The following is a 139,044-nucleotide window of genomic DNA, read 5'->3' on the forward strand; positions in this document are numbered from 1 at the left end:
TCCTTGGTATTTCCTTATTTTTCATTGTCAGATTAAAAATATATGCAAGAGGCTCTGCAACAAAATAAGCAGCAAATTTAAAAAAATAAGGGTCTATACAGTCAGGCCCTGAAGGTTTCCAAAGATCTAAGCTTTTTAGGGCTTTATGAACTTCCTGCACAGAAAATGGGATAAAATTAAAAGGCTGACCAGTATAAACTGAAACACCAGTACAGGGTTTCACAGACCTTAGACCACAAGAGTCAAACAGAAAGCCAGAAGATATGAAGTGTTTGTTAAAACAATTCAATATCTCAATTTTGTCATGAACAGCGACAGAACCCTTCATAATAAAAGCAGGTAAAGCTTGCGAGTTCTTGCTCACAGAGAGGGATTTTTATAGTTTTCCAAAATCTCCTCGGATCATTTAAATTTTCAGCAGTAACAGACAAATAATATTCAGATTTTGCTTTCTCGATAAAAGAGGAACATTTGTTTCTTAGTTGCCTAAACACAAGCCAGTCAGTGGCAGAACCTGTTGTTCTTGCCTTAGCCCAAGCCAGGTATCGCTCATGAATACTGTCTGCTAGATCAGAGGAGAATCAGGGATTATCACGTCCCTGTACTCTGTATCTCCTGAAAGGGGTGTGTGTATTGATGATTTGTATAAAACCATCATTAAAAAAAGACCGGGCTGTCTCCACATCAGGGATCAGCTCTATCCTCCTCCCATTAAAATTAAACAAATCATGATAAAACCCCTGTTCATTAAAATGTTTAAGATTCCTCTTATAAATGATACGTGGTTTTAATTTAGGGACCTTGGTGTTCCTGTTAGCAGCAACAACACAATGATCACTTAGGTCATTACAGAAAACACCAACAGTTGAGAATTTATGAGGAACATCAGTTAAAATCAAGTCAATTAATGTGGACTTCTCAGAGCACTTAAGATTTGGATGAGTGGGTGAATTAATTAACTGGGTAAGATTGACAGAATCACAAAAAGATTTAAAATCATTAGACACAGGTATGGTGGTATGTCAGGGTCGGACATAACCGCTGGTCCCGGGGCCAGTAAATATTTGTGCAGGTGAAGTTAACTCAGAGTCTGGGATGTGAGCATGTTAAAACGATGTCATTCTTTTCAAGATATGTGACTGAAATAATGTCGCCGAAATACACGTGGGGAAGACGACTGCATACTTAAGATGTGTTTTCAGCCCCTTACTGATACTTGGAGGAAAAAATAATGGGCTTTCTGCTTTTGTGGACACAACAACACACCGAGGGGGGAAACCAGCAACTGTGGTGTGTTTTTGTACAAGTTTGTTGGTGACTCCCTGCAAAGACAAACCTCAGTGCCATGAACCGTATCAACACTGAACAAGACCACTCTTCAGCATCCGGAAAGGGCGATAAAAATCACCAATCAGTTTCATGGTAGGTCAATTTTACTTTTGAACACCTTATTTCACTTTTCGGCAAATTGGCCACCTGACTGTCTGAGTTGTGCTGCAGCGGCGACTCAGGCACCTTGCTAGCGATGTCCTGCATGCAAGTTGTTTCGGAAACATTGGTCAATCATAGCTTTTACAGAAAGTCAGCCTGTGAGGGATTTAGGAGACATCGTTAAATTGAAGCAACAGAAAATATACACTTCCCCTCTCTGAAGTGCATGAATCCCTGCATTAACATCGATCACACACACTACACTCACCAGCACAAGTAACTGTCTCAGTTCTTGACATGTTCATTATCAAGGTCATCCATAAATCACCGAAATGTTACCATCATAATTTCTGTTTTATTTGTTCTTATATTATAAACAACCAAGTCTAAAGAAGAACTGCTGCACTGTCACCAGGCCAGAAAATAGTCAAGCAGCCTGTAAAACTGTGACCTACTGGCGAGTAGGTCAGTGGGGAAGAAAAATATGACAAAACACAGCTGCTATGTGGGAAATGTATTCTAAACAATGCCCCTGGCAAGTGTTACCAGTTCATACTATAGTGGCATCTCTATCTGTACCTGGATACCAGCAACACATAACAAGTACAGTACATCATCAGCAGCAACCAAATTTCCCTGCCTGGCATCAAAAGTGTGATCTTTTTCAGTAATTCAGTGGAGATGGAGAGTTATAATTCAGATTTACAGCACATTAATACAGTAAGTCCCGTAAGTTAATTCGTTTTCCTCAACAAATTACCAACAGTTAAAACACAGAGAGTATATACCCGTATATACACACATACATACACACACACACATACATATACATACATACATATAGATATACACATATACATTTCAGATGCTGCTTCCACATAGTGTGAGAAAGGTGTTTAAAATCTTAGTGCACAGATTTTACAGTACTTGACCCGTCTTCACTTTCACACCCCTCTGATCATCAGTTATACTTACATAAACACATTTGCAACCCAAAAGTCATAAAACACTTCCTTTTCCTTATTCATAATAAATGAGATGCAGCCCAAGAATTTAGCCAACAGCCATTTCCATTTCATATTAACTTCCAGCGACAGTTCAGACTGCACATGTTGAATAAGAGATAAACAACAACAGATGCAAAACTCTGCAGGATCCCTTGTTAAATCATATTAAATGCATCCAACTACACAAACAGCAGTGCCTCCTCCACATATGGCGCCTGCCACCTCCACCACACAGCGTCTGATAGGAGTTAAGATTTAAGTCCATATGGGTGACATAAACATCGTCAGCAAGTGAACATTTACTGTGCCGCCCTCTGCTTGGACTGTCCAGCACGTTGTATTTGCTGCAGGGCCGAGAATATAGAAAGCCCTTCATTCATTCTTGTTGCCATTCATGCCCATGTTGTCATGGTAACTGTACAAGGAGCAACCCTAAGCATAGTTTTTGTTAACAACTTCCAAGCATCAAAAGTAGATGTGGCCGTAAGGCATGCTAAGTCTCTCAGCTACCTCAGCTGAGTGCATAAAACAGGAGGGAGGATCTCCCTGTTCACCGGTCCAGGGATACGAGTGTGATGGTTGGGAGTAATGACAAGGTTGGAAAAAAACTTCAACTTCATTTTATGTAGAGCACAACATCACAGAGAGCGTCTACACACTTTCTGAATTGGTAGCAAACTGATGGTCTACCACTGTACAGGTCATGTTTAAATAATACCGTATAATACAAAATGAATCATGTCTGAATCTTCTGTTCTCTTTTTTGTTTTTACAAGGTCAATGCTTACAACTCTTTGAAATACAGAATCTTTATTACAAGCCGGTTCACTGGGTTTACTGCACTTGTAGCCCCGCTAGCTCTCTTTCACATTTCTGCACCGAAAGAGAAGTTAAATTGAAAAAAATAAAACAGCGGTGTCTTTACTGCACATTTAACTGTAAATTGCATTACATGAAGAGGCTATTAAGACTGCATGTGTAAAACAATGAGTTTCTATAATGAACATAGCGACAGGCTCTCTTTATCTTGAGAAACACGTTCATCAGTCGCTGATCAACGTTTCAACATACAAGGATGTATGTTCTCAGCAGAGACTTCTGCCAGCCGGCCTCTGTTTGAATCTGCAACATAATCATCACCAGATTTTATCACAATGGATGTGTCAGCAGGAATCTGCCTCTGCTGCATCTGTTGCCTGGAGTGGATGTTGGAGATATTGTTTGTGCAGTGTAGTCTTCAGTCAGAGAGGTTCAAGAAAATCCCAAATTTTAAAGCTCATATGAGATCAAAATGAATGCTAGAAATCAAAGTCAAACCACTCATCCTCTGAGACAGCAACATTTCCATCCGATGGGTTCATGTTGTTTGTGTTATCCTGCCTGTAAGGTCATCGCCACGACCAACTGGTTTTCACACCCAAAGACCTTTGAATTCCGTGCATTGTCTATTCTGTTTTGAAGTACTAATGATCCACAGAACAAAAGACTTGCACTAAATTTCAGCTCAGACTGAATGTGGTGATGCCAAAGGAAGTGGCACAAATTGGCTCTCACACTCAGCCTTTCATCCACACGGGATTGTGTGTCTTCACGCAACAAGTATGTAATAGGCTTAACAGATCACGGCTGAAAGATCCTTGGTCCAGAGCCTAAGCCAGTCTTGAAGGCAATTACAACCACAATGCCTTACACCACACGGCAAGGGGACGGACAGGGAGAGGATGAGCCGAGGTGGGGAGCGGTGGAAGAAGCCGTCAATGCCGCCATACGGAGCCCGCGAACGCGTGACTGCAGTGAGGGGGAGATTGTTCATTTCAATATCCAAATCAGTAACTGAAAGGCAACAAACATAGGTAACGCACCCGCCCAAAGTCATTTTGGCCCTGACAGGTGACGAGCTTCCCTCAGGCACATACAATGGGCAGACCTGTCAAGCTCCATATCTCATCTCTGCTGCCTGTCAAAGCCATTTTCCCCAACTACAGGCAGGACGTTTCCCACATCTGCATTTAGCACAGACCTGTCCCGAAAGTTTAGAAATGGGAAACTGCCAGTTAAACTTGCAGCAGCACAGTTCACCAGGAGAGAGCAAGTAAAAGCTGGGACATGAAAGGTTTTATACGTCATTTAAAGGTATAATGCGCTTTGTTTTCCTGCCGAGGCGTTAAATGAATAAGTGAATACCGCTTTCACGTCTGCACGATAAATATGGAGGAGGAACCTACAGTTGGTTAGCTTAGTATTAACCTCTTTTCTCGACTCTGAGCTGATGCCAACGCAGCCAACAACGAGTGCAGGAAGGTTCTGTCCAACAAACAGTCGGACACATATTCTTCTAGGTAAAATATAATTTTTATATCTTGGCTTTTGTACAAATAAAAAAAAACAAGTGTTAATTATTGATCTTTAAAGGGCAGATTTAGGTTAGGCTAGGCTAACCAGCTGTACATTTAAAAGACAGATGACAGTGGTATCTACCATTTAACTCTGCCAGAAAGTCAATTAGTATATTTCCTAAGACAAGAGCTTCACCTCAAATTTCAAATGAACACAACAGAGGCCTCACTTTAAATGGCAGACAAATTAAAGCTGCAATCAGGTTTGAAAATAGCTCAACATTTCGGGGAACACGTATGAGGTTTATCTTCATAACGTGGGCCAGCGGGAGTTACGGCGGCAGAGAGTGCCAGTTTGGACTAATCAGCCGTTTTATGTCCTCCGATAATCAGACTCAAAATAAAAACTAGTTTCCTGTCACCTGAGAAGAGAGGTGGTCCCTCTATGTTGAGAAAAGTGTATTCTAACTTTCACAGCGCGGTGGAGCAGGTAGTTCAAACAAGGCCGGAAGACACCGACGCCGGAAACACAGCGAGTTGTGTCGTGCCAGCGTGCATCGAGGGATCACTTATAGGCCTGGCTTACAGTAACTGCCGCATAATGTTAGAGGGAGACAGAAGGAGAGAGCAGCAGATACTGGTGCCAGAAAACACTTTCACACAAACAGTTTGGCAGCGTTTCATCTGCTCTTGTTCTCTGCTTCACTGCATCTGTAAAGGATCATCTGAAACACCAAGAGGAACAGACCAGACTCGCTCTGCGCAGCGTGCATCAACTTGTCTCTTTCACTTTTAAATGGATGATACTTCATTTCACAGATTTTGCTGTTTTTTGTTCGACTTCTAAAAACAAAACAAAAAAGGAATCTTTAAGATTGAGAAGTTTAGCTGAGGGGAAACCAAGCAAGTTGATGGCGTCACCTTGAATTGTGACAGATGTTTTATGATATTCTAAACAATTGGAAAATAATCGAGAAAATGATCCGCTAATTTATTATAAATTAAAATAATCACTCGGTGAAGCTCTTTCATTGTTTTTAAATCAGAAAAAACTAATATATTTAATTATGTATAAGAAAAGCTGCAAAGCCTTATATTCTTAAAAATGGGAACTGCAAAAAAGACTGCACCCTGATTATGGTGAAAGATTACAGTTAAATATGATGTAAAGACAATCATATCATAATATTTCAGCTTGTCATGAGATGTTAACAGAAGAAATATTGAATCAATGAATGAAACAAGCCCAAAAGTGGAGGAGCATGAAAACCAGAAGCTGGATACAACAATCTGTGAAACATTTGGGTAAATGCAGCACAATACGGGGCCAAACAGCCTGATCACACTAAAGTATAGATACAGAGTTTGACTGGATGAAAAGGGACCGGCAGGCAAGGCGGCAACTGGTCCCACGAGAAACACAGAAGCTCTTCAAAAATCGACATTCGTCTTGATTGTCCTGCTCCGTTCACCCTTAATCCTACCTTCACACCTTTATCTCACTACCTTCATCTGCCTCTCTCCGTCTTTGCTCTCTCACGGTCGCTCTATTCTTTATTCAGCAGCCGCACGCATCCTTCAAGTGTACAGGGGATTCCTGCCAGCCCCTCTACCTGCCAATAAGGCGAACCTGTGCTCATTGAAGGGTGGTGAGGCTCGATGGGTAAGAGAGGGATGCCATAAATGACATTCCTTTACTCTGTGCTGGCAGAGACACAGTAAACCAGGTAATCACTACGACTTCCCCCGATGATGTAACCCCAACTACTGCGGATGGATGAGATGAGGACCAGCAAGCAGGAAGGTTTTCCTGTCACTCGGATTGGCTAATTCACACGGTGACTCTCAGTATGCCACAGCAGAGATTTTGACACGTCAAAGTAGAGAAAGCGTAGCTATAATTAATACTATTAATATTTGCTCTTTTCAATTGAATTGTACCACTTCACAAGCTTGTTGAGCCTTCGTTCACAAACTAGCCGCGAAACCGGTAAACGCGAAGCGGAGTGCATCACCGATTACACTTGTGGTTCCCCGGAAGCCAACAAAAGACCCCCCCCCATTTCATTACAAAACCACAATGATTATATTTGTGTGGCCTATTACATGCGCGAGACCATTTTTGATCCATTAGTTACAGGAAAAAAAACATTTATTTTAGCAGAATACATTCAAAAATATGAACACAACACTTGTTGAAAAAAAAAGTTTCATCCTTTGACCTAAAACATCTGAGAATAGGCCTAATGACACAAACATTTAAAAAATGTAAACATTTTTTTTACAAATTTTGTTCACAATGAAAACCGGTCAGTGTTTGGTGTGAGCAACATTTGCATTGAGTCGATCAGGTTGTTTATTGTGGCCGGTGATAAATGTTGGTCGACTGCTCTTCAACGGCTGCGTGAAGTTGCTGGTTACTGGCAGGAGTTGCAACACGCTGTCATATGATACAGAACATCCCAAACTCAATGGGAGCCATGTCCGGTGATCCTGCAGGCCATTCAAGAACTGGGGATGTTTTCAGCTTCCAGGAATTCGGTACAAATCCTGGCAACATGCGGCCGTTCATTATCATGCTGCTTCATGGCTTTTTATTGTGACAAGTCTGAGTCCCACCTGGAGAATCATCGAGCTGTTTTAATCAGCATCTTCATGTTATTTTAGCAGGCGAAGTGCTCGCAAACCAGGATTTTCGCAAATTTATGATCAGAATTTAAGAGAAATAAACCTTTTTGTGGACATAATGGAAGTCACACATGAAAAATGGAGGCGAACACTGAAGTGTTACGTTCATATATTTGAGGGTAGTGTTGGTAGTACAGCCGGAAATGTAGCATAGCTATCGCTAGTATTAAGACACCCAAAAGAGCAAGCGGGTAATCATCTTGCAAAATGACAAACAACCAGCTGTGTCCATGGCTGGTTGTTTGTCATTTTGCACACAAGGTGCACGTTGAGGTGAAATTGTTTAAAATTAACATCCCTGCAGTATTATCCCTACTTTGTGCCTGTCAAGGTATCCGAAGCACTTCACAGCTTTGAATTGATTCCTTCTCAGCTAACGGACAGTCGGTTTAACACAAAGATAATCCCCCGACAGTTTTGACGACACTTACTTCTGTTTTGAAAGGTTTTCCAGTTTCCTCAAAGACTTCCATCCCGCTGAAACAAATACAAATTCTTATACTTCCATTCTACTACATTTCAGAAGGAAATATTGTTCTGTCTACTCCACTATTTGACAGTTTTAGTTACCTTTAAGATTTGAAACAATTTATACTTCGTTAAAGATTAAACCTTCTGTCATTTGATGTTTCATTAAAAGTGTGTAGTCGGGGTCATATTTCATATGTCTATGAAATATTTGTTGCTCCACCAAATAGTGTTTTTTTTCTTTTAAATTCCTCACGTGGTTTCATTTCTAGAAATTTTCAAATAGTCCAACATGTCAATAAAAACCAAGCATTTGAGAAAATGTCCAAAAACTGAAAACAGATTTGTGTATCAGTACTTTGGTTTTATCTTCTCTCCTCTCCCAATAATCATCTCACTGCCCCTCAAAAATATCTGGTGTCCCTGAATATAAAATTGGACATAAAAGAGTTCAAACCAGCTCCACCTTCTGCTGCTTATACACTGATACTTCAGTATTAAGAATTTAATAATGTCATATATGCTAATACAGCAGTCAGGGGGACCAAATCAGTATTAGAACAACATTTAGCTACAATACATTTTACTGCTGACTGTAGTTTTACTTAATAGGGCTTTTTCATGTCTGACTTTTACTTGTAATGGAGTATTTTTTTACTCTGCTCTAATGGTACTTTTACAAAAGTAAAGGATCTGAATAATTCTTCCACCACTGCTGCTGGCTGTTATACTGTATTGACATAATCATTAATATAAATTATCATGATCAATTAATGGATTCAACAAATTTTCAAACAATCAGTTTTGTAATACAATTCAAGTCTGCAAAGCTTCTTATCCTGTCCAAAGAAACACATGGATAAATGAGTGTGTTTCTGCCGTAACATTTAAAGTAGTCAGGCCTATACTGACCTGCACAGTTCAGTGCCCATTTAGAGACGAATGGAAATGTCAACTGCAGAAGTCAGTGAGTCATGAAAACACCAGAGAAATAAAACCAGGTCCGATGGAAACAACACATGACTTAAGCAGAGCTTTGACAGTCTGTTGCAAATGAGGGCAGTGCTCAGAAATTGCCCCAAATTGAAGCTAGATTGATGGTCTCTCTTGAGAAAATCAATGTTAGAAGATGTGAGATAGTACGAAGCATCAAAGATAAATAGACATGACCGTACCTATTTGTTTGTGGACATATTAATCAGGCACAGTAGTATATCAAGTCAGAAAATGGATTCCAACCCAGCCGATATGAGATTAGTTAAATAGACAGGTCCACAACTCAGAAGGAGGCATAAACATTTGCTGTTTTTTAGGTTGCACACATCACAGTTAAACAAGGCGGCGATTCAAGATGCAAACCTGTTTGGAGATAAACTTCCCTTCAAGTGTATCAAGCCCCCGAAAAATAATTTAGTGCGCTAATCCAGAGCTCTCCTTTTCAATTAGTGGGAAGGTCAAGATTGTCAGAAGGAAGCAAATGAAACACGGCTTAGGTTTTAATGAGGCTCCACACTACAGTGAGACTCCACAACCTTCTGTGTGATACGGGTTTCTTTTCTGTGGTCAAATTCAGCGAGGAAAAAACACATTTGAGGAATGCAGAGAATTGATGGAAGGATTGTGATTTTCAGACCAATTGTGTTTTTAGTTCTATTAGCAGTCAACCTTGTTTTCTGTTAATGGATCAGATTCACTTCATCAGCTCTTTTACATAGATTCAAAGGAGGATGTTGACATGGGAAAATGGTGCATGGGTCATTATTCTGCAAAGTGCAACCCCCTCTATCTTTATTTCTATTTTATTTATGAGATGTAAATACAACAACAACACCAAAAAAAAAAAAAAACCACTCAGAATGAGTCCCATGTTGCCTATCTCCATGCCTGAGTCTGGTATTTCTGAGAAAAGATTATTCATTATCATACATATCCCCAGTGAAGGCTGTGATGTTTATATCTGTAACAAGTCTGAGACTATTTCAGCACCGTATTATTACTGCAGCTCTCCTTCTACCTGCTGTGCTCAACAGAGATTTAAAAGATTGAGTCTCCAAAGTTGCTGTATTATTCAATAATGATTTTAATTTGACTGCTCACCCAGACACACACATCACCATCGTGGTGGGAAAGTTCATTCAGTCAGCAACTTCTGAGGCAGCTTAAAGGAAGAGCGAAGTTCCTTACAGAGATGAAGGAGGGATTGAATCTTCAGGTTTGTTTCTTTAAAGACAAATTCCAGATAATCTTGTTGTTATCGTACCTCCGATGCTCCGCAGTGGAATCAAGGAGTAACAGTGATGAAATGTTGAAATGAAGACTGAGGAACTGATCTCTTTCTCCTGAGAGATTTGTATGAGTGACTGCTCGAGACGGCGGAGCAAACACTGAGTGAAGAGAAATCATTTCTCCGGCATTATAAAGTAAAAGGCTGACAACAAATGTACATATAGACAGATCACTTTTCACAACAAGACAAAAGCCTGAAATCCAAGATACAATACTCAAAAGTAATTATATTGAATGTCGTTGTATTGTGCACTACATGTCAGGTTTTACGTTTTCTATTGAGGTTAAATATGTCCAAACACAGAAGAGACCCACAGATGTTCATTGTCTTTCTTACAAATGTATTTATAAAAAAAAAAAATGACAAAGATGACCTCTTGGATTAATGCACAGCAATATGAAGTCACTGATAACTAATGCCCGTCATAAAAAGATGAATTGTACGTTTACCTGTTAAGATCCAGAAGAAGAAGGTTTAGTTTTATTAATCTGTTTTGAAGGAAAGGAGTGGAAAACAGACTCACTGATCTATATTAAGAATTATATCTGACAGATAACTATGAAATTTTGTACAACCATTCATTGTCCCTCTCAAGTCTTCAATAACTTTGGTGATTTCCTCTGGACCTTTCATCTATACGAGCTTCACATTTTTGGTTTTGGCTGATCGCTTCTAATAAAATTTGGTGCAGATATTCAATTCCATCCTCACAATAATAACTCCGGGATCCCTTCTCGTATAATCTAGTGTCATCATCGGTTCAAAATTTCTGTTTAATTGGATTTATGAGAAAGCACCTGCAGGATAAGAGGCATTCCCATCATCCTCAGCTGTCATTTGAGTTTGGTGCGGATTGTATTTTGCATGTTAACATGCTAAACTACAGTGACGACCATGGTAAGCATTGAGCTCAAAGCACCACTGTGACAAAGTGCTGCTTCACAGAGCTGTTATCGGGCTGTAGAGTGTAGGCCAGCTTGCATTCCTCCACAAGGTTATTTCAGGTCAACCAAACAGGTAGCTACAATATGAGGTGATACATTATTGAGTATTCAATTTGCTTACCACATGTTACATATATAACAGACCTTGTTTTCAAGAGACCAGTAAAGCAATTCAGCCTTAAATCACATAACTATTCGAGAAGAAGAGATTTTAATAGCAGATTAAGCCTATCAGGACAAAGAGGTGCTATTATTTTTGTGAACAATGTAGGTCTGGGGAGGTCATTAGAGCAAGCTGAGTAATTCAGTAAATATGCTTCTGGCAAAGTCAGTGCACTTCCTCTTTCTAACAACCCTGGCATGCCAGCAGGAAGTCAGGCTTCTGTTCTCAGAAAACCAAAATCACCTGCCTTTTGAATTTTGTTGGGATAAGCAGCAACATGACACAAGTTTGCAAACCAAGGGGAAATATAACACAGGAAAATTCGATTAAGTTTCAGCTGGAAGCATCTGATAAGTTTATGGAAATTAAAGTTTTATGTAAATCAGTTGTCTGCCTGGACCTGTGCCAGATCACAAGGGGCTGCACTATATTGCATTCAAATTAGCTGCCTCAGAAAACTCAGCATTTATGCCCAACAAGCCCAAAAACAACATTACATGAAATTTAGAGTTTGCTGTATATTTAAAAAGAGATTTCATATCACCCTCTCACTCCTAACACCTCACCTATTACTGTAAAAATATTAACCCATCTGTGGGATAATTTTGAATTACTTCTCTAACACAGCACTGATATTGCGGTTACTGTTTGAAACATTTGGTAGGAACAAAGATGCACTCTGGAGACATCATATACTTATACCTGCAATATATTCTTTATTTAAACAATTCTCCTTTAGATTTCATAGAAAACCAGATGAAGTGTGTGCTATAAATGGCAATTGCAAGGTACACTGCAGATATGTGAGCAGTTGGGAGTCACAGACTACACTGCCATCTTGTGGACAATGAAGGGTAGATGCTCCATTATGCAGATATTTTTCACGTGTAATCAATCAATCTATCTATCTATCTAATATTATTCGCAAACTGCTGCGTGAGACATATCCTTTTTAATTTTCTGTAATGCCATATGACGTGGACATACATCTAACTACACATATCTGTCACTTTCAATGCCCATTTGTATTGTTATACTATACACCAGAGGTCTTCAACAGGGGCTCCCCGACCCCTAGGCGGTCCGCGGAGGTACTGCAGGGGGTCGTGAAAGTTTTGGTTGATTAGACAATTTTTCATATTTTTTTCATATTTTTTTCCCCCCAATTTTTTTTCCCCACAAATTTAAATGTCTTTAAATACACATTAACATGAATCCAACATATTGTAGCGAATGGATAAATGGAAGCAGAAGATGTTATCTTTCAGTCAGAAATGTACACATTCAGCGACACACAGGAGCTCTCTCAAGCTGGGCGCTGGTTCACTCACAGCCCAAGACTAGCCTGGACCTGTCCTCCAAGCCTCCTGCACTCCTCCAGTTTAATGTAAAACACAATTTTATACAATATATATAGTAGGGTGTCTCTGCTCCATCTCTCTTTCAGTTTGGGAGTCCTTGGCCTGAAAAACGTTGAAGACCCCTGCCATACACTATTATACAACAAAATAACAAGTGCACACTGTAAGTACATAATTTCCTAGAAGCCAACACCAGTGACCTCACTTTTAATTGTCAGATTAAATTTAGATTTTTTTTTTTTTTTTTAAATGACTTAAAGGCATAAAGCACATGCAGAGCTGGATGTCAGTGTGTTTTGGTCACTGTTGCCTTTGGACGCCTGCTGAACAGATGCTACCTTGAAATAGTGGAGCTGGCATGTGATTGGCTGGAGGAAGTAGTGGCAACACTGAGCTGGGAGAAACCACTGTGACATGACTCCAGACTGGTCATGGATCCCCTGGAAAAAACAGAAAAGAAAAAAAAATAGAGACAAGAAGTGTTAATTCTCAGACATTATTGACGTCAATCAATTACTAATCTCTGTGGAAAAAAGCAGGTGACATAATATATGTACAACAGCTAATTTCTCTGTAAAACCAAGAAACATATTTTCCAGAAATATCTGTGTCGGTGTTTAAAGAGCCCACACAAGTGCAGTGAAAGGCAGCTTCAGTGGAAGAAAACATGACCTGACCAGAGGAGTAAAGCTCAGCCGCATAAATAAACTGACCTGAAGTCATGGGAGGCCAGCACCTCGGTGTAGTACATGATCTTACACTTGTGGGAGGAGACCTGCAGGGAGGCCAGCACATCATCCACACGAGGCAGGCTGGAGGCGGCGCAGGCTGCCGAGCTGTGGAAGCGCCACTGGAGGATGTAGAAGCCGGGCCAGCGGGTTATGTGGGAGCCCTGTTTTAAGAAAAGAAATCCACAGGATCAATCTGAGGCTGCAGCAGTCGATGATTAACCATCAGGGACAACATGGAAACAAAAAACAAGTTTAGTTAAAACCACAAGAAAAGACAAGAGTACAGATTTTCACGTCTCCTGCATTTCCTCTCTCTTACCTGGATGCTCTCTCCCTCCCTGCAGGTGAGGGCTTTCTCCACCATGCTGTAGTCCTGGCCCAGCACCCAGCTCCTGTCTATCAGCTGGGCATTCACTGCCCCGAGGGACGTGAGGCCATGGGCTCCCAGAGAGTCTTTCTTTGGGGGCTGAGGAGCCCTCTTTGAGTGGTAGATGTTGAAGAGCACATCTCCTTTAGACACATCAAAGTCCCAGGTGATGACTGAGGAAGCCTCTGTGATCTCAATCAGCATCTGCAGACAGATGTAAGGACATTAGAGACACAGAACAGCAGACTGCGAGCCATTAATCACATTATTTATTTTTAGCTGCAAGCATGCAGTGTAGATTTGTTCCAGTTGGTGGCACCCTAATCCAGACCATAAAATCCACAACATACACAGAAACAGTCAAGCCAACAGTAAAGCTAAGCTCCCTCATGGTAAAACACCTAAAAGTTGAGACTGCACCTCATATGGAGCTCCCTTGAAGATGCTGGCACTCTTGTAGATGGAGTCGGTCAGCAGGCAGTTTTCCTCACTCTCCAGCTGCTCTGCTGTCCTGTACAGAGATTTGGGGACCATACCTCCCTCAGGGATGTCACACTAGAGGGGTCAGCGGGGGGAAAAAGACGAGTTCAACCAATAATGAAAGCAGAAAAACACACATTAATATGTGTTAACATGTGTAGATGTGTTGGGCTTGTTTGAAAATAAGAGTTGCAGAGGAAATGTCCCGACAGGGTTTACAAATTACACGTAATGCATTCACAGAGCTTAAATTGGTCCCATAATGTGAAATAATGCAAGCTGGTTAGCTGGTGTGCTACAAATAGTCGATCTTGATATTTTATTGTGTGATGTGTTTGAGCCAACCGAGGTGAGCCAGCTGTTGATTGACCAGGACATTTATTCTGTTCCTATTTGACAATAACCTGCAGTACAAAAATAGACTCCAGCTTCCTGTCCATCATTTCTTCACCACAAAACAACACAGAGTCAAGAGCTTGCTTAACAACAGTAGCCGCATCAGTGGTTTCCACCCGAGTCAGTTACACACAGTCTATCTACTGCAGCCCTAACATTTAAAATGACAAAGTGAAGAAGCCACTTGATATAGATGCCAGTGATTAATTGATTGGTATTAACTGACTGAGAAGACACTGTCAAAAGATCAAACCATGAGCTCAGTGCATGTCCGCTCTGAAAATGAAATTCACATGTACACGTCGATAAGCTGAGGTCTTAACCTCACCATGCAATCCCCTCGCAGGAAGTCAGGGATGATTTCTCTGTCCATGTAGTCCACTAAGCCTCCCGGACCCTTGTAATCATTTCCAGCATAAACCAGGAACTTCTTACGAGTGTTCTCATCAATTAGGGGGCTGACCTGGAAACGGGAAGACCAACGTTCATCAAACAACAAGCAACAAACTGCAGGATTACTTCTTATGAACCGTGGAAGTCAATCCAATATCAATTAATTATTCATGTGTGAAAAATACACAGGTTGACTGGTTGGTGGTGTTACCAGGCATCCATGCATTTTTTTTTATATTGATTTAATTGTGATAACAGCTTATTTTATATTACTATTTGTAATTTCATTATCTGTTTGTCAGTAATTAGTTGTATCTTTCGCATCTCCACGAGGTAATAGTTACAGACTAAAATTCACTTGTAAAATGCATCAACTGAGTACTGCATTAGGTACATTTATTATTGCTTTGGTTTATTATCATATATCTCTGTGCATAAATTACGACTTATTTTTATTTCTTTGCTGAATTCTACAAGCTATTGCATACTACTATAGCAATAATCAAATGTCCCCGAGGGGGTTTAGTTAATTCTCTGCATATTGCACAGCATTCATTATCTTTATTTCTCAATATTGGATTTTTCTCTCCTTTTCTTCTTTGTTTATCATGTACTTATACATGCAGTGAGGCTGGATTGCATCCAACTATTTAAAATTCCTATTGATGCCATGTCTGTGTCTGTACTCTACAACTTTTGTGAAATCTTCCAAGAGATTAATTAAAATCACATTCATGGTTGCACATCAAATGTAAATTGATGCATTTATTCTCACCAGGGTCCAGAGCACTGGGAAAACTCGAGGAGCCCTCAGAATGAGCAGGCGACCCAGAGTTTCAGGGTAGTTGGCTTCCACCACCTCGATGATTCTTAGCAGAGCTTTGACGCCTGGTCTCCACAGATGACGCATGTTTAGAGCTTCCAGATCCACCAGGCAAGTCCAACAGCTGACAGACACAATAAAACAAACATGACGCGACTGTATTCTGCATACAACCCCGTTTCAGGTTAAGTTGGGACGCTGTGTAAAATGTAAAAACAGAATGCAATCCTTTGCAAATTACATAAACCCACATTTAATTGAAAATAGACCAAAGACAACATATCAAATGTTGAAACGGAGATATTGCATTGTTTTATATTAAAAAAAATTTTAATTAAGATACTTGTCAACAAATCAGTAACATAAAAGTATGTGCTGGGTATAAAAAGAGTATCTTAGAGAGGAGGAGTCTCTCAGTAGTGACGATGGAGAGCGGTTCACCACTCTGAGAAAGACTGCGTAGAAAAATAGTGCAACAATCTAAGGAAAACATTCCTCAAAGTAAAATTGCAAAGAATGTGGGTATTTAATCATCTGCAGTTTATAATAATCATTAAAAGATTCAGAGAATCCGGACAAATCTCTGTAAGCAAGCGACAAACCAATATTGCATGGCCGTGATCTACCACCCACAAGTGGCACTGCATTCGAAATCACACACTCACTGCATGGGCTTAGAAACAATTTCGAAAACCATTGGTTGTAACCACAGTTCAGTTTCAACAGTCTTTGGTCTATTTGCAATTAAATATGGGTTTACATGATTTGCAAATCATTGCATTCTGTTATTATTTACATTTCACACAGCGTCCCAAATTTTGGGGAAACGGGGTTGTACAAGCGCGCGTATACCTGATTGCTGATTAACTAATGACACTATTACAATAAAACACTATTTAGGCACCTAATAGGTCGACCAAAGACTCTGGTGTTTTCCTCACACCGCCTCAGTCCCTCCTCGATGATGGACAGGACCTATGAGGTTGTAGCATTAATGCAACTGAAGATATGTTGAATGAAAATGATTCTGTATATGTGGATGTTAAGTCATATATCTTCTTCAAGTAGTCATGTGACCTGTCTCAGTAGCGCCTCTTCCCCCAAGGCTCGAACCAGTCCTTTAGTGTCCATTTGACCCAGACGCAGGATATACAGAGGACGGCCATCTAAACGACACGTCACACGCAGACATTCACAGGCTGTTCAACAAGAAAATGTCAACAGGCAGAAGGACATTTGCAGTAATAGTGCCTTGGAGGCAACATGTTTACTATGTAAATCTGGTATTTACCAGTCTGAAAGGCAGTAATTGAGCCTGTGAACATTCAAAGGGCACTTCCTGTATTTACCTGACCTGGTGGATCAGCTGAGCCGACTCATTTCCAAACATGAGAGCGATGACAGATGGTCAGACTTCACAGTCAATAATTAACAGGCCATTTCAACCCTTGTAGACTTTATGTATGCAGAAGACTTAATCCCTTTGATGCTTTACACAACTGACATGTGTTTACTTTTACTGCAGACAAACCTCACAACTAAAGAAATAACCTGGGAAATGAAGAGAGAATAAGATGAAGCAGCCAGTACGGCTCACTCACCTCTGTCATGGTGGTGCCAGCCTCCCGTGTAATAATCCTGAAGCAGTTGAGGGCGCTCCCATGTGTCTAACAGGAAATCCACCTGATGCTGCTTTCTCCAGGTAAGTGACTGGCACAAGAACTCCCTGGCCTTGTCGATGTTGAAATCTCTGGCCCGGAGAAATCGCAGCACATGCTGATCCTTTGGAATCTGTAGAAAACACACAGGGGTCAAAATGCCATAGTTCTGGGTCATGTTACTGATGAATGCAAAGGCATGTCTTACATACATGCTTATTATTTAATTACTTTATTCTGCAGCATTCAGTGTGTGTAAAACTGCTTTAAGTGTGGGAGCACGAGCTGAGCAGAAGGTTGTCCGAGAAATAAAGTGTGCCGCGCATCACTGCACAAAGGGCTCTGTAGTCAAAGAAGCTGTTGTGTATATGAGACCTTGCCCTTGTGGGTTTCCTGGAGCCACTGACGCAGTCGAATGAGACAGCTCTCCTGCAGAGGCGTTAAATCACCAAGGTAACGTCTGATGTAGTCAGCATCCAACTTGTCTACAGGCCAAAGCACATTTACAGCAAAAAATTTACATATCGCATGCATCGCATTAAGACATCAGGGACTCCAAATAATATAGTATTTGTGATATCAGCATCAGTAAAAGTCACAGTGGTTGTAAAACTATCGTACTGCAGCATAAATCTAGGATTTAATTTTCTGATTACAGACCTACACTCCCGAGACATGTATTATAACAATGAATAGTGATTTGTGTCTGATATGGTTTGGGTCCCTGCAAAAAGGTTACACTATCTTATTATTATACTTATAACTTATTAAAATACCATTTGCTACTTTGGCATCAAATTCCAGAATCTATCAATATGCCAGTATTTTTCATTTTTAAAGTTGAACGGCTGGAGAGAAAATTTCTCTTCCTTTACTGAAAAGTCAATTTTCGGTGTAAATGCAGTGGAGGCTGCAAGTCGCAACATCGTTAAATGTTGGACCCGGTTTGACTTTCAGACTTGATGTGATGTAACAAATCATGCTCACAGGCCCAAACCTTAAAATCAGATTTTCAGTGAGCACAGAAAAACTTTCCCCCTTCGGCAGATAAATGTGAAAACAGGCGTCTGGTATTAAACTCTGCACATACATCATACATACAGTGAAGCTCAAACATTCAACTGGAGCAATTTTGGAGTGAAGAGGGGACTTTAAAATGAACTCAAAAACCTAATTGGGAAACTTGTAGCTAGCTATTTGTTCACCCCTTCAGTAAATATACGTGTCACAGGACACAAAGAGATACATAACGCACATCTTTTAACATTTACATTGCAGCGGGGTTTTTTTTGTGTGTGCTAGTTTCTATTCTAAACTTTGTTGTGAGTGCTCACTGACCGTCAGGCGAACCAGCCACTAGCTCAGTGGGACAGGCCGGTTCTTTATTGCGCAGTCCATCCTTGGCACTGTTGCCTGGAATGGCTCTGGCAGTAGATGGAGGTGGCAGCTGGAGCCTTGCAGTGACCGTGGAGGAGTCAGCAGGGGTCCATCGAGGTATGTAAGTTACTCCTCCTTCCTCCAGCTCTCTGAGGTGGTACTCAATAATTTCTTTACCCTACAACATTTAACCTCTGGTTAATTTGAAAGATCAGGTCACAATGTGGACCAATACTGAAGCAATTTTCACATTTTTAGTTTTCGACAAATGTATAACTAAAATGATGATGTTTCACACAAACAGTCAAATCAAATATGCGAACCTTCTTAATGCTACTTGCATACTGTTTCATTGCTATCTTCTCTGCCATGGTCTCAAAACCAAAAAAGGACTTAATATCCAGAGTAGCTGTCTGTTCAAAGCACGTCCAGTCCTCATTCTCTGGATGAGCCTGTGGAAGAGGACAAACATGGGAATATTCGTCACTTGTAAGTCACAGCAAAGTATGATAAATACAAAAGCTGAAATATCATCCAAAACAACGCATCGATACATATACCGATAAATAAAATCCCAATATTGATTGTAATTTCAAAGTAACCAATGCAAAGTATTTCAAATGTGAATTAAAGTAAGGGTATACAAGAAACAAGGTGACTGATGGAGCTAAAAGTGCAAGTGCAATCAGGAAGAACATCTTTATTTTTCATTATTCCTCAGTTCATTCTCCCTGCTTCTTATATTTGCCTGACTTTGGGCGTTTTGGGTAAACCTATCAAACATTGCCAGTCCATTGCTGTCAAACTTCAGGTCTGGGTGACCTGCTGCGACCCTTCTCCACCCCTCCCTCCTCCGGTCTTCATACCCAGTGCCCAGGTCAAGCTCATCTGTATTCACTTCTTGTCATCCAGCTCCACAGTCACTGCACCACCAACCTTCCCAGTGTTTGTTGTTGTGTCTCCATGCACTTTTCTTTTCCCTCTCCGCTCTCCCCTCATCCCAAACGGTTGAGGCAGATGTCTGCCCACCACTGAGCAAACTTGTATAAAATTCATCTTCAATCCATCACCACCACCACCACCACCACCACCACCACCCGTGTCTAGACGGGTGGGGCCCCTGCACCCCCCCCCTTTTAAATCTGATGTCATCACAATGGCTTCTATTGACCAAAGACTGTCACATCCTTCAAGCTTTTATCTGCACCTTCGCTTGTCAAATCGAGTCTCTCCTGATTGAAATGACTTAGTTTTATGTTCGCATCATATCTACCAGAAAACATATTAGTGGTGATGTTATACTGGAAAGAGCATTTTACTGGGGAGGGTATTATTGGACTGCCTGTGACTGAAACAACCCCAACTTTAAAAAACATCTGGTGACACGAGCTGTTCAGAGCCTCGAGCACATCGATGGGAGGATCACCTAAAATGAATAATTCATGCATCGCACATTGCAATGCCTTCAGGAGGAGCTCCATTTCATCCAAAGAGCACGAGGCACTGTAAAAGTGTTCTACAACGTACAAAAGCAATAAAATACGCACAACAACAAAGACATAAACCTCTGACAGACTCTGCTGGTACCATGTCTGACTCGGAGACTCACCGTGTAGCTGCAGCACTCACGGACAATGACTCTGCTGGAAAAGGTGTCATTGTGGACCTCGATGTGGAGTGTCCTGTCTCTGCGGTTCAGCGTGTTCTTTTGGATGAAGTACAGGTAGTCTACACCGGCAATCTACATGCAGAGCAAACAAGGGGTTTTCAGGAGTTGATTAGATATGTCCCCTGAACATTTGTAATGCCGTGGTGGGATTTTAACAGTTCATCCGCACACATTTACACATAACGCAAATGAATGCAATCTAATGCAACACTGAAGAAAAATAGCATCTGACTACCAACTCTCTGACACATGCTGTGTTACAAATGACTTACTTCCTTTAGTACACTAAAACATAGTGCTCTTCCATGTTAGGACTCTTATTTGTGCAGTGCAGGAATTTCAACCGAGTAGTGTTGTTTCAAACCACACTGCTTTTCTGAACTGACCGGAAATAACCACAGCATGTGAATATATCACCTGCCAAAATATCTGCAGATTAAAAAAATTTTACCCAGAAATTAACATCTTTTTAACAAATGCAACAAAAAGTCCAGCAGCAGTAATGAAAATCTTTTTTTGTGAAGTGTTCTCCAACAGCTGCAACTTCCTCGGACGCCTTAATTTGAAAATTATTTACGTCGGTGGCCATTTCTCCATGTAGCCAAGATGGCGACCGTTTAGGGTGGACATTTTCCAGCATTTCACACTTCTTTTGGTTTGTCATCTTGGTACTTGTAGTGCACTGCATGTTTCTATACTTGACAGTGTGAACGCACTTATGCACTCAAAATAGTGAGTGTTAGTACACAAGTATGGCATTTAGAACACGGCAACAGTCTTCCTATTTTTGTTCTTTAAAGCAAATAACCCGATAACAGCAACTGTGGTGATTGTTTCATGTGTAATAGGTCAGATTAGAGGTACCCGTTTGAGAAGTCGAGGGGCATCAATGTCGATCATACATCGCCTCTCAGTTATCAGCTTTGATCCGTCCTCACTTTGGCTCTGGCTGATGATCTCACTGTCCACAAACACTGGGATCAACGGGCAATTTGGGAATCTCCTCACATAGGCCTGAATGGGAGAAATAAATCACATTTACAAGACATTTAAATAAGAAAAGTGTATATTGTATGTATTTTTATGCTTTTTTTTTTTTTTTTTTACAACAACAGTGCCTGGTCATTTTGTTCCACAGGGTGCTTTGCCTTTGTCCTAACAGCTCTCTGCTTGAACATTATATTACAACAAGGTCACTTGTATTTGCCATAAAAGTAAACGATAATCAGTGATGCTGATTAAATAGAACAGTGTGCGATGTACAGGACTTGATTTCTGTGTCAGGTTTGCATGCATTTAATGGTTAGAAGCTTAGTTTAAATGCATATTAAAATGTTATGTTCGTGCAAAGCCACAACCTGCAGCTGTGCCAGCTTTTACAAGCAGTGATTGCTTTGTGTTTTACTGCCCACAGCATATGACCATCTGTCCAGAGCAATTTAAATAGAACTCACCTGTATATATATATATATATATATAGTCACCAAACAGGCATTTCAGGATCTACAATAATGGCCTTCTGTGTAAGGAACTAGAAGCTCCCCACCTTCTGATTTAGATTTAGATTTTTGACTTTATTGATCCCACAGTTGGGAAATTCGGTCATCACAGCAGCATAGAAAGAACAAAAAGGTGCACACAATATGAAAAAGAGCAATGAATAAATACACACACACAGACTTTATACACAAAAAAAACTAAGAAAATAGATAAATAAAGTCTGGGATGAATGGAAAACTATTGACCAAGTAACCAATGGCAGGGGAGGAACTAGACCTTTATGATATTCATAGGAGCCTGTGTAATGTTTTAAAATAATGATTTCACTGAGGTACAAAATCAGGTACAAAAAGACTTAAAATTTTAAGGGTTTGAAGATATATACAGTGGGTACGGAAAGTATTCAGACCCCTTTAAATTTTTCACTCTTTGTTTCATTGCAGCCATTTGCTAAAATCAAAAAAGTTCATTTTATTTCTCATTAATGTACACTCAGCACCCCATCTTGACAGAAAAAAACAGAAATGTAGAAATTTGTGCAAATTTATTAAAAAAGAAAAACTGAAATATCACATGGTCATAAGTATTCAGACCCTTTGCTGTGACACTCATATTTAACTCACATGCTGTCCATTTCTTCTGATCCTCCTTGAGATGGTTCTACTCCTTCATTGGAGTCCAGCTGTGTTTAATTAAACTGATTGGACTTGATTAGGAAAGGCACACACCTGTCTATATAAGATCTTACAGCTCACAGTGCATGTCAGAGCAAATGAGAATCATGAGGTCGAAGGAACTGTCCAAGGAGCTCAGAGACAGAATTGTGGCAAGGCACAGATCTGGCCAAGGTTACAAAATAATTTCTGCAGCACTCAAGGTTCCTAAGAGCACAGTGGCCTCCATAATCCTTAAATGGAAGAAGTTTGGGACGACCAGAACTCTTCCTAGACCTGGCCGTCCAGCCAAACTGAGCAATCGTGGGAGAAGAGCCTTGGTGAGAGAGGTAAAGAAGAACCCAAAGATCACTGTGGCTGAGCTCCAGAGATGCAGTAGGGAGATGGGAGAAAGCTCCACAAAGTCAACTATCACTGCAGCCCTCCACCAGTCGGGGCTTTATGGCAGAGTGGCCCGACGGAAGCCTCTCCTCAGTGCAAGACATATGAAAGCCCTCATAGAGTTTGCCAAAAAAAACACATGAAGGACTCCCAGACTATGAGAAATAAGATTCTCTGGTCTGATGAGACCAAGATTGAACTTTTTGGCGTTAATTCTAAGCGGTATGTGTGGAGAAAACCAGGCACTGCTCATCACCTGCCCAATACAATCCCAAAAGTGAAACATGGTGGTGACAGCATCATGCTATGGTTTTTTTTTTTCAGCTGCAGGGACAGGACGACTGGTTGCAATTGAAGGAAAGATGAATGCCGCCAAGTACAGAGATATCCTGGAAGAAAACCTCTTCCAGAGTGCTCTGGACCTCAGACTGGGCCGAAGGTTCACCTTCCAACAAGACAATGACCCGAAGCACACAGCTAAAATAACAAAGGAGTGGCTTCGGAACAACTCTGTGACCATTCTTGACTGGCCCAGCCAGAGCCCTGACCTAAACCCAATTGAACATCTCTGGAGAGACCTGAAAATGGCTGTCCACCAATGTTCACCATCCAACCTGACGGAACTGGAGAGGATCTGCAAGGAAGAATGGCAGAGGATCCCCAAATCCAGGTGTGAAAAGCTTGTTGCATCATTCCCAAGAAGACTCATGGCTGTACGAGCTCAAAAGGGTGCTTCTACTCAATACTGAGCAAAGGGTCTGAATACTTATGACCATGTGATATTTCAGTTTTTCGTTTTTAATAAATTTGCACAAATTTCTACATTTCTGTTTTTTTCTGTCAAGATGGGGTGCTGAGTGTACATTAATGAGAAATAAAATGAACTTTTTTGATTTTAGCAAATAGCTGCAATGAAACAAAGAGTGAAAAATTTAAAGGGGTCTGAATACTTTCCGTACCCACTGTATACTGTTTATTCTGTTATTGAAACTCACAAGGCAGCAGAATTTTCAATTGTTTCTCTCTCCAAATTCACATCTCCCTGCTGGTATTTCAGAAAGACACACACACACACACACACACACACACACACACACACACACACACACACATCCTGCTTGCATTGATAAAGCACAGCATGAGCAATCCAATCAATGAGATGGAATTATCCACTGAGAAAATTAATGGGAAATGTTTCCCTGGTAAATAAGCAGCATTGACTGGCATTGTGTAACAGAGACACTGTGCACCAAAAACAATATGTCTCAGTGATTGAAGACAAATTGAAATCGTTGTCCTGCCCATTCCTCTCAGAGTTAATGGTGTAAACACACAATGGAAGCAGAATATAAAAGAAGAGTCTCTAATGTTTGAGGCTCAGCAGAACTATCAATGACCCCCAGAAGACTTTGTAAGCCTCAAACATGAAAAAAACAGCAGCTCCCAATATTCTACACTATTACATTTCACATGGCCGAGCCAATACCTCTCTAATGACTGTGGCTATGGAGCATAAATAATGTTTTATTTCCTCTGGTGATATTGATTAAATGCAATCCTACAAGTAAAAAAACATTTACTGTTAGCTTCGTGCAGCTATATAAAAACCAATCTAATGCATTTCTATTAGAGGCCCAGGTCAGTCATAAAGAGGTGTCATGAAAGGGACATCAGTGATGTCACTGGTTGAACATTCAGTAACATCCTGGACACTGATTAGGACTGTTACCCTAAGTAATAATCGCCGGCTCCAGGATCATCCAGGGGACTAATAAGAAAGCTTGGAGATAAATGGCAGCGGAGGAGGAGGCAGAATATTCACTGGATTCTCTTCTTTATGCTGCTGCAGCCTGACTCTTCTCACAGGAGCCATTATTTAGTTTCCACAGGAGGCTTATTTCAAGACCCTTTTCACCTGCAGTGACACAGCAAGAATTTTACACCTGCAATGTTTCATGGAAAGGTATCAAATGACACTTGTGTGGGCAGTGACCATACAGTGAACTGTGTTAACTGTAACTGTGTGGTAATGAAGTCATAGCCGCAGAGCAAAATGTCACAGCAGCTTCACACTCCCCACTCTGAAGATATTGCATAAACCTTTGGCTTAATATGTTACTTCAGAGAACAAGAAACAACACCAAGAGCAGACTGTGAGAGTGGGTGAGATCAGAGCGCCTCTCATGGAAATCCATTTATTTTACATTTGTCCTACTTTATCTTTGCTCACAGTTCCTGTTTTTTATGTGAATTTAAAGCACTGAGATGCAGGTTTCAGGACAAAAAAAAAACCAATACATCAGTATCATAATGAAAAATATTCCACTCAAGGAAAAGACAGGTTGTTCTGTGGTGAGTAAGTGTTTAGAAATTCGGATCTCTGTCGCTACTTTACTGTATTTCCCTGTGTAACTGTTCAATACTGCTGAACTGATATCAAAATCTATTTTGAGTTACATAAATACAGCTGGAAACACTCTGCTGTGGCCACGTCTTATCACTGTGTTGCATCATCTACATTTTGTCAGCTGTCCTCAGGAGCAAGAAAAAGGTCAGCCCAGCAATTCAAGTTATATAATATTCCTAATATCTTTACAACAATCACACAAAATAACTTCTGACCTCTTATGAAGCATCATATGATGATAAGAAAACGATATATATGCTGAGTTTTAATGAGCAACAGATACTTCAAATATATATTAGTGACTTTTGCTGAAATATTTAACACAGGCCAGTCAAGGAGGCAAAACACAAAATTGTCAATTCTGCTTACAATACAGAGGATTTTTTTTTTTTTTTTTTTTCCACTTAAGAAACACAAAGTTTGGTAAGCAGCTTCCTGGCAGCAGGCAGCCTGTAGATTACTGTATTTACCATAGGAGCAGCAGAGAAGAGGAGAGGGTATATGCAGTACACTCTGACCTGTCGTTCAACACACAGCATTTACTGCAGGTAAGTGCACATCAAGAATGAGACGATGACCCTGGGAGGTGTCTCCCTATCGGTGCCACAACTGAGCTGTGGAATCCAGTGAGAAACGTTTCCACATGCTCATCTTTAATTACTTTCAGCAGCACAAACATAGAATTTGTCTGAGGGGTGCAAAGAAAAGTAGATATGTGCACTGTAGTCCCCAGTGTGGTTATGTAACATCCTGCAAAGTAATAACAATCACATCCACTGCCGAGTTAGGAGCTAAGTGGTCACAGACATACATAACTTGTCTTTATGACGGCACTATATGTAACCGCTTTACTCACCGCCATTATCAACTCAAATGGGTGCTTGAAGACCCGAACAGGGGACTGGTATTCCTGCACCATGGTTGAAGCTCATTCCACGGCAACTCTGTTAAATGATCAGAGACAACAGCATGACATGACAGCAGTAATATGCTGTTTAAGCTATGTGTGTGTGTGTGTGTGTGCGCGTGTATAGGTTATATACAAGAGGCAGCTGTTACTCAGATAATATAAAGTATCGCGAGGAATGACATCCGGCCAAAGTTTCTAACAAGTGGAAAGAAGATATAGGCTACACGCACGCGCACACAGTGACAAACGACCTAATGCGAACTTAACTCACCTCAGACTTCAAATCCCGATGCGTCACTGTAGCTCTATAACTGTCTGTGTATCCATATTGTCAGCTGGCCGAAGAAAGTATAACCTCCCGCATTTTAAACCGCAAAATGATACACACAGACATTATCCTTCTGACAGGGGCACATACTGGTAGCTCCGCCCCTTTCCTACAATAAGGAAGCCGGTTCACCTTTGATCCAAGCAGTTCACATTTCTAACCAACATGGTGGTGGCAACAGGGACATTTTCTCTTTCAGTTTGGACTCCTGACACTGATTCGAGTATCTATCCGACAATATGGATCAACACATTAGAGCTTTCTGAAATATTTAAAAGGTTTTCTAACCACACCAGAAGAAAGAAAGTGTCCATCATACCTATTAGAGATAATACTCAGAGAAGAATTTGATAACAAATCATGTGACAGATCACCTTTGTAAATGGCAACTGATATTAGGCTTACAATCACCTTACTTTATGTATGCCAAGCTCAATATCACCAATTTCTATATGTGTATTATTCCTTCAACTTTTATTAAATCATAAAAAAATATATTAAGGTCAATTTATTTTACTCATAAACTACCTGCCAAAAGGAAAAATACTATCACGTGGGATTTACAGATCTACCATGTCTACGATTGCACAACATTATAAAATCAGTCAGAGTTTAAGCAACAACTCCAACTGTGAGGAGTTGACTTTAAAACACCCCATGCCATACAACAAACATATAACATTAGGTCATGGATATTTTCGTTTTTGAGTTGGTTGCCAAATCCGAATATGAGAGTTCACATTTGTATCAGATGATCAACTACACAATTGTTTTTCTAAACAAAGAGGTGCTTTCTTTGCATCAAATCATGGTTAGATTGAAGGTTTCTGAGGGAGCAGTACAGGATCAGGTGGAAAAGTGAGCCCATCTTCAGAACATCAATACATCAAGTTTATTTTAAGTGCGAGGGAAAAGCAGCATAACACAGTTATAGAGTTTGCTGAGAAAACAAACATTCCTGATATGACAAGATGCTCTTTGGAACATTGTGAGATCATGTTGGGTAAAAAGCACAAACATGTGTGGTAGTAAAAGTCGTCATTAAAGCAAAAGGGAGGCAAACAGACAGGAAGATATTCTGAAATCCATGTACATCTTCAAGATTCAACTTTTCACTCAAATAGTTAAACAGATAATATCATTAAAAATGTTGTATTGAATTTGAAACAATTGCAAAATAGAAGATGCTTCATTTCAATACATTTGATAGCTGATGTGTTTTCCTTGACATTATTTTGCAAAGGTGTTTGCTGTCTTCACTGCCACACATTTGCTGTCCCATTGAGATGCAGCTGGTGCCGCATTCAGACTCCTGAAGGAGCATCTGGGGGTGAATTCAAAGCTTCTCAATCTGGCAGCCGACATAAAGCACTGGAGTCCAGCAGGGGACATCCTGAGAGGGGGAAATGGAGTTCAGATAAGATATTTTTTTCTAATCAGCCTCGGGCACAAAGAATAATGTTACCATGGACCAAGCTGTTCCCACCAACTGTCTCTGCAAAAAAATTGGATAAATTGCCTTTTTGCAACTGCACAGTCAGTGTGGTCTTTTCTCACAAACTACCAGGAATGTGACATTCGGGTTCTTTTTTCGGACAGGATTTTCTCTGACCGCCATAAACTGTCATTTTAGTGATGATGGACAAATTAAATATAAAATGAAGCTACTATGGGTTTGATCAGTAAAATAAGGCTTCACAAAACACGTGGAACAGGAAAATGACTGCATATAACTGTAAAGTGAAGCCACCCTATGTGATCACATGTATGCTGTAACATATGATAACATGTGGAAAATATGTGGAAATGTTTTCACATAGGAATATACATGGGCTTCACACATCCCGCCATGAAAATGTTCCAAAACCCCAGGTTTGCAATGGGCAAAATACATGTTTCACATGTGCACATGGTCACATGTGATCACAAGTTTTTGCACAAGAAATGTATGTGTTTTTTCCTTAAGTTCATATATAGACTTTGTGCAAAGACAGATCTCTCCATGACTTTCTGAAGATGTCTTATTTTTTCCTTTGTGGGTGTTTTAGTTGTTTTCGCTGAGGGTATAAAAGTTGGTGTGTCATTTCCATTTGACACTGTAATTATGATCAAGGGCCATAAAAAGCATCCTTGACTCTATTATGACAAAGATGATTACTTGGAAATTCATATCCTGCCATATCCCACAGCCTTGTCAGAGAATATCACAAACACAATGAGTCATCTGTTTCCTCTGACTAACACAATCACCTCCACTCAGATGTTTGTGGTAATAGTAGTCTGGCAGAGGAAAGTGTGAACGCTGAAGTTGCCTGATTGTATCCTTTGAGGTCGGTTCATCACTTCTCTGAGCTCATCATTCTGTTTAGCATCCTCTCAGCTCTCCTGTCTAATTAACTATAATAATGACTGAAACATATTGGATGTATTTCTCTCTTGAATGCTGCCTAGACTTCACAATGACTCCACACTCCTCAGACACAGTTGAGCTGAAACCTCTGGCAATGGAGATTGTGCAGCCAGACGGCATTTTATTAATACTTTGTTAATCCAGGGCACAAACAAACCTCTTTTCATTGGCTGCTCAGCTACAGGAAGAAAAGAATCAGGTGCATCAGCTAATCAAATTGTAAATTATCAACATGCTGAGCGAGCATTATAAAGCAACAAATATGAACTAAAGTCAAGAAATACTGTAAATTGTTGCTGATACTGCTTGCAGATGAGGTTGTTTGTGGCTAATCATCTCAAGTTATTACAGTTACAGTTATTGCAGTTTCATTTGCACTGCAAACTTTGTTGTTTTTCTCTTGTGTTTCTCCTGGAAAGGCACCTGAGGAACGAAGTCAGTCTGCATTAAAATGGATACAATCTAGAGTAAGGATAGATTGAGCTGTGAAGAATTTTAAATGATTTTCAGATGAACACAAAATTGATCCAGAAGCCTCGGTGTTAAGCAGCACACAATAGATCAATTCTCCTTCGGCAAATCCTTCAACAACGAGTACAAAGTCCTTGGTGAAGTGTGTGCATTTATTTCGAGAATGTCGGCAGGATATACTTTTTGAAAGCAGAGACATATGTTCCATTTTTATTTTTTGTTGTTGCACTGAGTAAATGTTATTTGGTGTATTGTGTTTGTTTAACTTTGTGAAATTTCTTGTTTAAAGACAAAGCAGCAACTTCTTTGTGTTTCTTGTGAGCCTGTAGCAGGTCCTGGTAAGGTATTCGGCTAACCTGTTTTTTATTTGTTTTTCTTCACTTCCGTGCTGAACCACCCCAGTAGAGTCGTCCTTTGTTTATTAATTTGTAGTTATGGCAGAAGATCTGCAAGAGTTAAGGGATCTAGTTGCCCAGGTGACAGCAGATAATGAGAGGCTATGCCAGGAACAGGCTTCCACCGTCCCTGGCTCTAATGCTATGCCTTCTACTTCTGTGCCACCTATTGTTTCTGCCACTGTTAGTACCCCTGTCACAGAGAGGCTAGAGACCTGAAATGCCCTATGTTTAGGGGACGGTCAGGTATAGGGTTGAATGAGTGGATTGAGGAGGTGAAAGCGTGTGTGACGGCACGACGTTTATCTACATCCGATCAGGCATTCTTTTTGTTTGATCACTTGGAAGGAGAGGCACGCGAGGAGATACAATTTCGCTTTAGTGCAGTACGAGGGGATTCAGCCACGTTTATTGCCACGTTACAGGAGTTGTACGGGTGTTCTGAGTCCTATGTAGCCTTGCAGGAGGCCATCGTTTCCAGAAGACAACAAAAAGGGGAGACCCTACAAGAGTTCTCCCTTGCTTTGATGAGCCTTATGGAGGCTGTAAGACCAGTAAGACCAGAAAAGATGCTTTTCCTTTACTTCGTATCGAGGAATCCCTGGATGCACTGACAGGTGCTTGCTGGTTTTCCACCACAGATCTGGCCAGTAGGTACAATTAGGTCCCAGTGGCTGAGAAAGACAGACCCAAGACAGCATTCTGCGCCCCATTTGGCTTGTTTGAGTGGAATCTCATGCCCTTTGGGCTCTACAACGCCCCCAGCACCTTCCAGAGATTAATGAAGCATCTAGTCGGCCACCAACAGTGCCAGTCATTACTCCTCTATCTTGACGACATTATAGTTTTCTCTTCGTCATTAGAACAACATCTGGAGAGACTGGAAGTGGTGCTGGGTCGGCTTTAGCAGGAGGGCCTCTAGGCGAAGCTCACCAAATGTGCGTTTTTCCAGAAGGAGGTGCATTATTTGGGCCATGTCAACTCGGACAAGGGTGTCTCCACTGATCCAAGCAAGATAGAGGTGGTGGCTAACTGGCAGCCGCTCTCTACTATCTCTGAGCTGCGGTTTTATCTGGGGCTTGCCAGCTATTATTGTCGCTTTGTAGAGGGCTTTGTCAAGCTGGCAGCCCCTCTACATAAGCTTGTTGCAGAGCTAGGAAGCACAAACGTCTGCTAAACTTGGCGCCACTGAACAACGGTGGGCGGCCCAACTTGCATCCTTTGACTTTGAGGTAAAGTACAGGTGAGGGAGAAGCAACAAGAACGCTGACGCACTCTCCTGGCAGCATCCACCAGGCAAGCAGGACAAGGAAGCTATGGTCCCTGGCACTTCGCTTCCCAAATCCTTTCAGTGAGCATTGCAGTTGGGGAAGGTTGAGGCAACCCAAGCTGCTGTCACAGTCTTGCCTAATAGCACACTGTCTGACATTTGTGCTCTCCAGCAGGCTGACCCAGTTATCCAGGAAGTCCTGTTGTTCTGGAGACAGAAGCAACATCCTAACCATGACAAGCGTAAACATTTATCTCGGCCCGTATTGGTGCTGCTCTGACAATGGGACTGCCTGGTTGAACAGAACAGGGTCCTGTGTCGCCAGGTTTTCTGCACTGATGGTGCAGAGGCAATGTTCCAACTGCTGCTGCCGGCTGGAAGAGGTTCTAACTGGGGTTCATCAGGAGCACGGCCATCAAAGTGTGGAGAGAACGTTGGAGCTCCTGCAGGCTCGTTGTTACTGGCCAGGTATGTCCTCTGAGGTGGCAGGCTGGTGGTGTCAGGCCTGTGAAAGATGCCAAGTGGCCAAAGACACCCAGCCAGCTACTTGGGGCATTTATTGGCTTCACGGCCTAATGAGATTTTGGCCATGGATTATACTGTGTTGGAACCTGCCCATAATGGATTGGAAAATGTCCTGGTAATGACAGACGTTTTCAGTAAATACACACTGGCTATTCTCACCCGTGATCAACATACCTCCACAGTAGCACAGGTTTTTGTGGCAGAATAATCTTTTCAAGTTTGGTGTTCCTGCCCATATACACTCACACCAGAGCCGCAACTTTAAAAATGTCCATATCCAGCAGCTGTGCGGCCTTTATGGCATTGAAAAGTCTCACACCACTCCCTACCATCCGGCCGGTAATGGTCAATGCAAACGTTTCAATAGAACTTTTAGTGTGACGGGAGGTCATAAAATCCAGGATCTCTGTGGTTCTGAGTTAAATAGAGTCCGGAAGGCACCTGGGATGGTGGCTCGGTTTACACCATTGCACCTGTTGACGACCAGACTGAAACCAGGCAAGTCCATTGTAACCTGCTAAAAGCCCTGGTTGGAGCAAACTCTCCGGGTTGTGCCTCCACTAGTGGACCGTGTTCCATGGGCATGTCACTCTCTGAAGATGAGTCGTCACCTGATGGTGATTTGTTGATGTTGCAGCAGGAAGGTCCTCAGGCAACACCTACTTTGACATCTGCCAGACCAACCGCAGTGACACAGACCACCCCTGGGCTGCTACCCCTGCCATTTGACCTAGTTTCCACTGTGCCAGGTCCCTCAGTGGTTCACACTACTGTGACGACAGACCAACCATCTGCCTCCTGGGCTGGCCCACCATCCAATCACCTTAAAAGTGGTGATGTGGCAGTACATCGGACCGCACGGTCAACTGCTGGCCAACATTTTAATGTGCACCATCTTCCCAGATCTGTAACGGGAATGGCATACAGGCCTGAAAATCCCCCTGGTCCTGTGTCCAATGCAATGTTTGAGGTGTTCAGACCCTGGAGTTAGTTCGAACTATTTTAGTCTTCCCTGTTACATCGTCGGGGCGACGATGCAAGAAGGAAGAGTAGATTGTAGCATAATGGAGCTTCTATCACTCTCTGGACCTTTGTTATATCCCTTACTCACAAGGCTCACTAGCCAATCATTGTGGGCAGGCATCATATAAATGCCGGTGGGGATTCTCTTAGCTCTCCCCTGACATCAAACGCATGTCCCACTTCCAGTCTGCCTGACATCCGCCGCTGTTGCAGGTATGCACGAATGCTGCCGTATTGTTTCTCTGTCAGTCGTGCTTTGCTTTCGTTATATTGGCTTTCTGTGATTTTGTAGACGATCTCTTGGGCTCCCCTCACAGGTGACTGACCCACAGATTAGTGTCAGTAGTTAGTAGCTCTCGATTACTCCTTGTTTTAATATATTATTGTGTTATGTTTCATAACCACGTTTTGTTTACATTGCTGCCGGGGGCAACGCTACATGCCATTCTCTCCACTTCTGGAGCGGACAAACGTTGCCTGATCGGTATGTGATTTTATTATGTTAGTTTTATATACTTTGGTGGTAATTATTATTATTCTTTTAACTTAATGTGCATCCTGTATCACAGGGGACTTTTGGCTGAGTTGGCACGGAACTTTGCCAGAAAGTGGCTCCAGCTAACCCTGCTCACTCTTAAGTACGCTACTGCTTTGCCTACCGAGCATTGCCTTACCCTGCGCTACTTTATCTGCAGTGCCTGACGCTGCTCGTCTACCGGGCTTTGTTTGCTCTCGACAGCACTGCGGCCCTGCTTCGTACTGTTTCATGCCAGCGTCGCGCTTTTAATGTAATTGATTGTTAGAAAAATGACCACAATGCATCCTGCTTGTTAACCTGCCATCCCCGTATCCATCCACGAATAACAGAGAGAGTGCAGAGGTGGGAGGCATCCACACTGTTGAAAAATAACAATTCACCCACAGGCAAATAATAATGAATAAACAATTGAAAAGTCAGTCATAAGCAATGAATAAACAATTTAAATTGTTTGCTTGTGGTTGTAATGGAGAACCCTGAGGGTAATATGATTGAAGACGCCAGCCTGTTGATCTGTATCATCTGCTTTTAATCACAAAGTTAAGAGTGAGAGAGTTAAACAAAACAAAAAACAAAAAACAAAAAAAAACTCCAAATCCTCAGAGGAAAGGGATGGGATATTAGTGCCGTTTCAAAATGTCACTTCATTAGGCTTAATTTCTTTGTTGAAGTAAATGATTGAACAAGAAAAGCTAACCGATCTTTTATTGCAAACCACACACATTGTGTTGCTGTAAAAAAAAAAAAACTCATTTTGTGATGTTTCTGATGTCTGAGATCAAAAGTATTGAAAAGCAAATAAAGCTCCGGGCACATTTCAGCTCCGTTCCGTTGTGGTGGGTCTGAGACTTGATTAGCTTTCAGTGAGGTTTAATGGATGCGACACTCTCACAGTACTTTTCTTTCTTTGTTTTTCATCACATTGGATCAGATATATGCTATTATATAGAACAAAATATATAGAAAAACGTATTTTCCTGTCTTAGGCAACATACATTCCCAATTGAAAGTTGATCTGAAGATTTTCCAGCAGGTCAGATGAGACACCACAAATTAGTGCACCAGCTTAAAGGTCAAACTACAAGGAATGAGCGTGGGATGTTGATTAACGATTCCACCCAGCTCCTGAGAGGGAGTTTGGTTTTTCGGAATGGGAAAATTGTAGGTTAAATGAGATGCAATGGCAATAATGTCAGGCTGGGTAGACCCCAGCAGCACAGTGTCTAAAGACCTTTTCATTGCTTTCATGTTTCTCTCACAAGGGGGTTGTTGTTCAGTTCCCATCCACATGAGGTCCTCAGTCCATTAGCAAACACTGGAAAATGAAAAACAATATAACAAGACATATGTGAGAAAATGTCCAAAATGGTAAAAAGGTCACATACATTGACATAAAGATAATCAAATTAAGTCGTTACAGTTTATAATGATCCTGGTACACAGAGCACGTTCCTCCCTGCAGGTGGAAGTCAGTGCTATGTGGCTATAAGCTGACACTCCTCTAAAACATGTCAGCCTGCTGCTTCCCCATACTGTCCAATGTCAGACTAATATAAAATCTCAGAGCATCTCCAACATGTCTCGGAGATGCTTCACAGTGTAAGAAATTGTAGTTTTTTTTTATTCACATTCTGGGTCTCAACTCTGGTGAGGTAAAGCTGAGAAAGGTCAAAATAAACCCCATAAAAAGCAATTGTGCATGCTGTGTGTGTTTATTTGTTTAAGGGACTTTTAACTGCAGTTCAGTTGTACATGACCAGTGCAATGACTCAGGAAACAGATACAAAAAAAGCCTTCTATATAATCACCATTTCATAACACAGTATAAAGAGTTTGATTGTTTGACTGACAGGTACTACATGGACCTGCAAAGTACATGTGCAATTTGCCATGCATTCAGATGAAACACACTTTTGTTTGAGCCATCTAATATTGTTTTGTAACTGGGTATTTTATTGAAGTGGGAAAAATCCTGTTAACTATTTAACTACATTTGTGCAATATAAATGCAACGTCTCAGATATTCTGCCTTTATTTTTTTTTTTTTTTACAGCAAAATGATTTTTTTCCCCGGTCTCCACCACCCCCACATACACACATACACACACACCCAAACTAGCCTGTGTATTGACACCGTGGTTTTTGCTCGGTACTCTTGTGAATATAATCTTAAAGCAGGCTGCTGGGGAGGAAAACAGAGCACGGAGAGAAAAACAAACCAGCAAGAGGTGAGATATTGGGCTCGGCTGATAAAAATAGGCTATTGTTTTGTCCTAATTAAGGCTGGACTTGCTCTGCATTCACGTCAGTCCAAATAAATGTTATAATGTTTGAGATGTAGGCTACTTTGCTTTGACACAAATACAATAACGCCTCAGAGGAACAGCAGAGAGAAGTTCATATACAGTATACAATACATAGTATATACAAGTAACACATTTTTCTATGTGTGCAAAGAAAGGGTTTTAATTTTCTGGAAAATCAAAAGTATCGTTGTGAGGGATTCTGCTCGGGGTCACATGTCATTCCTGCATAAACTGGCACCTCTTGTAGTCACCTTAAAGCTTATTTCCTTCCTCAGCACAGTAGACATCAAGTGCTCTAAACATCAGTGAGGTCACACTTTCCAATAAACTATGGCACTGTAACATACAGAAAAGTAATGAAACACATCTCATCCGTTCCCTGTAAAGCCCTGCATCAAACTGTGCCAGCTCCTGAGTACACCCCCTCAGGTTAAAAATTGAAATAGCAACAGGAAAGGAGGTGTGATTCATGCCTCTCATCTAAGAAAAAAAAAAATGTTGTAGTGCATTCTCGTTCAAAGGGACATCAAGCGGAGCAGAAAAACTTAAAATTAGCTGTCTAAATTCACTCTATAAGACTGAAAATCACGTTATGTCTTGCAGCGGGCTAAAATAATTACATCAGAGGAATACATTCCTCCATTGGATTAAAGAGATGGTGCAGACTAGGAAACAGATCCAGTTGACAGTGAAAGAAGATGAGAGAGGCAACCAGCACTATCCAGAAATAATTAAATCAGCTGCCATATTCAGGCTTCTTCCAGCTAAACAGGTATTAGCCCTGAAAGCATACATGTCCCCAATACCTGCATTTAAAGGCTTCAGACTTTAAAGCGTGCCAATACTGTCAAGGGGAAAAAAGATTCACCAATTTGTCCACATGAAGGTAGTACACTACAATCAGTTGGCTCGTCGAGCAGGATTAGTACGGGTGGAGGTGGTGGTACTGTAAATACAGATATCTGTGGTTGCCAGAAAACAGTCAGTTTCTCCAGAGTTTACAGCTGCAGCCAGTTCTGACTCAAGATGATAATCTGAGAATGGCTAATTAGTAGATCTTTAACGTGTTTGGTCTTCCGATATGAAGACAGATCACCAGGTTTCGGACTCCGTGACAAAACATGACAAATGACCCTTCCCACAATCTGCTCAGAATCAGTCATCTTGATGTATGCTTCCACTGGCCTTTCATATTCAAATGAGGAAGACATACAGAGCGTACAGAGTCTGGGCAGCTGTGGAAAGATGAGCCCATTTGGGACTTTTACAAGGAGGGATCATCATCATCATCATCATCATCTTGGATCAATCGTCTTGTCTGTTATCATATATTTAGAGGCTTCCTCAGTGTCAGTCACTGGTTCAATGGACATTTTGAACTCATTAAATCAGGAAGTGGCATGTTAACATGCTTGTATTAATGAGGCGCCATGAGCTGCTGTCACATGAACTTTACTGCTGTAAGGTATGAGCAATTAAAGGCAGGGATAGACACTAGATACTGCTTGTTCTTGTTAAAAGCCTGGATGTTAATTATCCATCAAACGATGCAACGTCCAAGAAAAAGAATCTCTTACATACTCATTTCCTTTGTTGTGGATAATTTGGAGAGAAAAAATCAGTACCAATCTCATGCCCGAACACTAAATAGGATGCTACGTCGGGACTACGCTAAGAGACAGTTAGCTTAGTTCAGCACAATGAGTGGACGCAGTGGAAACAGCTCGCCGGGCTCTCACCACGACTCATCAAGAAATCGTCCAGCACACAGCCACACCTAATTCTGTTCGGTTTTTTTAAACTTGGTTTTGGGTTTTTTCATAACCGTAGCTCTAATCTACCATAAACTGAGAATAGTAGTAATCCTCTCTACCGTGTGAAAGAGGGCATCAAACCCAAATGTCATTGTATTCCTTGTTACTCCATAAAAACAACAACAACAACAACAACAACAACAACAACAACAACAACAAAAAGATGATTGCAAGGACCTTATTGCAGAATTTTTTTTTGTTGGGAAAGCTCATATTTAATGGTTGAATTTGAAAAGCGGATTCAGATCAGTGTACAACTCACGATAAATAATACATTTGGAAGGCATCAAACGTGGAATATGTGTGAATTGATTTAAATTAACTATGAGCTATAATTCCACAAAATATGTGTTAATTGCACAATCCCTTTTAATGTATTCTTAGTTAACTTCCTAACACGCACCTCTGGGCCGAAGTGTGTTTTATTTACGGTCATTAATGGCATCTGAAAGGCATTGCCTCCCCCACCATGGCTTAAAAGACATATTCACTTTTTATACTCTGCTATTTTCAGCAACAATATCCGCATGCAAATAAACGGCAAAAGACATCCACGTATATACAGTTTCAACATGTATTCTTCGGTATGAACGGAGAGCAGCAGAGTGTGCAGGAGAAATGATTCAGGGCTGTATTCTGCTTTATATCAACGTACAGTTCATCAAGCGTCACGGGTGATGTTCTTTTCTTCTTTTTTTTTTTGCTGAGACCAGCAGCTGTGTTTCCAGCAATACGTTTGTGTAACATGGTAGTAGTGACATGGGGTGACCCCCCTGTTACCCCATGTCACTACTACCATGTAACACACATATAGCTAAACTGATCTCATTTGAGCAGGTTAAGACGTCCCCCTATGTCTTAACCTGCTCAAATGAGATCAGTTTAGGCCAATCAAAGTGGGAGATTATAGTAATAAGATGTAACCATAAAATGTAACAAACCATCCTGATTTATTTGTTAGCATTGATGCTATCTAAGCACTGGTAGCACACTTTGACACACAGTGTCACTCTGTTCCATGAAGAGTATTAGTAATTATTGAGCCATATGAAGACCTAGCAACTCAGGAAACAACTCTCTGTAATCACATCATCAAACTCTGAAATGACCGGCATGTGGCTTAAATCCCTGGAAAAACTAACTCCTATTAGATATCTCAAAAAGCTGATAGGCCTCCTACACTGATCTTTTAACTTCTCTCTTAACGAACTTGACGTACTGACAGAAAATAGGGGGACTGTCTAGAGGAACTCTAGGAAAGACCCGAGGTTGTTTCCTTGGATAATCTGTGGCCGCTTTTGTCTCTCTTGTGAAAGAACAAAAGAGATCACACACAGAGGTCTGCTCAAGTCTCCTACAAGGACACACAACAACAACAAACACAGCACATTTCTATGACACTGTACAAACCATAACTGAGTCATGGATTCATCCACGGCAACAACCAGGAAGTCAGGGGAATTGATTAGCCAAGTGTTGAATCATTTATCAAACATTGACTCATGCCTGCTATCAGTGTACCGAGTTACACATCTGAGGCTTTTCAGGCAGAAATAACATCTTTAATCATTGGTAAACATCTTAATCATTTACCACACAGGATGTGCATGTTGGCACAAGGCCATCTGCTGCTTAGGGGACATCCTCAGTGACAGGGCTTGTAAAGAGGAGCCATGCAAAGCTGACAGAGTCACAATACAGGAAAAGTCTGGTGTAGAAACTGATGTGAATGTATAGATTAGCATCCATCATTTCATTACAATGTAGGCTTTGCTCAAGCTCCAGTATAGTTTGGACAACGTTTTAAATGATTTCAATGACGTTTGCAACACTGTCATCATGCTGCAAATTGAAATAAATGACTGTTTGCTTAACTCTGCTCCAGAAGACAGATTGTCCAATCATAGCCGCCAAGATAGTTGGTGACGCTGATGCTCCGCCCACAAAAAGAAGAAGCAGGAGAAGAAGAACAAGAAGAGGCATTAAAAGGTAGTGTACTTGTTCCAAATCACATCCTTTTTTTTTTATTTCAAATGTCGCGGTGCGGATCTCAACGGATATGACCCAGAGGGTCAAAGTTAAAGGCACATTTTTATGATGAAGTAGTATGTTCCAATTGAATACATATTACATGTAACAGTACATACATTTGTGCTGCAAGGTAGCTGCAGTACATAATAAGAAGTACACAAAAAGTGGCTGAGAGACATGATGGGAAGGGTTGGCTGCTGAGAATGGCTTGGGCCTGTTCTGGATGGAAACATGCCAACTGTGAGAAATCAGCAGCGGCCGGGGTTCTAATAATGCAGCTGTTGAGCTGCACAGAGTAGTTCTCCTACCCACGATTAAAACTGAATGTTGAAAATGACCGTACTTGCAAACATGTCCTTCTCATCTATCTCAACAGTTTGAGTAGCTGATAAGCTCTTTATTTATCTGCAGGTCTGTGGGGATTTCTGGGACCCTTTAAGTGGAAGCATTTCTAGACTTTTCCTTGTGCTTCAGGGACATTCAACTTTTAATGCTGTCGTGTCAGTTTTTCTCTTTCTGCAGCCGATTACTTTCAACATACACAGCCATATTCAGTCTTAGTCTTGCTCTCTTCACCTGCTCGCTCACCTCCTCAATCCATAGTTCAGTAAATAACTCATGAGAACATGCTGCATGCTTGCTGTAAAAATGCGATATACCTTTGATCCCTCTGAAAACTTTTACATCAAGCTCTGAACAACACTGATCCAAGAAAACATGTTTTTCTATGATTCCCATTTGAGATTATATCCTTGGTGGTGTTTGGGGATCCTTTGAGATTGCCAAGAGAAGCACTGAAAAAAACTGTCATATACACATGCTGCTTTTTTGTTCTCTGTCATCTCTCTTCCACTTCACTCTTTCTAGACTCCCTGCCTCTAATCTTGCAGCCTTGATTTTTATTCCTACTTTTCAATCATTTCTCCCCTCATCTTTTCCTGCTTTCCATCTGATTAATTTTCTCCTCAGGACGGTCAGTCTCTTTCCACTTTTCTCCCCTGCGCCTAATTCCTCACACTTTCTCAATCACTTCTTTTAGAGCTTGACAGTCCAATCAGACAACAGAGTCACCTGGGTGGAGGGACTGTCTATAAGGAAAGAGGATCGCTCTCTCGTCCACCTCCCATTTTTCTCCCGGGTTACCTCATTCCTCAGGACTGAAGGTATGCAGTCACAAAGCCTCTCAGATCTACTCAAAAGCTCTGCCCCGGACAGCCAGCCCTGCTCTTCAGTCAAAAGCTGCCACTTCTTTTCCACAGACGGCTGTGGAAAATTGGTTCCTATGTCCTGTGAGCTTCAGACTCAGCTCTATAAATTCAGTAATGGAGTAGTCTTTGCTATTGTTGGAAGGCTGCAGCCTGGACGTCTGTAGCTGAAGCTGCTAGCTGCAAGCTGGAACCAAGGAAGGGGATGACTTAGATACTGAGAATGACTGGGCAGTAGCCTATTGACTTGTCATTGTGTTCTTCACATCCACTCAGGAAATGAATTGAAAGAAATACACGGAGACACGTCAAATGTGAAGTGTGTCGATTCACTTTAAGAGGGTGAAATATCCTGCAGAATAAGGCACAGCGTGGAGACCATAACTCTGTCAGCAGAAGGCTGGAAATGTAGAAAATATCAAGCTAAACGCATGAAAAAGGATTCACCAGGAATCACGACTCTTGCACTCCTCTGATTTAGGGAAAAAGACACACCTGCTTTCTTTTCCTCAGTTTGGGTTCTTAATGTTATCAAGGACAGTAAATTACTTTTCAGCTAAATAATGGTACACACATGGTAATTATGTTTAAAAAGTAAAAAACCTTAGGGCAAAACATTTATCAGGCACAGCCCAAACAGTCAACCTGGCTCTGCCTGAAGGTAACAAAGTCAACCAGCACCTTTATTTGGGCCACCAATTAAAACATTATATTTCATATGTTTAATCTGCACATTAAATAGCGGTTACTGTTTTTAGATGGGCTGTTTTAGAGATTTGTTACCTTCCAACAGAGCCAGACTTGATATATCCTCTCACTGTGCTAAGCTGTTGGCTGCAGCTTTAGATTTAGTTGGCAGAAAGTATTCTAGTGTAACTGTAACTACAAGAGAGAAAATAAGTATATTTCCCAAAATGTAATCTATTCTAATATATCCAAGTCAATCAGATTTCTAAAGTTTAAATGTTTATGCCTATTACAACAAAGTTTACATTAATGGTATATGGCCTTTAGTGAACTTTCTTGTAAACAAACAGTTTCAAATAGTTTTTTATTACCATGTATGGACACATTGCAGATCAAATTACTGTATCAAGTACAGTGTGCAGTATGTGTCTGTTCTTCTCAGAGGGTGTGAAGATGAAAACTCCACATGAACCTTTGTGATTCAGTATTTGCTCTGTTTGCACTGCCTCCACCCACCTACCTGTGATGCCTGTGGTTCAGTTAAAATGAAGCTGACTTCACTGCGGTACACAAGAGAACTCACCTTAAAGCAAAAATTGCTATCTTTCTAAGTGGTGCGCCATCTGCAAGCAGCAGTCAATGTAAAACAGAAACAGCAGGCAATGCAAAAACGCAGGCAAAAAAAGAGTGGAACAAAGTAAACCTCGAAGCCAGACAATCTGCATAATGAGTAAAAATGAAATTAAAAGTGTGTTTTCACAGTGTGTAGTGGTGTGTAAAGAAGAATCAGATATTTTTGACTGCTGTAGAACATTTTTTTTCTTTTAAAAACGTGATGAGGAAGATGAAAAGGCAGAGCTACATGAGTGAGTGAGTGAGATATTACAGAAATAAGGTGGCAGGCAGAGACATGATAAACATAGTTTCTAAAAGATTTGTATATGATTACAGGTGACTGGTAAAGTAAGAAATACACAACACAAATTGTAAAAATCTGTCTTGGATACACACCAATAACCACTAATAACACCATAGTTTAAATAAAAATGTCTCTCAAACAGACTAACATTTCTTCCAGTCTGCAGTTCTCTAGTCAGGCACAGTCCATTCAGTAAAGTCTATGCGAGTGTCAGTTTGTCCACACCTATTGTAATGGAGAAAGCTATCCGCATACAGTAGGCGCAAACAAAGAGGGGGACACAGAGTCATTATGTGTGAGGCGTTTATCTTTGTGGGAGGCAGCGGTGGGGCAGCATGAGCAGAAGGCAGCTATCTCCATGCTGCCACCCATACTAAAGAGTAAAGAGACACGAGCAGGAGACAGAGGCAACTGTTCAGAAAGGAGTATCAGAAACACAGCGTAAATCCCATCATCCAAAAACATGCACCTCAGGTCAGGTTACCTGGCGCCGCGCTAGTGGCAGCCTGCTGCAGCATCTCCCCCCTGAGAGCCCCCCTGCTGTAGCGAAGAAATTTCCCCTCGGGGATTAATAAAGTGTATAAAATCAAATCAAATCAATCAAATAAATGTAAAGGATGAGTCATGGAGAGGCTTTCAAAACAAGAAAAGAAAGTAACAAGTAATAAGAGAGAGAAGAGACAGAAGAAGCAGGGAAAATACTAGAAAAAACAGACAAGAAGATGTGAAGAGCTCAGGGAGCAGAGAGGACCTTGGTGAGAAGCTGAGGTGAAGCAGGAGGAATTATGATGTCTGCTCTGTGTGAAGAAGAGTGATTAATCCTAGTCTGTGACCTCTCTCATTGGAGAAGGTGGCCTGCCACGCCATGAATCATCCTGTGTTGTGGCAATTGTCTAATTCACTTTCCGTGTGCAGTCAGAGCTGGGCTGTTGTGAAAAATGAGGCTCTAAGAACTGAGACATACATGGACCGGTCTGGACTTTGTGGTCTCAGCGCTCGAATGTCTCAGACACTTGGGTGAAGAGAGAAGCAGAGCTATCAAATGAACACCACCTGCTGCTGTCGTCGAGGAGACAGCAGGACAGCCCTGTCTATTGTACACACCTCAAGATTAATTTCCCATTCATCCCAGGGAGGTTAAAGACATGGAACTTGAGTTGGCCATGTTCAAGGCTCCATTGTAGCGGGAGGTGCTCATACTTGTTTAGAAAATTGTTGGCTGCTGTTGTGGCAGCAACCTGAGAACATCAGCGGCAAGGATGGATGTGGATGAGGTTTGCTGGCTCTGGACATTTTTGGACTGTCTTGGCTGAGACGCCTCTTCAGTGTCCCGTGCAGGCCGAAGATAGTACCAATGGAAGATCAGGGTGGTGGCTCCCAGGTTCAAAAAAAGGTGACAGGGGGGCGTGCTTCAATTACAAATTTAGCACACTGCTCAGCCGCCTGGGAAAAGATTATCCCAGCGTGCTGGAAAGGAGGCTCAGATTGATTGCTGGACTAATCTGAGATCTGTCCTTGTTATTGAACGGTGGATCAACCCTTTGCTCAGTTACTAGAGGGAGATTTCGTGTCCAATCTACTTGTGTTTTGTGGACTTGGTGAAGGCTCATGACCTACTGTTCCTCTGGGAGGCCTGTGTGTGTGTTTGGGTTCCTTATATAACCACCGTAAGAGCAGTGCAGGAAGCCAAACAGTTGGTGTTTGCCACAGTCAAAGTTGTCCTTTGCCACTGACTCAGTTGGGGAAGAGTGCGTCTCTGTTATTTGTGGATAATCTGGTTCTCTTGGCATGTCCAAGTCTGAAGCCGTGGTTCTTTGCTGTAAAACAGTTGATTTCTCCCGTGGACAAGGGAGGGAATTGGAGTTTCGGTTATAATGGAGGCTTGTTCATTAAGTGAGGGTAAAATGGAGCATAAGACTGACTGGCAGATTAGTGGGGTATTGATATGATGAAGCTGTTGTGCTGGATTGCGGTGAAGGATGGAGCTGAAGGCAAAGCAATGCACTAGTCAATCCATGTTCCAATCCTATGTTCATGAGCGGTGGATACTGATTTAGAAAATGAGACTGTGAATTCAAGAGTCCAAAAAGTTTCCTCCATAGGGTATCCAGGGCTCAGACAGTGTCAATAATTCAGACTTCTGGAGGGATCTCAGGGTACAGCTACTCCTTTGCACTGAGAAGAGACAGTTTTAGGGGGTACCCCTGGTGGTACATCCTTTACAGGTGGACTATTCATCACACGACAAACAACCATTCACCGTCACATTCAAACCTACAGCCAATTTAGGATCCCCGATTAACCCAGCTCACATGTCTTTGGACTGTGAAAGCAAGCTAGCTTGGTTTTACTCGTCCCAAATTTACTGCGTGAATATATGGGTCTGACTTCACTCCATAGGGAATCCTTTGTAGTCATTGCAGCGTTCTGGGTGTAGACCTCGGGTTAATGTTGAACCTGTTGGTGCAGCTTTAACCAATCAGTATGTACTGAAACTGGATCACATCGAGCAAAAACTGTATAAAAACATTTATAATGGTTTGATTATATTTAGGTATGAAATGTGTTCAGGTGTGGGAGCTACTTCTGGGCCTCAATGAGTTCAAAAGTTGGAAGGTTCAGACAAACAGTGATGAGTTAACATCTGAGTAGATCTTTATGTACATTTTATGCATTGGGTTGTTAAGGAAGTGACTGACAGTGGGTTGCCGAATGCTGTCATGCTCTTATTGACCAAGGTAAGAGGCTGATTTCAAGCAGGTTTACCATGTTTTGCGTCATAGTTTAGTGTGTTAGCATGCTAACATTTGAAAATCAGCACTAAAATAAAAAAGTACATCTGAGGATGATAGGAATAGATGTGCAGGTATTTGATCAGAAGCTGTAGTATTGGACGAATTTAATATTTCACCTGGTGATGGAGCTAGCTAAAAATTATTTACAGCTCACCAAAGTTATTAGGGTAAAGTTGTTCAGTCCAGAATAAATTGGTAAACTGACATTTCCATCAGTAGCTGCAAGCTAAAAATACATTTTCACAGATTAAATACGCAGTATAGGTCAAGTATCTCTAAAGTATATGATACTGATCACACAATTACATGTAACAGCACCGACACAGCTAAATCAGCCATAAATATCCAGTGAATTGTGGTTACAGACAGGGATCCTCCCCTGGATGACACATTGTCTTTCATCAGCTTTACACCTCCAGGTATAATCACTGCCAGCACATTTAAAATTTCTCTCTGAAGGAAAGCAAGTGATGTGTGTGTGTGTGTGCACAGCCAGTTCTGTGAACTTTCATTTATGTTAACTTTTGCCCATCATCAATTTTTCCTCTGCTTGTGAAATAAAGGACCTCTATGATGAAATTCTTTTCCACTTTTGTTCATTTTGTTTCTTGAGAGTCACAGCTGAGCCAGTCTTTCTGACACACAGTGTCCCTGACTGATCCTCAGCAGCATGCAGACTATTCTGTTTGAGGTCAAAGTTAACAGGTTGAAGACAAAACACCTCCAAATGAAGCACAGTTTATCTGCAGGATGTAAAACCATCATTGTGTGGTTTCTGCAGAATCCATCAGTCATGGCAATGCTTCCTTTCCAGGAAATTACCTTTTTTTTTTTTTTTACTTTTGAAGTGGTGAAAAGCAGAAATAGAGGTGAGCTCGAGCTGAATAGAAAAGCACTTGAAAGTGGGTGCAGGTTTGGAAGTTTAGCTCAGGAAAAAAAATACCATACCAAAACTCTGAAGTATATTCTTTGTAACTTTAAGTCTAAGAGGATTTTGTTCAACACCTGAATTCTCCCCATAAAAGCCCTAAGAGATCCAAACCCTTCCTGACTACTGCTGCCACACACATACACTCCTCTTCCTTTGGTTTCTGGGGATCAAGAGAAAGTTCAATATTACTTTAGAGATTATAAATCAGAGAGGAGAAATAGGCATATTGTGAAACAGTCCTTACTATCAGTCAAAGAGACACGAGCACAGCCATTAAATGAAAACTGGCAAATTCCAGCTCTGTCTTTGGAGGATGTTTCATTAAAATCCTCTTATCTTAGTGGAATGTTTCAGCTTCAGTGGAGCAGCAGCTTGCATGATAATGACTTTAGTGACATTGCAGCCATTCTATGCATATTATAATGTCCATCTTTAAAGGTGAATATTAACTTCACTTCACGGAGCCCACACACAAACAAAACCAAAAGGAGGGATGAAAATGAAATATGATGAAAATATCTGGAAAGTTTTAGCTCCAATCATAAAATATTTCTGCCGAGGAGAGCGCTCCATCTGAGGTAAAAGTATAAATGTATATATATGTATGTATGAGTTTGTCAGAAGTGTGAACAGTGAGTAGAGTGCTCTTTGCTGAAGAATCTTCAAGGTTGAGTCTACAGTTGAAGAGAGATCCTGCAAAATACCAATGCACTTTTCTTCTTGCTGCAACTGGGTGAAGAAGTGCAAACCCAAACTCAGAAGAGTAAGTCTTGATGTGATGTGACGAGACATAGTTTAGGGTGAAAACAGTAGCTTTTTCACAGTCTTTAAAATCGCCTCACAAATAGTTTCCAATTCATGACATATTTTTGTTCCCTGAAGCAAGCTGAAGTATTTGAAAGAAAATCTGCTGGAAAGACAACCATTTGCCTTCTTCCATGTGACTATAATGATGTGACACATAACTAGTTGACATCATGTTGTGAACTTTGAAATTAGTCGGATTGTATCGCGTGGTAATAATTCTATAGGACTAAATCCAATAGGTCTGTTTCATCAAACCCTGCTGCAGTTCCTCAGGTTTTTTGTCATCTCGGTTTTTTTTACATTGCTCACACAGATTATATGCAGATCAAAATAGTACTTGGTCACTGAAATCATTCATCCTGCTCCTTCTGGCCATGAAGAGATTCCCTAATGCAATTCTAATGTAAGATATGGGAGGACAAAATCCACAGTGGTGTTCTTAGAGAGAGGGCATTCTTTAGGTCAGAGAAGGCTAATACGACACAACAGCAGCCAGTATTAAATAAATCAAGTAGGTATCTTGCAAAGTCTTTGCAGAGGAAAACTCCCTCTTTGTGTTACCATCCTTTTGCCAGAGCTAAGCCACTTAACATTGGAAGTACTTAAAGGTTCAAGGTGTATGGTTTAGAGGGATCTATTGGTACAAATGGAACATAATATCCTTAGTTACTGAATGTTTTCTTCAATGTGTAATCACCTGAAACTAAGAATCATTGTGTTTTCATTACCTTACAATACCTTACAATAAACCCTTCATATCTACATAGTTCTTTTCCACGGAGCCCACTATGTTGAACTGTCATGTTCATGCTGTTTCCCAGAAGGTACAAACCAATGTAATTGTAATGGTGTAGGGGATATTTTCTTGGCACACTTTGGACCCCTTAGTACCAATTGAGCATCATTTAAATGCCACAGCCTACCCGAGTATTGCTGCTGACCGTGTCCATCCCTTTATGATCACAGTGTACCCATCTTCTGATGGATGCAGGATAACGCGCCATGTCATAAAGCTCAAACTGGTTTCTTGAACATGACAATGAGTTCACTGAACTCCAACGGCCTCCACAGTCACCACATCTCAATCCAATAGAACCTTTGGGATGTGGTGGGAACGGGAGATTTGCATCATGGATGTGCAGCCGACAAATCTGCAGCAACTGCCTGAAGCCATCATGTCAATATGGACCAAAATCTCTGAGAAATGTTTCCAGCACCTTGTTGAATCTAGGCCACAAAGAATTAAGGCAGTTCTGAAGGCAACTTCATATATATACACACGCATAAAAAAAAAAAAAAAAAAAGTATATATATATATATCTTTTCATCTTAGTACCCTGCCTCACCGGTCTAAAACTGCTAAAAGCTGCAGACAAATGTGATGTAATCTCATCAGCTGTGTCAGAGAAAAGCTCCTATCGTCAGCGTTTGGACGTACAATCAGTCCAAACTCACTCAGCAACCCCCAAAAAAGGGAAGAATCTAGTTTTAGACTTTTGAGATTTTTTTTTTTTCCTTGTAGTGACACCATTAAAGAGGAGAGCGGCTCCAGGTTTGTTCAACATCACAGCCATGTTCTAACAGTAAAAGTTAATTTAGAAATGTAACAGTTAGGCAGTATATATAGATTAATTATAAATAACATCAATGTGAATCACAGAGCGCTTCCTCAGAAATATGAAAGTCTTTAATGATCCTGTTTCAGAAAAATATTGTGTTGTTGGACATACCTTGTGCAGCCCCTCTGAATCATAAACATTACATCAAAGGCAAGTAAGCATGCAGTAGACAGACAGGGCATGATGTACATGGGAGGGTGACAGATACATGCACGTATCCACTCAGAATCATCAATATGGACATGTGAGTACACAGTCTGTCAAACCTAGTTTACTTTGGGTGACAAGCACCTTTTAATAAACGCCAGGTCATGTAAAGTATGTTTGTTATTCAAAAGCAGTAATGCAGCTCACAGTTCCTTTTCTATAAAGGAGCAACATGAATATTTGCATATATATATATATATATATATATATATATATATATATATATGTAAAAACACCCTTATTATAAACAGTGGCAACCTCTTTTCACCCTCTTTTTTATTAAACAATGTTTATGTACAAATATATTCACAGAACATGTAAAATAGTACATTTCATACATGGTGTAAATGGCTTTGGGTGCATCTTGTATAAATATCCAAACTCCACTATGATACTTTAAGTATTCACACACTTAACACCGAGTCAACACACTTCTGAAATTAAAGCATCTGCAAATGTTTTATCAAAGCTTTCCTTTTGATTGCTCATGATTTCTTTACTAATCTAACTGATCCATCAAGTTACACATTTACTCATGACTTTTGTAAAGACTGTGGTCCTAATGCAGCCATGTAAACCTGTAAACTGAGGCTTTAAACCCACCAGATTCAAAGTACAATCATGCAGTTCCCTGAGAGGTTGGTGACACCTTACCTACTTTGGTAGCCAGTCCTGGGTCAGAGGTAAGGTAGCACAGTCACTATTTATGTATTACAGCTTGTTTTTTGTTTTTTTTACCACTGAGCCTCCTTGCCAGAGAGAGTCTCCCGGAGTAGCCTGGGTCTTTCCAAGTATCAACAGCACGAGCAGGTCCTCCTGTGGTCATAGGCAGTCCCTGCACAGTGCCACCTGGCCGTTACGATAGTCTCTGCAGGGGCAAAGGCGCTGGTATTTGGCACTGGAGCCCGCGCAGCTGAACAGCAGCGGGTCCTGCTGCAGGCCACATTCGGCATGCTCTGCTGAGAAGGCGGGGAAGAGGTGGTTCATCTCCGACTCCAATCCTTCACACTGGAAGTCCAGCCTGGGAACAAAGGCAGAGGATGAGGACAGTTTACAGTGTAATGAAAGAATAAAAAAATCCATTAATGTTACTCAGTAATGTGTTTAATATTAATGCCAGAGGGTAAGAATGATTATTCAACCAACATACTTAATATTAATCCTACAGTGTTGCCTTTAGAGTGAAGGGAAATGTAACACGCGAAAGGGTAAGCCAGTGTTTTCTCTACGTTGTACCACTGCATCATTTTGAGACTAGAAGTGCACATGAGGCATGACACTGTTTGTGGGAAAGGTTATAGTCAAATATATTGTTTTCAGGAATGAAGTCCTCATGATGCACAAGGAGACAGTTCCAATAAGACGTTACATTACATTTCACAATAAGGCTGCGAGTGCATTGGCCATTGTCATACACCTTATCCCTGCCACAACTTTCACACTCAAACATGAAAGATAAGATGTGGAAGTATTATGGTGAGCAACACAAGCATGATTGAAAACAATTTATTTAATTTTTATACAATTTATTTTTTATTTTGTCCAAAAAAACGTTCTTTTCTGGTCATTTTTCTGGTCATGCAACTTAAGAAATGCAAAATAAACTAAACGCAAACTGAGCATGACGGGTTTCCTTTGCCATCTGCCAATAGGAACAAATAAAAAGGTAACAAATGTGCTGGTCAAATGAATGTCATTTAACACATTAACCAAATGAAAACGCATCTTACGCGCTAAAGGCCTCCCTAATGTTGATGAAACGGTGCAAGGCGGGTTCGCAGATTAGTCCTTCATTCTGGCATGCCTTCACACACGATTGGCCCTGCAGCGAAGCCAGAAGTCGCAGCGCACTGAGAGGCGGCCAGGATGAGAAGGAGCTAGTGTTGGAGGCCCATGTCAGGATTCTGGAGTTCGGCAGGTGGATGAAAGGACTGGGAGGATATCCCAGCCAAGCCCGAGACGAGTTTATCGGAGGAAACGGAGCTTCGGGGGAACAAAAATCCTGCAGGAGCAAAAAGGTAAAATGGCACAGACCAGTCAAATAAACAATCACTATACTCCACTATGGAGCTGTGACAAATTATACATTCAGCTCGGCAACAAATAAAATTCCTGGACTGAAGCTGGTACAACTTAAACAATAAAAAGAAGCATTAAAATAGAAAAGTGCTCATCAGGTCCTCGTCAACCTCTCAGGAAATAATATGGGTGAAGTTATGGCTCCCAATAACAAATGAGATTTGGAGGCAGAATAAGACTGTGTTGAGAGCCCTGATTAGATCCCCCCCCTCCAGCTGGGGCTATTCATAAACCAAGGTAATAACATTTCTCTGACATGTCCCTCTGGCCTTCAGCCCCATTTATTAAACAGGCTCCTTGTGGCCGCAGGCAATAACCCGGCTTCCAATCTCTCTCTGCTGCACTTCCCCTCCTAAACACATCCGTGATTCACACGCACGCACACACAGCTCATCATGAAAATAAGGAGGTATGAAAAGGGGCAAGGTAAAGAGACAGATGAGAAGCACATGATGCGTGGAGATGCTTGTGTTTGATATTATGTCTTTCTTTCGATTCGTCGAGAACCAACCTGGGTCTTATTTTTGTGGATTTTTGATGATAATATTTCACACGACTTTAGTTTCCACATTTGTTCCAACAAACAGCTGCAGTCACACAGGTTGGAGTGGAGTTTATCCATGATACGTACATATGATGTGTCTACTTTAGGGGGAATGTGAAGGTGAAAGTCATGACCTTAATTGTGGGGTTTTTACACTAAATATTATTTTGTTGTTTATTTGTTAAATCATTATCTGTGCACACATTGCTCAGAGCAATGGATGACTACAGTGGACAGTTGATAAGTGTTCACTTTAGGTCTTTACTTGACTTAATGTGGTTGGTCATTTGCATTTTTATGTACAACTGGCTGCTGGTGTTTCTGTCCTTCTGGACTCAGTTCCAGTGATGCTGCTGTGAGCCAAATGTGCTAAAATGGACCAGACAGATGGCCAAAGCTATGGAAGTAGGAACTTTATCTGTAAAAGTCTTTCCTTGAATACAGTAAGCTATAACTTCATATGTTACAGTCTTGTTATATTTTGTAACATTATGCAACTATTATTTTATTTATTTATTTATTTTATTATTATTTCTTTTACTGTAAGCAGCTATTTACAGTTTTCTTTTCTGATTGATTGGTTCTGACCCACACTGAGATGACTAATTGTTCATTCCAACTCACTGAGTAATGTTCAATCAATCACAAAAAAAACAAATCAGACACAAACAAACAAAACACATCCTGTCACTTCAGCTTTTTCAGCAAGTTTTTTGTAATTATCATTGCTCGTATATATTTGAGAAGTTGATGAAATCCCCACAGTTGTTGGTGGTGGTGTATCACATACTGGGATTTGGTGACATCATCAGTAGGTTTTGTGTCCATCCAAACATGTATCTCTAATTTATTTTTTGGGCATTCTCCTGCAGCCCTAACTGATGTCTAAAAAATAATCATATTTCACTACTGTACACCAGTGTTTGACCTCAACCAGCCCCAATTAACATCAGATATTTTCAGTAATTATCTGAATAATCTGTCATCTTTCTTTCTTTCCTATCTAAATGTGTGTGACTCAAACAGGCAAATAGACTGGAAAAGAAATAAACACCACCTGCCTTTCTCATAAATTCAGTGATAGATAGCAGTTAAAGCTTTCAGGGGAAAGGACTGAGCTGAAGGACTGCGGCTCTGCCAGTGAACGGAGGTGAGGGGAAGTTGTAGTGAAAGATAACGAGGAAGAGAGATTGAGTCATAAAGGAGGAAAGTTAGGCGAAAAGATGTGTGCAACTACAGAAATTTAAAAATTAAAAAGAGAAAAAGTCAGATAAGGGGAAAGAGAACGTTGAGAAAAGTAGAAGAAATGAAAAGGGAGGAGAGTCTGATTGGAAGTCTGCCCTTGTATCGCACCAGGCGGCTAGTCAGTCTCAGTCAGTCATGGCACGTTGATTTTGTGTGTGTGTGTGTGTGTGCATTATTTCTGAACGCGGGGGAGAAATGGTGTCAGAGCAGAGGCTAACACATTTCCTTAACCTGCCACTGCCAGACAGTATACCAGCCATCACAAGTCGACAGATGTGGCAGAAGATGACAACATCTGTAAATAACTGCATATAAATGTGTGAGTATGTGCAGTGGTTTATTTTTTAGAGGATTTCCTGTTTATATTTTGCCATTTTTGGCAGTTCAAAAACAAAAAACTACAACAGTAAAACACATACAGTTCATATATCTTATCTTGATTACTGATTCATTTCCATTAAAAAGCTGGATAACAGGTGCATTATATACGAGCAATACTTTCCCCTTTCATCACCGAGCTCCGGGGGCATCATTGAGAAAAATTATAAACTCTGCTAGTCTAAGCTTGCAGCTGGCGCCTGTGAAAAAAAAAAAAAAAAAAAGGATTTAATAGATGAGCCATGCAATGTAGGAGAGGGATGAATATTGAGTCCAAGCAACAAGGAAACCACAGAAAGTGAACTCAGGGAAGTTCAGTAAATCACCTCAATGGACACATAATGCTTGCTGCTCCAGCTGCAGTTGCTGTTATTATCAGACATTGATTCATCCAACATTTTGTTTAAATTCCTCTAAACTACCAAGGTTAGCAGGGACATCAAAGTTCTCAACAAATAACAGGCTTGGAAACAAGAAAAACGTTACGGGCTGAATATGTGGATTGATACATTGTGGTTGTGTGTATCTGTTCAAAGAGCTGTGGAATCAGTAAATTAATTAAAATACTTCAAAAACAATAAAATGGACTGGCCCAAGAACAAAGATCCAACAGCAAGCTCCTTACGCGTAGAAGGGAGAATGTCCTGATGAGCAGAGGTGAAAACACTCACCCTTTGTGCTCTCAACCTTATGTTCAAATGTTGTGCTTCTTTTCCCCATCCATAATCTGCCCTAGTTTTATATTTACCTCTATTAGGACATGAAATGTGGACACAGTATGTCATTGGAAAAGATGATGTTTGGCAAGTGAGTAAGAAAGCTGAGAATGTCTCGGGTGTCCAACCACCTGATAAAGTTTGGTCGACGACAGAAAGTCTGTGTTCCAAATGGTGTACTTACGTACTAACACTCAACACTATTTTGCGTGCCTACATTTAGAAACATGCAGTACACCACAAGTACCAGGATGATTCACTCAAAACGGTCCAAAAAAGAATTGTAAAACGCTGGACATGTTCCACCCTAAACGGTCAAAACGAAGAAACTACTGCAGCATAAACCACTCAACTCTGTAACTATACTACACATACCAAACTTGTATTTTCCCCAGAATAGGACAGAATACAAATGCCAGCAATATTGAATGGGAAAATCTGCCAGTTTTGGGAATACACTTACTTGCTATGAATGACATGACAAGATCGATACCACTCTCATATCTGTACTGTAAATTTGAAGTTACAGCTTGCAGTCTATTAGGTTTGCTTGGGAGTAAGACTGGAAATACGGTGAAACCGATCTGCCATCCAGTTCCTCTAAAACTCACTAATTAACACATTGTGTCTCGCTTGTATAATTTGTACAAACCGTGACTTTTAATTAACAAGTTACGTCTCACTTCCACTGTTTTATTGCTTAAGTAATTTTAATTTGGCCTTTCAAGTTAACTTTCTGGAGTGTCTGCTGGTTAACAGGCAGCATCTTGGTCATGAAAGGACTGCAGGATGTTACTGTGCCAGACCAACCAATAAAAACAAGGAAAAGCCAGCTTTATATTCAGTGTATAGATTTACAGTCCTGGTAACAGAACGCCAAATGGGTCTCATATCACCTTGTTTTTTCATCATCGCCAGGTGGCATTTATGAATGGCATTGCCAATAATCTGCACTTTTGAACACCATCCTGTATGTTGACTAAAATGCTGGTGAAATGTAAGGAAATAAAGTGGTTTTAATGGACACTCCTACTCCCACCATATCCCATAATCCTCTCCCAATAGACATGAGCTGTTGGAAGACTAACATCCATCTAGCAGATCCAAAGCGAATATCTATTTCTGAAAATGCCAAAAGCTAATGAACAAAAGAAAAAAAAATGCATAGTAGGGAAATAATAAAAGCACAAAATGTACCTTGGAGATGATTACTGGTGCCCCTGACTAATATTTTGTGGCAGAACCGCAGCAATGCAGCATCTAAATGTTTCTATTAGCTATCCTAGATGCTTCTTGCATCACCTGCTGGTAGTTTCTGCCAGTTTTTCACTGAAATGCATTCAAACTCTGACTTAGATTTTTTTTTGCAATGGCAGATTTCAGCTCTTTCACAAGGGTTCCAATACATTTTAGGTCAGGATTAATTGCTGCCCAGTTTAAAACAGTTCATTCTTTTCCTTTTCAAACATTCTTTTGTGCTGCTGGATGTGTCCTTTGGGTTGTTGTCCTACTAAAAGAACCAATACCGTCACCTGAAACCTAGTTTTCTGACACTGGGTGATCCATTTCTCTCTAAAAAGCCTTTGTAATCTTTTATCATGGATTATTTGCCTTGGTGGAGGTCAGAGCTCTCTGAGTACTCTCTTAAGACTATCAAGGTTTCGCAAATAGTCATGCCCTTTTGTGTGTTTTATTGAATAGTGGTGTCCTCTTTGGCTTTCATCCATAGAGCTCTTGATTTAGTGTTTAGTGAATGATAGCGGTTGAAACCACCACTCGAGATTGCTCCAGGTCAGTCTGAAGCTCTTAGGATGTCTTGTGAGGTGTTTTTTCTACAATCTGCACCAACCTTCACCGACCTCTCTCTTCTCAGCACCACATCCGGAAGGCATCTTAACAGTTTTATGACTGTAATATTATAAAGTGTTGAAGTATAATTTCAAGATCTTTAGAGATCGCCTTTGGAATTGTTATTTCTTTTGATAATAGCATCTCTGATGCTCTCAAACAGCTCTCTTGTTTTGTGAAAAATAAAACTGGAAACACAGAGCTCACTTTTATGCAGTAAAACTGTTCACTGGTTAATTCAGGTCATGTGAACCCTGGAAATTAAAATTAGTTTTTTAATTTTGTTTCAGAAACTGATTTAAATTCATCCAAAGAGTGCCAATAATTGTATCCAGTGTACAGTTTATGTCTGTATTTTTTGTTGCTGTTCAATTACTTTGGACGTTATGTTAAATGTCCTGTTAATACAAAATTGGTCCACTTGCATTTATTTCTGAGGACATTTTAAATTCTGTACTTAAAATTCAGGAGTGCCAATAATTCTGAGCAGGACTGTAAGAGTGGCATCGATTATTTTGCTGAAGGCTGTTTCATGCTTTACAAAATATGAAACAGCAGTCAGTATAAACAACATTTAAAATACTAAGACACATTAATAAAAGAGGGAAGCAAAGTAATACACACACGCACACACAAATCAAGTAAAAATAATGTTAGTATCTGACTCGTGATTAAGCAGAGTAATTGAGCATACTTTTCAAAATCTCAAATTATTTCTTAAAAATAATTTCACAGGTTATGAAAGCTGCATTGATAAAGAAAAAACATTTTAAACATCAGTTGAAACTAGCCAACTAGTTGTACAATATAATGTAAATACATAGGACAGCAACTAAAATGGTTTGACCAATCCATTTTTGTACCAATGATTACAATTCATTAGTATTGTTTGTTTACCAAACTGTAGTATTTTCAGTAATTCTATTACAAGCAGTGTTTGCTCGACGACATTAATACTTGGAAAGGGCAACGGTAGTTGAGCCAGACACAAGGAACTGAATAATTAATGTTCCACATCTATTTCTATGGTTTTATTTCTATGTGATCAACCTTCCCTGCTAAGAGGCAACAAATGCACCGACAAATCATTCCTATTGAAATCTGATGATGCATCACTTCCTGGTTTGAGTTGTGACACCCACCTGGTTCTGAATGTAGACGTGAACTCTTTCAAGCATCCCCTCACAGGTGTACTCGTAGGGCAGGAACGGCTTCACCTGCAGACACAGATGTGTGCACAGATGAAGAAGCAGTGAAGCTGTGTGTGTGTGTGAGTGTGTTTCCAAAGAACCAAGCCATTGTAATTACAGGAACTGAGCATCTGATTGTTAATCAAAGTTGACGTATTCATTAGCGTAATTGTGAAAGGCTTATATCATGCCACAAGCCTCACATTAAAATCAATGACCTAATACATCACAGGTGACAGCTTTAAAAATTGATTTCATTATTTTTTAGTGATGACCACATCAATATGTCAAACAATGGATTGCACTAAGAGCGGACCACAGGTCATGCAGCACAGAGGTGGTGGTTTCGGTGTATTCTGGGTCCTTTGGGTGCAGTTATCAGTGTAGCTGTAAAGGCCCGTCACTCATTGTCTGATTTTTGATGGCAGACAATGGTTTAAAATTCGCTAAGAAAACACTGATCAATAGCATTTCCTCTGTGATGTAATACTTCAAGCAAATAGGCTCATGACAGGGAGAAAAAAAATAACCATCGGTCCATATCTCTGGAGACAGGTTTATATTTATCATTGCATTTTTAATCCTACTGTGGTTTGATGACATTAGTAACTATGAAATATACCAGGAAACAATACATCCTGTGAGGATCTGAATGTCTCCCACGGTGCCTCAAGTGAGATCTCACTGTTTACTAGGCTTTTAAATTGATAAATGGCTCCTTTTAGTGTTGTGTTCCTTTTAGCACTCTCTTATTACTTTATTTCATCTGAGTTTAATGAAATGTATCTGGCACTTCATCAGCTATTCTGCAATGCAATTTGCCTTTTGGGCATCTTTATGTAATAGAATCCGTGTCAGAGAGGGAAAAAAAATGCTTCATGGAGGGTGATTTGAATTCAGCAGCAGAAAACATTCTTTAAATGACTGTACAATATATATAGCACAACTGACTGCATTGCTTGGCTCCCAAAATATGAGCAACATTCATTATTTCCTTTCTATGATCGATGACTGAAAATGAAACTTCGTCTCTGCTCCTGAGGCAAGTTCTGTGGTCTAACAGCAATTTCCAGAAAAAGAAAATCACATTAGCCCAGCTGGCGAGGAAGATCAGGCAGGTGTTCCAGACATTTTAGTACTTCTTTATCAGTTAAATGTTTGTTCGCTTCCGTCAGACACTGTTGACATGGTGCCATTAAAATCCCAGCCAACAGTTTCTCAGACTGACAGAAGTTGTCAACAACATGAGCAGCAGCACTGTTTGTCAACAAACCTCACCAAAACCTGAGTAAAAAACATTAAGTGAAATATAGACGTAAACTCACTGTATGTTACCGAGACATACATAATCCTATATAGGGATTTGTGTCATTAAGCTTAAACATTACTGAACTGTTACTATCCCGAGTTTTGGGAAATGCAGATAATTGCTCCTACCAAGAGATAGATGACCAAATCAATACCCTTTCATGTTTGCAATGTAAATATGAAGCTACCACCAGCAGTTGGTTAGCTTAGCATAGCACAAAGACCTTGAAAAGGAGGAAACGGGTAGGCTGGCTCTGTACAATGGCAGCAAAATCCACGCACCAGCTCACGAAACCAAAAATGTAACCAAAAGGAACCGGTTGCCAGGCAACTAACGGAGACAACAGGAAGTAACTGCTCTGAGCCAATAAAAAATCTGACACATAACCTCTGAAGAATAGAACATTTTGGATTTTGTGCAGATAAAATATACAATATATGTTAATGAGTGAGCTAGAGAGGGGTAGTCAGATTTTGTAACAGATCAGGCTGGCTTTCAGCTAAACAAACAAGTTGCTTGCAGAAACTTTATATTTATCATTCTTTTAACTTTCAATTTAAAAAAAAAAAAAAAAAAAAAAAAATCCCCAAATGTCTCACTTTCTGTGCTCAAACATTTTCAGAATTTATTGTGATCTGTTGTCTTGTAGGATTTTTAAGTAGTAGCTGTACTAATACTCCACAGTCACAAGTGACAAATAATATATTTTTAATTCCACATTATCTATTTAAACTATACATGAATGTGGCAGCTATGATTGTCCAGCTCAAAGAAAATAAAGTCCCACTCTTTTCTGCTCTACTAGTTCCACTTTCAGACTTCAAATTAAAACTTGCTCATTGTGTGTGATTATTGTTTTTCCCTCCCTTTGGATGCACTTTTTAAGCACTTACCAGTGCCACAACAGCTACTTCGTTTGGTCTCTATCACCAGGAAACACACGGTCTATTTAACACACCTGGCAGGTGGAGGCACACATGCTTCTCGACACCATGAGAGCCCTGGCAGTGGCTCTGTGTCGTTCTGGTGACAGATTGAGCACAGTGTGATTGATTAACACGATCTGCTGTGGACAATGCTCATTGCCTGTGGGGATGGCCTCTGGAAAGCTGCCATGTAAACCCAGGTGTGGGCACAGTTTCCCTACTGAGCCGCTCAATATCTCAAGCAATTAGGAGTGCGAAGAGCAGAGAGAGAGCCAGCTAAGCATTTTGCTGTAATGTCGGATGTCATGATTAAGAGCTCTATTAAAGGCTGAGGGCTTCAAAAGTGGGTCAAACCAGCTGGTAGGGGGGTGTGCGAGAGCAAATTATGCTCTCACCTACGCCATTATGCAGCAGTGAGTGCCGTGGTAGGCTATAATTTTAGAAGACCATTATTTTGTTGAATGAGTGGTGCTAAGTTTGGATGGCAAACGCCCAAAAAAAAAAAAAAAAAAGGGGCATACATTGATCCTCATGATTTCACGGATGGTTGCATCAAACTCTTCAGAGTTATTGAAGTCGATAGTGATGACATGTGGCCTGCCAATATACTGCTCGGCGTAGGGATGCTGAGAGGACACCTGAGGAGGGCATAAATGGAATATATTCACAATCACATTTAACAGCAACTCCAAGATCAGATAGTGGTGTTGTGGAGTGCACTTTATTTGTACGATGAATAATATGAATCCTAAAGTAAGTTCACTGTTTTTTAAGTGGATATCTACCTTCCTGGAAGTAGGCTTCCCTCTGAAGAAGTCGTGATTGAGAGAGCTGTGAGGGGGATTAAATTTAGGTTGGAGAAAGATGCAGCCATTGGCTATCGCTTCCAAAGGGGCGGGGCCTTCATATGGGAAGCCAAATCCAATGAAGAGCTGGTCAAGAAAATGAGAAAGAACAGGAGATTTATCAGGTCAATACTAATAGAAGATTTAGTTCAACTGTACAAAAGCATTATAACTTAAAACAGTTCATTATGATGCAGAAATTGTGCATGCAAACATTTTATGAGCTCAGGAAACAAGCGTCAGTCATGTAAACCCACCTTGGCCTTTCTGAGGAGCTGCTGCAGCTCCTGCTGAGGCAGCAGGCCGTGGTTCTTCACAAAGGCAGGCACCTCTGGGGGACGCTGCGTCTCATAGTAAACTGTCCCATGGATCTCCATGTAACGATGCAGAATAGCCAGGAACTTTTCTTTCCCCTTTGAGACGTACGGGGGAGGCAAAATGAGTTAAGCACTTGAAGAGGGGCTCAGCTAAGTGACTCATTTATCAGTGCAAACACTTCTAAAAAGGTGAGTCATCTCATTTGCATTCAAATTTGCATTTTGTCACTCCTCTAAATCCCAATTAGTACATTTTATTTTCGTGTTTGGCACATATTGCCATTATTTTTAAGACTGTTCTGAAAGACGCAAGACATCTCTGGAGCAGTATTTGCCACGATGATTTAGTTCAAAATTAAAGACTCTAACACTTTAGGATAAGGGTACATGAATAATCATGAATTCATGCATATCTTCAGCATTACTTCATGCATTAATATCTCATTAATCATTCATGATCTCATGTATGAACAACACATTGTATAAAGCGTTAATTAAGGTGAATTTTCATCAATTACATTACATTTCATTTCATTTAGCTGACGCTTTTATCCAAAGCGATTTACAATAAGTACATTTTAACCATGAGGGTACAAATTCAGAACAACAACAATCAAGAAAGTATAATCAATGACTATGATTTATTAAGCATGGTCATGATGAATTTTCTACAAAACATTTTGGGACAGTTTTTGGCCATTTTGCTGCAGTGTATTACACATAGCCATTTGGAAAAGCGCAAGAGAAAAAAAGCCCAAAGCTGTTGAGGGGGACTGAAGTATCACCCCAACCTGTGCACAAGTATCGGTTGATTAAATTAGGTGAGCGGAAGCAGATCTAATGAGCCGACTGAGCAATTACATCATGATCTTGGTAACTAATAGTACCTGTGGATTTTTAATGGATCACAAAAGACTGATATTCAACATACATCTTCTGTGTCACCCTGCGGGGACAATTTTCTGGATTTTTTTTTTTTTTTTAATAAATGAGTTTATCTAAAAAAAAATCTGGGGGAATGTTATGAATTATTTACGAAAGCTTCGAGGTATGAATCATTTATAAATGTAATCTGAGTGTTATGCCACATTTTTCATTTTGTGCTGTTGTGTTAGAGTATCATGGTGATGAAATCATACTTTCTTTTACTAAAAGGTATAATCCATGTAAAATCTGTCACCACAAAGAATTGAAAGAGGTCTGCAAAATAAGAACTGCAGCTGTGGACAACTTGTGAATTATAACTGTATCCTGTTATCATGGTGAAATAGAAAGTATGTATTAAATGTTTTTTTTATATTCCGCATTCTTCTAGCTCTCATTAAAAAAACACATTTCCCAGAATGTCTCACTTTCTGTGCTCAAAAATATATTCTACAAATGTACAGCATTTCTTGTGATCTGTTGTCTTGCTGGATATTTAAGTAGTAGCTGTACTAATACTCCACAATCACAAATGACAAATAATATATTTTTAATTCCACATTATCTATTTAAAATATACATGCATGTGGCAGCTATGATTGTCCAGATCAAAGAAAATAAAGTCCCACTATTTTCTGCTGTACTATTTCCATTTTCAGACTTCAAATTAAAACGTGTTCATCGTGTGTGATTATTCAAAGTTTAAAAACATGTATTTCATAGGATAATCCTCCTACATTAGAATATTTTGGCCAGGTCTAAATGTTGGATGAAAAACTTTAAATTATTGTGAGGAGGTCTGTTGACACATTGTGAAATTATTGTTTCCTGAACTAAAATGTAAATGTTCTTATTCATATATGTGTGCCTACACAACTGAAGTGGAACACAACATATTTTCCAGGCAACAGAACAGACTAAGAACACCCTCTGTTTGAGTTTTGGCATTTGGAGAATCAATGATGGCAGTGAGAAGCAGGTGTACTCACTTGAAGCTGTGTGAATCCATCAATGATGCATCATGAGATGGTGAATACAAATAGTTCAGTGAGAACAGGAGTAAGAACAGCAGAGAAGTGAATCAAAAGATGCAGATATGAGGAAAAAGGGACAACATGACAAAAAGTATTATTCCGTCTCATTTCAGAGGACCTTTACAGGCTCCAAATCTCTAATTATGAACCACCAGCCTGAGGAGGAGGATGCTGCTTCAGAGGAGGGCGTGTCCTCTGTCTGGAGAGACCCCGACACTTTACTGGCTTTTACCCAGCAATCTTTCACATTCACAAATCTTAACAGGGAATGCTATGGCAGTGTAGGAACAAAGCAGCAACCATACTGAAGCGAAGCAAAGCTTGAGGGAGGCTGCAGCACACTTCAAAGTTACAGGAAGAGCGAGAAACCTTGGCAGACACTCGGAGAGAAAATTTACTCTTAACAAAAACAATTGTTCCTCTACCATCCCGCTTCAGGCCAGATTCCTGGAGGGGGGAACTTGTTTGCAGGAAATGTAAAATATAGTGGGAAAGTGATATTTAGTTCAATTCTCCAAATGTATTGTGCATCCTAATTTTATCACATTCAAACACCTTTGAAAGCATTAATAGTATATAACATATAGTTATAACTATGGTAAAAATGTCCCCCTTACAGAAACAACATAATCACAGCATGTTATGAATCCTGCAAAAATATTTTCTTACTCTCACAAACTCTAAATGGGCTACAAAAATGTGCTAAATTTATAGACATGTTTTTTCAGGGGTTATGGACTCATACTAACCTTCCACATGCTGGATTCTTTTCCGTACACAACCGCCATATTGTTAACCTTGTTCCTCTGAATATTCAGTCTCTCTGTCTCATTCAGCTCCTCTGCCACAAAACCCATAAAGGAGTTGTCTGGAGTGTGGGCTGCCAAGGACAAACAAAGTTATTGGCTACACAGAGTTCCAAGTCCATTTAATGTTTTAAAAAAAATTGGTTATACTATACTGTTGTGGAGATTCCAGGTTAGATTTCCTAATGTTGTTTTTCTTATTACAATCTTTTTTTTACAGTGAAACACAAAAATTGGTGCATTTACTGGGGTTGAAGTTGTGTCTGTATTCTGATGTTGAGAAATTTTGATCCGTTTACTTGAGCTGTATCTGTGTGGTTGACAATGTCAGTGCTAGCTTCAGTTTTGGCTCTCAGCTTTTAGGAAATAAAACGACACTATGAATGGCTGCAGACAGAAAGGAAATGTTTTACAGCAGCAATTTGTCAAGTGGAAGGAGAGAGATACGGTATTTTCAGTCAATTCTCCAACCTGAGATGAAAGCTGACATCTTTCAGTGTCAGGCTTTGTGATAACAGTGAGCATTTTGGAAACAGCGGGGCTGCCCATTGTCGCTGAATTAATTGGAGACTTGTGCAAACATCTGAGGTTTCTCCTACCACCAATTTCACAAAATGTGTCATGATTGTGTGTGTGTGTGTGTGTGTGTGTGTGTGTGTGTGTGTGTGTGTGTGTGTGTGTGTGTGTGTGTGTGTGTGTGTGTGTGTGTGTGTGTGTGTGTGTGTGTGTGTGTGTGTGTGTGTGTGTGGCTGGTGGTGCTCGGCCACAGTAGGAGGCTTTCGGCATCTGTGGAGGCACAGCTGTTGAGTGAGTTCTCTGTCTGGTGCCTCAAAGCCTCGCCTCTGAGAGCTTGAGGTCTTTTTCAGCTCTGTCACATAAACACACGTGTACACGTGTCCATGTACATGCATCAAAACACAATTGATTTATACTCAACTGTGAAAATTCAAACTCACATTTGATTGGACAGCTACCACGAGCAGACACACTGTCAATACTCAATCTCAATAAGAGCAGATTTGAAATCTGTGTTAGAGAAATAAAATGATAAGTTCACGTACGAAACATGGTCATGTACTGCTGCCCACGGAGGTTCCAGTAGCCCCAGTTGGTTCTGTAGCCGTGCAGAGTGGCGTACTCCTCGTGGTTGTAAGCAGGCTCGGTGCCGAAGGTGTCAATCACTCGGATGTGGCACCTGGGATAAAAGAAGAAGAAACAGGCTGAGCTAAAATTAGAACAAAGTCGTCTCTTGCTTTCGAATAATACTTCTTCCCCTAAACGACTGAGACAAACTGCAAAATCCCATTTACCTTGTTGTGCTTCACCACAGCAGCACACAACACAATAAGTCTACATAATAACATGCTCAGAGAGCACTCAGGACAACATGGACGAGAAAACAGACAGTATTAGTCTCTTAGTCTCTGTGCTATAACAGTGTCTTGTAGTCAGAGTCTCTGGTTGTAAAACTGTCAGAGGTGATGGGTGTCTGTGTCCTCTGTCAGCCTCCCCTCACTGAGAAGAGATCACACAGGCCTCAAGGTGAGACAACCGCGGCCTTGTTTTCCAGCCACCACAGGGCCCACTGCTGGAAAACATCACAACACAATCTGGACTAAACTGAATCAGAGTCCAACACATGCACCGTTACTGTTCTCAGAAACAAGTTTTAAGATGATGCTAATCTGCCTTTTCATGTGCAAGTCTCTTTTGATAGACAGGAACATCCTTAAAATTCCCTCTGATAATGTTGAGGCAACATATGATGAACAGGGAATAGATTACTCTGCTTTGACCACATTAACACTGAAACATCCTAAAATTTGTTCAAGACTTCTCAGATCAAACGACTAAACAGAAAAACTGGGATAGGACATTTAGTTAACGATGAGTTGCTTGAAAGAAGACATACAGACAATTACTTTAAGCACTTAATCAGCAGTAAATATTCACACTGAGAAATCAAAAATAAATTGATGTAATCCAATCTGACAATCTGAGAAGATTCATCAATGCCCCGCATCTCTAATCGGTGTGAGGGCTGCAGAGGAAATTAAAGTATCGGTGTGTGACTCAGTGACAGCTGAGGAGTGCTAGTTGATCAGCTGACCTTGAACTGATGCTGATTGGAATCAGCGGAGGATTTAGCTGCTGTCGTGTTTTTGAGAATTCAAAATGAAGCAGAATCAAGTTTCATTCTTGTGAAATGCTTCTCAGTGACTTAATGAATGCAGCACCCTTTCTCCTCTCATACATTCAGTGAAAAAAGGGATGAAAACAAAATGTGAGGAGGAACACAATATATATAACCACAATATCACAGCCCAAATGCTTGGCTTTTTTTCACACTTTGACGATTTGTTCTGTTCCATTTTCAGAAACTAGATGTTTTGGCCAGAGTTTCAGTTTGCATTAAAAGCTGTTTGCTTTGTTTTTTATTTTTTTGTTTGGACAGGAAAAAAAAAAGAGGATTTGCTTGTTTACTGTGAATGTTCCAGCAGTGCCCAGCTGGAACAAAAGACAAAAACTTTACCAACTGCATTTATTGTCAGAGAACAGAGTTTGCAGCCGCTCGCAGGGGTGAAAAAATGTTGGCTTGTTTGAGCTTCTTCAGATAAATGAGCTGTGTTTTCTTATAGTGAACACAACTAAGCAGATAACATATGCAGAGATGCACAGGGGGAGTTTGTGAATATGAGATAAAGGGAAGTGACAAAAACCCAGAAGTCTGCACCTGGGTCATTGATTAGTGTTTAGAAAAAGAGATTCATGCTGATGCAGAGTGAAGTTTCCAGCCCAGTGTCTAGCAGCCTGTAATGCAAGTGTTTCATCAGGGAAGCCATTACTGTTAACAGAACGCAACACAAACAAACATCACACCTAAAACATAAAGACATGTTTTTGAAATGAGAAACACAAAAAGAGAAAGATTGAAAAAAAAAGAAAAAAGGACTGACTTGTGCTTCCTCAGTGAAAGACCCATGTGCTGCTTCATTTGCTGCAAGCCGTGGTAGTCGGTGTAGATGAGGTCAAAGGGTAGAGGTCCAGTCAGAGGGCAGCTTCCTCTTCCTGGAGGGACACCCAGAAACCTGCACACAGGATAGATGAGCTCTCATCATTACGGAGAAAAACAAAGGGCAAAAAGTTGCAAAATTGATACACATTGAAGTCAGTGTGAGGAACCTTTAAACTAGTTGGAACAATTTAAGCAGGGTTGTGCTGTAGTAAACCAGCAGCCAAACCAAAACCAGTAGATCTCACAACTGTCTATTAATTATTTGTTTCAATATATGCTCGCCGTGTTCTGTATGAACACTGCAAAACTAATCAAAAAATAATAAAATAAAAATCGGTCACAGAAAATATTGCAGTTCCTGTTTTGTAGTTATTGTGCAGGTGAATTAATTCTTGCAGAGGGAACTTACAGTCAGTGTAAAGTAAATTCAGAGATTTCTTTCCAGACTTATGAGACACTACAAGGTGTGCATGAGTTCAGTGTGGTTGGAAGAGACAGAGAGCGAGCAGAAGACAGGAAGAATGAAAGAGCCCCAATCACATTGTGAAGCATGTCAGTGCTCTCTGCGAGACGGCAGAGCCATTCAAGCGTACAACACAGTTCAGCGCTACCCGGCAGCATTGTCTCACAATAGGGAGTCGTCCAATTTGTGTGCACAACTTGTTCCGACTCACACGGGAAAACACACATATTATCACACTCTCATTTGACCACACATATTTGGCAGACACAAAGGGATTGTTGCTTTCAAGCATTTTTTGTGCAGAATGCCATCCAGGCACTTAACACATAATGTTGGCTTCAGGAGTGCAACATCAGTCCTTTGTGTGCGCTGTTGTAGCTCACATTCTTGTTTTTCTTTACCATAATAATGAGTGCATTACAATGAAGGGGATGAGGAAAGCATTGATTAGAACAGGACTGCTTTATATTTGAATCCTGTCTTGTTTTTTAAGCGCTGCCTTAATTTGCACACACGCCGACTTTTTGGAATTCTGTGTATATTTTAAATTCTTTTCCGTATTAAAATGGTTCTCGTGTTGCTATTCTGTGTCTCGTTTGATCAGCCTCGATATCAAAAATCTGCTGCCTGGATGAAAAAACAAACTGAGGGGAGTAGTTATAAAAGAGCCTTTGGTTACCTAAAACAGGAGAGACAGCACATGTAAATTTGTTGTCTGCTATGACAAAGTACAGTGCAGCTTCAGAGCACTCTGCTTTCAGTCGGGATCAAGGTAGCACTTTGAGAGAAACGCAATCAAGCACCTTTATTTCCATTACAGGAGAAAGTGGTGCTTTGTCAAACTTCAGCAGTTCTTAAGAAGTACAACTCAGTACAAAACAGCACAGCAGAAGAAGTGAGGAGGATGTGCAGATCTGTAAAATCCTCTGCACACTCAGGAGAGCTCGCAACCTGTCAAGATAATGTGACATGAAACAATCTGAGGCAGTTTGTGGAGAACAAACTCCAGTATGAGGACATTGAGTTATATTCATTCTATGAAGGTTTACCAGAACGGTATGCATAACTTCTACCGACCTAAATCTGACTGTTATGAATCTAAATTCAATACAAAATTTAAATCTTGACACAGAAATGAAAATTATACCAGTCTATTAAATGTAATGAGAATCTGTTTTTTTTTGTCTTTTGAATTGCTCACAAGACCATTTTTGGCTACAGATTTGTTATGATGAAGTTTGATATCTTTGCTATTTTAGGCATTTAGGATCAAAACACAATAATGAGACAAAATGTAGCGGATTAGATTCATATTCAGGGCACCACTTTCTGTCTAGCAGAAAGAATCAAGATTTAATTTTAATAGGCTGTATAGGCCAATATACAAGTGATCAGTCGATATAGCCTGAACCATGACTTCTGCATTCAGGGACTTCTTTCAATATCTTCCAGGAAATACACAAAAACAAGTGCTTGGTCTACAAGGATATATATTGAACAATATTTAGAATAAACTATATGAATATATATTGCAGTGTATGGATCATGGATGTGATGAACAGGATTTCTAAACTATAGTGGAGTGATGGTGGGAAGATTAGGTTAGATTAGGTTATTGAAAACGGAGCTAGTTCCTGATGTAAATGAGAGATTTAAGTCATTTAGAATTGGATAAATCAGCTATCAGACATCAACACAATGAATCAAAGTAGTCAGACAGATTCTGCCGACTGGAGTGTGGTCCCAGTCGTCTGGAGTTTGGCGTCGTGCTGTGGGTTTTCACTCCCGCAGCTGGCGTCCCGTCCAGGCTTCTTCTGCTGGTCCCGTTGGGACTTGTTTAGGATCGATGACCAGGGTGCAGTGATGCAACAGCTGTCAGCTTTGGCAAAAAGGATCTTCTGAGCTTAGTCCAGGTTGAGAGATGACTGGATTTATCCTTACTGCATTATCAAAAAGACTTCTTATGATAAAAGCTTTGGTTGATGACCTTGTGTTTGGGCTCACTGTCTTGTTGCAGGATGAAGGTCTAACCAATGAGATCAGAGGGATAGCTGGACAAATGTGTCCTTACATTCCTGAATTCATTCTATTGCTGCCGTCATCAATACAGCCGCTTCCATATATACATGTCCAGGCCATTATATGGCCATCTCCATGTGTCTTTGATGAGATCAGGTCTAATAGTTTGAATCATTGGCACTTCCTGTCTTTCTCCATGCCGTTGGCTTTCCATCACTTTGACTGAGATGAATTTTGGTCTCATTGTTCCAGAAAAGATTTGGCTTCTTCATCTCATTTTAAAGGGGTTTTCTGATGTCAGCTGCAGGTTTCTGTTAGTGACCCGTCCTGTGTTTATTTTGAAGTGCACCAGTGGTTTCTTTGGTTGTTTTTTTCCTTCAAAACTTTCCAAACCGTTGTACTTAATATATTCTGTTGTTTTGTTTTTACTTCTGACAGATGAGCTGTTTTCTGTCATAGTCCGTTCTCTGGTCTTCATGTTGATGTATGCCTTCTGGCTTCGAATGTAATCTGAACAGATGAAAAGACTGAAATCATGGCTAGACACCCACTTCTCTTTTATATGGGATCAAAAGGAAAACAGAAACACCTGGGCGATGAGTTACACCTGTCAATCAGTCAGTAAACTTACTTTTGGACACCTGAAATTGATCCGCACAACACAACCATTTCTGTGAAATAGTAAAATGCATGTGAAGACCATCAAATTAAAGTTGCTAATCCTTACTTCTGTCTCATACGTACTTATCTTTTGGTTTCAAATCCAAACACCTTCAGTTAATGGCAAACAATTCAGATTTTGTTGTATTGTTAGCATAGTCTCCAGCAGGCGATGGCCTCCACCATGGATGCCCCTTGTCACCAATCCTGCTTGTGATTTCAGATTTCAAGGCAAAGCTGGGGGGACGAGTATGTTCACTTTGGGGGTCTTAGGATTGCTTCTCTGCCATTTGCAGATGATGTAGATCTGTTGGCTTCATCAGACCTTTCAGCATGTGCTGGGGTGGTTTGCAGCCAAGCATGAAGCGGTGATGATAGTCAGCACCACCAAGTCCGAGATCATGTTTCTCTGCCGGAAAATGGTGGATTGCTCCCTCCGGGTTAATGTCTTGACCTAAGTGAGAGAGTGAGTATTTCAGGGTCTTGTTCACAATTGAGAGTAGGACGGAGCAGGAGATTGAAAGGTGGATCGGTGCGGCGTTGGCTGTAAAGCGTGCGATGTTTGAGGCCATTTTGGTGAAGGGGGAGTTGAGCCAGAAGGCAAAGCCTTGAATTCACCACTCGATCTATGTTCAGACCCTCAACAATGGTCATGAGCTTTGAGTACTGAGTGAAAAATTTAGATCGCGAATACATTCAACTCAGCCTTAGAGATATGGTAGGCAGTTTATTCAATTTTCTCATGCATTGTGCACCCATATTACTGACACACTAATATATAATATTTAAAAAGTAAATAGTACATTATTAAAGTGAAATTATAACAAAGAAGAGCCTGCTAAGGCTTTTGTTTCAACATGAATGACCACATCTTCTCATCAAAGGAAAGTGATCAATGACAACATCCCTAAAAAAGACGGGGGCAAACAAAGTAGCTCTGAGGAAGTACTGAAAGTGGAAGTAGAGGAGAAAAGACTGATCAGTCAGTGTTGGTTGAGAAAGTCTTCAGTGCTGTCAAACTGTTTTCTCTTTGTTAAAGTTCCTGCAGCTGGACTCACAGATCCATGACCTCACACTCTCTCTTTCTTCTGCGACCTGGCTCAGAAACACCTCTTGCACAAGCCAGCATCCACAAACATAAATACCTGCAAAACAAGAGACCATCGATCTTTGCTTTGGACAGGGAACAAATTCAGTCAGCACTGCAGCCGCGTGGATACAGGCGTGGCGGCCGGTTCCCCTACAGTAGATGGGATAATGAGCGCGAGTGTGTCAGCCAACGGTGCTCAAAGCTGCTGTTTCATCAGTCAAAGGTACACACCCGGGCAATTCAGTGCTTACGCAAAAAAAAAAAAAAAAAAGTTTTACACTTCAGCTGTATTTTTGTTCTTTGTGCTGTGTGCTGTGTGCAGTATGCAGCCAGGTGGATACAATACAGTCTGACTGACAGGATCTGTACATCAGTAAGGCCCTGATTCAGGCGAACAAGTGTACAAGAAAGTAAACATCATCTGTATGCTAAATGTATTACGTGTTTTACAAAGGGGAGAAAGGAACGAGTTTTTGAAAGACGCCTTTTTAAACAGGTTAACGGGCTCAGGAAAAACATTAATTAAGATATTATATTTTATAGAAATCACATCTTTAACTCTTTAATATATTTTTATATTTTGCTAAATCAGGAATAATTTTCTGTAGCTAGCCTCTTTAAACGCAGAACTCACCCACATTGTAGATATACTGTACGTTAAAGTGGGGAAATAGTCAAATTTAAACAAGCATGATCGAACAAGACTTTGAATCTACAGCCGATCTGCAAGGATGTACTAGAGATAAATACGATTATTAGCATGCATGTTCACAGTGGCGATTCTAACGTGGCTTATATGATCAAATGCCCTTGTGGATTAGTCTATGTATAAAACATCTAATTCATTAAAATAGGGAATGAGTGAACTCAAAATGATAGGAATGATAGAGATTACCTAATGGCAGTATGACCTCAAACATGACAAGTCATCCTTCATGTTTCAGGGCACTGAAGGTGACTCTGACAGAGAGGTTGATGAAATTTATATACTGTACAATATATTTCATTTACTAAATTATCCCCTACATGTTTGAACAATGAGAGCCCAAGGCAATTCATGCTCTACAGAGGTTGGGAATGAAACAAATACTGTATTCGTGGTACATTAAAGATATTTCATGAGGTTGCACAGCTTTGAGTGACTACTCGCTCGATGTTTTCATTAATTTCTGCAAATATTTTTGTAAATAGACATCTGTTAATGTCTTGTTTGGTTATGTACACATAGCACCAACATTCCCACATGATAATAACTGCCCCACACCTGTACACATTAAACAACCCTGGAAAAAATTAAGAGACCACTTCAAAATGATCAGTTTCTCTGGTTTTACTATTTATTGGTATGTGTTTGAGTAAAATGAAAAGTTTTGTTTTATTCTGACATGATTTCCTGTCAGTAACATCGGCAACTGTCTCACACGGAGGGGAGGGCCCCTACAGCAGTGTGTTTGTTTATCCCAAATTTCAAATAAAAATATTGTCATTTAGGGCATTTATTTGCAGAAAATGACAACTGGTCAAAATAACAAAAAAGATGCTGTGTTTTCAGATCTCGAATAATGCAAAGAAAACAAGTTCATATTCATTTTTAAACAACACAATACTAATGACTTAACTTGGGAAGAGTTCAGAAATCAATATTTGGTGGAATAACCTTGATTTACAATCACAGGTTTCACGCGTCTTGGCATGCTCTCCACTAGTCTTTCACATTGCTGTTGGGGGACTTTATGCCACTCCTGGCGCAAAAATTCAAGCAGCTCGGCTTTGTTTGAGGGGTTGTGACCATCCATCTTCCTTTTGATCACATTCCAGAGGTTTTCAATGTGATTCAGGTCTGGAGATTGGGCTGGCCATGACAGGGTCCTGATCTGGTGGTCCTTCATCCACACCTTCACTGGCCTGGTTGTGTGGCACTCAAAACTTTTCTTTAACTCTTTTGGCATGGTCAATAGTCACTTGTTTTTATTCCAATTACTTTTGAGGTACTACTAGCACTGTTTCTGCCATCCAGCTGGTCCTATTGCAAAAGGATATTGATGACCACAGCATTGGTTTTTATACTTTTCTTCATTAAATAAGATTTGGTTCAGGTGATCACCTAATCAGTACCTCATTTAGTAGAATCAGGTGTGCCTGTATTGGAATTCAACAGACACTGGAATGGAATGGCTGCCATACATATAGCGATGCTGATTTAATACAAATTTGGAATGGTCTCTTTATTTTTTTTCCAGAGCTGTATATTTAAGGTTACTGTTGGAAGAATCCTTGAAAATGATAAAAGTCTGCACTCATATATCGCTTTATCATCTTCATGGTCTCAAAGCGCTTTACACTGTTTCCCATTCACCCATTCACTCACTAATGAAGCTGCCATGCAAGGTACTCCCCATCAGGAATATATTCACACACACACACACATTCGCACACTGATGGTGCCATGCAAGCTGCCATCAGGAGCAATTCAGGGTTCAGTGTCGTGCCCAAGGACACTACGGCACGTGGACCGAAGGAGCCAGGGATTGAACCACCAACCGCTCTACCATCTGAGCCACAGCGTCCCAGGATGATGTGAAATACCTAAATAGCTGTTAAATACACGAATGACACTTCATCCACGTCCTACAGATGCATCGGGTGATGCATTCAATTGTATGTGTACATCACTTCTGTGTGCTGCTCTGTGTGTGAGTCTGTGTAAAATGTGAATTATGGCCTATATGGGCTCTCATAGTTTAATGCTGACGTGCATTAAAGTGTGGGCATGATGTATTATAGCGTACAGCAGCATGTATTACAGTGACCGAGTGCAGAACTGTACACGACTCTGTTCCTCACAGATTCACTAAAGCCGCGGCTGTTTGGAGGTTTAATTGGATATATGCAAATCCAGTGAAACTTTAAAGGAAGAGTAAAAGGATTAAAGTGCATTAAGGAGCCAGGAGTGTGGAAACAAAGGGTGGGTGGGGGCTGCACACACACTGTAACTCAAGCACACATACAGTACGGAACCACTGGAAGACACAAACAAGTCTATCTCTCCTTATCTCCCTCACACACACACACACACACACACACACACACACACACACACACACACACACACACACACACACACACACACACACACACACACACACACACACACACGCACACACACGAACGATTAAAGGATAAGGCTGGCATTATTTTATCTTTTTATCATTATCAAAAAAGCACTGAAAAGACTAACACCAGCAATGAATTTATCTGTGCAGCTGCAGTCTGGTCGAGCTCATTCCTCCATGATGTATAACTCCACTGTCATCCCATAATAGAGCCATATCATTTGTTTATTGCTGATAAACTTTTTTTCTCAGCAGTGTAAACAGGATTCAGTATCAGGAAGACATCACTGAGTGTGCTCACAATACTGAATCCTTTCAGAATAAATCACATGCTGTAATTCATCAGAAATGTAAATATTTTTAATACGTTTTGGATGATAATGGAGTTGGCATAGAGATCTAAACTATACGAGGCTTTGGCTGCATAGATAATAATTCTAAGTAGGATAAATTGATCTTTCATTCAGTTAAAAGTAAATAATGTCTGCATATCTTTAAAGACATACACAAGCAAAAACAGTATGAAAGTGAGCTCTGCAGAAAAAAACTATCTGGGTTTCACTGACCTGCCGAGAGATCAGAGGAAAAATTAGTTGCGAGAGAAGGAAAGCACAAAAGAAAGACGGCCAAGACAAGAACAAAGGTGCAAGACTTGTATTAATTTACTCCACTTGACAACCACCACTGGGAAAAATGTCTCCGTTTCACAGCTGGCCGCTGGCACCATGGCAACTCCACAGTTAGGGGCTTGAGAGAACGCCGGAGAAACAAACGAGTGAATGAGACTCCACAGTCGCACTGCATTACTTCTTAAAGGAAGGGCGCTTATGTCCAGCAGGGAGGGGAATTGGCTGAGGCAGATTTGCAAGCACATATGGGGGGCTGAGACTGCGAGCGAGGAGTTTATGGAGGGCTGCAGGGCTGCTGGAGAAAGGGCTCACAGTGTGGGGGGATGACATGGGCCGAGGGTTGATATGCCACTCTGTGTAAAGCTCGTCTGGCAGGAGGAGCGGGGTCTGGCATGCTGATCGTCTCGGTGAGACGGGAGGATCGCAGGAGAAGAAAAAAAAACCCTCAGAGGTTGTTGTTGTTATGATCTGAAGCATCTGAGAGGCCACTTTGATGTGCAGCATCAGGCTCAAATTTCATTTTAAAAAACCGCTACTGAAAATATAGTGGGTGTCACAAAACATGAGAAACACTTTTTTTGTCTCTTACCTATTCTAAAAAAAATTCAACTCTAAATAGATCTGCTTCTATGGACAAAAACATGACACAAACATCCGGGGAAAAAAAAAAAGGATTTAACTTTTTTTTTTACTCCCTAAGAGAGACTGTGGTGGAAATTCAGCACCTCATTTGTGGTTTCTCCCCATTTTCCCTCTTCACTTTCTATTCTTGAAGCATTTTCTGAGCTGTCACAACATCACAAGAGGACCTAATTCTCTTACTCTGCGGTAAACAGTCTCCTTATGCTGCAAAATAACATCAATGTTGGATGTGTGAGGACATAAAATCTGTGAAAATTGGTTTAAATCTCACTTGGCCTTTAAAAATCTTTTTTTTTTTTTTTTTTTTCCCAATGGCAATATACAGAAAACAAAAAAACAATGAGCGCAATGAGTTGTATTTTAGGCAACTAAATGCTCTGAGTAATAAAAATAAAGGAATATTACACAAAAGTAGACTGCAACGCACAAAAAATGTCAGTTTTAACCTCACCTTCCATCACTTTCCCTCATTGCTGTACTGACTGTTGTACCCTTATAATGTTATCTCACTGATGGCCTACTCTGCCTATTTTTAATAATGCTGCTGTTTTGCTTTTTTATCACAAACCATGGAAACATCAATCAGAGGACTGCAGGGTGAGAATGCATTAGCACTTATGGAGAGGCACAACCTAACACAAGTAGTATAATGGGGCTTTTTGTGGGAGCTTCAAGGTAAACAAAATGCTGTGATTTCAAGTTTTGTATTTCTTATTTCTCCCATCTTGAGGGTAGGCTGGTAGATTACAGACACATTTGACCTTAAATTTGACATTTGATAAATAATTTCTCAGGGTTACTGCTTCAGGCACGTCGTGATGTTTGCAGCAAGCACCGGGGTGAAATTACCTGGCGGTTGTGTTAATGTGCTCTGTCAGGTGCTCCACAGATCTCAGACTCGACATAACTGATAAAGAAACGCCATCTGCAATATGTTTATGCAAAGCATAGAAAAGTAGGAGAGCCTGAAATCCAACAAAAATAAATATTCCAGGGTGAGAAAGAAAGAGGAAGCGAGTGTGAGTGGACTGTGAGAGATGTGGTGGCAGGTGTAGCCGCAGTGTCGTCTATCCAGTGGTGGAGGACCACTTTTTTTTCTCTGAAAAAACACTGAAATATTGGTTTTCTTCAAATTATCTTTGGATGACAACACTATTTCGTGGAAGTGGGCTTGCATTACTTCTCTACTCTGCTGACAGAAATGTCTATACCTGACAACATGCAGCTGTCTCCCTGCTGTCTCCCCTCCCCTCCACTTTTTTCTCACTTCTCAGGTGTTGCAACAGCATGCTCTGTTGCAGGCTAATTACCCGTGTCAAGCTGGGAGGAGGTGAGGGGCGATCCCCAACCAGAAGTGACAGCTGTCTTTGTGCCGCCTAACTGCTGTAGGGGCCCTCCCCTCCGTGTGAGACAATTGCCGATGTTACTGACAGGAAATCATGTCATGGCCACTTCAGTCTCCACCTCAATTACAGTAAATCCAGGAGAGAAAAGAGACAGACTGTATTTCTTCTCTTGTTCTCTCATCACTACCCCTCCTCCGTTACGCGGATCTGCTTTTTACTCTCCTTTTCATGACTCATCCTCCTGTCAACAAGGTTCATGTTTCAAATGAATCTCTCCATTTTTCAACAGACGGCTGCATTTAATGTCTCGACCCTTGTACGATTTCTCATTCCAACATTACTAGGAGAGGCCGTGAGGAATTATTGATGGTTAATGTTTTCAGCTCAACACTGCAATTTTACAATATGGAAAGTAGTTACATCTTACCGTAACGAAACAAATGACACGAAAGTGCAAAGTACTCACCTGCAAATACTTCACCACAAAACCATTTGTACTGGCAGTGATGCAAATTTGCAAAAGTTGCAACACTTGTTCGATAAAAAGTTAGAATAGATTCGTGTTAGATTATTTTTCAGGAAAAATGTGGGATTCAACATCATCCAGTTATTCACTGTCCTGATAGCTGTTCAGTGATGCTGCTCCACACATTTTCCTTGAGATTGTTGCCTTTGCCATTTTAGCGTCCTTTGTCTTATATAAAGTGACCAGAACCCCCAAAAAACAAATATGGGGTAAATAGTATGTTGAAAGTAAAAACTAAATAGAAAATAAATACACACAATAGATTATGCAGGTTATAGGTTAAGACTTTAGTTTATGAGGGACTAAACATTTTTTTTAATGCAACTGTCTGAACTCTAACACTAAGAAAATACAGTGAGCATAAAAGGAACTTTAAGTTTCAAAGAAAAAGGTCTTCTGCAGTGCTAGTTTCCTACCAGTCTGTTGACCTGCTGCACAGTGTGGTAAACACGAGCTATTTCAGCTGCTGTTTCCTTTCCTCTGTGGCAAACATCTTTGGATTTCAGTGTGAATGATCCACAGATCGGCACATCTCTTTCAGAGCCACCCATTTCTTGTGAGACTCACATGTACTGTGTCTTCACAACATATTCTCCCTCATGTTAATTTGAGACAAAACTCAAAACAGGCTGCAATTTCTGAGAATTGCCTTCCAGCGACTTCACCCGGTTGTAAGTCATTTCCAGTCTTTCTTTTAGCTGCATTTCCTTTTCTTTGTGGTAGTTTCAGTCATAGTCTACTGATATATGCAGAGTTTCTGACTTTGTGGTGACTTGCAATTTTCTCCGTTTGATTGACATCAAACAGGCCCATGATAGCGGCTTCCTCTGCTTTCTTCACAGCCTTTGGACAAAAGCCACATTTTAGAAAAGCGGCAGTCCTGCAGTGTTTCATCGTTTCAATATGTGGGACGCTGGACGAAGGATAAATGCTATGCAGTCCCACAGAAGGTGGGAAACCTGGTCACCCTAGTCTCAAATGGGTGGCTGGAGACACAAACAATCAACAGGACTTACATTGTCAGTAGGAGCACAACATAATTAGTTAATGCTCATGTGCATGGTGTGAAAGCACTGAAAAATGTACCTCCTTCCAGCCATGTAATATTCGCACTCTGCATGAAAGTACTCAGGACAGACAGTTTGAAAAAAAAAAAAAATATTGACTTCCCAATTAATCGTGAAAAAAAAAACAACAACACAACAACACAGCCCCAGTATCAAAAAAAACTTTAGATTGCAAACATTTGCTAATTAGCACCAAGTAGCAACCAACCATAAATTCAGCCATTGGTTTGTGAATTGCTGTTCTGAAACCTCAGGTTCAGCATTTCACCACCGTCATCTTGCTATTTTGAGTTTTGACTGACCATAAGTGACCATATTTGGTCAGAAGTGACCAAATCTGGAGGAGCTGGGGAGGAACGAGCCGTGGATTTGACTCGATCTGATTAGTTAGCCGAGGACACTACGCCCGCCCACTTAAAAAGAAACCTGTCACAGGCTAATGGAAATTAATAAGAAGGAGGGACTTTAGCATTTAGCACCATTATGACGTGTGGAAAAAATGTATTGACTTGAAATAAGTTGAATGGGAGTTTATGAAGGCTTTTTGGAGCCAAATCCGAGGGGCCCTCTGTGGTTTTGCAGTTTAAGGCACTTTTGCATTGATCTCACTTTCAGACATGGAAGCTTCATCCACCTAAATATTGTACAGTCTATGATAAGCACTAAAAACTAAACTGAGGCTGATATATATATATATTTCTACTCAAAAACACGAATGACCGGAAAAGGGCATTACCAAAGTCTAGCAAACATAAATGTGGAAAATCCATCCAATTATGAATATATTTTTTTTAGTGTGTCTTGATCTACCAGGAAACACAGGTAAGTAAAATCATCCATCAAGAAGACAGGTATCACTGTTCTCTGACAAAATCTAGATGATTTACAAGGACGGTTATGCCATCTGCTGCTGTTCTGTCTTCTTTGTCAATCACTTTATCAATCGTATTTAAGAAAAGTAGAGAGAGGGGAACAATTACAAACGTATACTAATTAATTCAGTTACTACTCCCAGGAAGGTGTGATCACTGCATCCCCTCGAGAGCATTTTGCAGTGTGTGGGAAAGGAAAAGACTCGAGTGGAGCATCTGCAGGGACAGTAAACGCACATTGTTCACAGAGAGAAGTCTGGCTGAAGATGCTACATCTGAGGAGAATTGATTGTCTGAGCAGGGCAGTGGAGGGAAGACGTGGGCCAAAGTGACAACACAGCAAAGCCACCAGAGAGCCTGAATGTTGCCAATCAGAGGCAATTATGTGATGCAAACCCCACAGCCCGACTCCCACTGTAACTAAATTCACAGTGTGGCTAAACTGTCCATCAGAGGGAACGCTGAGCATATCAACAATCCTGTCAACAGAAGAACCACAGCTCTCCATCCAGTGATATTAAGCTGCTTTCCGAAGCCTGGATGGAAAAGTGTTGAGTAGGAAATGTAAATAGATACAAGCCTGAGGGAATCTGTGGGAGCACAACCCACATAACGATCTGTCAATTTAATAGCGTGTGGGAGAGTACAAGTACAGGATGGAGAAAAATGTTCTCTTTTTCTGTTCATTAATAGTCAGAGAAAAGGGATTTATGGGTGTTCGGCATCTGTCATTAACGGGCCAATTTTAAAAAGTCATAAAAAAGAGTCGTACATAAACTGGGTTGTATGTTTTGGGTTTGCAGCCAATGAGGGAATTTGATCAGAGCGAGATTAATCCATTTTGAGTTCATTTCCGTTCCCTGTTATAATTTCTCAAAGGTTGAACTTTTGATTTGTTAATGACTAGAGACCAATATCAGCTACATCAGTTATAGAAACACCAGAAACATCTCAACTCTAACACAATGTTCTCACACACACACACACACACACACACACACACACACACACACACACACACACACACACACACACACACACACACACACACACACACACACAATACAGAGCATATTCAGCTGTTTGTTAGGATTAGCCCTAACCTTGGCTGCTGTTTACTTGTTTGGAACTTCTGCATATTTTCTAACCATTTTCTGATGCCTCTCCCAACGGGGACAAACTGCAGTAATTCAATACACCCTGACACCAATTAGTGGGGTAAGTAATGGCGTGGCCAGCAGAGGCATTCCCAGTGTGCCTTCCCACCTCACAGCTCTCACTGGTCTGTTCTCATCAAAGCAGCTTTTCTTCACAGCCTGAAAATTTAAGATCAAAGGGCAACACTAACCCATCAATGCCCCACAGGAAAGGAACCAATGAACATTATCATCTGCATGTCTGGACTAGTGTCACACCACCCTCTGGGGGAAAAAAACATCAGGTTTGGTTTTGTTATTTTCCTGACCAGCAAACGGCAGGACTGGACTCGTCTGCATTCTGAACTCCTCTTATAGCACCCTGCCGATGTGACAATCAATGGTCTTTTATTTTTTAGAAGAAGCCAACTTGTCCGAGGCACGTTCCGTCTATGTGTGTGTGTGTGTGTGTGTGTGTGTGTGTGTGTGTGTGTGTGTGTGTGTGTGTGTGTGTGTGTGTGTGTGTGTGTGTGTGTGTGTGTGTGTGTGTGTTCACCAGCATAAGCACTGTATTGTGATGACGAGTGACAAGCCAGTTATCAGGCAGTGAGCTGCAGCAGGAAGGAGGTTGTGGAGATGCTGTCAAGCCCTCAGGCTGAAACAGCACTGCAGCGGAAGGAGAGATAGCTTATCTGTGTGTGGCCAAAGGTGATCGAAAACCGTGTGTGGGCAACAGCACTGCGACTGGGCTGCTGATCACTTACAGAGCAGCCAGAAAGAACAACAAAGGATTTTCATGCGGTAAATAAGCTTAAGAGACTGGCTAATGGTTTTCAAGTTTATCATAAGGTTTAGAGTAAATCATACCGTGACACAAAGATGCATCTTCGACATCGACTACAGTGGTTCTGCCCACAACTTCAAAATAACGCGAGAATTAGAAGAGAATAAGTCCAATTTCTACTTACCCATGCAGCTCCTTGAGAGAGACCGAGATCTTGAGGTTGTGTCCGAGAACATGAAGGGCTGTGAGGATGTCAGCCCATTGCACCATCTCACCCAGAGGACCTCCCTTCAGCACCTTGGGACTGAAGACATCCCCGGACTCCTCCGTCAGAAAGCCCACATGGACTAGAATCTGAATGCAGAGGGGAAAAAGGAGTAAAGTCAAGGCAAGAGATGAGGGGAGCGCATCACAGCTTAATGTTTTCTCAATGCAATTTTATGCAGTTTTGTTAAACCGGTCTGCTCTGTTGCTGTACAGAACAGGCCTTCTTTTCCATCATATTTTCACTTTTATTCAGACAATGTCATAATTGTCATGTTTTAAATATAATTGAGTATCTGATGATTGAAAAAAAAGCAGATTGGCCTCATATTCACACAAATGCAAATCCAAGAAATACAGTCAACTGTGCATGAAGTTGAAATGAAAACTGACCTATGGAGGACTAATTGATATGCAGAAGGATACGTGAGCAGTTTAATTGCTGATGGGGAAGCGTTGAATTCCCAGGTTGTTCTATATTTCATAAAATTCGTTTTCAACAGATTGCAGCTTTTAATTATTTGTATTCCTCAATTCCTTTTGTCTTGAAAACCCTTTTAAAAAATGTATTTATTAATCTTTTAGACTACACACATATTCAACAAAGTCATTAATAAGCAATTTACATACAGCTTGCATGTTGCTGGTATTGTCTTGTATCAATCCTGTAATCCCTTTAACATTTCCTACAATGCTGACACAAAGCTGTTTGAGCCACAAAATTGTTTAGCATTCAGAGCTGCAACCACATATGAGCCACTTATATCAGGAGTGAAAATCACAGCAATGACAGCAAAATTTAAGTTTGGTCAAGGACAAGAGGAAGTTGTTTATCTGAACATCACTACTTTTGATGCTCACACATTAACAGGGAGAAATAATGTAGAGAAATAAGACATAATTGGCATAGTAACTTTAGTAGGTCTTCTTAAAAAGCAAAGTGAAAAAATAAAGCAATACTAAAACTGCTAATTTTCCTCTCAGCAGCCAGGAGGCTGAGCTCGGGTCTTGCAGGTGTTACAGTATGTTCCCTCAGTCAAATGTTTTTTCCATCCTGTCGGAATTATGTTTATGGTTATGATTATGTGTATAAAAAGATGAGTGATTGGGTTTACAGTCAGATTGAGGTCAGGTTAAGCAACTCAGAAGATGACTGGTCGGGGTTGATGATGAGAAAAACCCATATGAGCAGGTAAATAGTGTTTGATGCAACACGGGCATCAGCAGGAGGGTGACAGACAGGAGACAAACTTGCACTAAAGCCAACGTAACAGGCAGATAGTGTGTTGTTGGCAGTGATAAATAAGGACCACAATAGCAGTTACAAAGTTACAGGTATGCTGTTTAAAGTGCTGCAGCTGACCAGTTAACTAGCGATAAAGACTGCAAAAACGTCTGTAGTGCACCGTTCCTGAGCGAAGGTTTCCTGTGGATGCAGAACAAGACCTTTGTTCATCTGCCAAGTTAGAGAAGATGGAGAGTTTAGCATGAACGCCAATGTGACTCATTCATCATTATGTTTGAATACAACCTTATGGAATATGACCATCACATCACTAATGGCTCATAAGTAACCCAGCCATCACATGAATGTCAAGTCAAATGTATTAGAGAGTTGTGTGTGTGTGTGTGTGTGTGTGTGTGTGTGTGTGTGTGTGTGTGTGTGTGTGTGTGTGTGTGTGTGTGTGTGTGTGTGTGTGTGTGTGTGTGTGTGTGTGTGAAAATATGGGTTCCTAACTCGCAACACTAAGAGCTCAGAGCACAGTAAGAATGGCCAAACAAAGATGTTCTAGTAAACACCGCTCGTCCATATAAACCAGTCTATTTCTGTTTTCTCAACAGCACTCAGTGCTTCAGCAATGGTAGCCTGCGGGGTCTGGTTAATGGTCAGTAAGCATTACTGTCAACACACCATTACAGTAAAAACAAAGCCCTCTCCCGGTGGGGAAGAAGCAGGCGATTGGGAGGAGTGTAATGCTATTAACAGGCTTGATTAAAACAGGCTGATGAAAGGAACACACACACACACACACACACACACACACACACACACACACACACACACACACACACACACACACACACACACACACACACACGCGCTGCCAGGATACTGTCGGCTCATTTACAAAAAGCAAAACTCTAGATGAATTCATTTTATTTCTTACAGTTCATTTAAGCGTTTTGGGCACCAAACCTTTTTTCAGCTCCACAGAGATTTCGGGAGGGCTCTCTACATCGTCTGAATAAAAATATGTGATAAAACTAAGATCTAAATAACAGCATAATGAGATGCAAACCGCCATAAAATGGCACTGTGCTCTATTAATACAGTGTTCCATAAGGACATGTACATGGCATGCATGTAAATGTGTCAGAGATGAATGGAGCTTCAGGCAGAAGGAATTTAAAACCTCATTTGTTTTTTTTTATAAATAATGGTATGCAAATGATGTAGTTGCTGTATATTCTTCCATGTTGCGCCGGTCTTTAACAGTTGTTGAGTAGACAATATGTTTATCTTACGGTGCTCACTTTCATTTCAGAATACAAAAAATAATAATAATAATAATAATAATAATAAGGATGTTAACAGAATGTGATGTAAGATGAGGAACAGGAAAAACATAATTTATTCTGACTTGAAAGTGTTCACATTATTCCAAGGTGGTTTGTCCTGGTTTGAGGTATTATAGTCTAAATAAGCTCCTTTTGTCATATTTGTGTCAATTTGTAGCCAAATACAGATACAGATACAAGCAATCTGTACAGTCTACGGCCCTGATCAAATTAGCTGAAATTGTATAAATTAGGGTTAACATTGGATTTTATTTAGATGTAACTGGTAGCGTTTATTTTTGCAGGTGATGTTGATGTATTTTATGTTTTCAATTGCCTATTTTCCTCAGTGAGTTGATTAAACAGAATTTTGATCTTGACAGCCACCATTTGGCGTTTAAAACCTGGTTATTTTTACTGCTGGGTTTTGGACCAAACAGATTGGAGCAGCCTGAGGCAAATATGTCTGCCGTCGTCCCACAGGCAGCAACAGAAGTTAAACAGAACACAAATCACCGCATCATCAATATACAAAACAGCCACAGAAATGAATGAGCAATCCAGATGAAAGTACAAGCAGTTGGGAACTCTGAGATGGCTGGATGGAATACAATATACGAAGGCAGCTCTGAGACTGCGCGGCACCCTGACGTACATGGAGCAGAAGGAAGGTGTAACCCTAATGAGTAAGTGTGACAAATCACGTCGCTTCACCCTTATCAGCTCCTGTGTTACACATTTTTTTGTGAGCAGTGGTTCGCGTGCGCCTGCGATGTCTTACGTAGCTGTAAAGTGAGCAGAGTGCACATCAAAGTCTGTGACAAATTATTGGGGAACAGAAAGAAGCAGCAGGGAGACAAATCCAGTAAGTAGGAGTGGTGGGAAGCTACGACTGTGTTACTGTGGGCGAGAAATTTGTGCGTTTTCAATGCGTAGTGAGTAGGCGTGTTGTCATGTTGGAGAACCCAAGCACCGTTGCGCCACAGTTCAGAATGAGTGAATGGTTTTCCTCAGAACGTCACAGTAAGACTTGGTGTTGACAGTCCGACCCTGGGGGACAAATGCATGGTGCATCGCACACTCACCGCACCACAATGTCAAAGAAAACCCACCTGTTTGCGCTCCTGACCCGATGCACCTTTTTCTGTTTTGAACAGTCACATTATGCCCGTCGGAAACAAAATGTCACTCAAAACACCTCTCTCGGCTCATTGCTTCATTGCCGTAGGCTTCTGAAGCACTTTAGGGATCTCAGTTGCCGATTTCTACAAATTTGACACAAAATTGTATGTGCTCCCTCTGGTCACGTCTGCAGAGAAATTGCAGACCACAATTCACAAAAACGGGTGTAATTCAGGTGCTAATATTTAACAAGCGACAAAATATGTAACACTTACTCATTAGACATAAGTGGTAACATAAATATTTGTGATAAAGACTGAACTTTTAATGCATGTATCCTAATATGCCATCCAAATTGCTCACGTCAAGGATGGTACATAAAATCAGTTTTTAAGTCTAAAAGACTTTTAACATTATTTTCCCTATTAATTTCTTAGAAGTTATATTATCTTTCAAAGGTTTTAAAATATCCACTAGGAAGGATCTAATGTAACCAACATCTGTTACAGCAGAAAAAGCTGTCTGACACTTGGTGGAAATGTCCCTGAAAATGTCAGTGGTGAAAGCGCACCAAAGCTAATCAATGCCTGCTAGAAGATTCTGTCATTATCTGCTCATGCCTGTAACTCAGTATTTGGGTGATTCACACCAAGCAGCCAAAGATAAAAGAGGAAAATATTAGTCCAACAAAATGTCATAGCTCTTCTGCTGCCATAATAGCCTAGCATGTGGGCATTAAATGACTATCTGGCATTCTCAGAAATGTTTGATCGAATACATTCTGTGCAGAGAGGTTTTTTCTTTTTTTTTTCTTTAATGCCAAATCTGATGGATTTTTATCAAATTAGGAGCTGACGAATACTGTAGGTTTCCAGAGTTACAGAAAAAAAAAACAAGAAAGAAAACCTGTTGAAACTTAGAAACACACTTTACACACATCATCCCCAGTCTGCTGCAACCACAAAACTTTGAAGAGATGACGCCACAACACAGACTTGTTCCCGCATCTCATACTTTCATTCTCCAGTATGTGCAGGAGCAGATTTGTGTGTGAAAATTCCTCATATTCACCCTCTTTTTTTCTCTCCAGTGGTTGCGGAGCTTGTCATCGAGCCGTCGAGCGGCGGAGGCCCACTGCACTGCCAGCCTGCGTATGCGTCTCTTCATGAAGCTCAGAGATTCCTTCCCGGTGCCCACCTGCTCCAGCAGTGTCCCAATGTCATACTGGAAAACAGCCTGGATAAAAGGAGCAGAAAAAGTCACTGCAAAGGATCACCAAGTGTAGAGTACTTCTGATTGGGCCTCTTCATAAGGTCGGCTGTTATTTCGATTTTTAACTGGACCTGAATCAGAAGAGGAGAGATAATGAAAAACATTAGAAACATTATAAGGCTGTTTTTTTACCAGTGCTACTACTTTCAGTGGAGGTGACAGCCCGTCATACCTTGTTATCTGCAAGTACCCCGGGGCTAGGCCCCTCAGACTGCTTGCCTGAGGGGTTTCTGGATTTTCCTCATAAATAGTCTGCTCTCATTTCACATTTCCTCCTTTGCCCACTGTACTCACTGCAGCCCAGTGCAATACCAGTGTGTGATTATTAATCAATGGAGTAACTGCATGAGGGAGCACAGAGGGCTTAGAAATATACACAAGAGAAACTGATACACACAAACACAAACTGTCTGTTTCTCAAAACACGTATACACAATAAAATAAACTAATACTCTCTGAAAGACAAAATCAATATGCATAGCTGAACTGTACTCTTGCAGTGCAGGTGGATTATTGCTCTCAAGTGAAACTTGTGAGCGCCACGGCAAGATGCAGAGTACCGTAGGGAAGCATTAGGATTAGTGAATTCAGGCTGGCAATTAGAGCAGAAGGCAGAGCTGCAGAAAGATTTCACGTCAGGGCCCATCATGTCGGCTGTACATTACTCTGGGGAGAAGCAGGGAGGAGGGGATAGAGTTGTACGGCTGGGTAGACCTTGTGGGATGATACTAAGCTTCATGCGTCATGTGTTGGTGTTCAAAATAGGAATGAAATGATGCAGGGAGGCAAACAGGAATGAAAACTGGGTGACAGGAAGCACCCTGAGTGAATGTACAGCTTTTTTTGTTGTTGTCATTTTCATCTATTTACCTCCCAATTTGCTCATAGATCAATTCAGATTAATAGCATGGTACCTGTCACTGGTTTGAGTTGGAGAACACTGTTGGCTTTCAGAGAGGCTGCACATGTATATTGACGGCCAGCCAGGTATATTTGGTGATCCATTTTTTTTTTTTTTTTTTTTTTAAATCAATTGATTTTTTTTTTAACATGTCCAAGAGAACGACGCTAGCAATGTGATCGATTGAGTGGATAATCTCCCCTCGCTCCCCTTTACCTGGTTAAACTCTGCCCTTCATGAAACACACAGAGATCAGAAACGCAGTAGAGATTCTCACACCTAGCTGAAAAGAAACGGGTGCTCATAAATTAGATAAATAACAAATACTTTTAATCAGAACGCAATGGTGTGAATAAATGTTACTAAATATGAGTAGCTCTCGGACACTTTCATTTTGTCAAAGTAGCTCTCAGGAAAAAAGGTTGGAGACCCCTGGTCTAGACTGTGTGCCTCCTCAGTGGACAAACCAGCTGACTCACTTCTTCTCCTCTGTTGCACAGGTGTCAAAACAAACCAGCAAGGTTCTCTAGTTCAACAACAGCTGGAGAAAGGTAACATCCACGTTCTTGCTGCCTGTGCTTTACAGGGATTGGACTTATGTCTCTGCGGTAGTCGGCACAAGTTTTACCTCTAAATCACACTCTTCCACTGTGCTCTATTCCTATTTTGCCCCTCCAGCTACTGATGTTGTTGTGAAATTAAAACAAATGATTTTTGAAATAGTATGTTACCTGTCTCTTGGGGGGAGGCTTCAAGGTGGGTGTAGCAGTCTGGTTCCTCCAGGCCAGCGGGGGACAGAACCACTCCACCTCACTCAGGTAGACGAGAAAGGAGCAGTCGGAGCCGTCAACACCATAGAAGGCATAGCAAGGGTCCGAGGTCCAGCGAGCTCGCATCCACTGGGAAACAAAGACCCAATCTGTTGTCTCTCAAACAGGTGAGGTATATTCTGAGGGTATTACTAACGACTGCATCTGTACTGTCATTTTTTACTTTCACAGTTTGACTTTCATCTTCGGTTTGATGCTGCTTTGTAGTATAATTGGTCTAAGCTCCTTGAATGTAAAAAATAGCTTTCTGAAACCTGTCAACTGAGAGTTTCCCACGCAGGTGAACAGGAAAATGTCCGCAGACTGATTTTGTTGTTGAGGTTCAGGGCACGGAAAATGTTCCCATACACTGTTCCCTGAGGTAAGCTGTTATTGAACTGAACTGAACTCCTTCCCAGGCATCATGTCCCACTCTGTTTTGGTGAGATAATGCAGCATCCATCTCACTCCCCCAAAGCTTGGATGTCTGTTTTCTGCTGACAGAACAACTGCTTTCTGTTCAAAATCACCTGAGATGGAAAGGTTACAATGTACAGACCACACAGACTAGAGCTGCCTCTAACCTGCACGTTACATATGTAGAGTACATTCATCCAGTGTGGGCCCAACTAACATATTCATGGTCTACTTTTTGCGCATATGTTTTTCTATGATGTCTGTTTACATAAGCAGTAGTCAATAATTGCACACCTCTTAGCTGCAGCTGTTCCAGCTGTTATCACAGATCTCTGAGCAACAGCAGTCTATTAAAAAAACTGTGACATTTCCAGGCATTCAGTTTATGAAAAGAAACCTTTTCCAATGTTGCCATGTACCTCATAATGCAGGATTTTGTTTTACATTTGTATTTTCTTCTATTGCTACTGCTACTATTTTAACTAACCTGTTTTAAACTAGCTGTATTTCATGCACTGTAAACAGTGTATGACCTTATTTGCCAGAAAATGTTTTCGCTCCGGTAAGCCAGTTCTCCACGAAGAGCTTTGAAACATTCTTTTATCTTATTACACAAAATTTATGTTGCTGTTGCACCAAGGTGAGGAACAAAGACAAGACAAGGGGAGGATTTGCCTGGGCTTAAGTGAGATATGAAGACTTACATCCATCTTGCTGGGACAGTCAGGATAACGGGGATCTTTAGGTACCTCACACTGTCCGAACGCTCCGTCCCGAACTGGAGGACAGAAAAAAACCACAGGGTGTTTATCAAAGCCTAAACACACACTCATCTGGCACTGGCATAAATCAGCAAAAAAAAATCTGTATTATAAGTACGTGTGAGTATGTGGACACAGAAAAAGTCAAAGACAAAGAGGAAGGTAAGATCAAAATGTTGAAAAGGTACATCTAAAATATCGAACTAGTTTTTACATCTATGGTCAACCAAAATAAAGCATTTGTTTTGCATTTATATTATGAATAAGAATCACTTAATTATCTAGAAATTATGTCAACATATCAGAGTTTATAGTTCGTAACATAATTTTTGTTTTATATTTACAGTAAACATTAATGGAATTATTACCCGCCTTAAAAATGCCAAATAGCACAGGACTCTGGTTATTATGGGTCTATTGTGTTTCTCCTGGGCTTGGAGTCTGTTTGTATTTTGCGTTGCAGTACACACCCTCCATCCTTTGGGGTAAACAGGAATAAATTAGAGAATAAGGCTGGATAATAAGCTCTTGTAAAAGCTTGGTCTCCCCTGCTGAATGGTCAAGTCTCTGTTCCAGCCCACTCACTGGATTTACTATAGATAGACTGCATTAGTGTGATTCACAAAACTCTTAATCTTCCTTCCTATTTCGTGCTGCCTTTGTTCTCTCGTGCATCTTTCCTGTTTCTTTCTGTTGCTCAACTGACTATCTTTCGCCTTCCTTTTCTCTCCGCCTCTCCTCTCCTCCCTATCTCCTTTTTCTTCTTGTTGAAGCCTGGCACTAGTAAAAAGCTTAATTAAAGGCGCAGTTGCAGCTCCTACACCAGCATCCTGCCAAGCGTAGAAGAGCACAATCACAGACAAATAATTGCCAGCTATTCGGTCTGATTAGCATAACGACAGACCTCTCACGATGAAAAGTGCCACTGCCTGCCGCTGTCAAAACTTTGCAAGGTTTAGACCTGCCTTACTTAAATGAGATCAGACATTATGAGAACAGACAAATTATCTGACATACTTTAATGAGACATTGTGCTGCATTGTTTTCAATCATGTGCACGGCCGGGGTACGGAGGAGGAATTGAGTTGTGAAATAAATCTGATTTCTATTCTGTGCCCGATAAAGTAACTGAGAATGAAGGCTATTAGAGAAAGCTGACAAGACCCGGATCCCACGAACTAGGCAGTAATTCATCATTGTGATTTAAACGTCCTGCAGTTGTGCGGCTATGAGACGGCACCAACAAACGAGCACTGCGCTGCGATGCACAAGAGCCCCTCCAGCCTGACACAAACAGTGACTTGGTATTTGAACGAGTGATGTTCTGTGAATAACGTCTGTCAAGTTCTATGACCAACCAGCATGTTAGACACAAATTGTGCATTCAAGTGTGCAACTTCATCCAGGCTTGACAGTTGGGCTTATGTATGTAGGAATAGATGAAAAGAGTCTTCAGATTGGATGGATTTGAGATTGACAGAGGGATTCATTGCAAACTCTACAGATTTGGTATTGTCCAGGTGTGTGGATGGGTGTGTGTTTTTCAATCGTACCTTTGTTGCTGGCCATGCTGCGCTGCAGGATCTGCTCCACCTTCCCCGCCATGTCAGACATGTTCTGGGCGATGGCCTGGATCCGCTCCACTAGTCCAATAGGCTGAATTCTGATCATGCATACACAAACAACAACTATCTTTTAATGACTTAAATTCTCTTTAAACTGCAATCAGGTGAAATTTAATTATTCCCAGAGTCCCTCCATCCAGCAGTATTTGTTATTTTCCCACCCTTCACAATGAGCGTGAAGTCGTGGAAGAAATGCTAATTATCTAGAACTTGAGGCGTGAAATCGAACAATGCTTTTAAGCACTGACAGATAATTTATTTGTTGAGATAATAAAAGAACTGGGCATATTAAAGCGGGTACCGTGAGGGAAATAAAAACAGAAGAAAATGAAATTGTTGGCAAATTTGTTTTCCTGCTTTTGACCTTTGTGGCCTAAAAGCTGTTGGCAAAATAATCAGGAACCCATATTTACAATGCAAGACAGAGAGAACAAAGAGCAAGATGGGTTTGAAATGTCCATTACAGTGCAATATACGCTCTCATTCCCAGTGTGTCAAATAATGACGTGCCCTGGGCATCACATCAGTATATGATGCCCAGGGCACATCTGGCAAAATCTCATATGGTACATCTCATATGTGCCGTGCCCCTCAGCATCTCCTATAGATGCACAAGGTGACGTGTGTCTTAAGTTTAGGCACCAAAAATGACCTGGTTAAGGTTAGGTAAAGATCATTATTTGGATTACTTAAAAGGAATGCACATTGACTTTTGCTTAATCATAGAGTTAAATACCAGTCTCACATGTGAAAGTCCTGGGTTTGTTCCATCCAACCACTCTAGGAATAAAAAACGGTCTGAATAGTTTCAGGAGATTCTACAAATCTCTAAACAGTCAAAGAGAAATAGCTAATTCTCTGAGTTATTTGAAGTTACCGGAAACATCTTAATAACATAATAACTGTTCCACAAAGTGCAAACCCCAACGTAGACGAGACATTTTGCCAAATTGCATCTTTCTGTGTACCAATAGATCCTTTTAACATTTGCTGCAACACCTCAATAATGCACTGCAGCTCCCTCTATTAATTGTTAAAGGATCTGTGTCATTACTTATAAAATATTCTTGAGAAAAGCCTCTGTGTTTGCCTCAGCTAAAAATATTAAAATCTGAGTTCCAATTGGTATTTAAAACTATATCAGATATGTACTGTAAATGTGAGGGTGGTACAGCTTCTTTTTTCTTTTTTTTTAAATAGTTAAGTGCTTTTCTGTTGCTCATGTATATGATTAATTGACTAATTATTGCAACTTAAGTGTCAATTATTGAGGCAGTTAATAGTGCAAAATGTACATCACACTTTCTTATGAGCCTAGGCTGATGTCTTTAAATTGCTTTGTCTAACCAACAGTACAAAACCAGAGGGTTTTCAATATACAAATGAAATCAGCAAACGTTTGACAGTTTTGCTGAATGAGTAACTGATTATTTAAATTGTTAATTTTCTGCTGATTGACCAATTGATCAATCAAGTAACTGTTTCAGCACAAGAGCCTAATTGTATTCGTTTCTGTAAAATCCCACTGATAGTGTGTAAATTCCCTCTACCTTAGTTTTATTATGCTACAAGTTATACTTTATTTATTATTTACATCTGTACTTTCCACTTAAATAATGTGTTATTTTATAAAAGATAAAGTATTCATCATTTTCAAGCTGTATGTGTTGCAATTAGTAGTTTTACTTTGCAGGGAATATTTTGCGAGAGAAAAACCTTGTAAATACTTCATGTTTGCAGTTGCTGGTGAATCCCATTAAACTGGTGGAAGGCAGCCTGCGTCTCTACACAGCTCAACACATATTTAGACACACTTCATAGCATGTGATATGCTTTAATGACTGGTGCTGCCTGTGTTGAAATCAACGTTCATTGACCGAACCGCTGTACTGCAGTGTGCATCGGTGCTATTTTACATGAAAACAAACACTTAAATGAATTATTTTAATGAGCACTCTAGTATCTCTGGAATGTATATTGCTCATTAAACAGCACTGAATATGTAAACCCAGGAAACTTACAAAAACAAATGGAATGGTGGTTCAGAGTCGGATGCAGATCAAGCAGTAAAAGTCTGATTTCATTGAGGAAGCATTTATTATTGTGTGTGTGTGTGTGTGTGTGTGTGTGTGTGTGTGTGTGTGTGTGTGTGTGTGTGTGTGTGTGTGTGTGTGTGTGTGTGTGTGTGTGTGTGTGTGTGTGTGTGTGTGTGCGCTCAGGGAAAGAAATGTAACTATGCTTATATGCATAAGTTAACATAATCCTAAAGCAAAACTTTATTCTACTTTTTCTCCATGCAGCGTCCTTGGAGGCAAACAGTAGCCAAACATCATCTTCTACTCTGTGGGTTGCAGCAGGTCAGCATAAATTAAATGAAACTCGTGCAAGTTCAATAAGGAATATTTGTTCCCTCGCATATTTTCATTCCCTGTGGGTGAGCTTTTCCCCTGCTGCTCTATTTTCTTCGGCACTTCCGCCATCCCACGTTGTCAAATCACGCATTCATAATCACCGTGAATCACCGTACGTGCCCAACGTCCTCTCTGCCTTCGCTTTGGAACCCATCAGTTTCTCATCTCTGCTCTTTAAATATCATCGTAATTCTGTCATTCTGCCTTTCAGACTTCCTGGCGCGCAACCCTCTTCCTCCCCATCATCAACTCATCTGTCTGGTTTTCCTAGAAAACTCCACTGAAGTTCCCATCAGTCATCCCCAGATCTAACCAGCCAGAACCGAGCCCGGTTCTGTCAGAGGTTTCATCTTGTTAAAAGGATGTTTTTCCTTCCACTGTCTAAGGTTTTCTTCCTGTTAAAATAACATTTTTCCTTCCAGTTGTCGCTCATTTGGGAACTGTAAAATTGTTGGGTTCCTGTCTTACGTTGTGATTCAACACTACATAAGTAAATATTTTTAAATCCGCATACTCCACTCCACCACCTGAAGCGTCTAAGCCCTGGAGGAGTCCTGTCCCATCTGCTACATCCATTTGGAACTTCGCTCTATAAGCGGCCTCTAAACGTCGGAGTCCGCCTGCCAAAATCTATACATCAAACTGTCATTACTTCATTAAATTGTTTTCCATTCCTAATAATCTCTCCTTATTGAACTGTCAGTTGTTCAGGCATACAGTATATTAAAGTACTCAAACACACACACACACACAAGATTTCACTTGTGCAGACAGATATTGGTCATTACACAGAACCATCCCACATTAGCACTGCAGGGAGAGGAGAGGAGAGGAGAGGCTGTCAGCTGTTGAAGAGCAAGAGGACAATGTAATTACTTTTTTAACATTAAACCAGGTGGGCAAAGTTTTCCTTGCCCAAAGATGTCACACTAATCTCAAAGTCAACCCTGAACCTGAGCAATACAGAGGGGTTTTTTGGTGGGGTTTTTTTGTTTTAAATCGCTGGCGTGAGGCAAAATTAAGCCACACAGTACCACCAAGTTGGTTTTAAAACTATTTGGCCTTTGTCACTGTAACATTTCCATTTTGTTCCAGAGAGGCCAATTAAATGAATGTGAGAACTATGAGACTGATTATATCCACAGAGCATTTTGCTGAGAAAATTAAATTGTAAGTATAATATCAAAGTGCAGATAGAAATAATAAATGTATAGAGTTTTGGCCAGAGTACAATACATTGTTTTCCCCCTCAGGCTTCAGAAAAGGAGAAGTCAGGATAAGTCAGGTGTATTACTTCAGTCAGTGTTCATTATTTACAGTCAGCAGTAGTTACACCAAGACATACTGTAAATTACAAATAGTATTACAATATCTCTTCATAGTTTGATAAGATGTATAAATAAGATGTGCTAATATTATAGAGTGCAATACAGCAGGCTCTTTGAAGTGGATTTCAGAAGAGACACTTCCTGGCTGTGAGGCAGAGGAAGGTGAAGTCCAGGAGGAAAGCTAACAGCAAAGGCACAAACAGGAGGGAGCTTCCTCTTCTTAAACCTGGAGCAGGTGCGGCCATGAGAAAAGGTCTGTTGCCAAGGAAACCACAGAGCACACAACTCTGGGTTGGCAGCTTCAACTTGTCCAGCAAGACACCTGCTATTTTTTTTTTTTTTTTTTCATATGATACTCTCTTTCATTTCTCAAGCTGTCCAGGGAGAGGGATGGGGTTTGTTTTAACACATATCATCTTCTTCAACACCAGGTTTCAGCAGCACAAGGCACGTTTCACAGCAAGCACCTGCTCTATTGGGTTGCCCCAGGGCTCCATACTCTGCCTTCTACCTTTCTTCACACTGCATATCTCAGGTCCACTTCAGCCTCCATGGTTTTATCCAACTATTACTATGCCAATGAAATTCGCCTTTGGTACACATGGAGCTGGAGAATTAGACAGAATATTTTTTGGAGACCACCCCAAGCTCCTGCTTAACAGCTGTTCTTTCCCGTCGTATCTCAGCATCTCTCTATCAACTCCGACACCACTGCAGTCAACAACCTCCAACAGAAAAGTCATATTTTTGATATTTTTATAGGAGCTAAATTAAAATTTAAACATTCACCTCGAAACAAGATTTGGAAGGATCCCCATCATTGGATCACAAGTACCAGCTTGTATATACCTTGATATTCACCTACTGCATGCACACAATTACTTTGTACTACATACTGAACACCCTTTAAATGTCTCAGAGTAGCTTTCACCAGCAGATTTTCTGGCTCTATCTTCAATAGCACAACACATGTCATGCCCTCCATTAGATAAAATATAAACTCTAATCTTAATCCATTAATTACCTACCATGAATTAATATTAAATTAATTTAAAATAACTTTTATGTTACGTTTCATCTCGTTTAACATTTTTTAGCATACTGTTGTCATAAAGAGACATAAAAGTATGCATGAATTTTATATTTGTCTCCCGAGTAAAACATATGCTTTGAGCAAAGACAACATTACCAACGTATGTCGGCACAAGTCATACTAGCAGGGTTGTCTGTGGTTTGGTGGAGAAGGAATGGTAGTGATGGTCATATGTAGCAGGTGCGAACTTGTGGCTTTGACAATGATAAGTACGCTGTATGTTGGCACAAGTCATACTAGATTAGATGTAAAACACATAGAGCAGGGGTGGTGGGTGTAAGTAAGTATTGAGGGTGGTAGTTCTTGGACGCCAGGACTGCTTTTGAACCTTCCTGAGGTGTCGTGGGCCTAACTGGACGTTAAGGGAGGTGCCTAATCGATAACCCCAGTGACATTCTGCACACTCTAACCTTGTTGCTGAAGCTTTGTAACAACACGTGTCTTGCTTGGGTTTATGAGCGTAGTGGTAGCATAGCATCCTGTGAATTAGTGAGCTGTTCGATAGGTGCAGACAGGCAGTATTAGAGTCAGTCGACCTTTGCATTAATAGGGCACTTTGTGTGTACATTAAAACTAACATCTATTAGCTAACTGTCATTCAGTCTCACAGCGAATTAATTATGAACATTTTTGAAAAGTAATCAGACAGAGGCAGGCTAAAAAGACACCATAACTCTTTAAGAACATATCTTATAGATTCTTCTAATGTTTACGCTTGGCTGCGGTCCCCGAACACTTTGAGGGAGCTAGGGCCAACCATGAGTGACAGCTATGTCTCTTTTGCATTAATGTTCTGCTTAACTGATGGTGTTAGTCCAAAAATCAACAAAGACACTTCTTCTTGTTAATTAGTTACATGCAGGTGTTGTACTATACCTGTCCAGGGCCAAGCTGAGCTCATCCAGCCTGTGAGTGTCACTGGTGTTCCCCAGTTTAGACAGAGTGTCCATCCTCTTCATAATCACCTCCAGCATGTCACTGATTTTTCTCAGTACCCCACGAGACTCTTGGCCACCGAGTACTAAAACAGAAGAAGACAGACAGACAAATACTTTAGAATGTCCTTAATAATACTAAAGTAAATCAAAGAGATAGAAACAAATAAGATAAAGAACACACAAGCAAAGGTGAGGAGTAAGTGATGAATTTCAATAGGAAAATAAGTTATTGAAGCATGAATTTAACATTATTTTGCATGATACAGTGAGCATCTATTTAAAAGTCACTTTTTATACAGTCTAACTAGAACAACACAGCTTATGGTTTTTATTACAAACAGAATATTTATTTTTGCTGAAAGGACCTGCGATATTAGCAAATAAACACACCAATATAGCTCAATTCACCAAGGCCACATATCACCCAGTTCATTTCAGGACCCATTTTACAGTTTTTTTTTTTTTTTTTTACCTTAAATCAGTTTATTTTCTATCTGCTTTTGTCCCTCATTATTAAACCCAAAGCTTATTGGGAGCCAGCACACTAACAAAACACAGGGAATGGGCAAATTAGTTTCACAGTATTGGATTTGTCTTCGTGCTTGGCTCAAATTATTAGCGACCTGGTGGTAAACCAGAAGGATGCTGTCAGCAAACACCTAGTCAATTAATGAGCCTGCAGCTACAGACAATAGGGTCGAGGCAAACCCCAGACTGCATCGCTACCGAGTCAAGGCCCTGACCTCGTGCTGTTTTCTTTGATCACAAGAAGCTCAATGCCAACCAGAGCTGTTAACATGTAACTGGGAGAAAACACAATAACCTTGTTGCCTCAGACAAAGGTTCTTAAGTCACATTTGATCAAAGAAATTCAAAGAATCGAGATAAATAATGCCACTTTTCTCTTGGGACTTTGGAGTGAAATTGTGGTCTGAATTCCTGAGAAAAAAAACAGCAGAAACCAACAGCAGCCTCAAACTGTTCTTGGAGACCGAGAGTAAGAATAAAAACTCTCCTCTGAGTGGTCCCTCATCAATTGCATTAAGCTTTAGAAACTGCAATGTGTGCAGACTCACACCCCTTGTCAGAGTTCATTTATCACTGCCCAGGCAAAAGTCACCTTTCACAGAAAAAACATAATTGTATTACATCACCAGTAAATAAAATAAGGAGCGAGAGCGAGAGAGAAAAAAAAAAACCTCCCACTTCTCTTCTCTTGGTCTCTGTGGAAGTCTTTGTGCATTTGAGATTTTTAAAAAATAGAAGCACTCTGCATCACAAACTAGGGTTTCAAAAGATATTGCAATGAAAGCTCAATAATAAATCTTAGGATTCCTGTCCCTTTATTGCCTGCGCTATTTTCTTCTTTCATTAGTATTGTCAGTCAAACTGGCCTAAAAATATCTGCCTTTGAAGGTAAACAACTAGTTTCATTCAATGGGCATAAAGAAAGAGACTCAATAAAATTCCATTCAGATTTGCAGCTTAAATGCATTTTGATGGAGGAATGATACAGGTTAAATTCAGGAAGGAAGATTTTGTGAGTAACATATGACTCTCACGGCGCTGTCCAAAACCTGTTGCATGTAAGACCAAACTAGTGATTACTAAACTCAACAAATAATTGTTTCGCCACCTTAATGCATATTTTTCATTTGTTAGAATGTCTGTGTAAAAGAAAAGACTGTGGCTTTATAAAGAGGAGTTTGACTATTTGCTTAATTCAGAAGGTGTTCTATCAGTTGCAGTGAATTTGCTGCGTCTCCACCAACAGTTCTTCTCTTCTATCTCTATGCTGTCCTTTTCTCTCTCTGCAGTGAATCTAAACAAAGCCCCTGGGCTAAAGTGTGGGAAGAACTCACATTTCTCCACAGTAATGACCCTTACACACATTGTGCTAGTAAATCACCATTACTGAGACTTAACACCCTCTCCACAATGTACACTTTTAGAGGGGAGCCTTTTATGTTTGCAATCAACCGCTCATCAGACATCCTTTTATTCCTGCTTTCTGCTGCCTCTTGGGAAACACGGGCTAATGTTTTTTTTCGGATGTAGATTCAGGTGTAGCAGGAGTTGATAGTATCTACTGTACGTGATAATGTAGAGCCTGCTCTGTGTCATTCCTCATCAGCTGGTTAATAAAGGGCTGATTTAGCAGCAGCTAATCTCCTTTAATGACTCAATTTCAGAAGTACCACATTGCAATCGATTTCATGAACAAATTCCAATTAGATCGCCATTTGCACTGTAGTCTGCTGTGTATGCACTGCAACACAGGCTGACCAGCTATAAACAACAGCCCTCAGAGACCCACGGGCTCCATGCAGAAAAAAATAAGTTCTTCCTAAGTGCACCAGTCACTGCCACAGATTTTTATCCATTATTTATCTGTTCAGCAGTTCGTTCCCGTCTTTGTTCATCACTTCACACCTGCTAGGTAATCTGTCATCAGCTCTCCAAAGTATAATAGCTGTGTTCCGAATTACATACTTTTTATTTTTATTTTAGTAAGTACTGCAGCTAAAGTATGTAAACAAATGAGACATACTACCTCATCATAAAAATACGCCTTGAACTTGGACCCACTTGGTCAAAATCCCTAGCTCTAAATTTAAAGAAAAAAGTAAAAGGATGCAATTTGGAACGAGTACGCTTCCTTTTAATACCTCTTCTTCTTCTTCTTCTTCTTTCTTTTACGAGCTGTAACCAGGCGGATCATTAGCGCCACCAACTCTCTCGGCGGCTCAGTTGATGTGATGTATCTTCCGCAAAGAGGATTGTGTGTCGGAACAACCAGAGTAGCATGCTGGCCTGCATACTGCAAAATACTACCAGATGTATAGGAGATCCTGGTTATTTTGGCATAATACATTTAACATACTATCCCTGCATTTCAATATCCATACTACCATACCAGTTAGTATGCCAGAAAAAGATTTAGTATGAACATAATGTTAAATGTAATATACCAAAAGTATCCAGGATGTCCTACTACATCAGGTTGAATATTGCAATATGCAGGCCAGCATGCAACTTGAGCTATTCTGACCCACAATCTTTTACACGGAGGAAGATACATCACATTGACTAAGGAGGATAGAGAAGAAGAAGCATTAAAAGGAAGCAAACTCGTTCCAAAATGCATCGTTTGACTTTTTCCTTCAAATGTTGCGCTACCAATCGTGAAGGATATGACCAGTTCAGAGCGCATTTTTATGATGAAGTAGTATGTCCCAATTGTATAGACACTACATGCAACAAGGGTAGCTACAGTATGTACTAAAAGTAAAAAGGCTTACTAAATACAACATGGTATGATGGTATGAATATTGAAACTCTCAGAGCCATAGCTCCCCACCAGCCTTTCCGTGTACCATCCCTGCCTTAGTGCTTGAGCCTTTTATCTTGTCATCCTGCCCGCCTGTTGCCGAATTCTGCATTAGCAAACTTTGCTTTTACCTCACACATTCTGTCAGCAAGTCAGAGGCTATTGGCATATAAACCTTGTCCCTCAGGCGTTTCCACAAATGTTGCAGCTCAGCCAAGAAAGTGTTGATATGTCCAGAAAATAAAGTGTGCACGGCCCCAGTCAAGTCGAGAGGTGCCAGTGCTTTTATTGATCAGTCTGCCTATGGTTCATAGATCACCAGAAACAACACAACAGACTGAATATCTCTCTGAGTCAGTGGTTCAGTCTTCATTCAAATTCCCACAAAGTCAGAATCAGCAAGTCCTTCATTTGGAGGCTATAATTAAAATAGATGTTTAATATTCCACTGATTGACAGGGGAACTCACTTCAGAAATAAAAATCAGATTTATACCATTTTGCAAAATGGATGTGTAAAAGTCATTGTAGCAATATCCCACCGAAAAAAAATTCCCCTCGGGGATTAATAAAGTATATACCTACCTACCTACCTACCTTCATAAAAAAAAAAAAACTCTTAAATTACTAAGCCTAAGTAAAGTTCGTGACCAACAAACTGATTTAATTTTGGTCAATAATTCTTCTTAAGCATTTCCAAGCATGACAAAAAGCAGGGCTAACATGTCGTGCAGCATGGCAGTCTTCACCTTGTTCTGTAAACAGTGTGTAGATTTTAACCGTTTTTACTCCATTTAAAAGATAAAGTACCTGAACACACACTTGCTTTAATGAACCATATCTCTAGATAAGGACAATGAAGAACAACATGCCAGGCACGCTATCAGCCCAGCACATGGAGACACGGTGTCCCCGCAACGTATTTGGACAGTTAAAAAAATCAAACAGCAAAGTTTAATTTGAGGTTCACATAGTTATTTCATAAAATATTAGATAAGGTAATATTTGAGGCATAGAAAAAAACATCTAGCTTAACTTTAAAAAAATATTTTATAATTAATAAATCAAATCAAAGTTAAATCAAATCGAGAGAGCCTGAACATCCCTTCTTAATATGGCAAAAAAAAAGTTCTGATTGTCAAACTTAATGTAAAAAAAGCACATATGTGGTTACTCTGCTAGAAGTAATTGTGTGACTTTACACATTGACCATAAATAACCTAGCTGGTTAGTTAGACAAGTGAAGTGAGCTCAGAGAAAAGATCAAACATTGTTTGTTTGCATAACAAGTCTCCTCAGATCAGGAGAAAACTCAATCTTCCATCCTCCACAGCAGGAGAAGTTGTCAAAAAAAGTTAAGGACAAAACAATTTAGCTTTTTGGGCTTTTAAATGAGAATAGAAAGAACAGAAAGTGCACAGCCAAACCCAGAAAGACCAGCAGCAGATCGGACTGCATAAATTATGAATACAATCAACAAAAAGAAAACAACCCAAAACAGCAGCAAGGATTGCTTCAGAGATCAACAAGAATCACTGATACAACTTCAAATATTCGCAAAAAGGATCAATGATTATGGGTGTAGAGTAGAGGGAGAGTAATAAGGCAGAAAAACTTAAAGAGAGCAGAAGTTACAAAACAGCAGCTTTTGTAGATGTGTGTTATTTTCAGATGAGTCCAATATTGTGTCTTTAAAATGAAGGCTATTTGTTTTGAAAAAGGAGATTGTTACAGAGTTCAGGAGAACCCTGAGCCAACACCGCCCTCTGACCATCAACGGTTCTGCTGTAGAGCGGGCGAGCAGCAGCAAATTCCTGAGTGTGAACATCACCGAGGACCTCTCCTGGACAAACGACACTGCATCATAAAGTCTGAACTTTTGCACTGTGGACCCGTATTTGCACTATATTGTTGTGATCTGGCGCTATATAAATAAAATTGAATTGAATAATGATATTGCAGTTAAGCAGCACTGTGGTTGTTGTTGTGTTATTGTTACATAATTATACTTTTCTTGTTTTATCTTTTTATTTTGCACACCGTGGGACTGTGAGAAACAATATTTCGATACATTTGTGTGTCTTGTACATATGGTGATTTGACAATAAAGTTGACCGACTTTGAAGTGATTTGGGCTTCAAATGTAAAATCGTAAAGTAACCATGTCACTGATGCTGTGAAATAAATGTAGTGAATTAAACGCACGTACCTAAAAAGCATATTTCACTACTTGAGTACACTACACATACTTAGTTACATTACACAATTTACAAGACAGTAAAATTAATGATTGCAAAAAAGAGCAATATAGTTGCAGCTGTAAGAACAGTATTCGTCTTTTTCTGCAAGTGTAAGTGAAATAACTAATTTAGTAAGAAAAAGATGCTGTCATCTAAAAAATTACACCACTTCAAGGGCTGCTTAAAGTAATATACTGCTTGGTGTTGCCATGGCACTATCGCATATTTTGAGATGCTGTAGCTAAAAATAAAAATGACATAAGGCTCAAGTGAGATCCAGGGGCCGTATTCACAAAGATTCCTTACGCTAAAAGTTACTCCTAGTGACAAAAATTCTTAGAATAGTGACATTTTCCAAGTGTCGGCGGTTAACCGCGTTTGTCCCTCCCCCTCCTTCACTGTGATTGGACGGCTGGTGACAGTGACGAGCACAGTGCTAATATTTTTCAACTCTCATTGACCAAAAAAAAACTAAAAAATATAATCACCAAACATTCAATGTTCAGCGCAGAATAAACAACTTAAAACATAAGCGGTACTTGTGAAAAAACACTTTGGTGGACACGGTAGGTAGTTGCAGCAGTGGCAGAGTTTCGGGGCGGTTTCAGCGCATGCCGATTGGTTAAAACCAACCTGAGGTCTACACCCGGATTGAACAACTGCAAACGGAAGTGAAACGACGAAAGATTCTTCCGATGCCGAATGACAGGAAGTTAATGAAAAGCAACAAATGATATCGTTCAGGGATGACGACAGTGCAGCAGTGATGACTCGGGTCTGTTGCAGCCTTCTTCAGCAGCGATCATACAAACAAGTTACAGCCCTTTCACAGCCTCATATTGGGACGCAGGTAATTTAATTCTGATGTCCATTCTGTGCCCATTCTCGCGAAGAGTTTTTAAAATGTTGTATCAGCCAACAGAATGTTTGTAAAGGATGCGTCATACCTAGCAACAGGGCCAACCACACCTGCTCACTAAGATACACATTTCTGTGCCTTCTTTACTCAGCATTTCTGAGGACTTTCCTAAATCACATCTCGACAGACATTTATTTCCTGTGTTGTTTGGATTTACAGCTAAATCCCCAATATTAATATCAATAGATGCTCATTGGAATGCAGTTGGCAAAATGTTAGAAGTGTCAAAAGATAAACACTTGGTGGCGCTAATTCTTCAATTACTTGCCAGTAAGCAAAAATATAAAATTCATCATTTATTTTACTCTTATTATTTTCCTTTTACCATAGAACATCAAAAAGTAGAGAATGACAGAAACATTTGACCACACTGCAGACAATTTGGAGAGTGAGCATTTGTTTTATAATGTTGAGCAAAGGAGACATTTTATTCAATCAACAAAATCCAGTAAAAGATGTAGCTTTATACCATCTCGGTGCACAACTTTACTTTAACATTGAGCTGAACAAAATGGAAGTGTTTCTCCTTTCATTGATTTACATTTAACAATTCCTTCTTCTCCCTATTAGCAGCCCTGACAGCTAAATAAATAACTCCTGTCATCCCTGATATGCACTCTGGCTGCCTCTTTTTCTTGGTGAGGGAGCTTAGGACCAGACCTCTGCACCTCACCTGTCAACAGGATAAAATCCTACATTCCCTCCTGCTGTGAACCCTCTCCCCGTCCTCTCACTCCCAATTCAAATATTCATTACAGCAACGGCTGATTGAGATTGAGGCGCTCTCTTCCTTTTGGCACCTACGAGGGAGCTGCTGAATCCAGTAGCTATTACAGCAGAAAAACCTCTGTCACTTCTCCTGTGTGCAGCTCTAACTGCTTATTATGCCTGACAGCCTGGAAAAGAAGAAACTACCTGCACTATCTATTAAACATGGCTCTCTCTAGCTTCAATTAAAACCATCTTCTGCCTCCTTCTTTGGTTACCTCACAGAGTACAGATCGACCCACAGTTTTATTTGGAGGCATGGTGATGTTTTGTTACACTGCGCACACTTAAAACCTGCAGAATGTTTAATTTACCAATTCAATGCAGATCTTAAATACCATGTCATCTGACATTTTATACAGGAGCTCAAAATAGCACAACAAATTTGGCAACTTGAGGAAAGTCGGACTCGGAAACACAGAGCACAGTCTGCTAGTTGCAGTCAAAATGAAATAAAGGCGACTACATTAAAGGGCCAAGTCTCAGCTTTAATTTGAGTAAGTTTATGTTAATATTGAAAGAACTGTGAGATATACTGTAGCCCTTTTAACACAGTGTCCAAAATTAAGCGGTGGTAGTAAAGCATTTAATAGTTTGTGGAAAATCCTTTTTATTCAGTGACTGCCTGAAGGCTTGGACCCATTTAGTATTTTACATGGTGATGCTCTCCCCGTCTTTCACTGCAGCCACCTTCAGCTCTTTCTTGTTGTGGGTTTCTCTGCCTTTAGTTTGGTCTTCAGCAAGTGGAAAGCAGTTCAATCAGACTGAGATCAGGTGACTTCTGACTTGGCCAGACAAGAACATCCCACTCTTTTGATCCTGAAAAGCTTTTAGGCTGCTTTGGCTGTATGTTTTATAACTGTTGTCCTGCTGCAGGATGAAATATCATCCAATGATTTTAGTATTTGTCTGAATCTGAGCACACAAAAAGTTCCTGTATACTTCTGCATTCATCCAGCTGCTTCTGTCAGCAGTGAAATTGTCAATAAATGCCAGTGTGACAGTTCCATTGGCAGCCATGCAAAATCCATACCAGGAGCACCACCATGTTTGACAATGAGATGCTATGTTTCTGGGTCAGGACCCCTTTCCTTTTTTTTAACTCCACTCTTTCCTCTCTCTGTTTTTTAGAACTTCAGCTTGGGCCTTTCTGTTTTCAAGGCTTGCCAGGGCTTTACATTATGTGGTGAATCCTCTCAGGTTATGTTCATCCTGAAAAATCCTTCTCGACTTCCTGTGCAGTCATAAAGAGGTTTTGCTGTCACAATGAATCCCGCTCATCCACAAGACTTGTGCTGCTCAGTGTACTGAGTCAGTTGCCATTTTCTAGGCTTCCTGTGTGCACCCGCTTTTTTTGTTGTTGTTGTTTTTTTTGTTTTATTCCACCGGACCCAAACATACAATATATAAATACACAACTTCTGTGTGCTCGTCTGCCTAGCATCCGAGCTCTCGCAATCACGTCTGTCCAGCAGCCACCCTGCTACTCCGTGTCCTCTGTAGCGAACGCCCGTCTGGTGACCTGCTAGGGTTCTTATGCAGAGAAGAGAGGGACAATCAGGGATTTGATTCAGCTGGGGTTAACTAAGCCCCTTCCAGGCACCGGTCCCTAAACCACTCCCCCAATCAGTCCCTCCTGCAGCTGAGCCAAACCATGCCCCACCACCACATACAGCTACTAAAATTAAAGATGAGACTTAAAGCTTGGCACTTCACCATTGTAGTGTCCTTTATTTTATTCTAATCTGAATGTACTGAAGCACAGACCTTGAAAATGAAAAATATGGAACTGTCCAAATACTTGACTCCTTGAACTGAAGCTCTATTAAAATACATACATGAGTGCGGTTGGCTACTGCAGTGTGCCACAGCAGACTATCATTTTCCAGGACGGGAGTAAAGTAGTTTTATTCTCTTTCATGCTCTCTTTACTCACTATTTTGCACAAACAGTTTCCTGTTTTCACGCACAAAAAATGCATGACAGCAGGAGAAACAACCAGGATAGAAAATGCTACCTAAAACAAAAGGAAGTGAACTTCCTGACCCAGTTTGCAGCTCACATAGCTGACAATGTTGCATCAACAACACATATGTTCCAAAAGACACTGAAGTCAGCAGAACACGGTGTCCTGCTACTTTTTAAATTAGTAGCTTTGTTGATTGTGGATTAATTACTTTAAAATCTATTGCTTTTTTATGTTTTGCATGTATGAGCACTGACACTGTATGTCCAAGTGCATGCACACACTTTATCGCCCCACTCCAACAGAGACAATTCCTTTATTGTAGCTAATTTATAAAAAGTTGTAGTGAAATCTGCAATAATGATACACTGCTTCCCCCAGGACACAATTAATTAACTGATAGGACATCTGCACACAAAATTAAACAAACACCAACGGTTATACTACACACTACTGTCCACAAAGGACTACTAATGAACTTTATTTTATAGTACAGGGCAAAAACATTACATTAGCCCAGTCTGAACTGTGTCTATTGTTATCCCAAGCAACAACAACAACGACGAGAAAAAAGTACCATGTTGTGCATGAGCCTCTGCCCTACAGTGTGCGTACCAAATTATTCTCTAAACGAGAAGGGAACTTGAAGAGCACAGAACTCCGCTAAGAACAATTGTCTAGTCATCTATATGTAAATGTGCAAAAACACTTGGCTTGGGTTACTAAATAAGCACATGGTTGGAGATTGTGACAAAAACATGGTTGGGGTTTGGAAAAACAAAAACATGGTTAGGTTTCGGGAAAAGAAACATGGTTAGGGGGAAAAAAAAAAAAAAACACGGTTGGGGTTAGGAAAGAAAAACAACTCAAGAAAAATGTTGTCACCTTCTGGATCTGAACCTCATCAAGTGAAAAATAATTTGTTAAATTTGATCAGAATCCTGAAGTCAATCAAACAAAACCAAAAAAACAAACTGCAAATGGAAAACATAACCTCCTTGTTGGATGTAATAGAAGATGTAGAATGCAACAAACAACACCAAAGCAATCTGAGACACTAAACACGTGTTAGCAGTTGAATCTGTGCCATGACCAATCTTGGATAAAGCAACAATTAGCAGAGCCGCTGCAGTCGCACCCGCCCCATGATCCAAGAGAAAAGCCTTGCTCTTTCCACCAGCCGACGGGAGCTTGTGAAAGTGAACAATCAGCTGTCATCTTTTATTCACATCTCTCCTTTGTCAGGCACAGAGCCTGACAAAGTCACCTGCGCACCCATTTCCAGGCATTCTTAACTACTGGTAAAGTCCCATCAAAAGCAAAGGTCAAGTTTATTTTAGTCATCACATCTACACACGCAGGAAGAGACCGTTTCCACTTTAAGCACATTACTTATCCAATTTTTCATTCAAACAAAGCGATGGAGTTCACAGCTCTGACGGACCTGCAAAGGCCACACCCTTGCTGTGAGCGATGTCGGAAAAGACTCCTTTTTATTCGTCATGTAGTGAAGATTGCGGAGCAATTAAAATTTAAAAAAAGTTCTGACGGTGTGTCTGAAAGACTCGCGGGAAACAAGATGCTGAACGATGCTCCTTACACACCTGATGCTCTGCTATGCGACTCCGCATTAGCTTAAACTGCGAGGGCAAAACTGTTTCTGTAGTCAAGTCACCAAATGTAAGTAGTTTATCATGACTATTTATTATAAGGGGTCCAAGCAGCACGGAACCGTCTTCTCTTTGTTCTGCTTATTGTTCTCCCTTATTATTATTTTTCTCCGCTAAAAGTGATCGTGAAGCAAAACGCATGCGGTTAAAACTTACCAAAACTGACACGAGTTGCAAATTGTTCCAAAGGCTAAGGCACAAATAATGACACTAATTGACCTAAAGGTGGCGCTGTAACAGTCAACTCTACGTTTATACAATTATCTCAAAAACAGCTCGGGTTAGGATCAAAATTCGGTCACTATTCTAATCTGTTAATGCGTCTGCGTCTATGCTCCCACAGCCTTCTGCTTTAAAAATGTCAATGGTTGCTTTTATTTTATCCCCTGATTATTCTTTCAAGATCAATTCCAACATGCATTCAGCAGAATTAATACAAAGAGGCAAAAGTATGAATTCAAATACATGAGGGCAGGTGAAAATGGAATATCTGCCTTTGCTGCGAGATGCTGCAGTCTGCAGTCGGTATTTTCCGGCACTAGGAGGATGGTGGACAAAGAAACTCAGGTAATGGAGCTGCCTGGTAAGAATAGAGAGGACATTAACATCTGAACCATTTAGTCTTGCTCTGAGCACGGTAAAGCCTGAAAGCGTCCTAGGCCTATTTCTCGCTTTGTGGCTAAGCTGCATTAAGTCCCCTCTGGCAAAAGGACATATTGTGAAGGTGGTCTTCAAAGAGCTTATTAGAAAGCTACAGTACACCTCTGGAGCCTTTAAGATATCTAGGATCAAACTCCTCCGCCTTGAATGCTTCTCACTCTGGTGAAAATAGTCCTCCCTCTGTCCCCCCTCTCCCTCCCCCCCCTACTTTTTCCACATCATTAGTTGCCTGTACCTTCAAAAGGGAAACAATGAAGGAAATGGATGCATTTTAAATTTGGATATAGCTTTGTAACCAAACGCAACTCGGTGTTATTCTGGCTCCCAGGCTGTGCAATGTCAAAGGGTGCATCACCTACAAACAGCAGCTGTATAAAAATCTATAACACTGCAAAAATAGAGCCGAAACAAGGCGAGGGGTAGAAAAAAAAACGTGTTGCAGGGAGACGGCTAGCGGGAGGCAGAAAGATGAGAGAGAACCAGACGGTAGAAGATAATGATTACTCGTTTTTTCTTCTCACCTTTTGCTCTTAAGGAAGTTACTGCCGTTCACAAGATGAGCAATAAACAGAGAAGTGGCGTAGCCGGGCCATTGTGTTTACCCTTCCAGGTTCAAAATACTGCGAATGTCGAAGTGCTTCTTATTGAAATTTTCTCACCTCTAGCATAATTGCATGTCACACTCATGTTGGTGTGAAGAGTGACAACAACGTATGCAGATGCACGTGTGCGTTCATCTCCTGCAGCTCTCCGTGACGTCCAGCAGGCAGCAAAGGCAGGATGGGTGTGTACAGTATAGTACGTAAGCTACTACCAAGGGGCTGGGCCACTGAACAATGCAACCAACAACCAGCTCATTCACGACACACACACACACACACACACACACACACACACACACACACACACACACACACACACACACAATGAGCATTTACATAGCTCGGCTCTCCCTGGTTCGCAGCACGGCTGTGTTTAATGAGCTCGAGGCCGGATGCCTTCCCTTTGACTGCAGCCTGTGAGTGGTTAATTAATCAGACTGTTCTCCAGTCCCACCTCCCAGCACCTCCCCCTCCCTCCCTCCCTCCCTCACCCTGAACCAGCTCAATGTATGGTATTTCATAAATGGTATGATTCACCTCACTATAACATTCCCCGCTGCTGTTATACATTCTCAGGTTTGCATGTATTTTCCCAAGAAGGTTCTTCAGCTATGAACCATTCATTAAAGTCTTTAATAACCAGTTATCGCAGTCAGTCAATGTCAGATACCATCTTACAAAAATAAACAACCACCCGTTGACATGCTGTTTGGCCATGAGAGACACTGCATTATTCACCAGGGGTGAAAATGATTACTGCTGCCTCATTTGAATAGAAATAAATTGACATCCGTGTTACATGCTACCAGAGCAAACCACAAACAACTGCTGGTTGGTTGGATGGTTGGATGGTTTGTGATGGAAAGAAGCAGTGCTTCTCGTGCCACCTGCTACTCGTCACAGAGAATGACACGCAGTGTCAACATTGTGCCAGGCTGTGATAAAAAGGTGAGAAACAATTGTCCAAAAGCTAGCACTGACTCTCCCAAATGGCTCGTGCTGTAGTGGTTTATATGCAGAGGCACAAAGCGCAAACACGGAGGACGTGCTGAGAAAGACAACAAGTTTCTTTCAGGGATGGTTGTGCATGGTTCTGATTTCTGTCTGGAGTGGGTTTGATTTGTTGATCTCAGTTAGGGAAAGGTCTTGTGTTGCCGTTTTAGAATTACTTTGTGATAACTGTAGCTGTCACCCCAAAACATGCAGCATTCACTGAGCGAAGGATAGCATACTCCCCCATGATCACATCAACTTGTATTACTGTTTTCAAGTTCACTTTTCAATCTTCACTGCCAGGTTAATTCATGTTGAGACAACTTATTTGTGCTTCTTTGAGCTCACAGCAAGCGCAGCACTGATAGAATACATTTAGTGAATTATACACTATATAAAAATGTAAATTAAACACTTTTGTTTATGCTCATATTTTTCACAAGTTGAACTGAAAGATCTTAGACTTCTGATATGCAAAAATAAAACAAAACATGTACTTTGCATGCAATTCATCAGGCTGTTGCTTGTGGCCTGTGAAATGTTGGTCCACTCTTCTTCAGTGACTGTATGAAGTTGCTGGATATTAGCAGGGATCTGAACACACTGTCGTATACAGCGGTCAGAAACATCATAAAACAGGCTCAATGGGTGACATGTCTGGCAAGTATGAAGGCCATATAATAACTGGGATGTTTCCAGCTTTTAGGAATTCTGTGCAGATCCTTGCAACACGGTGCCGTTCATTATCATGCTGCAACATGAGGCGATGGCGGTGGAAGAATGGCACGACAATGGACCTCATGCTGGATCTCATCTTGATATTTCTGTACATTCAAATTGCTGTCGAGAAAATGCACCCATGTTCACAGCTTATGTGTGCCCGTACAATAACCCCACCCCAACCGTGGGCCACTCTATTCACAACGTTCAAATCTGCAAACCACTGGACAACAAGCATTCAGAAGAGCTTCACTGAGATCATTTCTGACAGTTTTGGTGCAAACCAACTGTTTCAGCAGCTGTCTGGGTGGCTGCTCTCAGATGATCTTGCGGGTGAAGCAGCCAGATGTTGCGGTCCTGGACTGGGGTGGTTACATGTGCTCTGCGGTTGTGAGGCTGGTTGGATGTGCTGCCAAATTCTCAGAAACAACGTTGAAGACATATCATGGTCGTGAAATGAACATTCAATTCAGAGGCAACAGCTCTGGTGGACAATCCTACAGTCAGCATTCCAACTGCACCCGCTCTCAAAACTTATGACATCCGTGATATTGTGTTGTGACATTAAACTGCACATTTTAGAGTGGTGGCCAGTCCAAGGCACATCTGTACAATAATCATTCTGTTTAATCAGCATCTTTAAATGCTCACCAACACGGATTTTCACAATGTTGTGAACAAAATGTATAAATACATCTGTTCATCGAATAACTCTGAAATATTTTACTTGAACTCGTGAAAACTGGGAGCAAAAACATTAATGTTGCATTTCTATTTTTGTTGAGGGAACATTTGGTGGATCTGCACTATTCTCCGACACAGGTCAACATAAGCAAAACATAAAGCTGATCAAAAGAGTCGGTCAATTTCCAGCTACCAGTACTACTACGAAAATGAGTTCATGTGGGTCACAGCGAGGGCTTGACATGAAACTAGGTGAAAAAAAAAAGACGGAGGCGCAGATGAGAGAAGAGAGGACTCTGTCCAGGTGACCAGGACCCCTCCGACGCACTCCTGAGGAGCAAAGTGAGCAGGTCTGTCAGTCCGCTGGCAGCAATCAAGGAAGCCCCACCAAGCTCCCAGCATGCTTCCTGCCTTTCCATTACCACTGCAGGGCACAACCACTGGTGTCACGAGCTACCAAGCAGCACTGATGTGGAACAGCGGGCTTACCTTCAGCTCGCATGGTGAAGGGGGAATCTCCGGGACGCTTGGCCGAGAACTGGCCCCCGAGAGAGGTCATTAGAAAGCACAGACTGAAAAAGCCGATCCCCACCACAAAGATCCTGCAGGGGAGGGATAGAGACAAAAGGCTGATAAAGTGTCAAAAAGGCCCAAAAGACAAACTTCGAGCTTATGAGACTAGAAACTAAGTGCAGATGACGGACAGGAACAAAAAAGTTAAAGAACATTTTTTTTTTTTTTTTTTTTTTAAGGTAGGTGCTTTGATTTCAAAGCAGAAGAATAGCTCACTTCAAGTCAAGCTCAAAGTGAAGACTCAGTTTTTTTATTCGGCTTCATGGAGCGTGGACACATTTTTCAAAGTTCATACCAATCAAGCCACAGAAAAGTGCACTCACTTGACTGTGTCATTTCAAATGAGCCATTACATGGATGGGTTTTCTGCATCACACTGTGCTCGGTGAGCAACTATTCAAAACAAAAACCATTCAGCTACAGGCTGCAATTTGGAGCGAGTGGTGAACACAACAGCAAACATTTCTCAAATTCTCCAGCTTTAGCAACACACGTTGTGGCGCGATTAACTTGAAACCAGCTTGGTCTGAACGCTCCAGGAGTCGTGCTGAGAATTTTTTTGGAAACAATCCTTTTATGGAGCAGAACTGCAGGACAGATTGTCACACTTCTGTTCCATAAACCTAGCTCTTTTTTTTTCTAATTTGTATGAGGCAGAACGCTGGCAACAGAAAGACTCAGCTCGAGCTTGAGTGTGTGATAGTACTTTATCCAATGTATGAGATAATGGTGAAAAACGGGGATTGGTGTGCAGAGGAGTGTGCATGTGTGAATAAACACAGCTGATTCTACAGCGAGACATCTTGTCTCTGCACCATCCACTGAACTATACAGTATGAGCATATCTGTTTCTCGTTGGCGTGTTAAATCAGGTGTGGAGTCCTGGCAGAGCAGAAACTGAAACATCACTGTTTGGCCAGAAAGCTGTAAAGCATCAGGAAACTTTAAACTTTAAACCTCAAGAACAGACACGAGCACTATCCCTGCCACCATTTATTATGGTAAACTTTGGAGTCCCCGAGTTTGGGTGTAGCCTATCTTGTCAGACTTAAAAGTTTTAATGAGTTTGCATCTGCTTGGTTTGCTTTCACTGCTTCTCCAGCTGCTGTAGCTGAGACCTTTAGCTGAGTAAGCAAACCTTAATTGTGGCACAGGCACCCTGTTGTTCCAATTATTTCCGAAGGTCTGACTTGCTCTAATGAAAACAACCAATCAAATGCCTTCTTTTGCATTAGGCTACATATTAGTCTAATGTGGTGACTTAATCAACAACTTTGCAGGTTTTGCTGTATTCTTTTCAATTCCATTCAATATGTGTTCATTTTTCATGATGTTGCGTCAAGAATAAAGTAAAACGTCACCAAAGCAGCACACGAAATGTCGTCGCCTCTTTTCATTTTAAATACAGAAGCTTTCCAGCCGTGATAGATCGAAGTGAGCGTGTTCTTACCTGAATGGTTTGAAAGTGAGAAGGCATCTCCTCACCATAATGAAAAGCTCGCTGCTGGTTGCAATCATTTTCCAGACACGTAGAATCCGTCGGGTCTGCTTAACATTGTGCGAGTCTGTTTGTGCACCGGCGTCAAGAGCATAACTTTCAACCAGGCTCCCGAGGATTGACGGAGTGGGTCCAACACGCAACTTCTCAGCCTGACTCCTGTCCGTGGTTTTCTGTGAGCAACTTGGGGGGTGGGGGGGAGAATCCTGCCGGCGCGTCCTGCAGACTGTGGGTAGATAGTCCTCCTCCCGACACGGAAGAAGAACAAATATGAGGAAAAAAATATTCGGTGATTGTCCTTTAATAAGTTGTGGTTGCACCACTAAAGGTGTTAAATGCCCTGGAAATATAGCGGCATCGAGCGCAATAAGCCAGGACTGCTGAGTTCACTGAATTCCTGTGAGTAGATGAAGCACTGACTCTCTGCTCTCATCATATGAGTGGCTCTGTGGCTGAGGCTCGTTTACTGATAGCGCCACCTAACGATCAATACTGGAGTAGGTTAATTTAGTTAATTTCTTTACAATTCCACTCAAACTGATCATGAATGAAGGAATCGTTCGTTATTAGACTGCAGCGCGTCTCATATGGTATAATTTTTTTAAATGCTTTTATTTTGGAAACAATTCCAGGCTATAATTTTTTTTAAATGATAGAGGGGATGATAATAACCCTCAAAAGGATTAACATGCAATGAGCAGTTTCTTTACAGCCAATTGTTTATCATGACATGAACTGACTGGGCTTCTGGAAACACAAGTGGATGTCTAGTCGCATTTAATGTAAGATGAATTCATCAAACATTATCCCAACAATCACTGGCTGACTCAGGACGGAGGGGTGAGGGAGGGCACTGGAGGCAATCGGCCTCCTGATGCCTCCAAGGGAAAACACAAACAGTGAAAGTGTCCCCACAGTGGAGTAAAGTGATAAAATGCCATCTCGGTGCCCACACAAGGGAGAGGACATGCCAAAGTTATATAATGGCTGTCTTAGTTGTGGATAAATCAGAATGAAGAGTCCCAGTGTGCCTCTATATGTAACAATTTGGAATGAAGAGCCCTCATGGGTGCCCTTTTAGTGGAAGGAAATGTGATAGTGGCCTTTAAAGTGCCGCCACAGGCAAAAAAATATGATGAAGTGCCTTTAAATGAAGATAAGGCAGAGCTGAGTTACCGGTTGTAATGTGGTGAGCACGAGGGTCTGTACAGGAGCCATTTTTGTAAAAAAAAAAAAATATTGTCTAACATACCAAAGTGCAAAATTGGGTGGCCTTTTAATGCTAAAGAAAAATTAATAAACATTTTTTTTAAAGCATTAATTATACCGTGTGGGGTGCTGTGCTCTCATGTTATGGTATGATGAATGTCCTTTCACTGAACAAAACACATGCTGAAGTGTATACGGTGTACTGTATAGGAAATACAACATTGTTAAGTGAACTACTGGTGAAGAACATTAGCTGCTGTGTCCTATAAGCTGTCTTTCATTGAAATCAATGTGTCCTTTATGGAAGATGGCCATCAGGAGAGTGAAACTGAGCAGTTGTTGGTTGTTAGCGCGTGATTACAGAATACCAAGGAAAGATAGAAGACAGAGAATCTGACAAATGCAGCTGGAGGCAGTTCATTCAAAGATGGAGTCCAGAGCTGCAAAAGAAAGGGAGGAGATGAGAGAGATGGTCATTAAAGTAATTCCGACAACAACTTAAACCCCATCCTGGCAAAAAGTTTGAAAAAATGATCATGTCATGAAAGTGTATTAAATGCTGGAAAAGCTCTACAGTTAATAATGCTGCCTCGTTTATTTATATGTTGTACCAAGCATACATCCTCTACTGACGGGTAATGGGGACCCGTCAGTAGAGGACGGTATCAGGTGTTGATCAAAAATACAGTCAGTGCGACAACAGCGCATTTCAGCACCGTGGACAGCTCCGACATGCAGACAGACGACAGCTCAGCAGCGACATCCAGTGGACAGAACACAGAATACACCAACAGGATGATGAAACCGGCTCTATGCTTTCTTCAAAGAGCACAACAACGTTGTTGTTGGTTTTTTTTGCGCATTTTGTTTTAATACCTTGCTGATAATATGAAAATACTGGCTCATAATGGTCCATAGTGAGTAAGTTGCTTCATTTTGAATGCGAGTCAAATGGTAGCAGTTATAGAGTTAAATTGTAGGAGAGGGAAAATAGGGGAAAAAAATAAAAAGATGGCCTTCACTATATTTTAAGACATAATCAGTTCCTTTTCTGGCGAGCTTTTGCAACAACCTTTTTGACTATTTTCCTTTATGGTTCCTCCATCCATTCCTCATCCAGCCTCAGACTAATGGACAGCAAGCAGTAGCATCCCTTCTTACCATGGCTACTATATTGGGTCTTGGCTTAGTCTGTTGCTGCTACATTGCCTCTTGGCCAGCAGCCCAGCTAGATGGGCTCTACTAAATTACAGTCCCTAACTGAAACCTAAAATTCATCACTGGTGAGCTCATGTTCACTTACTGTGAAATGACAACATGACTGGCTTTCATGGGACTTGGACCAGGGCCGAATGACAGACAATCTCAGAAATAGTTGCCTGTAACAGACAGCAGGTGATGCATATGTGTGCGTGTCTGATAGAAATACAACAACAAAAAAACCTAATAGATATTTTATTTTATTTAAAGGCACTGAGTAAACTGCAGGTTCACAGTTTAGCACAACACACTGATGATGAGTACTGTTGCAATCAAAATTATATATTAAACATTTTCTGATAATAGAGACATTTTAAATATGAAATGTGTATCAGTGGACTGACAATCAAATTGATAATAAAATATGTAAAATAATCCCTTTCAGTTTCAAGAATGTTTTGAAAATATTGCTGTTTTTCATCACTTGCCAGTATATAAGGATAACAAATTAATAATTAAGCTTTTGGGAACATTTTAAGAACCCCAAATTTGTGTCAGCTTCAGATATAAATCCTGCCAATGCAGTGTTGCAGGGCAGTTGAACAGCAAACATGGCAAACATAAAGGAGCTATCTCAAACGCTAAGAGAATAAATTAGTTCATTACACCAAAAAGCAATGATTAAAAGAAAAAAAAATCCTCTTCAAGATCCAAGAGAAGCAGTAGGCAGCATCGGACCCAAGTTTAAAACTCATGGTACACCAGCAAACCTTCAGGGACGTGGACAAAACAGCACAGTTTCTCCAAAAGGAGCCAGATATTTGAAAACAGAAGCTGAGGAATAATTTAAAAAAATACAAAATATAGCCGCAAGCGGCAATGATCGGATGATCTCCGAGCAGATTACAACCAGTAGAAGACAAGAAGCACATGAAATTAAATCACATGCACACACTGCAACATTATTGAACAATTGTATTTGTCCACTAGTGGATTTGAGCCCTGGATCTTTGGGTCTCCAGGGAAGGTAACTTAGACTGATCCCAGTACCCCCAGGTTTGATCCCAGGAGGGCAGAGTGAAAGCAGTGCTGTCTCCCTCGAAGAAACATCCTTGAGCTCCCAACTGGCTGCAACTGTGCGAGAAGAAGGCGGTCCTGGAAAAGACACACATAAACACATTTTAAGAAAAACAACATCAAGACAAAGTTTATTTTAAATACCACGTAGATCCAGTTGTGTAGTTTATTCTAAATCAATATCATGAATACATAGAATTCGTAAAGTATTCACTTTTTGCACACTTCATGGTGTTATAAATTTAGTTTTGAATGGATAAAATAAAAAAATTGTAAGCTCTTAAATCAAAGAATTATTTCTGTGGTCAGGTGCACTCTGTTTGCTTTGATTATCTTAACGATGTGCCAGAACCTGAGAGTCCACCTGTGACTAATTGCATTTATCGAGCAGAGTTTAAAGGGTGTATCCACGTACACACAGTTCACACTGCGCTTGAAGGAAAAGAAAGCCTGGACGTAAGTCACTTGTGTTACTCGCGTGAACTTACTTATCTAAAACAAGCAGCAACCAACAGTAAAGGGACTTTAGTGAATGACACTATTATGACTTGCGTAAAAAAAATATTGACTATGTATTTCATGAGAGAAGTTGAATAGGAGTCAGTGGAACCAAAGCCTTTTTGGAGCTAACCCCTAGTGGCCCTCTGTGGTATTGCAGTTTAAGGCACTTTCGCATCGGCCTTATTTTTAAGTCCCGAAAGCTACGCCTACTTTTATATAGAGTCTATGATCAAAACCCAAACCATGAATGTTCTTTTCCTAACAATAACCTATTAGCTTCGGTGCCTTAACCGAAACAAACTGACCGTGTCACATTAACCCCAAACTATTCATCTTTTCTGAAACCTATGTGGTTTTTGGTGCTTAAACTCAAGTGCCTTACTTTTCACACCAAGGCAAGGCAGGAGCATTACACGCTTTGGTGTGATACCGGGCAAGTTTATAAAGATTTAAGATGATGTTTTCATTAAATTGCATTCACGTCATAAGAATTTGATTGTAACAGAATCTGAGAGAAACTTTCACACCCTCTCTATGAGATGAATCATAATGACGTGTCGGGAGTTCAACCATGAACACTTACACCAGCTGCACGTCACTATCTTCATTTATCTTTCTATTTCATTTCCTCCCTTTTATTTTTCTCAAATGCCCTCACTCCTGAAAGATTTTTATCTTTCTTTTTCTTCTTGTTCTTATTCATCTTTTCATGCTTCACATTGACCACTCCACCACTGCATCATCCACAATATATGTTGCCTTACTTACATACTGTATACAACCTCTCCATCTTTAACTGTCTTAATTTCTGTCTCTCCCTGTCTCTGTCTCTCTGCTTGAGTCTCTTGAGTATCTACCCTCACTGCAGTTTCTCTCTCCCTCCCGCTGTTTGGCTTAAACTCCCTCTGCTTCACTGAAGATTCAGAGGCTGATGCCCAAGGACAAAACACTCTTAAAAGCACTGCCTTTATACTAAACACTGTATTTGTATTTAGCATACACCTGGGAAAAGCAGGAGAAAATGCAGACTCAGACTAGCTGCTACAAAATGGGAGAGAAATCAAATGCTCTGTTCACAGTTTAAATAAAATCCTGAACTGAATCTATCTCTATAAATTCTACAGTCGATTTTTTTTACTGTGTTTTTCTGCTAGGAGGAAATGTGCGTGCGTGCGTGTGTGTGTGCGCGCGCGTGAAAATCAGGGAGTGGATCCTCAGGAAGGCAGGGTTCAGCTCTTCAGCCCACAGGGCTTCTTTCTTTGTTGCCCTCCACTTAAAGCAGCAAAAAGAAAAACAACTGAAGCACTTTTATATTGGTAAAAATGCTCATGTCTCCAGTGGCCTTCTCTGGACTCAGCTGCCTTAAGAAGGATGCTGTAATATTCACCAGGAAATTCACAGTGTAGGATCTTTCTGGTATCTTCTTGCATTATACTGTAACTTGCCTCTTATCCATGAGATCTATACAATGTGAACTGTGCACTCTAACGGGATCAAAACTCTGCCACCTGAAACTGTAATCATTGCGATGCCACTTGCGAATACGATTTTGACAAGTAGGCCATGCTATACTGAGCTACATCATACTTTAAGATTGACATGCTTGTCGTTCAACACTTACTAATCTTTTCTGTTTGAAATAAACCCCACAGCCACCAAACAGATGAACTCAGTGCTTCTCTATATCAGCACCACCCACATTGTTCATTGAGCCAAATGAGACCTTTTCAATTGATTTGTAACTCGATCGTGTTAAAAGTCTACATTGATCTATATGTAAATGTATGTAAAATCCAATCTGTGAGTGTTTTGTTTGATCAGTTTGGTGCCATGTACTGTATACTACCAGCATTTTGAGAGGCAGAGCCTGCCTTTCAACAATTTACTTACACAAGCACTTTACTTGCCTATTTTAACTTTGAATTATCATTCTAATAAGGAGAGATCATTAGGAGTGGAAATTTGTTTTTGAAGTAATGACAGTTTGACAAAATTCTGGTGATGAGAGGCTGCTTCGTTGAACAGTGTCCCAGATGGGTGGAGGCAACAGAGAACCCCCGGATTTCAAACTTTTTATTTTGGTCGCGCCAAATCACGACACAAAACATGTCAGGGCACTTAAGACAGGAACCCAACAATTCCCACATGAGCGACAGCTGGAAGGAAACACTCCATTTTAACAGGAAGAAAAACCTCCTACAGCAGGAAGGAAGTCTGAAAGGCAGAATGACAGAATAAGTTATGATATTTTAAAAACGGGGATGAGAAACTGATTGGCTCAAAAACACAGGCAGAGAGATCATTGGGAAAATAGGGTGACAAGATTATGAATGAGTGATTTGACAACGTGGGAAGCAGAAGTGCCGGAAAAGATATTATCTCCTACAGAGGGGCTCTCATCATGCATGATGACCACTCCCAAATAGACCCCCTGATTTACAGTGTCATCTATGTCCATAAATATAACGGAAAGTGATGACACTGCACTTGTGATGCTTTATTATTAGGGCTGAAAACATAGCCATAATCCTAATGGCCATTTAAACTGTTCCATTAAGATTCAGATCAATTAAGGTCTGAATGGCTGTGCATTTCACCGCGAATAAAATGTGTTTAACTAACACCACATGAACCAGCATAGAGGAACTATGAATCTTTACAGCTGAGTCATTCTCTTCTTAGGGCCTCTGCAGAGGTGAATATTATGAATATGTTTCACTGTGCTACATGCATTGATGGCAGCTACCTTGCACATAAATAAAGATATCTATTACACTCTTGCAGTAACTTGAGAATATACAGCAGACTCAGTCTGATTAATATTTAAAATGTGTATATCCTGCTTGGCTGACTGTGCCAGCTCAGCAGCACAAGTTCACAAGGACTGTAGCTTTCAGTCAAAATGTGGGAAGCTCACCGTTTTCATTGGTGTACATAAAGCAATCAACGTTGTGTGAGAGCTGGATTGGATGGGGAAAATGCCAGTTTAAATTTCAGGGCAGTTTTGAGTGACTGTTGGCCACTTTGCACTTTGGAATGTATTTATTTGACAGCTGCTTAACAAGGTACCGATCTGTTAATGATTTCAAAGCGGACACAGTTTATTAAAATATAATGTACAGGTGAACAAAACAACATAGCCAAACATCTTTTTTAAGGAGCGTCTCTTTGAAATGGAGACAAACCCACCATTCACAAGGAAAACATCGGAAGAATTGGCTGTGAGGTTAAAAAGTTGAGGTTAAAGTGCAGCGTTTGTTGGGATCTGAAAGACAATATGGATCTATGGATGCATTCCTTTTAGGGAATTAGTTCCTTCTTTAGACATCTTTCATTTATTTCATGTGGAAAAGAGTATTTTAAAGGCTTCAGAGCAGAAGTGAAGAAAAGTTTGAAATTGAACATATCCTTTTCCAACATTGGCAGCCGTCTCCATCCCTGCTGTGCAGGTTTGCAAATTATCAGCACCCAAAGCAGGGAAGGGAGTGAGGAGAAAAGTTTGAGTCTTGAATCTAATTAGGATGGAGGACTGGCCCTCAGGTTACGCAAAACATCTGTCCCAAACTGTTATGTGAGGAAAATTCACACCTTGAATCAGTCACGGCACACCGGAAGGGCCGGAACTCTGAACAATGTTTACCTGCCATCACATCCAGTTTGATGTCAAAGAAAAGGGGAAGAAATACAACAACAAAAAAATGATGTAATGCCAACATGCAAGCAGGGTTTTATTACGATTTATACAATATAATGTATCATTTATTGTGTAGGCAACAGACTTTGAAGTAAAAACTGAACAGTACAAACTGAAACCGCACTGAAACTGAAAAAAGTCAAATAAAATGAAGAGCAGTTATAAAAATATGAGGTTTACCAAGCTGTTTGTTTTCCTTCAGCCTTCCTGCTGTGCTGTACTTTGGTATACACTTTTTTTTTTTCTATTATTCTGCAGACCAGTGCAGGCAGACACAAGCTGTTCTTATATACAAATACGATTCTGACAAATCAAAGACACTCATCATTATGGGAGCTTCTTTCTTTGTGCTTCACATTGTACCTTCATCCATCTCAGTCCCTCGTTCCTCCTCGTGCTGTTTCTGCTTTTCCGGCCTGTGTGCTTCCTTCACCAGACATTCCTCATCTGTCCACCGGGTGTCCTCAGTGTGCACCTTTCCCCCACACACCTGTGGCTCATCAATCATCCTTAACCTGCTGCCTGACTTCCCACCTGCTTTCTGTCTCCAATTACCACCTTTACACAATAACTGGACGTTTCTGTGTGCCAAAATGTTTTAAAGCTAAATCCCTCACTTGCTTTCCTGCCTCAACCTGTTGCCAGTTTATCTGCCTATTCATGCCAGATTTATAGCAACCGAAAAATATTTACCCCTTCAGGTATCAGTTGTTACCCAATGTGTGTTTGCCTGTAAGTGTCCTAATACTTATGTATGCAAATTATCTTCAGAGTTTAAATGTATGTTACCATTGTTACATTTGAACTGATTCAAATCTGTAGTGTTTTTATTTTTTATTCTTTGTTAGCCTTTTCCAGATGAGTATCATTGTGATACTTTGGGGTGTCCCATTGTGCTAAATTACATGGTGTTCCACATAATTTAGTCCATTGTATGAAGCACAGTGTATGAACTTTTCTATACGGTTAGGTGTTCTCTATTCATGTGATTTATACAAGTGCTCAACTTGTCCTTAAATTGATGGTTTATAGATCTGTAATGATAAGGGTGCCAAAAGGTTTCTTACTAATGAAAACAGGTGATGCATTTTGCCATCCTTATCAAACAGTATTTGGAGAAGTCTGGATGATATCTTTTCAACAGTATTTGCCAAATGATTCAAGCTAATTTCTTGCTTTTATCTCTTAAATCAGGCCTTTTTTATTCACATGCTGTATAGCTCTGAAAATAGTGAAAGCACTTAAAGTCCAATACTATTGTTGCTGTAATTTAGAGAGAAACAGGGTGTTAATTATAGATTGCATTAGGCAACACAACTGGAACCTTTTTGTTTTGTCCTTTGTTTAGGTCCTTATAGTAATGTTTACACTGAATATGAGTCTGTTCGCAGATTTTTTTTTTTTCTATTTGGTTTTTAAATGACAAAGTTCAATTATTTAAGGGAAAAAAAGGGAGGGGGGCTGTTGCTACACACCCCTCTTTAGTGTTCAGGAATAGTCTGCTACAGAGGGGCTCCACTTTCCTTTGGTACCACTGTCTGTGCCCATGTGAATTTATTAGAATAAAAAAAAATTACAAATTAAAAAAAGAAGCTATGGCTGATAAAGACATTTTGAAAACATATATATGTGAAACTGGATTCTTTTGTAGGATAAAAATATATATATTATTTGCAGGTATAAAATGGATGTAATGTCACCAGGACAGACATAAACACACACACACACACACACACACACACACACACACACACACACACACACACACACACACACACACACACACACACACACACACACACACACACACACACACACACACACACACACACACACACACACACACACACACACAGCTCGATCTTAGAAATCCACTTAGAAATCGTATTCCTAATTTAATTACAGCCTGAACTGTTTGTTCTTTTGGCATTGTGGTTACATTCCAGGTCAAGTTGTGACAGCGCAACAAAATTCAGCTTCACAAGAAGATTTCCCAATTTTCTGAACAAATATCAGCTGACTTACAAGTGGAGACACTGCTTCTTTCCTGAAGTTACTGTTAATTCAGTCTGAAACACCCAGTCTTCGCAGCACTGCCTTAAAGAAAGGTTAAACCTTTTTGGCATCTCTTTCCAGAGACTTGTGGTTTGAATGAGTCACAGCAAGATAAACATGAACCGTAAATAGTCTACCTATGAAAAATAAACTGATACACAACCAGCTGTAACTCCACACAACAGAGAGACATGTGTCTCATGCTGTGTATCAGAATAAAACAGGTCAAATCTATGTCCTTTTTTTAAAACTAAATAATGATGAAAGTTAATGTTTCGTCATAATATCTACACATTATATATACAGATCTACATATTCAGAAACCAGGAAAGTAAAAGACTTTCATTTCACTGGTGTGTTTAAGCAATCATCCATTCCAGGGCAAGTCTGCTCATGTTCATGTGGTGAAATCGTGACACCACTCCACTCTCACTCAAAGTGTCTTTTAAAACGCAGAGGATGAGTTGGTGGTTCTTCTTCCATCAGATACGTGCCCCAGAGCTCCAAACTCCAAAGAAATCTCCACTGGATGAAAGACATTGACCAGGTGCGTGTTCAGGAGAACATCACGGTAGGTATAGATTAACTTTTTTTTTTACCATGTGTACAGCAGCGCTCTGTGTTTTGTCTAATGTGATCAACATTGATTATGATGCAGATAAAAGCGATGACTTTCCCCTCCACTGCGAGGAGACATCATGTTTTTGCCTGGGTTTCCATTTTCTGGTTCAGCATTACTGGTGAGTCTCAGAGCATGAAAAGTAAATCAAAAGACATTTTTACAAAGCCAGTTCTTGTTAAGTGATTTAAAAGGATAGAGTATTGAGTTTTACAAAAAAAAGAAAAATGTGCTCATCATTACATAACATTGATACAATTCTCTGGTATTAGAAAAAGCCACATTGAAAATGATTGAAAATGCAACCAGGAGACCTCCAGCTGAGACGGTAGCACTGTATCTGCACACTCTAATATTGATTACTCAGTCAGCATCCTGTATTTCTGGTAAACCTTCTCATCTTCAACACCATTCTGGAATAAAAAGAACCGCTTGACATTTTGGGAGCCACGCTAATTTACTTTTTTGACAGTTTGAAAATGAGTGAAATGCTTGAGACAGGAAATTAATAAGAACTTACCCAGTTTATAAACTTTAGATCAAACCTAATGTATGTTATTGAAAACTTGCAATGCTTCCATTGATTTGGTAAGTCTTGTTTTGTAAATCGCATTTGTGTTTTGTCTTGCATTTGAGAGGCTACAGGCAACTGTCTTCTGTGGAAAGACAACTTGAAAAAGTCCAAGAAGACCACAATCCATTGATTAGCACATCTCTAACTGTTGAAGAGGACAGTTTCATGTTTGATTGAAATGAAATCTGCACTCTCAGCCTTGAATAGAAGCTTATAATTCCACACCCAACACGTTGATCTTTAAAAACAACAACTCCCCCCACTCATAGCAGCACAGCATTTATAGCAGTTATAATTGTTTCTCTATTTGTGCTAAGCTAAGCTAACTGGAAGTTGGCATCAGCTGTCCAGGAGCAGACATGAAACAGGAAAGTGGTCTAGTCTTCATCATACTCTTTGCAAGAAAATGGATTACCATATTTCCCAAAATGACAAAGTCTTCCTTCCATAAAGTTTGATTAACATGACCATATAGATGGTTTAAATTGTTTTGCCCTAAATCAGAATCGAATGTAACCCAGACACCAAATGTCCACTGACTACTTTCACTATTATTGCCATTTAAAACTTAATTGTCATATTGCGAACCCTTTTAATTACTTAAAATTGCTGTGTATCCATATGATTTTCCAAATAAAATGTGACCAAAAATAGATCAGTGATGTGATGTGAAGGGATTATTCATGTTCTGCTCTTCGACCTTGTCATCTCTCTTTGATAACTCAGTCTGTGAAGGTGTAGAGCTGCTGACCGAGTCCCAGGTGGCAGCCCGGTGTGGAGAAAACGTGACACTGACATGTGATGCCATCTTGTCAGACCAGACGCAAATCAAATTACTTTCCTGGGTGGCTAGGAATCGAACTGTGTGTCAATATGAAAGTGACCAAGCTGACCATGAGTTTCAGTGTGAAAGCACAAACGAGTCTTCCAGTCGCAGACTCACTCTGAAACTCATCAACATTATGCCGGTCAATGAGGGACAATATCTCTGCAAGGCACGCTCCAATAAAGGAACAAAGTCCAATATGACTGTTCTTACAGTAGAAGGTGAGTTAGCCATGTTTTAACATGTTTTTTGTATTCTTTTATCCGTCTAAAACTCCTTGATATTTGCAGAGTGCCGCGGACATTCTGGCTCCTCCCTGAATGATTTGAATGCCAAGTGCTGGTTCGATGGAGTTTACCCCAGGGGCGTGGTCCACTGGTTCCAAGAAGAAACTAACTTAACAGACTCTGCCAGCACACAGGAGAAGGAGGACCAACATGGACTTTATAATGTACTGAGTACAATAAATGTAAAGAAAGGACACTCGAGCCAGCCTTATCACTGCTCACTGTGGATACCTTCTCTCAAGAAGCATCTCTTTAGTCAAGAACTACCTCTTGATAAGTCACAGAATTCATCAGGAAGTGTAGTCAATCTGCAATGGATATGTATAGTGGTGGAAATCACAATGGTGATTTGTATGATGTAAACAAAACGGCATAACTTGACTTGAGAAATTTGAAATAAGCCAATAACTGAGACAGGGAATTATAATAGGTTCGATGTGTTCGACTACGTTTTATCCTACCTATTGCATGTTTTTTTAAAAAAAAAATTAATTGGTGTACAATACTGCTGCTATAATGATTGTTTCGGTCTTAAGTGGTTATACTTCAACAGATAAAGATAATTCACCGATTAGCAAAATTCTAGCTGGAGAGGAGGATGACTGCCTTGAATGGAAGCTTTAATACACTGATCTCTGAAAACAAACATCCCCACTTGATGGCAACACAGCAATTAATAGTGCACCGTGGGAAACCTGTTTTCCCACAGTCTGATTTACTGTTATCATTTGATCTCATGACTGCACTCACGGTTAGCAGATTCTAAAGACATCAAATACTTCCTGCTGGTCGACTTTAGAAAAAATCCCCACTTTGCAGATCCAGCAAATCAAAAAACGTTCAGTCTTGTTTTACTGGTGTCTTTATGCTTACTGTATCAGTAATTCAATGCATTTGTTTACCAGATGGTCGGAAGAGGGCAGTATTTCCATTCAAGAATAAAAGAACTGATTTAGTGCCTTCACACACACCTCCCAAATACAGTACATTGTGTGAAGGAAAGCTCTGTTCAGTGCTCTCATTTGATTGCAAATACATGAAACCGGAAGAAAATGTGATCCGACTTCTACTCAAGGAAATGCCAAAGCTCCGTAGTGCAGACATGATTCATGAATGTCTTGGCATCTGTTAATTTTCTGAAAAGATCCCTTGCAAGGACTCAAATTAAAGTAATACACTGGAGATTTGTGATGAGCAGTGGTGGAATGTAACCAAGTATATGTACTTAAATAAAGGGTTCAAGGGCTGTTTTAAGAAGCATTTATTATGTTGACCTCCTTTGCTTTGATTTGTCTGTTAAAATATTTCTCATATTTGTATTTGCCACTGACATACTGCTCATGATGTGTAGTTTAAGTGAGCACTAATCTGTAACCCAGTTCCTGATGATGATAATCGTTGTACAAAATACAGTTGGTATTGTGTAGATTATGTTATTTTTGTAATGTCTGCTTTGAAATTATGTTGCATTAAAATTGAAATGCAATAAATTTGATCAACGTGAGCTTTATGAGAATAAGACATGCATTTTCTCTTCTTTCACTTTACATCTCTACTAAAGCCCTCCATCCAGTCTGTGGGTGTACACCTGACCTCCTGGCCAGATGTGTTTGCTCTTCTGTGGTGCAACTACGCTTCTGTGTGTGAAAAGGTTGATCTGTTTTGCAAGTTCAGAGAACTGTACGCTTCTTTCTCTGATCTGTGGGGCGAGGGTTAAATTGCAAGCAGATTTTTTTTCTCAGGTGGAAGCTGAGAAGTAAACAATAAGGATTGGTCTGTTATGGTTTGTTTTTTTTGTAATTCAGCCTGGGTATGGTAATTCATTTCTGGTCAAGTCAAGTCAATCAAGTGGCTCACATTTAGTTGAGTACAGTTACAATAATGAGTCACCGACATACGATCAACAGTCGGTGAGCCGAGCTGTCAGGCAGGAACATGTTTAGGCATTATTTTGCACAGTTCTGTTCTTACTTGTGTGAGTGATGGTTACACAAACAGGGGCAAATGGCATTAAGAGACATTTAAGATTAACATCAAGGACCAAACGGAAGAAAGTCAATACCAACACACCAGTGCAAAAGATAAAACTGTTCTTTCTGCAATAAAGTCAACGTGTGGATGTTAAGATAAATGACAGTGATGACAGCCTGTTTGTACAACAATACGAAATGTGCCTTTCTAATATGCTCCACGGAGGAAGACAGAAAACCTTCATTAGGGAGTTTTGGTAACCCAACAGACTGTAGCAGGAAACAGGCAAGAAAACATGACCTGAGGAGACACTCACTCCAGATTAGTTACTGAAGACAGAACACAGAGACGAGACTAAATTAGTCTCATTGTAGATCAATGAGACTGGGAAGCAGGCAGTAGATCGTTTCTATAAACATGTACTGCACATTAGAAGAAGGGTGTTTATTGTAAACTACACTGAGCCGGTAACCAGAGAATAAAATCGATCACTTTCATTTAAACCTCATTTTCCAAAGGCACATGTGGAAAAGCACACTCAACACAGCATTATCAGCCCGGAGAAGAACAATTTGACCTTTTGGGAAATACGCACATTCACTTTCCTGTCCAGAGTGCTGTAAAGCAAATTCCAAGATTTGCTTCTCAGTACATATACACGTGTGAAATGAGTTGCTGAAAGCATGTGCAAAGCTTTTAAACTTTGTAATGTGGAATGTGGAGAAATGTGGAGTTAGACCGTTAAACAGTTTCTCACCAGTCTTCAGCTCACGTTTTGTTTAGGCGGAGCTAAAACCTAACCTATCTACGTCAGTCTCTGCCGCTACCATCGGCAGTCTCGTCCAACACTCAGCCTAAGTTCTGTGTCCTTGTTATAATTATACTGGAGAACTTTTCCACAGTAGCTCTGCTACATTTAGTCCGCGGTGCAAACCGCTAACGTGATTTTATTCGGTGTAGAATAACTTTATTTTGGTGAAATGGGAGCTAATGTGCTAATTAGCTTCTATTGAGCTCGTAGCAGAGCAGAGTTCAAAGGAAAATGCTCCGATGTTTTATGCATCTCAATATAGCTCCGATGAGGAACTATAATATATGTAACTCTGTATTTTACATGTCGGGGTGATGGTGAACATGGACCAGAGGAGATCTAGTCCTCCCGATTAATGAGGGTTGTTGTTTTTGTACTTTTGTACGTTACGATCACCGACCCTCTCGGTTACATGTACCGGTACCGGTCCGGATAAACGAGCCCGACTACATGTGGAGGAGGCTGCAGAGAGCAGGAGGAGGTGGAGGAGGAGGTGGAGGGACATCAGTGGAAGAGTATGATGTAATGAATTGACATGTGATGTAATGCACCGTTGTTCATGTTGTAGTCATTACAGAACTAAATCAACTCCTCCACTCTTATTGTCTCCACTGTTATAATGCAGGTCGTTAGAAGTAGTTGGAGACTCACTGTCTTCTGTCTCTGGTGTCCAGTTTGACTCCTGTGTTACAGCTCAGGCGGACAAGCTGGATTTGATTGCATCTGTATGTTTCTCTCATTGGACAGATAAATTCTAATTTTATTCTGTTTTCATAAATCAGGCTGCTCCGTCCACCAGAGAGACAGAGGACCAGTGCATGAAGTCACCGAGAGGTTGGATGTCAGACGGACCGCTTACTGGGGAAAAGAACTGCAGCCAGAGGACTGTCCTACATAACACTGAACACCTTCCAGCGAGTGGGCGGAGCTTCAGCTCCTTCAGGACACGCCCCCCCAGTCTCAGAGCAGAGAAGACTGATGATTTTCTCACGATTTCAAAGCCTAATTTAACAAACTTGTCTGTGTTTTTTTTTTTCATTCAAATTTGGATGGGTAGTTAACAACCCATACTTCTGTGGTGTGATGAACTTAAAACTCATTTTCATTTCTACTTTACAGCATCTTTAAAAGAACCATACCAGTCATGTCTGAACAGTAATCATGGAGCGCAAACGGTTAGCTCAGAGTAGCACTTTCGGTTATCTTTCGACAGAGCCTCGCTAGCCGTTTCCACTGGTTTTCAGTCTTTATGCTAAGCCAGATCACGTGTCTGCTGGCTGTAGTTACCATACAGACAGGATTGTTACCGATCTTCTAATCTGCAGTAACCTTTGTTAAGGAAGCAAATGTTTCCTGAAAAGTGTCAAACTGGCAGCGAAGCTACTATAAGAGGTTTTCCTCTTAAGAAAAGTGAGAACAGCCGTGTTGCAACGGGCCGACAAGAGGCTGGGCATAAATGCACGACTCGGGATAATAAAAATGCAAAGCCTTTACTTAGGTTATGTTCAGAGTACAACACAGAAGAAGCAAATCAGGCAAAGGCAAAATCTAGAAGGCAATGGTCAAAAAAAATCAGAAGTACAAAAAGGGAAAAACAAAGCTCAGAGTCAAAAACACAGATAGGGATCAGAAATTTGGAAAACTCACAAGAACACTAAAAACAGTGGGGAAAACACCTGGACAACAGGAAAGTGGCACTGACTGACAAAAACACAGAGATTACATATGCTGCATTCAAATGTGGTCGGGTTTACCATGTAGGTACACGAGAAGAGTCCATATGAACTCATGGTATTCACAATTTCTTAACTCAAGATTTTCTATGAGCCCCGAGTTCACAAGTTGTGACATGTTTGTTGACATTTACAGAAATGCCAGAGACCAAGAAAGTTCAGTTTTCATTGGATGTTAAGCTAATATTTTGTAATTTTGGGTCATGTATAGTTTGTCTTCATAACTTCGATATTAGCCTACGTCTGAGGAAGATGTTGATCTTCTCAATGGCCTCATTTTTTCCCTCTGTGCATTTGCATTTCCTGCATTACATTACCTGCATGCTGGCTTGATAAGTCGTTGGCATCTGTGACTTCTTGACGCCCTTCATGGGGCAACAGTGTTTTTACGATTTAACCACTTGAACGCCAAGCATATGATGCACACCACTTCCCATATTCTAACCACAAGCTCACAAGTTCCATTTGAAAGCAGCAATAAACAGGAGGGCGGGAAGACAATTGGACACAGGTAGAAACAATCAGGGTGGAAGTGAGTAATCACACACGAGGGCAGGAAGTCAAAATACCTGAAACGAGAGAAGAATGAGAAACCAAAATAAAACTTGAAATAAAGTTAACGAACAGAAAATATGACCTAGAGTTCGATGAATTTCACAAAATGCCCTGAAAAGTTTATTTCTTCTAACATTCAAGTAACAAAACAAAAAAAACTTTGGTTCACAAAAAAGTTTCAATGTTCCTCTATAATTGAATCACTAATATTCACATAAAATGATATCTTAAAGCAGAGAATGTTTACCAGTCTGACACTGTCCAGATGCGTCAGAAATTATGAAACACAGTTAATTACAAGAGCCAAGTGTGGGTGTCTGTTTGTGTTGTCATACAGAGCAATGCATAAAATTATGTGGGCATTCATCAGAAAGGCAGTTTTGTAAAGTAATTATTGGAGTTATGAAAATGTAAGCTGTTGATTTTGTTTCACTTGAGAAGAAACATGTCACTAGTTTTCTCTCACTGGACAGGAAGCTGTGCAGCGGTGCGATTCAACACCCACACACACATGAACCTGTTGAAAGTTGTTTAGAATAGGAGAAGTACACTGCGGAAAGTTTCCTTCTGTGTGTGATTCACAGGTGAGCCATGTCATCGCCTCCTGTTTAAAGGCATCCTGGTACTGTAGAGCTATAAAAACAATGACGCAAACCACAAGAGGATCCATGGTTACATACTATCCAGATGTTCAGTGTTAGTTTAGCCACATCGCATGAAAGATTCCTTCAGCTTTAGAATCAGAAGTGCAGTGCAGACGGCTCAGAGGTGCCAAAGAGGCAAGATTGTGTGACATGATAATGGTCAGAGGACTGGATCAACTCAAACCTGAGCTCACAGCCCCCCCTTACCCGATTCTAAGAATAACACACTTCTCTATGACATTCAGTAGAGCTGTTATTTGCTCGCTCTCTCTCTCTCACACACACACACACACACACACACACACACACACACACACACACACACACACACACACACACACACACAAACATTACATAGATTGAGACTCAAACATAGCAACATTTTTAATGAAAAACCTGAAACCAGCTGCAAGTCATGCAACATGAATTTGAGAGAAGAAGTAACAGAAAACAAAAAGTACAAAACAAATTGTTTCAGATTAACCTGACACATAAGGTTCTACCCCTGAAATGCGAAAGTATGTTCAGCCACACATCTGTATGAGTTGTGTGTGCAGATGGCTGGTCACACTTGATGCATTTAGGAAACGTTGGTGGTAGCATCTAGAGCTAGCCTGTGTGTGGTGTTTAGGTGACATCTGTTAACTTGCTACAGAAAACAACCTGGGTTACACTCTCCCCCTCTAAACTGCATGGAAATTAAGAACATGTACGTGTAATATAATTGTCTTTCTATGAAAATGGATTTTATAAATTGGTGTCGAAAAAAAAGTATTGTTCAGGTACTGACAGTGAAGTCAAGGAATTGGTACTGACATTTTTTTTTTACCAATACCCAAATCATATATATGCATCATATACTTTCACAGAGATTTTGATTCGTCACAGCAGAAAAAGAACAGTTGTAAATAATATAATTGATGATGGAAGATAACTGCTTGAGTTTCAGGGTCCTGGTCCTGTCACACTGTCAGAACTTATGGGGCTACTTGACTAACGTGTTACTATCTCATCATGCAGGAAAACCACAGGTTTCGACACCAAATGTCAAATGTCTACTTTAGAAGGCATTCAGCAATGCAAATGTTTCTGGTTGTAAATGTCCCCCCATTCAACTAAAAAACAGATTTAACTTCAACTTGTCCCTAAAATAAATTTGACAGTGATTATAGGTATCATATTTTTTAGTCACAGTGACAGTTTTGACATTGAAACACGAACATGAACATAATACGTAATCAGTAATTGAAGCACAGCCGCAGGAGCCCCATAAAAAAAAACATCAAACATTTAACAGTTACATAAGCTTCCAATTATTTTATGTAACAGAGGTTGTTAAGGCTCCTCCTCGTTGATCCGATTCCCCTGCGTTCTTCCATCTGAGGACACTGGGCACCATTACCTCATACAGCACATCCTCAACTACATCTACTGTGTACGCACTTTACAGGTCTACTGTGAGCAGCGTGGAGGAAGAGGTAACACCGGCAAAAGAAATGAAGAGAGCAATCTCTGCCAGTAAAACAGCTATTTAAACCGTGCATTGACCCAGGACTCATACAGAGACTGATACAGAACAATAACAAGAAATATGTCAATGTATTTGGCTTCCTTGGACAATAATAATGTGTTACAGTTTCCAGGTCTCTACAAGGTGTGTATAAAAAGTGTTTGTATTAAAGAACTATTACTTTTGAGCATCTAAACTACGTTATCATATTGGTGAGTGAATATAAGGCAATCTATCTTCATTCATTTCAAATATGTAAAAATATTTTTTTCTAATTAACGCTGTTTAATTATGATAGATCTGGGTGCTCTAATTATGAAATATAGGTGTTCATAGTAATTCATCTTTTACTGTCACTTGGCAAATGTTTGGTTTTGATATGTCTATTATGCTGTAATCCTAGTGTTTGTATTATTAACTGTGTTTACTGTATGCAAACATGTTAACTGTGGTGTGTATTAAGTATGGGGCCCAGATAGGTAGCTGTTTTTAAGGTCATTACTGAGGCTCCAAATAAAGAATTATTTCATGATAGAATTATTAGTTCATGACACTCGAGGGTTTTCACAAGCCTGCCTTGGAGACAGAGTGCAGTGTGTGTGTGTGTGTGTGTGTGTGTGTGTGTGTGTGTGTGTGTGTGTGTGTGTGTGTGTGTGTGTGTGTGTGTGTGTGTGTGTGTGTGTGTGTGTGTGTGTGCTTTCAGTGCAATGGATGTGGGACAAACTAAAGAGTACCTTCAGCAACAGAGTCATCCATTCGAGCGATACGGGAGGTCCTTCTTACCGGGTGCCATCAGACTCTACAATTCATCGGCTTTTGCTCGACATGCGGTCCCAGAACTGGACTAAACTTGTTTTTGCATTAACTACTGCTTAGATAATGAAGGTTATTGAGAGGCAGGTGGAGATTTTGTCCGTAACCTCCACCGCTCAGCACTTGTGTGACAGAAGTCAGAATCTTTGTACTTTGGCACATTTAAATGTTGTACTGACCTGTACATTCACACAGTGTACTGCGTATTATGTATATTTTTAACTCTGCACTTAAATAGTATTTTGCCTTGTATTAACTGTGTTGTATTTCACATACCTGGCAGCTACGACACTTTAATTTCCCTCAAAGGATTAATAAAATAATCTGTTTATCTATCAGCCTCCAGTCATGGCTGCCAATGGCGCAAAGGCATACAAATTATAAAATTGTAAAAAAAAAAAGAACAGTATTGGCAGAGCCTTCCTCCATTTCAGTCGCACTGAGGCAAATAACACCAAGGTTGCTGAGTGCCTGAAGTTATCTACAGTGCTGGAAGAATGAATTCACTTTGAAGAAGGTCTTAAGAGGAACGATGCAAAGCTGAGGCCTTCAAAACAAAAGCTGAGAGGATATCTTTATCTCTGGGTAGAATGTGCTTAGAGATAGCAAACAGACTCTCGCATCTATTTGGTGATTCATGGTGAAGTCCCCATGGGACTTATTATTCAACATTTCAACAACATAGCTTTTTGCATAACTTGCTAATGGTTGACTCTGGTGAGAGGGTCATTGACGTCACTGAGATTCTGTAGCTGGCAAACATTTTTCCATCACCCAAAAATGGACATTCGAGAGGCAATCAGAAAATTTGGAGACAGCTCGTGTTGCACGCATATGGTGCAGAGCACTGTCAGGTAGTGTTGGGGGGAGCAACGATTGTGTCGTGGCGGGCGAGAAAGTCGCATATTTTCAATGCTTTGTGAGCGGGCGCGTTCCCATGTTGGAGAAACCCAAGTGCCATCGTGCCAAAGTTCCTGTCCTTTGCACCAAGTGTTTTCCCTTTGACGCCTCAAAACATCACAGCTGAACCCGACGCTCACAGTCTGATGCTGGAGGACAAATTCACTGTGCACAACAACGCCAATGACAAAGAAAACTCACCTGGTTGCGCTCCTCTGATGAATTCAATGATTACAAAAGAATGTGTTACTCAGGTGCTGATGTTGATCAAGTGATGAAACTTGGAGTACTTATGCTGCATGTAGTGAACCATTTAACTAGCGCAGGAGTCCGAACCAATATTAAGTGTCGGGTCAGGACACCGAGACTAAAATTTCTTCAGCAGAACTTTACTGAGGTTAAAGGCATCGGGTACACATGCAGACACAATTGTTTACAGTCTCTTAAATCCAACACTCGAGCCGTGTGTGTGTGTGTGTGTGTGTGTGTGTGTGTGTGTGTGTGTGTGTGTGTGTGTGTGTGTGTGTGTGTGTGTGTGTGTGTGTGTGTGTGTGTGTGTGTGTGTGTGTGTGTGTGTGGCCTGTACAAAGAAGAAATTATGATTACTGACTGGATAAACAAAAATACACTGAAATGGTACAATTTACTTACTTTAGGTCATCTATACACACAACAGGGACAGTTTAGTCTTTAACTGATCCAGCTGCAGAGGCTGTCTGGTCTGGGGAGTTCCAACGCACAGATCAGTAAAGTCCTCTCTTTAAAGGTGATGTAGAGACATTACCAACCCATGAAATTAGCTTCTGTTAAATGATTTCCCTGACAGATCTAAAAGTCAGGTGGTTCTTTGTGGATCTTCTAAATCCTCAAACTTCCCATATCCACGTTATGGCCGAGTACCATTATTTCTTTAAGTCTGAATGTTAAGGCTGTACACTGTGCATCCCAAGGTTATGCAATCAGATTCATGCACGCAACCTGAAAGGAACATTTTTGTAAACTTAGGACCCTACTTTCTCGTCGGTTTGGGTTTACGTGAATGATGGGGTCAACATTTTCTCTCCAACTCTTACTCACATTTTTAACATTGCCTTCTTGATGCAGCTCACCTCTTGTGAGATTTCAGAGACTTCTGGTTGAGTTTATTAATCTTTTAATAATGTTGTCAGAGAATTACATTAAGAATCTGAACCTGTGTCTGTGGCAAACAGAAGTAGTTTTAGTGGACGTACATTGACTGGGCGCAATTGCCCAAAAGGATTATACTGCAGCCCGTTTCGCTGCTGGCTCAAGTGCACTACACTTAGACCCAAAATGATGGGAACAGAAGTCCTGGCTGAACAATTTCAAGTTTCCCTTTAATTTCAGCAAGACCAAAAAAATTACACCTGGGTGTCTCTCTATGTGTGCATCAACATTTGAATCCTTTACTGTGTGATAATGTTTTGCATACACAAACTGTATCCATATTAGAGGTCTTGAGAACTTAAACACCACCAGGTAGTGCCAGGAGGTTCAAGCATTTCTTATTTTTCCTCTGCATATACAGGTTCCCAGGTGAGATATATGTACTGGACATTTCCACTATATATAAGTGCACATTTCAGGTCACAGAGTGTAGGGCACACCAACATTATATGACATTGAGTGGAAGAATAATATGTTTTATCCTCTAAATAAAAAAAACGAAAAAAAACAAAACAAAACTGTAGACTATAAAAAACTGTTGAATTACAAGATCAAGAAGGGATTTTGATCAAACTACTGATTGTGTTTATAATGATATCATCATAAACAAAAATATATTATTTATCTATGCTGGTTATTTATATCGCGACAGCAGCAGGAACAAAAAAAGACAAGGAAATGATCAAATCAGGATTTATATCGATTTGGAATCGCTCTGAGCAACACAATTCGATAGACAACACTGTCAATTTAATTTTTTTTCATCTAACAATTTTTATTTTTTTAAAGCCAAGTATGTTGTGAGACATCTGCAGACATTTTGATATGAATATTAACAGGAATTGTTAATTGGTAAAACAGCAGCCTATGCTTTTCTCTCTTATTTAATTTCATCGGACATGAAACATTTACAGTATGAAGTTTATGGTCTTAATTCTATGCTCATTTCATTTCCATGCTGTTTCATACGTGTCCATGAGCGGAGATAAAACTGAAAATAAAGGTGAAGGGCTTTTGAGAACTTGGCAGGATTCTATTCATTGTGAAATACATTCAAGGCCAAGTGTCAATTTCTTTTTAACTTCTAGCTTCTGGACTTCGGGATGTAATTTAATTTCCACGTTGTGGAGAGTGAAATTAATTTTCAAATTCGATCACACTTAATCATTAAAATTGACATTTCTGTCTGACTGGTGGTGGTTTTAAATGGTTAATACTGCTCGTTATGGCATGAAGCTGAGTGCTTCCTTATTATGCCTCGGAATAGATTAACATGGAAAATGTTAAAAAAATAATGTTATCACAATAGTATCAAGTCTTTTTGTTATGTGGTTGTGATTTTGTGGTAATGACAATTTGCGGTGCAGGATTTTTTTTTTCGCAATGTTCATTTCACTAAACCCATCCTTGGTACAGCAATTATTCAACCATAGCATACAAATCCCTTCTAGGCTCGGGTTAAGATATATAACACATTCATTTGAATAATAATTGGGGTCTGATATCCTCATACAACCAAAGTGATTTTAGTTTCATGCAAAATGGTCAAAATGTGTTGTTGAAAACCTGCTGTATAAAACAGAAGCAGGCACCTATATGTTTAGTCTCCAAACCCGCTCAGTCAGCAGTGCAGACTTCTGAGGCACACAAAGACTCCTCTTCATCGCTAACCGTGACACAGAGGAGAAGCTGCCGGAGCTGCCTTGTCACAAATTTGTTGACGTTGAAAAAGAACGCTGAAAGTGGAGAATTAGCTCGACTGGCTGCATTTATTTCAAGATCATGAGGAAATATGTCAGGTAAAAATACCTAAAACGGAAAAAAAACAAAACTGATTCAGGGACAAAATATTAGATCAAGAAGATTGGTGTTTATTTTAAATAAAACTACACACAGAGATGTTTTCACTCAAATTCTGAGAAGACCCTCTGCTGCACTGAGGTGTAATGACACCAGTTAACACTGGGTAATCAATGTTTTTTTTTTCCTGCCCCCTCCTCCACCACACCATTTATTATCCAGGACATGATGTACCAGAGCCAAAGAACAAATGTCAGAGGACGTGCAGCCAAACTTAAGAGGCTTGAATACACACCTGCATGTGTGCTCTCATTCTGTCCAAAATCACAAAGCCACTCAGTGAAAACGGCGGATTAAGAGAAACGATAAGAAATTAGAAGGCTGGTGTTACTGAGCCTGTTTTCTGGTTTGTACATCTTGTCGATGTTAAAAAAAAAACTTTAAAAAAAATATGAGAACAAGTTAAGAAAAATAAATGAAGGAGGTTTTCATCCTTTGACAAACAACCACGTGTGACCAAATTCCTGAAATAATATAAAACCAGTTTGTATCCACGCTCGGCTAAAACCTGCCAGGGTGGATCACCACTGAAGCAGGGGTTTTAAATCCTGCTTTTTCATCGTGAAATCATTGAAATGGCTGCCGTCCCCACGGGCAAGAATCCACATAAGCTTGTCAGTTGGCTCCCTTGTCCGGGTCATTATGCATGTGCCATGCTGTCTCTTGTGCAAGACAGACAGTGGAGCAGTCTGCAGAGTCAGACCGAGGTGTTACATCTATCTCAGGAGATGTTACTCTAATGGTTAAATAGCCAAAAAATAGTGAGACAGTCCATCAAAGTCAAGGTGATTTGACCCGAAACCCTCCAGCCACTCTGGAAAGAAGAGATTCTTAAATAGAGACGTTAGACACGGTGATCTGCCAATGTGATCCTAAAAAGAACATGAACAAACTGCTCTCTGATTCTGGTTTATAGAAACCAACTGGTTGGGATTAGTAGCCTGCTGAAGCAGCTTTACTCCATGAGCAAAACAGTGTGGCTCCCCACTGAAGAGCAGAGTCCTTAAATTGCCCACTGAGCTCAGCTGGAAAGATCAAATGACTTTACAGCATGGTGCAGGGTTTCTGGGTCCACCTCAATAACATCTTTTGTTTCACCATGTTTGTCGATGTCATGCAAGAAGGGTTGTTAAACTCCTGTTGGAGTTACACCCTCATATTATTTACTATCAGGAGCTGTTTGTTTCTCCCTCCATGTTCCTGCATGCAGTACAAATTTTCCAGCTGCGGCTTGTTGGCCTTTTCACCCACGTGCATGTCGGCGCCACTCAACCAGCGAGGTGCAGCGGCGCTAAACGTTTTCACATTTAACGAAACATGATGACTGTTTGACTGACGGGATAGGCTGTTCCTCACATCAACACACCCTGCCAAATAAACACACGGAGACACACAGAACTCACATGACATTATCAAATGCGGTTGTGTAATTTAAGTGTCATCAAACACCTTTTTTCCTGAAATCGGATCCTTTGTTTTGCACAGAGTGAAGTTAGGCACACTGAATAACCTCTATTATACACAATGAAACAAACTAAAATAATGATTTTCTTTTATAGTTGTTCTCGAATAAAACTCGAGAGACCAGCGTACAAAAATCACCAGGTCTTCAGATTGTGTTTCTCCCTCCCCTGTGATCAAATGAAAAAGGTCTGAGAACAGCTTGTTCCTCCCATTACCACAGCCGGTAATCACAGACCAACTGCTCTGAGGGACCAGCAGCTCAATACGGCATCACAGCCAAGATTTAAGTCGGCTGCTGCCAGTCCACCGTTTGTCTCACATCTGCCTCTAGCGTGAAAGAAATCTGAAGCAGAAGCACAAAAATAAGATACATGATGTTTAATATGATGAAATCACCAAATTCATACATTTAAACGGGTTCGTGTTTCCTAAGAAAAGATAAATATGGCCAGAGACTCAAGAAAGTTACAACTACCAGCTAAGTACAATATAACGTAGTAATTATACCCAATTCACACTGAGGGGCCAACCAGGGTTAAATGTTGATTTTTGTTGTTGTTGTTGTTGTTATTGTTTTTGCCCGACTCGGCTGGACAAGGTTGAAATCGAATGTGGGTGACACCAGGTTACCGTGTCGTCTGGTCCCAGCACATTTACAGCCTGAGATCATTGTTATGCATGTTACCAACGATCGTCATGACCACGGACTAACATGTGGTGAGTAAGTAGTGATGAGTTAGAGCCATGCAGCTGCAGGCAGTCACGGTAAATTGTCTGCACTTACATAGCGCTCGATCACCCGAGCAGTTTCAAAGCGCTTTAGAGTTTGGCTCCCATTCACCCACTCATACAAACCAACAGTGACACAGTCTTGCCCAAGGGAACTTCAGAAAGTGGACACGCTGCACCAGGGATCGAACCGCCAACCTTATGATTAGAGGGCTACCTGCTCTGCCATCTGAGCCATGTCTATCCATTTCAAAGAGAAGGTGGGAATAGAGGGAGCTTCGCCTTCCAGCTCAGCTCCTTCTTCAAAACTACAGTTCGATACGGCGATTGCATCTCCAGACACTACTGCCAGCCTGATGACATTCAAATTAAATTACACATCAAACTAAAAGCCCGATAGCATTTCATACATGATCCAGCAATATGCCAGGTATCGACCTAGTCT

General features: G+C 40.5%; 2 protein-coding genes and 1 long non-coding RNA gene across 3 annotated transcripts; 1 reads left to right on the plus strand and 2 right to left on the minus strand.

The window, feature by feature from the left end:
• Positions 1-12,220: 12,220 nt before the first annotated feature.
• On the minus strand, positions 12,221-26,843 carry LOC138627594 (SEC14-like protein 1). Its single transcript, XM_069710029.1, has 16 exons — positions 26,723-26,843; positions 26,398-26,485; positions 21,444-21,593; positions 20,520-20,651; positions 19,234-19,362; positions 18,872-19,088; positions 17,909-18,018; positions 17,477-17,666; positions 16,953-17,041; positions 16,780-16,850; positions 15,828-15,999; positions 14,988-15,122; positions 14,204-14,338; positions 13,736-13,987; positions 13,399-13,577; positions 12,221-13,125 (listed from the first exon to the last, which is right to left on the minus strand). The coding sequence occupies exons 2-16, from the start codon at positions 26,458-26,460 to the stop codon at positions 13,020-13,022; spliced, it is 2,130 nt and encodes a 709-aa protein (XP_069566130.1). The 5' UTR covers positions 26,461-26,485; positions 26,723-26,843; the 3' UTR covers positions 12,221-13,019.
• Positions 26,844-48,955: 22,112 nt separating this feature from the next.
• Positions 48,956-112,766, minus strand: LOC138627577 (alpha-1,6-mannosylglycoprotein 6-beta-N-acetylglucosaminyltransferase B-like). Its single transcript, XM_069710004.1, has 18 exons — positions 112,332-112,766; positions 110,798-110,910; positions 95,695-95,839; positions 89,915-90,024; positions 88,305-88,378; positions 87,106-87,273; positions 85,273-85,437; positions 80,441-80,610; positions 65,851-65,982; positions 63,955-64,088; positions 62,837-62,967; positions 62,043-62,048; positions 60,070-60,225; positions 59,753-59,899; positions 59,489-59,605; positions 56,685-56,759; positions 50,463-50,734; positions 48,956-49,753 (listed from the first exon to the last, which is right to left on the minus strand). Exons 1-18 carry the CDS (start codon positions 112,397-112,399, stop codon positions 49,555-49,557), a joined length of 2,382 nt encoding a protein of 793 aa, XP_069566105.1. The 5' UTR covers positions 112,400-112,766; the 3' UTR covers positions 48,956-49,554.
• Positions 112,767-122,559: 9,793 nt separating this feature from the next.
• On the plus strand, positions 122,560-125,940 carry LOC138627603 (uncharacterized). The gene is made up of 4 exons (XR_011311400.1): positions 122,560-122,686; positions 122,774-122,855; positions 124,035-124,355; positions 124,425-125,940. It is a non-coding gene; the product is annotated as an uncharacterized lncRNA (long non-coding RNA).
• Positions 125,941-139,044: the final 13,104 nt, after the last annotated feature.

The sequence above is a fragment of the Brachyistius frenatus genome, unplaced genomic scaffold (assembly GCF_029030835.1).
Source record: "Brachyistius frenatus isolate BFR_SWC_R1_liver_20210118 unplaced genomic scaffold, ASM2903083v1 Contig_88, whole genome shotgun sequence".
Lineage (NCBI taxonomy): Eukaryota > Metazoa > Chordata > Actinopteri > Embiotocidae > Brachyistius > Brachyistius frenatus.

Bases quoted from the DNA above. Each gene is read 5' to 3' on its own strand.
- LOC138627594 (XM_069710029.1), bottom strand. From the start codon at position 26,460: ATGGTGCAGGAATACCAGTCCCCTGTTCGGGTCTTCAAGCACCCATTT. The intron at 20,652-21,443 runs GTACCTCTAATC...CTCTGCATGTAG, and splicing joins CCCCTCGACTTCTCAAACGG to ATTGCCGGTGTAGACTACCT. The intron at 17,667-17,908 runs GTCTCATATACA...TGTTTTCTACAG, and splicing joins AGGAAACCCACAAGGGCAAG to ATTCCAAAGGATCAGCATGT.
- LOC138627577 (XM_069710004.1), bottom strand. From the start codon at position 112,399: ATGATTGCAACCAGCAGCGAGCTTTTCATTATGGTGAGGAGATGCCTT. The intron at 95,840-110,797 runs GTAAGCCCGCTG...CTTCTGTTTTAG, and splicing joins CTTCACCATGCGAGCTGAAG to TACTCGGTGGCCAAGAGTCT. The intron at 88,379-89,914 runs GTACGATTGAAA...TCTGTCCTCCAG, and splicing joins CAGCATGGCCAGCAACAAAG to TTCGGGACGGAGCGTTCGGA.